At 39.8% G+C, this 144,179-nt stretch overlaps 3 protein-coding genes across 4 annotated transcripts in view; 2 read left to right on the forward strand and 1 right to left on the reverse strand.

Annotated features, from left to right (window-relative positions):
* Positions 1-2,654, forward strand: part of COL24A1 (collagen type XXIV alpha 1 chain) — a 413,841-nt gene extending 411,187 nt beyond the window's left edge. Inside the window, exon 60 of the mRNA XM_047085469.1 lies at positions 2,508-2,654. Coding sequence (XP_046941425.1) covers positions 2,508-2,654 — 147 coding nt within the window. The remainder of the gene's footprint in view (positions 1-2,507) is intronic.
* Positions 2,655-20,671: 18,017 nt separating this feature from the next.
* ZNHIT6 (zinc finger HIT-type containing 6) lies at positions 20,672-106,380 on the forward strand. 2 transcript variants are annotated; one of them, XM_047084952.1, is made up of 10 exons: positions 20,672-21,471; positions 22,602-22,667; positions 22,754-22,860; positions 22,945-23,030; positions 31,956-32,059; positions 53,742-53,810; positions 55,194-55,274; positions 56,657-56,734; positions 73,744-73,868; positions 106,181-106,380. In XM_047084952.1, the coding sequence occupies exons 1-10, from the start codon at positions 20,810-20,812 to the stop codon at positions 106,363-106,365; spliced, it is 1,563 nt and encodes a 520-aa protein (XP_046940908.1). In that variant the 5' UTR covers positions 20,672-20,809; the 3' UTR covers positions 106,366-106,380. The 2 variants fall into 2 exon arrangements, with proteins under 2 accessions (XP_046940908.1, XP_046940909.1); XM_047084953.1 differs by lacking the exon at positions 106,181-106,380 and adding an exon at positions 77,683-79,223 and having other exon boundaries at positions 20,675-21,471.
* Positions 106,381-133,201: 26,821 nt separating this feature from the next.
* CCN1 (cellular communication network factor 1) lies at positions 133,202-135,301 on the reverse strand. The gene is made up of 5 exons (XM_047085967.1): positions 135,185-135,301; positions 134,671-134,884; positions 133,965-134,321; positions 133,622-133,833; positions 133,202-133,504 (listed from the first exon to the last, which is right to left on the reverse strand). The coding sequence occupies exons 1-5, from the start codon at positions 135,245-135,247 to the stop codon at positions 133,202-133,204; spliced, it is 1,149 nt and encodes a 382-aa protein (XP_046941923.1). The 5' UTR covers positions 135,248-135,301.
* Between the last annotated feature and the right edge of the window lie 8,878 nt (positions 135,302-144,179).

Here is a 144,179-nt window from a genome sequence, read left to right on the forward strand (position 1 = left end):
AACTCAGGACCACAAAATCATGACCTGAACCAGAGTTGGCTGTTCAACTGACTGAGCTACCCAGGCACCCCTGTTTATTTACTTATTATCTATGGCTGTTATCACACTATGATGGCAGAGTTAAATAAATATGACAGATTGTATGGTGCACATCAGGACCACAAAATCATGACCTGAACCAGAGTTGGCTGTTCAACTGACTGAGCTACCCAGGCACCCCTGTTTATTTACTTATTATCTATGGCTGTTATCACACTATGATGGCAGAGTTAAATAAATATGACAGATTGTATGGTGCACAAAACCTAAAACATTTATTACTAGCCCTTTACAGAAGAGTTTCCTGACCCTGTTATAGAGAATAATATCCACTTTATATACGTATCGTTAATGGCTTTAAGTAGCTCGGTTTCCTTTTCTTGTGTGCTAGTGATTTAACATCTCTTACCATTTCCAAGGGACTCTACTTTTTCACAACATTTTATTTTCAGACAAATAGGGCTTGAGTATTTGAAAAATGAGAGGCAAACATACAGCTCATCTCTATAAGCAGAGATCAACATTACCAACAATTTCATTTAACTTTTACAGTTTTTTTCCAGAAACTTTCAGTGACTCACTATCTCTGAAATACAATCCAAACTTATCAGGTCTTTGTTTAGCACTTAGGACAGTCAGGCCCCAACCTACATTTCTAGTGTGGGCTTTGATTGACTGTCAACCCAAAGCTAAGACCAAACCGACAGAAGAAGAAGAAGAAGAAGAAGAAGAAGAAGAAGAAGAAGAAGAAGAAGAAAAATAATGACAACAACAACAATAATAATAACATCAATAATTCCTACTACTAGTTATCAGGGCTTTATTATATAGCAAGTACCCTGTATTACATACATTATTTTATTTAATTATAACAGCTTTGTAAAGAAGTCTCTCTTAATAATAAGAAAGTGAAAGCACGGAGAGGTTAAATAACTTGCTCAAGTCATCCAGCTAATTAGTGAAGACTAAGAAATAAACACCAAGTGTGTTTAACTCCAAAGCCCATGCCACACTATCCTGGTAGGTACTTTAACTGAAAACTCATTTAATCCTCACAACTGTGTGAGGTTTTTATTTTTCACATTTTGTATGTAAAGAGACTGGTTGTACCTGGATTTCTATCAAAGTCTGTTCCAGGCCAAAATCTGTGCACTAAAACACCACGCTAGGCTTATTTTTGCAACCATCTTCTACTCTTCCAACTGTTTTTTGTTTGTATGTTTGTTTTTATTCATGTCATTACCTTTCTCTGAAATGCCTTCTCTCCCTCTCTAACCAAGTGGCAACATTAGGCATACGTTAAAGCCCATCTTAAGTTCTGAATTCTGAACTCATGAAGCTTCCCCTGAGTACTTCAGTGGGAAATGAGGAATTCAGCATTCGCTGTCTACATTATTTATATTATACTTCTGGCATATTGTCTTGTGTTATGTCTATTTGTTTGCGTTTCCCCTCTCTCCAACTAGATGTATAAGCTGCTAGTATTCAAACACCAGAACTAATTTATTCATCTTCATATTTCCCAGGCACTGTAAGAAAGTAGAGGATTGAATCTTATTCAACTGGGTCAACTGTACTTAGTGCTCAATAAATATTGCTCGAAAGACTTAACGAGTTAATCTAATGGTGTCTTACACACCGAACTCTAGTTCTAGTTATAACACCAAGCTAATGACTAGTACATGGAATTCATAGCTTAAATAATCTCTAAGGATCCTTCAAATTTTAAAATTTATATAATAATTCAGTAAATGAGGAAGTGAATAAACTTAATAAAAAGCTTCACAAAACTAGTCAATTGTGTTTATCTATTTTATCTTGTTGAATCGTAATCATAAGGTGTTTTTGTTCCATAGTAAAATTTATCAGAAACAAAAGAGCATATAGTATATAAGACAAACAGAAAGGCCTAGAAAGAGGAGAGGAAAGAAAATATATAAACAATAACCACAGACTGGCAATAAAGAAAGCTAAAAGATGATTTACATAATTATAATTTGCTTCTGACTGAAGCAATTCTGGTTATTTCCTACCTAAAGTACATAAAGGTTGAGATAGCTCATTGCCTTTCATCCAAGAAGAATGCCCATCCTGAAGAATCAGTCCCACGTAAAGGAACACAAAGCAGATGGGTGTTACTTATATTAGGAATATATTAGGAATATTAGGAACAGCCTTCGTACCGATCCACAGAGAGCAGAAGCAGAAGCCTTAGCCTCATAGACTGAAAAATCAGAACACATACTGCCATTTAGAGAAAAGAATAAACCATGTCTTCAATTAGTCATAGTGATTGTTAACCACTGAGCACTTAACTCTGTGCCAGCACTTACTTTCTAGGGACTTCCTATTCATTAGCTCTAACCCTTAAACTAAGCTGCATTGTCTGACAGTGAAGGGCATTGTCTGCCGAGAATGATTGCTAATGACACAATTACCTATCAAAGCACTTTGTTCTTGTTTTACAGATTCAAGATGGCAGCTGGCATAAGGCAAAATTCCTTTTTCACACCCAGGACCCTAATCAGCTTCCAGTAATTGAAGTACAAAAACTTCCTCATCTCAAAACTGAAAGGAAGTACTACATTGAAAGCAGTTCTGTATGCTTTCTCTAAGGTTTCTGAATTAGTTCAGAATTCTTGCTGTTGGCCAGGTAATTGCTGCAGAGGGAAAAATATAGACAGAAAGATACTATCATTGTGAAATGCATGGAATAAAGCATTGGCTAAATCTTAAAGAATCTCAGGAAGAAAAGATTTCCTCCTAAGAAGGAGAAAAGGCATTTTTAAAGGACTATAATTGATAAAGTATTTAATTCTTTTAAAAATTATATTGATCTGTGCTTTCTTAGAGAATTCCCTAGAACTGAAAATTTATAAACATGGAATTCTTCAGGGTATCCTATATTTTTTGACTGAGAGCAAAGTACCCATTAGACAGCTGGAGCTGCAGAGCACTATGGAAGCAATACTGGCTAATGCTCCCAAATGTGCAATGCTTCTGTCTAAAAATTACAAGCCACAGTCTAATATGTCTTATTTTCCCAAATACTAAGCTGTATTCAGGTCCCCGATGGGCATATACATCTTAGCCGGTGGTACACTACCTCTTACGTGTTGCCTTTTTGTGTTGCTTGGTGCTCTTTCTAAAACAAGGTGCTTGTGGCTTTCATAGACTATTTTATTTCTTTTTTCGTCTTTGTCATTCTTTAAGAGTGTATGTACTGGTTACATCAAGACATGTTTTGGTTGTTAGTACTTATTTTAATTTGTTTGGTTACATACTTAATAACAAGTGGAACATTATTTATGTGAAGTCCTTGTTCTATTTTAAAATTCTCTTTGTGGATATAGAAGCAAAGCCAGCGCACTGTAACCTGTGCTTATGCACAAGAGAATTGGGAGGTTTCTTTTGTTTTTATTTTTTAAATTGTTGTAAAAAATATTACAAGCCAGCTACATCCAGTAGTAGGTTTGGGTTAGAGTTTGGGGTTGTGATATACTATGTTTAAAAATCCATGATCATCTGGAATGATACTATGTATATATATATTTTGTAAAGTTTTAATTCAGCAAATCTTTTGAAATTGCTGCTGTTTTAAGTTATAAAAACCATTATTTCTGCTTCATAGGAATTACATGTCTTGTAGTATTCATTGACTTTATTTCATTATTCTTAAATTTAATGTGTTGGGATCTAAAAGAATTCAACTTACCAGTCTTTAAAGCAACATTCAGGAGGAAAAAAAGTCTTTAGCCATTTAAAATAGGCTCAGCCCATTCAGACTTCCCTTGTTGTCAGAGAAATGTTAGATCAGTATTAAAAGAGAAATATTATACCTTTTGGTATATAGAAAAACTTATACATTCATTATAAACATATCTTTAGCCACAGCAAACCATACTTATCTATAATAAAAATATGCTTTAAATCTTTTTTGGTGGTATTTGTTTTTCTTCTTCTGTGATCACGTCCTTTTTTATTTCAAGTTTATTTATTTATTTTGAGATGGTGGGGGAGGAACAGAGAGAGAAGGAGAGAGAGATAATCTTAAGCAGACTCCCAGTGCAGATCCTGATGTGGGGCTCGAACTCACAAACCATGAGATTGTGACCTGAGCCAAAACCAAGAGTCGGACGCTTAACCAAATGAGCCACACAGACACCCCAACCATATCCTTTTATTACATATGATGGCCCTCTGGAATAGTCCTTTTGTACGTTTACATTATTAGAAAGCATCTGTTACATACCTATAAGAGGATTACAGGGCTTATTTCCTATTTGTACATAATAAAGTCATGGCACAGAATAAATACTCCCATATATGGTCAACTGATTTTCAACGAAGGTGCCAAGACCATTCAATGGGAAAAAGATAGTTTTTTCAACAAATGGTGCTGGGAAAATTGGATATCCACCTGTAAAAGAATGAAATTGGACCCTTATCTGGTATCATATACAAAACAACTCAAAATGGATCAAAGCCCTAAATGTAAGAGCTAAAACTATAAAACTCTTGGAAGAAAACATAGGGGAAAGTCTTCACGACATTGGATTTAGCAATTATTTCTTGGATATGACACTAAAAGCACTTTCAAAATGAGTAAAAGACAAATTGGACTACATCAATATTAAGAACTTCTGTACATCAAAGGACACTATCAAGAGAGTGAAAAGACATCCCACAGAATAGGAGAAAATATTTGCAAAACATCTATCTGAAAAAGGAATTAATACCCCAGAATATATTTTTTAAAACTCCTACAACTCAAAAAACAAGCAATCTAATTAAAAAGTGGGCAAAGGACTTAACAGACATTTCTCCAAAGAAGATATATAAATGGCCAACAAATGAAAAGATACTCAACATTACTAGTTATTAGGAAAATGCAAATCAAAACCACAGTCAAATACCACTTCACACTCATTACGATGGCTATAATCCAAAAGAAAAAAAAATGAAAATAACAAGGGTTGGTGAGGATGTGAAGAAAGCAGAACCTTTATACACTGCTGGTGAGAATGTAAAATGGTGCAAACATTGTGGAAAATAGTTTGGCAGTTTCTCAAAAGTTAAACATAGAGTTACCATATGACCCAGTAATTCTACTTTGTGTATTTACCCAAAAGAATTGAAAGAAGGGACTCAAACAGATAGTTGTACACAAGTGTTCATAGAAGTATTATTCAGAATAGCCAAAAGATGGAAATAACCCAACTGTGCATCAACAGATGAACTGATAAACAAAATTTGGTGTGTACATACAATGGAACACACAATGTGAATGTACTTAATGCAACTGAATTGTATGCTTAAACTTATTTAAAATGACCAATGTTATGTTGTACATTTTACCACAATTTTTTTAAATGGGGCTATGGCAAAAATGTCTGATATCCTGCTTGAGGAACATGGAAATGTTTTTGTTTTGTTTTAAGCTTATTTTGAGAGAGAGAGAGAGAGAGAGAGAGAGAGAGGATGCCTGAGGGGCAGAGAGAGGGGGAGAGAGAGAGAGAATCCTAAGTAGGTTCCGAACACACCAGCAACATAGAGCCCAATGCAGGGCTTGAATTCATGAATCATGAAATCATGACCTGAGCTGAAATCAAGAGTCAGACGCTTAACCAACTGAGCCACCCAGATACTCCAGAAACTTTTTTTTTAAGGTGTAGAGGTAGGTTGATTCTCAATGAAAGAAACCAGTTTGTTCTCTAATTTCAGTCTATGTGCTATACCTTTTGTTTCCCTCCCAAAAAACTTATTTCAGAGACATAAGTAGTTTTCCTAGATATCATTTAAGAAATATATATAGAAATGCCTTAAAATAGAAATACCTTACTTTATGTTTTTTTGTTTTTGAAATATTAAATTTAAAGCACATTTTAATTAACATAATCATGGGCAGTATAGTATGTATAGTGATTAAGAGTACTCTGTGGATTAGTTGTATGACTTTGGGTATATTATATATTCTTCATTGTCTCAGTTTCTTCATTGCAAAATGAGGATAATAAAAGTAAAATTCTGTATGAATTAGGGTGCTTAGAGAAACAGAATCAATGGGAGATATAGAGATAGAGATTTTATATATAATATACATGTAATATTATAAATGTATAATATAAAAAATATTTTTATTTTATATTTTTTACGGAAATTTACTGCAAGGAATTGGCTTACACAATTATGGAAGCTGAGAATTCCCACAATCTACTGTCTATAACTAGAGATCCAGGAAGGCCAGTGATGTCATTTGGTAAAGTCCAAAGGCCGGAGAACCAGGGGAGCCAATAGCTTAAAATACAGCGTGGGGGCCACAGAAGATGAGAGGTCCCAACTCAAGCAAGCAGACAAAGCAAAAAGGAACAAATTCTTCCTTACTCTGCCTTTTGTTTGATTCAGGCCTTCAATGGACTGCATGATGCCCACTCACACTGTGGTAGAGGGACAATTTACTTCTCTAAATCCACTGGTTCAAAGGCTAATCTCACCCAGAAATACCCTCACAGACACACCCAGAAATAATTTTTAATATGGGCACCGATAGCTAGTCAAATTGATGCATACAATTAACTATCACACTTTCTCACTGGGTGGTTGAGTGGATTCAAGAAATTGACACAGGAAAGTATAAAACTGCCTGGCATAAAGCTGCTGTCGTCTTCATCAGCAACAGTGTCATCATCAACATCATTAAAGATTTTAAGTGTTCCAATGATAAGCTCCATGATAGTTATCACCAAAGGACATTGTGATGAATTCCTTAATAAAGTTATTCATCTGTTTTAAAGCCAGGCCATCCCCATAATTTGTTTTGTGACAATACATTTTATATTTTAATAATAATTATGAAGGCTCTCTAAAAATAAGGTGCAACTGTAACAGTATACAATTACAAAATGTGCCTTCCTTTTCTCCCCATTTGTATATATTAACGTAGGAATTACAGTGGTCATTATAAATAAATATCATAAATGTTGTTTGTAATATAAAACCAGAGCAGAAGGAATATTGGATTTAGATGCATAAAACATGAATTCAGTTCAAACCCTCTCACTCACTGGTTTTGAGTACTTGGTTAAGTCACTAATTCTCTGTTTCCTTATCTATATTGGGCAAATTTATTTTTGTCTGCTCCTGGTTATAGGAAGTAAGTGTGTTAAAATCTCCAACTGTGATTATGTATATGCCTGTTTCTCCTTTTACCTCCCACATTTTTGCTTTATACTTGTAATTAGTTGCGTTCAAATTTACCATAGCTTTATCCAGAGGTATGCTGGTAAATGTTTAATAACTAGCTCTCTAGGGTGAAAAGAGAAACAATCCTTACTTCATAGTGTTAGCCAGTTTTTATGGTGTAAATTCTTGGGACCATACCAATTCTGTATTGTTTTTAGTGTCTACATGGTATATCTTTCTTCATATTTTTATTTTTAACATCTCTTCATCCTTTTGTTTAGGTATATCTGTTACACTCAGCATATGATTGGTTATATTTTTGTTTATTTTTAATCTATTTTGAGAATTTTAGACTTTTAATTAGAGTATTTAGTCTGTTTAGTTAATGTAATTACTGTTATATTTGCATTGAAACCTGGTATTTTACTATTCTTTTGTATTTGTCTCATCTGTTTAATTTGTTTCTTTTTTCCTTCTTTCTTGCCCTCCTTTGGATTGGTAAAATGAGGTTACATAAATTAGTATTTTCCAGACAACTCACAGATATTATAAAACTTTAATTCCATCTATCTCTCAGACATTTTGGAGTGTTATTGTCAGTTATTTTAATTGTGCACATATTTAGAATCCTACAGGATATTTTTATTTTCTGATATTTTAAACTGACAATACTTACTTATATGCTCTTGTACTTTTCTTCCTTTATTCCTTGAATTTTCCTTCTGGAGAACTCCCTTAAGTATTTCTTTTTTTTTTTTTAATTTTTTTTAACTTTATTTATTTTTGAGAGACAGAGAGAGACAGAGCATGAGTAGGGGAGGGACAGAGCATGAGTAGGAGAGAAAGAGAGGGAGTCACATTCTGAAGCAGGCTCCAGGCTCTGAGCTGTCAGCACAGAGCCCAACGTGGGGCTCAAACTCACAAACTGTGAGATCATGACCTGAGCCAAAGTCGGACGCTTAACCAACTGAGCCACCCAGGCACCCCAAGTATTTCTTTAACAAGTTCTCTGTTTTCTGTTTGTCTAAAAACAATTTTGTCTGTAGGACAATTTCACTGGGTATAGAAGTCCAGATTGTCAGGCATTTTCTTTCTAAGGATGCCTCTACTGTCCTATAATGTCATCATTTTTGTTGAAAAATGCTACCAGTTTGGGGTTTGCTTATTTGAAGTTTTTTTTTTTTTCTTTAAAGAGTGTTTTGTCTACCTAAAGATAAAATTCTTTGTTGCATTTTTTTTCTGCAGTTTGGGATGTGTCAATCTAATGTCTCTGGCCTCTACTGTTTGTGTTGAGAAGTCATCATTCATACTGTTTTTCCCCATATGTAATATGTCATCTTCTCCTGCTTCTTTCAAGGTCACCTAAAATATGCTTTTATAGAGGCAAAGTTACCATGAAGCTAATAAATTTAAGTTTTAGGGTCCCAAAGTGGCCTTCAAAATGTCTTCACATGGGCATTTATGTTTGTAAAGTTTGCGGATAGTATAGTAATTTTTAGTTGTTTTCCGTAGAGAGGACCCTAAATTATATGAGCCTTAGGCTTCACAAAACCTAGATCTATCCCTGATTTTTGCCTGGAATGAAACATATAAGTAGTTCTTTCTGTAGCAAATAAGTTTTTATTATTTGATGACTACAATAAACAAAGAGAAGGAATGTTGCTAGTGGCACAGAAATGGCCTGAGAAGTAGAAACATGGGGTTTGGCAGCAGGCACCTCAGCATAACTCATTTGCTGACTAAAATGTTAAGTTTGATCCTCCCATACAAGACTAGCAGTTTTTATAGCTTCAGAAATAAATGTAAGCTAAGCCTTCAATGTATTGTGCCCTGCCCTATTCAAGCATAACTTTTTCAACATGACCTACATAGTAATTGGCTCTGAAGGTATGATTAAGTCATTGTCACCTCATCCTGGGTACACAATTATGCAATTTGGGGGTTTTGGATTCAGAGTCCTGGTATAATTCAAAGCTAAATTAGAAAAATGGCACCTCTAGAGAAGAGCAACCAGTGGGGAATCTGAGTTATCATCTCAGCTGTACCCAGCAGTGGAATTTTAGGACTGCACATAAGTGCAAAGTAATCTCAGTAACAAGCCATTAAAAATAATTCGATTTTATTAGGTATCGAGTTTAGGACAAATTTAGAGTTGAAATTCAAAAAATTTCTAATTTCTTCAAGCAAACACTGGAAATCCAGTTTCATGAAAAAAAAAAATTCTTCATGAAGGGATAAAAATTTCTCTCAACTATTAGAATATAAAAACTTTATTTGTACTTTATTGATATTACATTCAATTTTTCTCACTGGAACAGTTCAATTTGTAAAAGAGGGTAAGCCATTAACTACCAAAACAAATGCCCAGACACGGTATAAAAGATTCAGTTAAAATAATTTTTAATTGTTCCCAAATATTTCCTACACAATTCAGTATACCATAGAAAAATACTATAGTTTTTGTCTTCCTATAATGAAAAAATTAAAAAATTTGAACAAAACTTAATTACTAGATATCAAAATGTTTTTGGTTTCATAGTTGGAATTTAGAAATTAAAACAATCAGACTTTATTTAGTGGTGTTTTATAACTAAGTATTGTTCTGGCTGGTAAAACTTGCTGCCTTCTGGGTTCAGGTGTTTAAAAGAAAATAAATTTAAAATAAATACATAATAAAATTTTTTTTACAATTTTTTTTTCTAAAATCTTTTTAGAAAGCTATTCCACATACTTCTCTGCTACAAATAGTTATGCCTTCTGTATTAGGTCCTGGATTCCTCTAATAGTAATGACCCAATTGTTGGATCCTTCTAAAGGCTCATCAATTATGATTGAACCTCCTGAATCATGATTTATTTGTTTCATCCAAATAGTGCCTTTGCCAATAATAGATGCAGCCAATTCTTTGGAAACAAATCATCTGTGCTGTAATAATAGGCCCATACAAATCACAGTATGTCATGCTCCCCCACTATAGAATGATCATACCCAGAACTAACCTATGGTTTCTTCTCTGATCACCTACTTCTGTGTCCCAATCTTAGAACCCAAGCTGAGGAAATGAATCTGGCTCCTGATCACCTATGGAATAAAGAAATTCAAGGCCTTTTCTGAAGGCATAGAAGGCCACAGTGACTGGGCCTTTTATTACCTGTCATCCTGTTCACCTTCTTTATTCATCAGAGTCAATACATTCCAGCCATACCTAACTTATCTAATGTTCCCTGAAGACACTACATGTTTTCATTCCTGTGCCTGGTAAGTTCTCCTCCTTGTCCTCCTGGCCACCTCCTACTCTTTCTTCAAGTTAGTTTTCCTTGGGAAAACTTTCCTAACTTTCCCCATAAAGGAATGCATGCTGCTTCCCCTTTAGGTCATATTCTGTCTTCTACACTTGCTTCACTGGGGTTGTTATTGCTCTTCCCATGCCTGTCTCCCTTCACTAGATGGTGACCTCCCTAAAGGCAGTGTATAGATGTTAATGCTTATAATCACCCAGAATGGCACAGCGTATGATGCAAATAGGTGTTCACATCCTTGATGTCTTCATGTTTTATTGCATAATGTGAACCAGAGACTATGCTCTGAGTTGGCAATTCAAACTGAGCAAAAAAGCAAGGTCCCTGTGCTTGATGAGCTTACCATCTAGCAGAGAAACTGATGCTAAGCAAATGACAATATTCATGAATATATTATTACAATGTGAAACAAGTGCTTTGAAAGAAACACACACACACACACACACACACACATACACACACACAAACTGTGACTTAGGTCCAGCAGAGAGAAGAAGGAGCGCCTAATGAATGCTCCCTTAGGAAAGCCGGGCCTACTTTTGCTGGCTGAAGGATGGGTAATTAGAGATGAGGTTGAAGAGAAGATATGGGTCAGATTATGAGGGATCTTTGCAAGGCCATAATAAAGCTTTAGTTCTTTATCCTAAGAGCAAGTTAAACATTAAAGCATTTTGAGGAGTTAGCATCAAACTTATGATTTGCAAAGATGCTCAGGCTTGCAGGTTGAACAAAGAAGAGACACATATTTATTGACTGAATTAACAAATGAACTACCACACTTAGCTAATTCTTGAATATTTACATTATCTAAATCTCACCTAATTGGAATTTGAATTCTAACAACCTCTTCTAGTACAGCACTGTCCAATAGAAATACACGAGCCACACATGTAATTTAAAATATTCTAATAGCCACATTTAAAAAAGTAAAAAAAAAAATAAAACAGGTAAAATTAATTTTAATAATATAGTATACATAACCAATATATCTAAAATATTTTTATTGCAACATGTAGTCAATATAAAAACGTTATTGAGATATTTTAACATTTTTTTAATGTACTGAATCTTTGAAATCCAGTGAACATTTTATACTTACAGGAAATCTCAATTTGATTAACCACATTCCAAGTGCTCGTAGCCACTGTGGCTAGTGGCTCTCATGTTGGACAATGTAACTGTAATGCCTTCACCCACTGGTTCCCAAACATGACTACACATCGTAAGTATACACAGAGACAGTAGTTAAAAGACTTTCCAGCCAGTACTTAAAAAGGTACTCCATTTTGGGGCGCCTGGGTGGCGCAGTCGGTTAAGCGTCCGACTTCAGGCAGGTCACGATCTCGCGGTCTGTGAGTTCGAGCCCCGCGTCAGGCTCTGGGCTGATGGCTCAGAGCCTGGAGCCTGTTTCTGATTCTGTGTCTCCCTCTCTCTCTGCCCCTCCCCCGTTCATGCTCTGTCTCTCTCTGTCCCAAAAATAAATAAACGTTGAAAAAAAAATTAAAAAAAAAAAAAAGGTACTCCATTTTAAGTACCTCTACAGAAAGACCCAGAAATCTGTTGTTTATCAAGCACACCATATTTGATGCTGATACAACAGTCCATGGAAAAGTATGTGGGAATTGCTGCATTGCCTCAAAGTTGTGAATATAACGAAACCTTTGTGAATATAATGAAACATCTTACATCCTGGAAAAAACTGAGTAATATCATGGGAAGCCCATAAGAAGGGTGTTTGGGACACCTCTGAAGTCATTTCAGAAAGTTACTATCATCCCTATTTTTTAAAGTTCTATCTGAGAAATCCAGCTCCTGAAAAGATAGCAAATCAATAACACTATTATCTCCTAGAGTTCCCAAGTCTAATCCTGAAGATGTTATATAAGTGAGAGGGTGCTAATGAATCTTGGAGCCTCCTCAGAAATTCTGAGAAACCTGTAGAAGAGGAAAGTGAGTTGGGACCCTTTGCAGTGGGGAAAGAAAGGCCTAGAGTCATAGATGGACACTAATGGAGATGGAACAGGGGTAGAAGAAAGAGAGGAATAGTATCTCTGGGTGTGCTCTTGTCTACCCACATTACCCTAGGTGGATCACAGCCCACCCCAACTCGAGATGGGCATAACACAGCAGGGCCAGCTGAACACCTGCCAATGGAGGTGGCATAACATCAGGGAAGCTGATAACTATACGTACAGGTTGGGTTGCAACAGGTTCTCTTCCTTCTACCCCGGGTTCTGGGTAATACCACAGAACACAGTAGCTCTTGAGAGCAATGGCAAATGCAGGCGTACTGGGAGATGGACTGAGGGGCATATTCTCCTCATGGATGAACAGATTCTTTCTAATGGGGCCCTGGCTGTAACACCAGAAGCTTTCTACCCACTCTCCTCCTTACCCGCCACCTGGAAAAAAAATCAGGATCATAATCCAAGTCTCAGGATTTTGAGCCTCCCTTTCAAGTATGAATTACAGTTGAAGTTGCTGATATTCCCAAGTGAATATGAGATCACAGGGGAAAATATTAATGTATCTGAAGAGTATAATCCAAAATTTCTTAGAAAACTGGACAATTTGTACTAGCAGAGCAGAATTAATGGATTTTTTTTAAAGAAATTTGAATGAGTAATGTCCAAAGAGATAAGGGAGAATATTAGCAATATGAAGCAATAATAAGCTGGATAAACTGCTGTATACATTTTATACATATTTGTGAAAAATACAGTGATTGAAATGAACTTAGTGGATGGACTAAGATTGGATACGATCAAATAACAAATCAGCAAGGTAGAAATTAGTTAGGGAACTCTCCCAGAAAGCATAAAGAACCCTGATAACAAAACCTGACAACATTACAAGAAGAGAGAGCTACAGACAAACATCTGTCATAAACATATATGAGATCTCCTAAATAAAATATCAGCTTGTCTTAAAAAAATTAAAAGACAATCTGACAATGACATTGTTAAGTGACATTAAATGAATGAGTGACATTCCATTTTCATGGACTGTAAGACACACACCATTGTTAAAATGCTAATCGTCTCCAACTGATCTACATAGTCCACCCAATCCCTGTCAAAATTCCAGCAAATTCTTATGTAGAAATTGATAAACTCATCCTGACATTTATATGGACATGCGAAATACCAACACATTTTAAAAAAACACCGACACATTTAAAAAATATATATTTTGGGGCGCCTGGGTGGCTCAGTCGGTTAAGCGTCCGACTTCGGCTCAGGTCACGATCTCGCGGTCCGTGAGTTCAAGCCCCGCCATAAGCCCAGAGCCTGGAGCCTGCTTCCGATTCTGTGTCTCCCTCTCTCTCTGCCCCTCCCCTGTTCATGCTCTGTCTCTCTCTGTCTCAAAAATAAATAAAAAACGTTTAAAAAAATTTTTTTTAAATATATATTTTGAGTATAGTGGGCACACAATGTTACATTAGTTTCAGGTGTACAACACGGGAATTCGACACTTCTATCTCTTATACAATCCTTACCAACACAATTTTGAAAAAGAACCAATGTAGGAGGACTTAATTACCCAGTTTTAAAACTAAACAAAAAATTGCAGTAGTCAAGGAAGTTTGTGGTATTGGTACAAAGATAGGCATATACATCAATGAAACAGAATAGAAAGTCCAGAAATAAATCCTTACATTTGTGGCCACCTATTTTTGACAAAATATCAAGGCAATTCAAAGGGGAAGGATGGCCTTTCCAACAAATGGTGCTTGGATCAGAAGAGAATTGCGAAAAATAAATCAATTAATTTGCACTATAAAAAAACTCAAAATGGATTATAAATCTAAAGGTAAGAGCTAAAACTATAAAGCTTTTATTTTTTTTTTTATTTTTTTTATTTTTTTTTTTTAATTTTTTTTTTTTCAAAGTTTATTTATTTTTGGGACAGAGAGAGACAGAGCATGAACGGGAGAGGGGCAGAGAGAGAGGGAGACACAGAATCGGAAACAGGCTCCAGGCTCTGAGCCATCAGCCCAGAGCCCGACGCGGGGCTCGAACTCACGGACCGCGAGATCGTGACCTGGCTGAAGTCGGACGCTTAACCGACTGCGCCACCCAGGCGCCCCAAAACTATAAAGCTTTTAAAAAATATAGGAGAAAATCTTTGGGATGTTGGGCAAGCCAAAAATTTATTAGTATGACACAAAAAGCAGAATTCATTTAAAGAATTGATAAACTAGACTCCATTAAAATGTAAAACTTATGCTCTTTTAAAAGACAAAATTAGGAAAATTAAAAACAAGCCATATACTGGCAGAATACATTTGCAAACCATACAAGGACTCGGTATTATCTATTGCCGTGTAGCAACTGCCCCGAAACTTAGCAGTTTAATACATTAAATATTTATTATGTCACACAATTTTCTGAATGTGAGGAATCGGCGCAACTGTTGGCCAGAGCTACAGCCATGTCAAGACTCGACTAGAACTAGAGAATCTGCTTCTGAGCTCACTCACATGGCTGTTAGCAGGCCTCAGTTCCTTGCTGGTTGTTGCTGGGGCTGCTGTAAGAATATCGGACAAACTGTATGGCTTAAATAACGGAAACTTACTTTTTTTTTTAATGTTTATTTTTGAGAGAGAGAGAGACAGACAGACAGAGACAGAGCACAAGAAGGGGAGGGGCAGAGACGGAGAGAGGGAGACACAGAATCGGAAACAAGCTCCAGGCTTCGAGCTGTCAGCACAGAGCCTGACACTGAGCTCAAACTCAAAAACTGAGATCATGACCTGTGTTGAAGTTGGACACTTAACCAACTGAGCCACCCAGGTGCCCCCAGAAACTTATTTTCTAATAGTACTGCAGGCTGGCAGTCCAGGATCAAGTGTTGGCGGTTTGGTTTCTTCTGAGGCCTGTCTTTGTAGATGACCTCCTTCTTGCTGTGTCTTCACATGGTCTTTTCTCTGTGTGCATATATCCCCGATCGTTTTGTGTCCAAATTTCCCCTTCTAGATATACACCAGTCATACTGAATTAGGTTCCACCTGAATGGCCTCAGTTTAAGTCAATCACCTTTCTAATGGACTTATCTCCAAATATAGACACACTTTGAGGTAATAGGAGTTAGGGTTTCAACATATGAAGTTTGGAGGGACACTTCACTTCACTGTTACATGAGCCCTCCTGGTAGGGCAATTCAGAACGTGATAGCTTGCTTTCCCCAGAGTGAAGTGGGAAAGAGAGCAATTGCCTGAAAGAGTAACCATAGCCATTTTTCAAACCTAGTCTCAGGAGCACCACAATATACTTCTGTATGCTGTCGGTAACACAGACCAATCCTGGATAATTTGGGAAAGTTTTATATCATTAAGGAATATCTTGGTAGCTATCTACCCAAGATTTTTATCCATAATATATGAAGAACTACTATAATTTGATAATAAAAAATAACTCAATTAAAAATAGGCAAAAGATTTCAATAAATATTTCACTAATCCAGACAGAGAAATGGCCAGTAAGCACATGAAAAAATGCTCAACATCATTAGTTATAAAAGAAATTCAAATTAAATTCATAGTGAGATACGACTATACAACTATAATCAAAAACACCAAGTGTCGGCAAAGATGGAGAGGAACTGGAACCCTCATACAATGTCAGTAGGAATGTAAAATGGCATAGCTATTTTGGAAAACAGTTTGACCATTTCTTAAAAATTAAACATAAGGGAGCCTGGGTGGCTCAGTTGGTTAAGTATCCAACTCTTGATTTTGGCTCAGGCCATGATCTCAAGGTTCATGAGCCCAAGCCCCACATCAGGCTCTGCACTGACAGTGTGGAACCTGCTTGGGATTCTCTGTCTCCCTCTCTCTCTGCCTCTCGCTCTCAAAAATAAATAAATAAACTTAAAAAAAATTAAACATAAACTTGCCATATGGCCTAGAAATTCCACTCCCAGGTATCTACTCAAGAGAAATGAGACTGTGTGTGTGTGTGTGTGTGTGTGTATACCAAACCTAGAAACAATCCAAATGCTCATCAATTGATGAATGAACAAAATGTGATATATCCATACAATGGAATATTATTCAGCAATAAAAAGGAATAAACTACTGGGGCACCTGAGTGGCTCAGTCAGTTGAGCGTCTGACTGTGGTTCAGGTCATGGTATCATGGATTGTGAGTTCAAGCCCCACATCAGGCTTGCTGCTGTCAGTGCAGAGCCCACTTCAGATCCTCTGTCCCTCTCTCTTTCTCTGCCCTTCTCCACTTGTGCTCTCTCAAAAATAAGTAAAACATTTTTAAAAAAGGAATAAAATACTGATACATGCTACAACATGGATGGACCTCAAAAACTTTATGCAAAATGAAAGAGGCCAGGCTCAAAAGACCACATGTTGTATTATTTCATATGAAATTTCCAGGAAGGGCAAATCTATGGGGAGGGAAAGTACATCAATGGTTGCCTGGAGCTGGAGAAGGGAACAGGGATTCACTGCAAATGGGAAAAAGGAAATTTGGGGTTGGGGGGGGCACATGGAAATGCTCTAAAACTGGATTTGGGTGATGGTTGCACAACTATAAAATTTAAAATTAAAATTATTGAATTGTATGTTTATAATAAGTGTATTTTATTTCATGTGAATTATACTTCAGAGAAGCTGTTAAAAAGATGCATATGATAAAACAATACTATGTATTTCACAAAGACATATGTATATATAGGGAGCCATATCAAATGTATAAGAGTGAGGGGCAGGGTAATGACAGTAGGGATGTACAAATAGTGACAATATTAAGGAGAGGGTTGTCACGCATGAGAAAAATATGCCAAGAACCAGGGATTTGATTACCTCAACTTTGTCCTCCGTGATCTGAAAGAGAAAACAATTAAACAAAGCTATCATCAGCAGGACTTCCAAAATTAATAGTAGGATGAAGAAAATAATACTCATATCTGTAGGATGCTTTACTGTTTACAAAGCTCTTGCACATACATTGTCTCATTTAATTCTCAAAAGCTCTGTGAAATAAGTATAAATATCTCTATTTCATAAATATATTCACTGAGACTTGGAATGGTCACATAGCTACTGGCAAAGGAGATTTAAACCCAGTGCTTTCCCCTACCTCCCTTAATTGGCTGATCCAATCAGATTTTTTCCCCCAGATATTTGTAATTAGACAAGAGTCTCCATGATTTTATGCACTGAGGATATACAAGTCTTGGAGTTGTGGAGTGGCTGTATTTTTTAGCAAGTTACATGGAGAAGAGAGACAATGTGCCTTCAAAGAAAGAAGAATGAAGCCAATTCAGTGACAAGAGGCCATGTGGCCACAGAGGCACACATTCACACCCTCGTAGCCATGGAGATGTGCCACCCAGACAGAGTGCAGTCCAGCTGTCAGCTCTAGCTGCAGAGAGGCCTCTTGCCCACGGTCATGCCCTTTCTGGGGCAGACTGTATCAGATGACTGAGTGGGGCAAGATATAAAGTATGAGGCAGTTCTGCCTGAAGTGGGCCACTCTAAAGAGAGATGCTTTCTCTGAGCTGCGCGTCAAGTTCACCAAGGCTTGTCAGACCTGTATCACAATTTGAATGCTTCCTCTGGCCAATTCTGCTTGCTCTCCTTTCTTTTCACCAGTATTGATTCCTAATAACTCCCATCGGCATTTGTTTCTGAAATGCCCAACCTGCAACACATCACAACGCATAGCCATACAAAATAAAACTCAGGCTTCCAGTCTTTCTGGTTCCTGCCTCTTGGGTGGACATAGCTGAAATTCCACTTGCTGGCCTTTATCTTAGGCTCTGACCAGAATGTTAATTTTCTGTTTCAGTGCTGCCACTAATAGCCACGTAATCTTGAGCAAATCATTTTATTTCTCTGACTCTTTGTTTTCTTACTTGTCCATGGAAGGGTCAGGAAAGGCCCTTCTAATCCTCCTTCTGCAGTCAGCCATACAGTTGACTACACAAAGTGTCTGCTGGGCCACTGAAATGATTTTAACCATCCTTAATATATACTTTTTCATGACACTTCAGTCACAGCTAAAAGGCTTTCCTAGAAAGCACTCCCAGGTTTCTGGCTGTTAAAATGAACGCAACTATGATTTTGGCAAAGGGCCAGTTCCCAAAGTGGTTAGGGGAGCTGCAAGGTGATGCCTGGCACAGAGGCAGGAAACAGAAGTGATAGTACAGCAAGAAGATATAATCCTAAAGTGAAGAAGCTGGGCTGGTCCCACTATTCCAGTGAGGTGGAAAAAGGAGGGAAAGGAGTTTGAGGAACTGGATAGGAATTCAGTGACAGTTCCATATAACTTCTGCCTCCCTTTCCTGTCTCCAGCCTTGCATACAATACCATGCTCTATACTCCAACAACCCAAAGTTCTCGCCTTCAGGACCACCCAAGTGTCACTTTTCCTTCAAACTACCGTTCAACAATACCACCACAATCTCTGATATTTCCATTAAAACTCCAGTCCCACAGCATTGATTGTTTAACTTAGGTAACTGATTAGCTGGGATGCTACTGAAGAGCCTTACTTGCGTAGTAATTTTTCCTCCAGTGACTGTGAAAAAAACACACAGATCATAAGAAGAACAAATGTAGGGACAAAAGTTTTAAAATCTTACAAAGTCTTTATGTGTCTGGTGTCTAATCTGTAGTTCCAGAACTTTCTTTGTGTTCTTAAATGGAAATCCAGATGGTTTTATTTTCTTGAGGATCAACACTCCTTTTTGTTGCTCCCATCTCACAAATCTTATCTTTAGCAAAAACCACAGGGATTCTTCCTGTCATTTCCGCTTTCCCCAGTGTAAATATGTAATCTAGTCTGAAAATGCAGTCAGGCTTTCTTTGACTCCATGGGCATCTAGCACCTCTAAGTATCTCTGAAAGAGACTATCCATATGATTCCTCTGGAAACTTCTTTCTCACTACCCATCAAGAATATTTTACTAAACTTTCCCAATTTTCTTCAGTGATCCTTCCAGCACTGCTTAATCCCTGGTGCCCCAACTAGGTTTCAAAATTATCTCCCTGCCTCCCTTCCTCTGCTCACCCAATCAAAATTCTCATTTCCTGACCAACTTGCCAATGAGTAATACAGCGAAATGCCCTGCATTGAGGAGGTAATACAAAGCAGCCTACAGGTGAGAAGTCATTTCTTTGAAGTCTCCTTATGCAGCAAGAAAACCATATCTCCTATGAAGTCTCCTTATACAATGAGAAAAACACCTCGCAGACATGATGTGATGATTCCTAATATACATAATAGTGTATGTAATAATAATAATTTTGAAAAGTAACTGTGGGTTTTGTTTTAGGATTTTATTTTTAAAGAATCTCTACACCCAATGTGGGATTTGAATTTACCACCCTGAGATCAATGGTCCCATGCTCCACTGACTGTGCCAGCCAGGCGCCCCTGTTTTTTGTTTTGTGTGTGTGTGTGTGTGTGTGTGTGTGTGTATTTTTTAGATCTGTTCTCAGGGATTGACCTTCTGGCCCAGTCTTTAAGTAGGGAGATATCTAGATCTAGATAGTCTTAAAGAGAAAATCCTGTAGGATTCTGGGAATGGGAAACTGGCTGTGTTGTGCACTGTTACAGAATTGAAGGAATAAAAGTTAATTTCTTCTTTCCTATCTGAAACCTCTCAGGATACCCTGTAACACTAGCCACCATATGTTGAGTTTATTTCAGTAACTATTAGCTTATTTCCACGCATGATTCCATTTAATCTTCACAATAATACTAAGATTTGTAATGCAGTCGTCTCCAGAGTACAGGTGAAGAATGAAGCTTGCAGAGGCGTGGCATTAGCTATTTTTTCCATTTTCATACAAGATTCATCCTTAATGCAGATCAGGGTGGGTCTTACCATCCCCAAACTGTCAGGGTTTTACACTGGTCTTCTCCGCCTGACACCCCTGCTCTGTACGGAAAAGTACGGCCTCGCACAGATGAGGGGGGCGGGGAAAGAGGGCGGAGGCTGCCTCCCCCCAGGGGATGGGTTTGGCGAAGCCCCGCCTCAGAAGAGGAATCATAGTGGGCGTGGCCTCACTCGGATTCTCTCTGAGGCTCTTGGCCCAACCGCCGCAGAGCCGTAAAGGGCTCTAAGAGTCGTGAAGTGGAGAGGCACGGAAGCGTTGCTTTACGACGATTCGGACGGAAGCGCCAGGCCGGCGTTTGCTGCTAGCGGCTTTCGGGCTCACACGTGGGTGGTTTTCGGTGTTCCGGCTCTCAATTCATTCCTTTTGGCGTGGACAAGCCTCATTGAAGGACAGAGCGGCCGCAAAGGCCAAGGGTCGTGAGCTGATGAATATTGCTGTTGAAAATGAAGAGACGTTGGGAGGAGGTCTGCAGAGTGGAGCGGAGGGGTCGCGGCTACGGCTCAAGTCCGGTAGGGAGAGAGTCGGGGGCACAGCCGAGACCGAGGCCGGCCGTGTAGAGGCGGGGAACGGATTGACAGGAATGGGGAAGACAGAGGATAGAGAAGGAACTGGGCAAAGGGTAGAGGAAATGCGAGTGGACCTAACGGTTGTGAAGCAAGAAGTTACGGACTGGTCAGAAATGGAAGAAGGGACGCTCGATGGCCGATGGGTAAAGCAGGAGGTAGAGGATGGACCTAAGGTGAAAGAGGAGAAACCAGGCACTTTGGAAGTGAAGCAAGAGATGAATAGTAGTTTTGTGGTAAAAGAAGAGAAGGTGAACGAAACAGATGTAAAGGAAGAGAAAGTGAAGGTGAAGGAAGAGGTAATGGACTGGCTAGATGTGAAGGAAGAGAAGAAAGCTACCATGGAGATAAAAGAGGAGGTGTTTGTTGGTCAGAACATAAAAAAGGAGGAAATGGTGGATGAAATGTGTGTAAAAGAAGAGAAGTATTTTCCAAAAGAAGAAGTGATGGATGATACAAAGATGAAAGAAGAACCTCACATAAATCCCCCAGTGGGCTTCAAGCGGAAACTGGCCATGTCCAGGTAGGACAGGGAGAAATTCATTGGGGGAAATGCTGTAGAGTCCTCCGTTGTCTAGATTGAAGGAAATCTAGCAGCCAGATGTAGAATAATGAAAAATAAATGCAGATTTTGGTCCCTGGAGCCTGCCTGTTGGTGGTGGAGGGAAGGGGGAACTGGGAAGGCAGGGTTTTGTCAGATGACAACAAATACAGTGAAAATACTTCAGGCTGTTAGTGTCCAGTGGACAGTGTAGCCAAGTTAGGAAGTGAAAATTCTGGGGACCAGAAAACCCTTGGGCCAGATTCTGGTTTGACTTAATACGCTCTTGACACACTATTATTCTTAAAGAGATGATAGAAATAAGGAAAAGTCCAATAAAACTAACAATGAAAAAGTGGAGAAGTTAAAATTAGATAAAAATGCACTTGAAGTCACTCAGTTGTCTAATTTATGGGTTCTATGAATATTTACTGCTTTTGATTTAATTTCCTTACAGTGTGTGATCATGTGACAGCATAGGAAATAAAATTGGGACCGTTAACTGTTAGAACACAGTGGGCCAAATAAAAATAACTAGTTTGGTTTTCAGTATCCCAAGATCCTAGAAGAGCAATTAAAGATAGATGATGGTTAATAGTATTTCTAGGTTATTTTAATCCTCATTCTAAGTTGGCTGTGGAGTTGAGAAGAAAAGATGCAGCTGACATTTTGTAAATTTGACTGGGTCTTATATTCTTTTTCTGGTGTGTGTGCCTTTAAGTGTCTAAATTCATGGATTGGACTTCTCATTAATGCGTGCACATACAATTGTTAGCAGATTGCCAGGAATTACAAGTTAAAACGTTAGTGAATGATACCATTCTCTGATTGCAGTAGAAAAAAGAAGTCAAAAGTGAGATTTTTTTTTTTAATTTAATACATCTTCTTGAATTACGTAGTACTGACAACATTGTAAATGTTATTTGGAGACCGTTTCTTAGAGGAGAATTTTCTAAGGATGTTAGACAGCTATCAAGTATTTTATCGGTTACTGGCATATACTTTATTCACTGACTACATGTCTGTAAATTGGTTGTGATGAGTAACTCACCATTTAAAGTTTATGAATAAATAAGTAGAATTAATATTAAGTTTCTCGTGGGCTTTTGTAGGTGTGAAACTTGTGGTACAGAAGAAGCAAAGTACAGATGTCCACGTTGTATGCGATATTCCTGCAGGTATATATGTAATTTCCTACCTTACTACCTCTCTCTATACCCTTCTTACCTCAGAGTATAAAAGTACCTCCTCTTTGTCTCTTCAGTTTGCCCTGTGTAAAGAAACACAAAGCAGAATTGACATGTAATGGAGTTCGAGATAAAACTGCATATGTTTCCATACAACAGTTTACTGAAATGAATCTGCTTAGTGGTAAGTCATCTTATGCATAGCAGATTGGTGATTCCTGGCCATTGCGTATGCCATTTGTTTATTTTTCTATTTTGAAATTTTTAGATTATCGATTTTTGGAAGATGTGGCAAGAACAGCAGACCACATTTCTAGAGATGCTTTCTTAAAAAGACCAATAAGCAATAAACATGTAAGTATTTCTTTTCATCCCTTACAGTTACAATTCCTTTTACTCAGTTAGATTCATTTTTAAACCTAATAAATGTATTAAGTGACTACTGTGATCCAGAGCTATTGCAGTTACTAGTGATACATCTGTGACCAGAACAAAGTTCTTCCCCTCATGGAGCTTGTAGTGTGGGGAGAGACAGATGAGGAGAGGCACAGCTATAATTTCAGATAGAGTTAAGTACCTGTGGAAGATAAAGCACAGGAAATTAAAGAAAATGAAAATGGTGTTTGTTGGGAGGAGATTGTGAAAGTATTTTCAATATAGAAGTCAGGAGAAGCTTCTCAAGAGATGACATTTAAGCAGTGATCTGAATAATGAGAAAGAGGCAGCCACGTGAACCTTTGGAGGAAGACTATCCAGGTAGTGATAAAAGCATAAGTAAAGACTGGCTTAGGGGGGGAGGTTGGTACATTTGATGATTAAAATGGGGACAGGGTGACTGAAACATAGTTGAGTGAAGGGGAGAATATTGAATATGAGGTTAGAGAAACTGGTAAGGGCTCCTAATACAGTCTAAGTGAAAATAGAAGCCATGGCAGTGTTTTGAGCACGTTTGCTTTTTCAAAGAGCATTCATGCTGCTGTCTGAAAAATGAGCATTAGTGGGCAAAAGTGGAAGATTGAAAGCAGGGAGTCCAGTTATAAAGTTATCACTGTGGTTGAGATGAGAAATGATGGTGGCTTGCATAATACTGTTAAATTATGGGGAAGTGACTAGATTCTAATTTTGAAGGAAAAACTAACAGGACTTGTTGTTTTAATACAATTAATTTTCATACCCTTTTATCCCTTTTTCATTCCTTCAGCAGTATGCAGAATTAAAGTTTACATGTTTGAAATACATTGCAACTGCCATTCTAGAAATTCTTTAATAGTGTTATTGAATCATGTCATGGAATTATGTTCCTTTTTCAAAGGCCATTTTGGCACTGGAGTTGCAGAATTTTATTGCTTTTAAAACACCTGATTTTATTGGTATTACTGTCCTGATACAGACTTGACATTTCACATATCTGAAAGGAAAATTATCATTCATCAGCATTTTTTCTCAAGAGTAATTAAGGGTAATTAAAATTCTGCTTAGGAGCACCTGGGTGGCTTGGTCTGTTAAGTGTCTGACTCTTGGTTTCTGCTCAGGTCATGATCTCATGGTTGGTGAGTTTGAGCACCATGTCGGGCTCCTAACAGGCAGTGTTGAGCCTGCTTGGGATTCTCTCCCTCTTTCTGGTCCATCCCTGCTTGTGTGCGCGTGTGCATACATTCTCTCAAAATAAGTGAACTTTAAAAAAAAGAACATAAAATTCTTCTTAAAAAATAAATTACTCTTTAAATTTTTTGTTTTTATCATGAAATCTTGCATACATATAAAAAAAGGATAAAATAGGAATACACTGTTCAATGAATAATCATAAAGTGGACATCCATTAACTACCACCCAGGTCTAGAATTAGAACATTATCAACTTCAAAAATGCCCTGCCACTCCCTTGTGCCATTCCCTGATCCATTTTTTTCTTCTGAATAGTTTTCTAGTTTATGACCATATTACAATTTATTTATCCATTCTATTGTTCATGGGCTCTGGGTTTTCTGTAATAACAACAAAAAAAAAACCTTAAAACTATGAACACTTTTGTTAATGAATTTTGGGTTATGTGCACACCTGTTTTTTCTAGGGTTTACGCCTGGGAGTGAAATTGTTTTATTGTGGGGTGTGCACATCTTCAGTTTTACTGGATGTAACCAAAACATTTTCCAAAGTGGTTATACCAGTTTAGACTCCCAATGGTGTCACATCCTCTCCAATACTTGATATGGTCAGGGTTTTAAAATTTTTGTAAATTTGATGGCTGTGTAATTTTACTGGGGTTTTTCACTTGCAGTTCTCTGATTCCTTATGAGATTGAGCATCTTTCAAATATTTTATTGGCCATTCGGATTTCCTCATGTGGAATTCCTGTTCAAGTCTCTTGCTCATCTTTTTATTGGTCACCTTTCTTTTTCTTACTGGTTTGTAGAGATTCCTTGTATTTCTTGGATGCCTGTTGGTGGTTGTATATGTTATAAATACTTTCTTCCATTCCCAGGCTTATTTTTCACTCTCTATAGTGTCTTTGATGAATAGATGGTCTTAATTTTTTAATATAGTCAAGTTTATTGTACATTTCCTTTATTGTTAGTAGTTTTATGTGTTTATAAAGAAACTCTTTTATACTTTGAATTTATGAATCTCTTCTTCCATAATTATTTTCTAAAAGCTTTATGTAAAGCATTGCATCTTGCATTTATGACTGTAAACTACCTGAAATTAATTTTTGTGTATCATGTGGAGATCCCATTTAATTTTCCATATGGATAATCCACTTTCTTAGCACCATTTATTGAAAAATTCATCCTTTCCCTACTGCTCTGTAGGACCTCCTTTGTCATATATCACACGTCCATACATGCTTGCGGCAGTTTCTGACCTATCTGTTCTATTCTGTTGGTCTACTTATCTATATACACCAATACTACACTCCTTTATTTGTAGTTTTTTTTTTTAATGTTTATTTATTTTGAGAGAGAGAAAGATGGAAAGAGCAAGCAGGGGAAGGGCAGAGAGAAAGCAGGAGAGAGAACCCCAAGCAGGCTCCTCGCTGTTAGCACAGAGCCCAACATGGGGCTCGATCTCACAAACTGTGAGATCATGACCTGATCTGAAATCAGGAGTCGGAGGCTTAACCGACTGGGCCCCCAGGCACCCCTCTTAATTGTAGTTTTTTACTGCAACTAATTATCTCATAGAGTATTTCCTATGACTTTGTTCATTTTTTAGAGTATGGCTATACTTTAGTATGGGTATGGCTGTTAGTAATTCTATAAAAATGTGAAGAATCAGCCTGTTGACTCTACAGTCCCCTAAATTCTCCTGGGAATTTTGATAGGGGTTGCATTTATTTTTATAGAGTAACTTGGGTAATTGGACTTCTTTACAGTATTAAATCTTGAAATCCTTCACTGTGTTGTATCTGCATTTACTTAATAGCTTTAATATCTCTGATTTTCTCAGTGGAAATCTTACACATTTTTTGTTAGGTTTATTCCTAGGCACTTTATTTTTTCATGCTTTTTTAAATAGCATTTTCTTTGTTTTTTTATCTCTTTGCTGGTATTTAAGAATGAGATTTTTGTTGTTACTTATTTTGTGTTATTATAATCTATGTTTTATAGTACTAAAATTTATCCCAGTGCCTTATCAATAGACACCTTGAGATTTTTCAATTATGTACATTTGTGAAGTTAATACATTTATTAAACATTTCATCACAATTTCTTTTTATCTTTCTGTCCTTATTCTTCTCTTTCTCTTGCCTTACTGCCTTATGTGAGGACTTCCCATTCAGTGTCAAGTACTAATGTTGGTAGTAGATATTTATGTTTTAAGCCCCAAGTCCACACAGTATGCAGTTAATCCCTTTGTCAATGAGTTGTGATAACACATGTGAAGTAGTATCTACTAGGCAAGCTCATCAGAGATTCACTGCCCAAGGTTTTTATGGGGGCTGGTCACATAAGCACCCTCTGCCTAGCAGGTGCCAAATTCCAGACTCCCAGAAGAAAAGGAAATCAAACCATATTGTTTTACAGACAATTCAGGCACAGTGAACCATACTTACTATTTTAGGAAAAGTTTTATGTTAGTTTAGGGAACCATTTACCAGTCATTCAAATTCCCACACACTAGCCTAAAGATAACCGTCTCAGGCCCGCTATGTTACCTCTTCTGTACATACTGTTTTGCAACTCCTGATCATAGAGGGGAAACTTCCACAATTGCACCATGACGTTTGCTCTTAAATTTTTTCTAGAAATAATTTGATGACTAGATTATGGAAATTCTAGTCCTAGTTTGTTACCAGATTTTATCATGAATGGTAGTTATATTTTATCAAATACTTTTTCTGTATTTGATTATTTCATTTGTGTTCTTTTAATCTATAATTTTCTAATAATACGAATAATATTTTAATTGATTTTCTATTTTAAGCTAAACTTGCATGGTGTGTCATTATCATATCAAGCTTTTTATACTTTGCAGAATTCATTTGTATTATACATGTATATATACCTTATCCATGCATTCATTTTGTATTTCTGTGCATTAGTGAGATTGACCTCTCATTTTCCATTTTGGTATTCTCAAGTTTCTGTATCAGTATGATTTTGGTTTCAGAAAATTATTTGGGAATGTTCCCATTTTATTCTTGGATGCATTCACTAATATTGAAATTACTTCTTCCTTGGGAGTTGGGTAAAATTTATTAAGGAACCAGTATGGGCTTAGAGTTTGGGCCACTGAGGTATATTCTTTACTATTTGTGGGACCGTGTGTAGGTTTTCTGTGTCTTCCTGAGTTAGTATTAATAGATTACATTTTTCTAAGAATTTGTTCATTTGACCTAAATTTTCAAATTTATTGGCATAAGGTTCTTCATAAACCTTCTCCTTTACATGTATATAGGAGTTATAGTAATTTCTTTTGTAATATGGTTATTTATGTCTTTTTTTTCCTAGATCAGTTGCTATTACATGTTTTTTTCTATTTTGTTAATGTGTCCTCTTAACTTTTGTTATATCTTTTTTATGTTAGCTTAATTGCATTATGATCAGAGAACATACTCTTTTAAGTTCATTCCTTTAAAATGCATCAGGACATGGGGCACCTGGGTGGCTCAATAGGGTTGAGCGTCCAACTTCAGCTCAGGTCATGATCTCATGGTTCGTGAGTTTGAGCCCCACATCGGGCTCTGTTCTGACAGCTCAGATCCTGGAGCCTGCTTCAGATTTTACGTCTCCCCCTCTCTCTCCCTGTTCCCTGCTTGCCCTCTGTCTCTCTCTCTCTCTCCCTCTCTCTCAAAAATAAATATAACATTTAGGAAATCAAATCAAATCAAATCCATCAGGACTTGTGTTTATGGCCCAGCATATGGTCAAAGTTTTAATGTTCTCTGCTTGAAAAAAATCTATTCCGGGGCACCTGGATGGCTGAGTCAGTTGAGTATCCAGCTCCTGACTTAGGCTCAGGTCATGATACCCAGGTCGTGGAATCAAGCCCTGTGTTGGACTCCGTGCCGAGTGTCGAGCCTGCTTGGAATTGTCTCTCCCTCTCCTTCCTTCCCCTGTTTGCATGCACGTATGCATGTGCATGTGCACGTTCGCTCTCTCTCTCAAAATAAATAAACATTAAAAAAAAATTCTGCACTTGCTGAATATAGTACTCTATATATACTTTATAGGTCAGATTTATTAATTATGTTCAAATTGTTTATAATGTTACTTTTTTTTTCGGTCTGTTTCGTCTATAATTTTTAAAGAGAAGTATGTTAACATTTCTCAATAGATAAAATCAAACAGATCTGTGAGTTTCCCTTGTGGTTCAGTTTGTTTTGCTTTGTGTGTTTTAAGGCTAAATTATTAAATGCATACCTCACGAAATACTTCTTGGTGTATTTAACCTTTGGCATTATGAGGTAACCCTCTCTGTCTCTAGCTTTTTTTGTACTTTGACTAACATTTACAAAGCTGTATCAGTTCTTTGGTTGGTTTTTGTGTGGGCTATTTTTTTCCTTACTTAAGCCCTTTTTGTGTCCTTATGTTCTGGATATAGTTGGTTTCCAGTTTTTCTCCCATCTGACAATCTGTAACTTTTAACGGAATCATTAACCTCATTTACATTTTAATAAAATTACCTGTATATTTGACTTTAAGTGTGTCACCTTAGTTTTGCTATTTGTCCCAGTTTTTTTTTTCTTTTTCTTGTCTTTTGGACTGATTTTTTTTTTTATTTTTATCATTTGAATTTTTCTCTTTTATCAGTTTAGAAGTTATATACCCTTTTTCTATCCTTTCGTTGGTTAAGCTATACATTACAATATGCATGCTTAATTTGCCAATATCTGAAGTTAAGCAGTACCTGAACCAAATGCCTAGACAATGCAAAAGACCTTAAAACAGGAGTTGGCAAACTTTTTCTCTAAAGGGTCAAATAGTAAATATTTCTTCTAGGCCAATATGGTTTCTGTCACACCTGCTCAGCTCTGCCATTGTGTAGCAAGAAAGCAGTCATAAACAATATTTAAACAAATGGGTGGGGGCTACATTCCAACAAAATGTATTTATAAAGATAAGTAGCAGGCAGATATATCAGCAGTTAACTTAAATTCCATTTAACCTTATACTGACTTTTCTTCCTGTTTTCAATTCTTTAAATTGACTTTTAAAAAAAATCTCCATACAGTAGTTACTGTTTTATTCAGCCAGTGTTTATTTGGGTTTATCTTTATATTTCCCACTTTCTTTGCTCTTTATTCCTTCTGTCATCATCTTAGACCCTTTATGCCTTCTGTCATCACCTTAGACCCTTAGAGATCACTTTTTTTCTGCCTCAGGTACATCCTTTAGAATATCCTTTAGAGAGGGTTTGCTGGTTACCACCACTTGGGTTACTTTGTAGATTTTTTGAATTTTTATTTATTTCCCATTCTTCACTCTAAAATGATTTTTCTCTATAGAATTCTGGGTTTAGAATTATTGTTCCACTGTCTTAGGGCTTCCATTGTTATTGTTGCAAAGTCATCTGTTGTTTTTAATTGCCTTTGAAATCTTTTTTACTCTGGCTGCATTTTTTTATGTTTTCTGTTCTTTATTTGCACTATAATATGAACATGCATGTTTTCTTTTTCTTCATCTTATTTGAGAATTGTTAGATTTCTTGAATCTGTGTTGTATCTTTGATCAGTTCTGGGAAATTTTCAGCCCATTTCTTATTCCTTCTGTCTTCTAAAACTATCATAAATGTAAGTTAAATCTTCCTACCTATCCTTTAACTTACTTGATTTTTTATCTTTTTTTCTCTGTAGTGTATTCTGGATATGTTCTAGTTTTAGTTAGTTCTTATAAAAATTTGCTGAGTCAGTTTTTATAGTTTCTCTTCACTGCAAGTATTTTCAAGCTGTTCTTTTTTTTTTTTTTTAATTTTGCATAACTGTTCTACAATCTGTGTATGATTCTTTTAGTGTCTGAATACATGGAGAATTCTCAGCTACCTCTTTTTTTCTCTTTTGGTCCCTGCTCGCTAACCTTTGTTTTCTTGTATTCCTTATGCTTGCTTATTTTTTATTGAGTGCTACTTTTTTTTCTTAAATGATTTGTGAGAACTTTTTTCAAGAGTAGGACACAGACCTTTTATTCTGCCAGGTACCTGGGAATATTGCAAATCTGGGCCTATCCTAAATCAAGTTGAAAGTTTAAGATTCCCTTGACCACACAAGCAAAGCAAATCATTTCAGACCTGAGCAAGAACTGGCCCATGACCACAGCTTCTGATGAATTGTTTTTCCTCACCCCCTGCACCCTCCACTGTTCCAGTCATTCTGATATAAATTTCCTAGCATGCTCTGGGGGTAGGGTTTATTTCTGGTTCACCCTTACCTGAATATTAATTAGGCATATTCTGTGACTCAGCCTCATTTCATGAGGGGTTCCTAAAAGATTAGAGTCATAACTCCTACCCTCTTACTGAGAAAGCTGTTGAAAGGAAAAGCCTGTATTTGCTAGAATTTGCAAAATTTGCCAAAAAAAAAAAAAAATCTGGAGAATTTTCAGCCCATTTCTTATTACTGCTTTGCTTACCTGTCCTGGTTTTCACTTCTCGTTAAATATTGGCGTGTATTTTCTTGTTTTCTTGTTAGCTCTCCAGTGTTTTTTAAGGTGATTTTGAAATGTATTTTATTACATATGTGTCTTTCCCCCATTCTCTGATATTCTTAGATGTTTTCAGTGGGAGAGTTGGTCCTTACAGTCATCACCATTACTGAAACCAAAGCCCTATAAGTTATAAAATTGCATGTAATTTCTTAAATTATTTCTCTTTTTAACAAGTGATAGCTGACTCTTCCTTTCCCTTGGCTTATGATTTAATTCTCTAACTCTTAGCATTGCAAAACCAAAAACTTGCACTTATACTTTGCCATTTGAGTGTTCAGGGAAGAAAACTTGATGATATTACTTCCTTCACTACTTTCTGGTATTGCCTAGTTCTGCTCAGCCAACCCAGACAGGTAGTGGAGTAAAACATGTCAGAGCCAGAATATTCACATGTCCCATTTTGTATAGCCTACAGTAGTAGCTACATTAAGTTAAGCCTTGTAAGTAGGCAACGCCTTGGTTCTTCCCTTGAGTGAACTACCTGTATAGTTGTATACAGCCAAGTATGGTATAAAACCTCAGAAAGGGGTACACGGGTAACTCAGTTGGTTAAGCATCTGACTCTTGATGGCTCAGGTTGTGATCTTGCAATCGTGAGATCAAGCCCTGCAACAGGCTCTGTGTTGAGCTTGGAGCCTGCTTGGGATTCTTTCTCTCTCTCTCTGCCCCTCCCCCACTTGTGCAAGTGTGCATGCGCTCTTTTTCTAAAAATAAATAAACATCAAGAAAAAAGTTCAGTAAAAGAAGAGGAACTGTACAAGTAGCCCCTATGAATTACCAAATGACCTGTGTTTTTAAACATCTCATTAAATCCTTCTTTTGGCTTACAGAGCATATGATTAACAAGACAGCCTCCAGAATTAGCTATATCTGGGTTTTATTACAGGCTCTCACTCTCAGAAATAGGTGTATAATGTTGGCATCTCATTAACTTTCCTTCCTAAATTGAGGGTAGTAGTAGGTACCAGTCTCAAAGTATTGTGAGCATTAAATGAGATACTAATGTTCAGCACAGTTTGTGAAACATAAGTACTCAATAAATGTTAATTATTATATTTTGAACACTGTTTTATTCACTGTTGAAATTTAAGACATTTTAAAATTAATTTTTCTATTTATTTATTTTTGGTTGTCAGATGTATTTTATGAAAAATCGTGCTAGAAAACAAGGTATTAATTTAAAGCTTCTACCCAACGGATTCACAAAGAGGAAAGAAAATTCAACATTTTTTGATAAGAAGTAAGTTTCTAACTTCATTCTTAGTATATTGGGTATTCTAATTTGATCAGGAACATCTTTGAAGGTTTGGTTTGATATAGAGCATTGCTGCCCAAAGTGTAGTCTGTGAGCTTTTTGTTACTGGTCTGTGGCAAGATGATCGCACAAATTGAAAATAAGCATTTAGAAATTTTAACTAATTTTATGTCATGTGAATAATAAAAATTTGGGCTTACAGTTTGTGTGTATGTGTGTGCATGTGTGTATCTGAGACCTAAGATACCATGGAAGTATTTCAGAGGTTTCAGGGGCAAAATGATGAATCAAAGCAGGACCCTGCACAATTTTGACCCAAGCAGTTTGGCATTTATAATCCTTTCTACTTAGGGAAATACAATTTCACTTGAAAGCCAATGCTGAGGAAGAGAGAGGCTTGGAAAACTTACTCTGTAGTAAATCTGAAGTATAGATGATACAATAGAGATTAACCTGCTGCTTTCTGAGAGTGCTAGGTCTGAAAGGTCCCGTTAGTACAGAGGGGAACAGGATCCCAAAATATTACAAGTAGCCCACTAAATTATTAGATAATACTTTTCAAATGTCCACCTTCTGGATTTAGAGTAAAAATATTCCTGAGTGAGTTCCTCCTTCCTTAGCCTCTTAGTAACTTAATAACTGCAACTTAGTAACTTGCAGTTAAATTCTCTGGGCCGCATCTGCATGATGTGGGGGTTGTACTAGGTAAACCCTAAGGTTCCCTTCCAGTTTTACCACTTCATAAATTGAAAAGGCAAAACCATCAGAATTATCATTACTCTGATAGAATTTCCACCTTTTCAAAAAAATATTATATTAGGAGATGGTGTTACCCATTTATTTTTTTATGTTTCAAGAGGAATATTTATAAAAAGTGATTTTGCTTTTTCCTGGGTAGCTTTCCAGAAATAAAGTAATGTTTTGCATTTATCAAATATGAGATGATTCCACTGTGCATTTTCAAGCTGACATATTTAGAAATTGACATAATTTGTTTGAAATTTAAGGTAACTGGTTTATGTCTTCTCAAATATAAAATATATTCCTGTGTTATGAAGGAAACCATTCAGACTGATTGTTATGAGAGCTTAGTTCTCAGCACTAAAAAGCATGTACCCTCAAATGTAAAATTTGGGGGTCTCTATAGATATAAGAATGTATGTTAGAGGTTTTTTTTTTTTCTTTTTCCCTTCCAAAAATAAACATTCAGTATGTCTCTTGGATTTAGAACCCAAATTTATACTCAGTTATTTTGTTACACCTCAGATCTGTGAAGTGGCAAATTGGACTCTTTCTCCATTAATGCCGTTTGCTGGTGAATTTGCAATTGTCTGGGGTTGGTTTTCCTTAAATTTTTTAGTGTTTTCCCATGAGGACATTAGCAACATACTTCATAACAGGCTTTATTATTTTTTTAATATTATTAAAAATTTTTTTTAAATAACTTACTGTCAAGTTAGCTAACATACAGTGTATACAGAATAGTCTTGGCTTCAGGAGTAGATTCTCGTGGTTCATCACTTACTACAACACCCAGTGCTTATCCCAACAAGTGCCCTCCTCAGTGCCCATCACCCATTTTCCCTGCTTCCCCAACCCCTCACACCCTATCAACCCTCAGTTTTTTCTCTGTATTTAAGAGTCTCTTATGGTTTGCCTCCCTCTCTCTTATTTTTTCCTTCCCTTCCTCTATGGTCTTCTGTTAAGTTTCTCAAATTCCACATATGAGTGACAACATATGATACCTGTCTTTTTCTGACTGATTTATTTCACTTAGCATAATACCCTCCAGTCCCATCTGTGTTGTTGTAAATGGCAAGATTTCATTCTTTTTCATCACAGAGTAGTATTTCATTGAGTGTGGAATCACACCACACCTTTATCCATTCATCAGTTGATAGACATTTGGGCTCTTTCCATAGTTTGGCTTTTGTTGATAGCATTGCTGTAAACATTGCGGTACATGTGCCTCTATGAATCAGCACTCCTGTATCCTTTGGATAAATTCCTACTAGTGCTATTGCTAGGTGGTAGGGTAATTCTATTTTTAATTTTTTGAGGAACCCCCCCCCACGCTGTTTTCTAGAGTGACTGCACCAGTTTGCCTTCCCACTAACAGTACAAGAGGGTTCCCCTTTAGATTCAATTTCTTTGCTGCTTTCACACGTGTAAAATGGAGCTGATGGTAGCTATTGTGTAAAGTTGTGACCTTTAGTGTATTAATTTACCTAGCCACTAACTGGAGTGTAGGAAGAAATGAGTGTATGTAGCAATTGTAAAACTAATACATCTTCATCATAAAAAAAAGTGTAATGGAAAAATAGCACCTATAAATTCTACTGTGTGGATATGACCACTGATAACATTTCGTGTTTCTTCTAATCATGTTTTCTTCTTTTTCCGTTAATAAAATACAACATTAAATACAAAGAGTATGCAAAGTTACATGGCTCTTTTCAAGTTCAAAATTATTAATATTTTTATGAATAAAAGGATACTTTTTTCTGCAGCTGCATTTGTTAATGCAAATCTGCCATATTTCTAAGTAGTGTATTCTAGTTATGACTACCATATTTATTTAATTATTACCATATTCATGAACATTTAGCTTATTTCTGGTTTTTAATTACTAGAAATGCCATAATAAACATTACATTAAACAATTCTTCCTTGAAGAAATTGCTTTGTGTGCTTACATGACTTTTTCTTTGCAATCAATCCCTAGAAGTAGAATTGCTGGATCAAAGACTGCATGCATTTAAAATTTTGAGAGGGGTGCCTGGGGCAGGTTGGTAAGGGTCTGACATTGGCTCCAGTTATGATTTCATGGATTATGAGTTCAAGCCCCACATTGGGCTCTCTGCTGTCAGCACAGAGCCCACATCGGATCCTGTTTCCCTCTCTTTCTACCCCTTTCCTACTTGCGTGTGCGCTCTTCTCTCAAAAATAAACATTAAAAAATAAAATTTTTGAGAGAGACTTCAAATTACCCTCCCCAAAAAAGTACTGCTTTGTATCTTCATCAGAAAAGTATATGAGAATGCCTATTGTCGTTATACTTGCACTTTAACTGAATGTAAATTTTTCTTGCATATCTGATTATTGGAAAGACTGAGCTCTTGAATTTTCTCTTTTAAGATGTGCCTTTTTATAGCTCATCTTACTCTCATAGGGAATATTTTCACCAGTCTGTTTATCCTTTAATTTGGTCTTACAGTCATTTTGATTCATTTTAAATAGTTGTAAAAAAATTCTGTATAGTATAGAGATAGGAAAATGGAGTGGTTAAGAGCACAAATTGGACCTGAGCTACCTAGGTTCCTATTTATGATTAGCCTTCTCCTAGCTATGTGATACTAAGCTAAACCACCTAACTTTTTTGTCTTAGTTTCTCATCTGAAAATGTGACTAGTAATACTAAACTGGGACTAAACCAGTTTTCAGTTCCATTTGTGTTATATGAGAATACCTATTTAAACATCTTGCTATCACTGAGTTATCTCTTAAAAAATGTTGCTAATTTGATTCAGATGACATTTTTTAAAATTTCCTTTTATTTAAAAAAAATTTTTTTTTTAACGTTTATTTATTTTTGAGACAGAGAGAGACAGAGCATGAATGGGGGAGGGTCAGAGAGAGAGAGGGAGACACAGAATCTGAAACAGGCTCCAGGCTCTGAGCTGTCAGCACAGAGCCCAACGCGGGGCTTGAACTCACGAACCGCGAGATATGACCTGAGCCGAAGTCAGACGCTTAACCGACTGAGCCACACAGGTGCCCCAAAATTTCCTTTTATTTAATTGCTACTGAGATACGAAACATTTGACTACACGTTTCAGAGTGATATCTGAGTTCAAGTGTAAAATTTGACTTGCTGGAAGGAGGGGATACTACATCTTTTCAAAGGATTTATTTTCACTTTCCATGCCCCAGTAGTCTGTTTTTAAGAGACTCATTTTCAATACTCTTTTTCAACTTCCAGAAGTGATTAATGCTTTGACTCCAAGAAACCTAAATTTGAACATTGCTGCTACCATTTAGTACACAGTAGGTGACCTTGGGCAAGATTGAATTTACTGCATTGAATGGATTAAATGAAGTGATAACTAAAGTAGTACCTAGCACTGCTTCTCTTACCTGAAACCCTTGGGGATATGGCAAATTTACTATATTCACTTCTAGGAGGTCTGGGGCAGTATTACATAAACAATACTGTGTCTACAGTGAAACATGCAAATATTTACATTACAATGGGTAAATGATTGTGAACTGGCTCAGGCAGGTTTTGCTGGCTAAGGAGTTAAGGAAAAAAATCTTTAAATTTCGAATATTTGGGGACTTTGTTACTGGTCACATGAGATTTCAGTCCTGTATACTAAGAGGACTATTATAACTCCTAAAGTATTAAATTGCCCATTTGCTTATTTAAGCAGCTTGAGTTACAGTTTAATAAAAAACTCAAATGGAACTTGTTTAAAATTAAACATTCCAATGTTAATTTCTGAACAGAGTGAAGAATTCTTTGTGGTGTTTTTGTAACTTTTCTGTGAAGTCTGAAATTATTTCAAAATACAAAGCTTAAAAAACCTAAATACCCTCATGTGAAGTGTGACTAATACTCCATAATTGTGCCTGAGTTACCTCTGTAGAACTATCAGTAGGTTATATAGCAAGTGTAATAGGTACCTTAGAAGCATAGGTTCATTGCAAACCCAGGTATCCTTTATGGTAGGAGTATTTGACCAGTATTCAACCAGTATGAATCTCCAAAGTCTCATATGCAAAATTGTGTGATGTGCGAATTTTTATAATAGGAAATGTAATTTTCATGTTATAGTCAAAGGTGGAATATAACACTAACCAATCTGTGAGGTCAAAAATGTATTTAATAGTGATGAATTTTAGAGGACTGGTGAATTTACAGGAATGTCATCATAGGTAGCTTCAATGAATAAAGAAAAGTTAAGGGATGCTTATGTTAAGAATAAGTTGAGGGGCACCTGAGTGGCTCAGTTGATTAAGCTTCTGACTTGACTTCGGCTCTGGTCATGATCTCACAGTTAGTGAGATCAAGCCCTGTGTCAGGCTCTGCTGACAGCGTGGAGTCTGCTTGGGATTCTCTCTCTCTCCCTCTCTCTCTGCCCCTACCCCATGCACATGCACACACACTCCCTCTCTCTATCTCTCTCAAAATAATAAATAAACATTAATTTTAAAAAAAGGAATAAGTTAGGCTAAAGCAAGATTGACGTTCTCTCTTAAAAAATAGAAGAGCTTGGGGCGCCTGGGTGGCGCAGTCGGTTAAGCGTCCGACTTCAGCCAGGTCACGATCTCGCGGTCCGTGAGTTCGAGCCCCGCGTCAGGCTCTGGGCTGATGGCTCAGAGCCTGGAGCCTGTTTCCGATTCTGTGTCTCCCTCTCTCTCTGCCCCTCCCCCGTTCATGCTCTGCCTCTGTCTGTCCCAAAAATAAATAAACGTTGAAAAAAAAAAAAAATTAAAAAAAAAAAAAAAGATTGGAACAAATGGAAAAAGGTACCTTTCTTAGGAGACTCGGTGTTATATAACTAACATTTCTTAAATGAATGATTTTTATATCTGATGTGATCCTAATGAAAATACTAATTTTGTTTGGTTTTGATTTGTGATTTTTTTTTTTTGAGAAGAAGGAAAGAGTTTATAATAATATGACTTACGTTCATTTTGAAAAAATAAACATGGAAGAAGCACCAGGAAAAATATGAAAAAGAGTAATAAGGCTGGACTCATTGAAATTTATGGAGTTCTAGTAAAATTTTTTAATGTTGACATAGAAATCTATAGTTAGCTTAAATTATAGAAACTAGATGTAAGGCTGTTTGGTACTCTAGCATCTGATAAAGGTAGCATTTCAAATTAATAAAGATAATTACTTAATAAATGGGGTTGAGTCAGTCAGCTTGCCATTTGTCAGAGGAAAGCTGGATTTTTAACTAGAATTTCAGGTGGATCAAAATCCTAAACTTGAAATAAAAAATACTAGTATATTTTCATAATCTTAAAGAGAGGAAATACTTAATCCAAAGCCATAAAGGAAAAAAATAACTAAATTTGCATAAAAATTTTAAAAAATTGTGTGGTTAAAAAAGACCACAGTAAACTGAAAAGACCAACAGGACAAAAAAAAACTTTAACGTATATGACAAAGAGTGTTCATGCATTAATAAAAAAAAAGATTGGTACCTAATTAGGAAAAGGGGCAAAGGATAAGAATAGGTGGTCATGGAAAGATACATATTTACATGTGTCATAGAAGGATATGTATATATATAATACATATATGCTGTAATAATATATATATGCTACATATATGCATATATATGCCATATATAATATGTGGCACATAAGTATTTATTGATAATATCCAATATAATGAAAGTATGGGTTAGCCAGACCAATTTGCTGTTCCACTGTTGCTGAGAATATACTTTAGTGGTCATTTTAGAAGGCAATTTGGCAGTATTTTTCAAAATGTTATATATGCCTACTCAAGGAAGTTAGCCTACAGATGTATCAGTACAGTTTATAGAGATACATGTATATCTGTTGCAGCACTGTTTTTAATAGTGTAAAAACTGGCAACAACCTCAAGTGTTCATCAGTATGGACTGAGTCAAATTGATAGTCTCTTCACAAGATAGAATTCTAGGTAACCGTTAAACAAAAACAAATTAATTGTAGAAATATTGTCATGGAATGATATCCATGATATGTTCAGTGAAAAAAAAAGTTTAAACAATTGTCTGAAAGATAGGAACCTCACTTTTCCTGTTTATATAAAGTTGGCGTGCAGTGAAATGCACAGATCTTAAGAATACACGTGTTGAGTTTTGACAAATGCATAGATAGGCATACCTTTTTTTGTTGCATTTCATTCACTTTACTGTGCTCTGCAGATACTGTGTTATTTACAAATTGAAGGTCTGTGGCAATCCTACATCAAGCAAGTCTACTTGTGCCATTTTTCCAACAGCATTTGCTTGTTTCATATTGGTGTCACATTTTGGTAATTGTCACAGTATTTCAGACTTTTTCATTGTTGTTTGTCTTGGTGACCTTTGTGATTAGTGATCTTTGATGTTTCTATTGTAGTTGGTTTTGGGGTGCCATAAACTGCACTCATGTGACAGTGAACTTAATTGATAAATGTGTAGGTTCTGACTGGTCCACCAACTGGCCATCTCCCCATCTTTCTCCCACTCTTCAGGATTCCTATTCCTGAGACACAACAATATTGAAATGAGGCCAACCAGTAACCCTACAGTAACCTCCTAAAGTGTTCAAGTGAAAGAAAGAGTCTCCTGTCTCTCACTTTAAGTCAAAAGCTAGAAATGATTAAGTTGAGTGAAGAAAGCATGTCAAAGCCAAGATGGACCTAAAGCTAGGCCTCTTGTGCCAAACAGCCAAGTTCTGAACTCAAAGGAAAAGTTCTTGAAGGAAATTAGAAATGCTGTTCCAGTGAACACATGAATGGTTAAGAAAGCAAAATGACCTATTGCTGATATGGAGAAAGTGGTCTGGATAGAAGATAAACCAGCAACATTTCTGTAAGCCAAACCCTAATCCAGAGCAAGGCTCTAAATCTTTTCAATTCTATAAAGGCTGAGAGAGGTGAGGATGCTGCAGAAGAAAATTTTGAAGCTAGCAGAGGTTGGTTTGTGAGATTTAAGGACAGAAGGTTTCCCTGTAACATAGAAGTGCAAGGTAAAGTAGCAAGTGCTGTTGTAGAAGCTGTAGTAAGTTATCCAGAAGATCTAGCTAATACAATTTAAAAAGGTGATTACACTAAACAACAGATTTTCAGTGTAGACAAATCAGCATTATATTGGAAGAAAATGCCATCTAGACTTCCATAGCTAGAGAGGAGACCAATGGCTGGCTTCAAAGCTTCAGGGACAGGCTATCTTATTAGGAACTAATGCAGCTGGAGAGTTTAAGTTGAAGCCAAGGCTTACTTACCATTCCCAAAATCCTAGCATTATGCTAAATCTACTCTGCTTATGCTCTGTAAGTGGAAGAACAAAGCCTGGATAACAGCATATCTGTTTACAATATGGTTTAAGGAGTATTTTAAACCCACTGTTGAGACCTGCTGTTCAGAAAAAAAGATTTTTTTCGAAATATTGCTGCTCATTGACAATGCAGCTGTTCACCCAAGAGCTCTGGTGGAGATGTACAATAAGATGAATGTTGTTTTTAGGCCTGCTAACACAACATCCATTCTGCAGCCCAAGGATCAGAGAGTCATGTCGATTTTCAAGTCTTACTATTTGAGAAATACATTTCATACATCTATAGCTACTGTATATAGTGATTCCTCTGATGGATCTGGACAGAGTTCATTGAAAACCTTCTGGAAAGGATTCACCATTCTAGATGCCATTAAAAAACATTTATGATTCATGGGGAAAAGTTCGAATATCAACATTCACAGGAGTTTGGAAGAAATTGATTCCATCCCTCATGGATGACCTTAAGGGGTTCAGGACTTCAGTGGAGACAGTAACTGCGGATGTAGTAGAAATAGCAAGAGAACTAGAATTAGAAGCGGAGCCTGAAGTGAATTAGAAGTGGGGTGCCTGGGTGGCTTAGTCAGTTAAGCGTCTGACTTCAGCTAAGGTCATGATTTCACAGTTCATGAGTTTGAGCCCCGCGTCAAGCTCTGCGCTGACAGCTCAGAGCCTGGAGCCTGCTTCGGATTCTGTGTCTCCCTCTCTCTCTGCCCCTCCCCTGCTCACGTTCTGTCTCTCAAAAATAAATAAACATTAAAAAAAAAAAGTGGAGCGTGAAAATGCAACTGAACGGCTACAATCTCAATAAAACTGTGGATGAGGAGTTGCTTGTTATGAATGAGGAAAGAAAGTGGTTTCTTAAGCTGGAATCTACTACTGGTATAGATGCTGTGAAGATTGAAATGACAGAGGATTTAGAATGTTATATAAACTTAGTTGATAAAGCAGTAGGGTTTAAGAGGATTGACGTCAGTTTTGAAAGAAGTTCTGTGGGTAAAGTTCTATCAAACAGCATCACATGCTACAGAGAAATCATTGGTTGTTGTCTTACTTTTTTTTTTAATGTTAATTTTTGAGAGAGAGAGAGTGTGAGTGAGAGGGGCAGAGAGGGAGACATAGAATCGGAAGCAGGCTCCAGGCTCTGAGCTGTCAGCACAGAGCCATATGTGGGGCTCAAACCCACAAGCTGTGAGATCATGATCTGAGCCAAAGTCGGACGCTTAACCACCTGAGCCACCCAGGCACCCCAATTGCTGTCTTATTTGAAAAATTGCCACAGTGACCCCAGTCTTCAGCAATTGCCACCCTGATCATTCAGCAGCCATCAATACTGAGGGAAGACCCTCCCCCAGCATAAAGGTTATGACTCACTGAAGGCTCAGATGATGGGCAGCATTTTTTTTTTTTAGCAATAAAATAGTTGTAAATTAAGGTATGTACGGGTTTTTTTTGACATAATGCTATTGCACATTTAATAGACTAACAGATTACCATATAGTGTAAAAATAACTTTTTATGCACTGGGAAACCAAAAAATTCATTTAACTGGCTTTGTTGCAATATTTACTTTTATTATGGTGGTCTTGAACTGAACCCATGATTATTTCTGAGGTATGCCTATATCTGTATAACACGGTTCCTATGGATATGTAGAATATTACCATCACTCCAGCAAGGTCTTCCCTTGTTAGCTCCTCTCGTCTCCATAGACAACCTGTTCTAACTTTTTCCCTTGAAGGTGAATTTTGCCTGATTTAAAATTCCATATATGGAATCCTATAGCTCACCCTCGTAATAGTTTAGCTGAATATGAAATATCTTGACATTTTAGTACTTCCATTCAGTTATTCCACTGTCTTCTTACTTTTTTTTGCCACTGTTGAGAACACTTTTTTATATAGTCTCCCCCCCCCCCCCCCCCTTTCAGTTGACTTTCAGATCTTCACTTTGGTCTTTGGAGTACTGCAGAATGGGTCTTCATGTGATTTGTTTTTTATTTTTTATATTTTTTTAATGTATATTTGTTTTTTATTTTATTTTGAGAGAGAAATTGCTGGGGACGGGCAGAGAGGGAGAGACAGAATCCCAAGCAGGCTCCACACTGTCAGTGCAGAGCCCAGTGTGGGGTGTGATCCTATGACCCTGGGATCATGACCTGAGCCAAAATCAAGAGTCGGACACTTAACCAACTGAGCCACCCAGGTGCCCCTCATGGCATGTTTTTTAAGTTTATTTATCTTCTTTGAGATTTGTGCTTTCTGAATATGACAGTTCTGGAAATGCTAAGGTATTATTTTAATTTCTTATTTGTCTTCGCTACATTCAGGGTAGTTTATTCAGGTAGTTTATTCCAAGTCCTTCTCCTCAGCTATGTCTAATCTTATTAGCTCATGCATTGAGTGTTTGTTTCAGTTTTATTTTTCATTTCTAGAAGTTCTGTTTCTTTTTGCAGTCTGTCTTGTCTTTTAGATAGAACTGTATTCCTTTCTCATGTTTAAGTTCCCCTTTGTTTAATAATTTAGAATATTTATTATCTGTGTAAATAATTCCAGTGTCAGAAGTTCTTGGAAGTCTGTTACTGCTGTCTGCTGTTTCTGCTGACTTTTGATTATGGTGATTGGTTTCCTTGTTGTTTATCTAAAATGTAGCCATGAACTCAAGTCGAGACAGAAGGTGGTATGGGTTTACTTATGCCAAGATACTCCATGGCACCAATTCAGGACCCTCTTTAATTTCTTCATCTTAAGTTTCCCAGACTGTACTAGTAGGGATAATTTGAACCCCAACCAGTTTGAGGAAACAATAGTTTTGCATTTTCAATTGAGATCTTTCTATTCCCTCTGCCTTTCTCCCTAGAGCCCAAACTAAGGTCAATAAGTTTCCTAGTTGTCTTCCTTTGATAGGTATGCAGGATTTTTCTGGTTTACCCTTTCACTGGTTTTATGCTCTGATTCCAGTTTAAGGTCTCTAGCTTATGTGGGCCCAAGATCTTGTCTTCTATCACCCCGTGGCTGTTGACAAACCTGTTACCAGGATTGGCAAAGGCTTTCAAAGCAGATCTAACTTCAGCATTCCACCATAGTCTTTAGTTCCTGCTTCCGTTTGGTTCCTGAAGATATCTCTTTCTTGCTGATGAACTCAGTCTGTGTTTTATTTCTCCGGGATTTGTTAATGTATGCTATTGAGGTTTTCAGATTATCTTTTCTAAAATGTCCTAATGGTTTAAAATAAGCACTGGCCCCAGTACAAAGGTAAGGTCAGTAGTGGAAAAGAGATGGATCAGGAAGACATAGCAATTCTACTTCTAGAAATTTATCTGTTAGATATAATCATAGAAATGGAAAATGAAATACGTACAAGGATATTCAATGCAGTGTTGGTTGTAATAGCAGAAGAGTAGTATGAATCTAAATAATTCATTAGTGGACTATTTACACAAATTATGGTATGTATTTATAATGGAAAAAGAATGAAGCAGGTCTGAATGTACAAATATGGCATGATTGTCAGAAATACAGAGTAATGTTACAAATTGGTAACAGTGGTTATCTTAAGGGAAGGAAATTGGGTAGAAGGGGACAGGGATGGAAATTTGCTGTTTTGTACCTTTTGAATTTTAGACCATTGGCATGAAATGCTTATTTTGAGAATAAATGAATTTTTTTAAATAGTAATTTTAAAAGGCATTGATAGATGTGGGCAGGACCATTATACATTTTGAGTTGTAAATAGTATCTCTGAAAAGTATTCTGGTACTATCATATAAAAAATACACATTTTTATCCACAGTTGCCACTCTTTTTCAGTAGCGTTTTAGTGTTTTGCTACAGGAAGCCCTGGATATCAAACCTAGAGATGTATTGGTTGTACCTGGATTAAGTAGCATGTCTCATTTGGTCACATGAGTCCATCATTGAAGTTTTATTTTATTTCTACTTGGGTCTGTGGATTCAGCAGTGAGGTCACGAATGCATTTTGACTTACCAACTGGAAAAAAGAATTGGACTGAGAAGCCCCTTCCCCAAGAGCATTTTTAGGTAAATTCCAGGCTTGGGCTCTTTTGTGTGGACTAACCACCCATTTCCCAGAAAGGGACCCAACTTTTGACCTTCCTTTCTCCCTCAGTTTGTCTACACATTGCCTCTAAGCAACTCAGTCCTACTTACCATTCCTTTACAACTGTCAGTTTACAACTGAATTTTTAAGTCCCTTTTGCCTCAGGGTTCTTTAGTTGTCTATCTGTGGGTATCTCTTGGACTTACAGTATGAAGATAGAATTGTGCCCATTATTTAACAACAGTGTGAATTGATAATTGAGCTCCAATCCTGTTTTAGAAGTCAGCCACTAGATGTCTCTCTTGTAAAGAAATAATCATGTACAGCTGACAAAACTTTTTTTCTTTGGATAACATTACAGCATTCTAATTATATTGCAATAATATACCCATCTACCTCTGTATTAATGTCAGTAGCACTTTTTTCCCTTAAGCAATTATGTACTGATCCACTTCATAAAGCACAGTATTTTGTTTGCATGATAACCTGTAAGTAGTATATGATTATACTTTACTGCAAACTGACTTTAGAAAAGAGCAAAGGAAAATGAAGTGATGGGTTTAGCAGTTGTGGTCATGGGGGGACAAGTGGATTTTGCAGTGATCTTTGAGGGATTACATAATAGGGACTCAGTACAAACTTATTCATTAATTGAAAATGTTTAGCTCTGTGGTTTCTCTGCCATAGCAGCTTTGGATATAGTTTGGTTGGAAGAGTTTCAGAGCAACAGCAGGGACTTAGGAAACAACAGTGTGAAAGACTAGAAACTTAATGGTTCCCCAAACAGGGATATACTTACTGGGGCCATGTAGACAGTGGTAAGGAAGTTTCTGTGACATAGCATCACAGAAGTTGTACTTTTCCATGACAGCAGTTAGGCAGCATTCATGGAAATAGAAAACAGTCTTGATCACCTTGGGGTCCCTAGACTGGTTCAGTTAGGGAAGTCCTTCCCTAGTCACCAGGTCTGCTTCTTCATGATGTGCTTCTAACATGTATCCCTTTCTACTTCCTTCAGTACAGTATTTATCAACTATTCTCCCATGCAGGCCCACTTTGTCTCACCCTGGACTATTGGGGAACTTTCCCCACCTCAGTGTCTCCTTACCTCAGTCATTTGATGCACTGATGCCTGATACATCTTTATAAAATGTGTTTTTACTGTGATAGTCACTTGCTCAAAATCAAGGAGGAGTTAAGGATGTCTTGAGGTGAGAATATCAGATGCAAAAGGATGAAGTAGTAAATTTAAGACAGTGTATGTAGACACTAGGGTGATGTATGTCTAGAAACTAGGGTGAGAGGAGAGTTGGTAAGTGATAGGGGATGGACTGGAGAGAGCCCCACTGGGACTGAGCTTTGCAAGACTTTATATGCCAGGTTGGGGAGTTCAGACAGAGTCAAACTTTGAGCAGAACATTTTCCTGTTCATATGAGGGATCCATACTAAATATGGATCAGCCTACCCTGTCCCCACCCTGATTTCCTAATGTATTCAATGGAGTGTACCCAGGCTGGTTACCATGCCTAATCCTAGAATGTTTTCCTCATCCATTATTTTCTAGCCATCTGTGAAAATACACGATAGCTCATCTTCTCCATAATTTCTTTTTTGCCGCAGTTCCTATAGTACATATTCCCTTCACAGCTAATACAAAACACATGCCACATTTAGTGCTAGCGTTCGATTTTTAGTATGCATATATATCTACTCTCCTTTCTGCATTCTAGTGTTTCTTAGTAGGGGCTCTATTGGCATTTTGAACAGGACAGTTTTTTTGTTGTGTGGGACTTTCCTATGCATTACAGGAAGGCTAGCATTTCTGTTCTCTGCCCACCTAAATGCCTAAAGTGCTTCCCAGTCTTGGAACAGTCAGAACTGCCCAGCCATTTTCACATGTCCCCACCGCCCAGGTTGGTACCACTCCCAGTTGAGAACTGCTTTATTAAGTACTCAAATATTTATCAGTTATTTGAAGCAAAATGTGCTTTTTTATTTCACCTGCTATATCCATTTTCTTAATATACTGTCTTCTAAAGCCAGTACCACATACTTAACCTGTTTCCTATTATTATTGTGTAGTGGTGAAACTAATTTTTAAAAGAGCAAAGTGTAATATATAACTGGAACTTTTCAAAGTATTTTCATAACGATGTGAGACATATAAAATTATGGTTTTCATTCTCCCCAATTCCAGTAATTTTAATCCATGCTAAGTAACTACACAGATCCTTTGTATTCAGTCTTCCAAAAACACTTATTATGGTACCAATCCTAATAAAATAGATGGATTATTTTTATGAGCAATAGTTATATTTATTCTTGAGACTTTAAAATTGTTCTTGAAATATATTTTAAAAGATTAAATGGCTGTGAGTGAAGGATTATGTAGATATTTTATACATTTGTTTTTTCCTTGAAGAGTTTCAAAATTTGGTAGATTTTCTTCCTGCTTTAAATTAAAATAAGGTTTTATAACTGACAGTGGAACAAAATGTTTTTTTCCTGAAATTCCTTTAGGTACTATATGCTGCTTCCGAATTTCGTAACAGTTGACAGTTTACAGATTAGTCTGTCTCCCTTTTCTACTGCTCAGAAATGAAAGATGAAACCTAGAAAGAAGAAGACTTTAATTATTTGTGTCATTTAGGATGCTTTATGTTGCTTGAAATAAAATACCCACTTCAAACTGTTTGAGCTATAAAAAGGTAAATTATTGGCTGTCATAACTCAATATCCATCCAGAGATAGGATGGATTTCAGAGTTCATAGATAAAATGACTCAATTACATCATTAACGGCCCATTTTTTTTTGCTGATTTTCCATTGTATCTTCAGTGGTGTCAGCTGAATCCTCATGGTCATAGAATGCTCCTGGTAACAGTTTGAGTTGCAGTAAATATCCAGGAGTGCTTCTCTCCCAGCATTACTGAACAGGAAACCTGAAATTCACCACAATTGGGCCACCTAGGTCATCGGCCCAATCCTGAGTCACTGTGTCAAGGAAGATATAAGATAGTGGTTTTCTTAAGCTAACTAGTAAGTGCATGCCTCTAGAGGTAAGGAATGGATTCTATTCGTCAAAGTATGGTTATGGATTAGGAAGGAGGAGGATGATAAGAGATTGCCAAGGAGGCAATTAAAATGTTCACTATAACTCCTAAAAATTATTTCAAAGTATGAAGGCAAATATTTAAAATAAAGCATAACATATATTTGAATTGATGTTACATAAAAATACATAGTTTGTTGTTGAACTTTCATTTCTGGTAAGATCATAAAAGAATAGTCGATTAGAGCATAGACTGTGGAGGTATTGTACTATCTGCGTTCAAATCCCAGCTCTGCCATTTCCCAGCTGAATAATGATCTTGGAGGAGGGACTTTTCTTTTTTCTACCTTAGAGTTCTCATGAAATAATGGTGTTCATTCAGAATTACAAGAATTAAATGAGTTAATACATGTAAAACATCTAGAACAATGTCTGACATATTGAAAGCACTTAATAAAGCGTTACTGAAAGCATTACTGTTATTACTATTACTACTTGGCTAGTGCTATCTGGTAAAAGGATCTACTGATAGATTTCATAACCTGTGGACTTTACTAATTAGTGGTGTAGCATTCTGAAGATTAGACATGTGGAAATTCTAGCTGTCCTTACTCCCATGGAGGGACTTGTATTTAAAAATCAGAAGTAAAGGGGTGCCTTGAATAGGATTCAAGCACGGAGTCCACTTATCCTTTCCCCGTCCCACCTCTCATTCTTACAGTATATTGAGTATTCTCCTTCTGTATAGTATACATGAAGAACAAGGTGTTTTCATGTGAAAACTGTACTCTTCTCACAGTGATATGGAAGGAAAACACAGTGCCCAGGATTGGTGGTTGACCTACTGCCCTAAACAGAAGCCTGCCTTGGACTCATCCCAAATGCCTAGTGAGCCCTTAGGAGTGCTCTTCGAATAAATATTGGTTAGCCAGTAAGAGAGGGGGATGAAAATTGGTGACTTTTTTCAAGAACAAAAATAATCAAGCTCATTTAATTTCATATTAGAAATCTTAGTTCTTAGAATTCAGCCTTCTTATGTAACTCTTAGCTATAGCATATTTCTTGAGGAGGCTAGGTTTGAAGCTGTCAAAATGATTAGATAAGTAACCCTAGTTCTGGTTGGGTAATAATTTCTGAGATAAAAAAGAAACCTCTTAAAAGAACACTTCCAATAATGAAGATTTTTAGTTTTAAAAAGAATGTTAAAATTAGTCCTTTCTATGATTATTACCATCCTGCACTTTCCAGTGAAAACATTTTTGACTTTGCTGATTGTAAAAAATAGCAAATCATTATGTCAAAGATTTGTTTAATACAGACATATAAAGTAAGAATTAAGTCCTTTCATAATGGCAAGAAATAACTAACCATAGTTAAAAGTTTGGGGCATGTCCTTCATACTTGTAAATACATGTATGAATATATATTTTAAACATAAATGCCATCATTCAATATGTACATATTTCTACTTCAATGCATAGAGTTCTGCCTCATTTTTTCATTCATTATGTAGATTTAGTATAGTTTAATCAGTTTTTGATGATACCCATTTAGATTTTTTTCTTTCTATTATAAAGAGTGGCACAGTGGACATGAACATATGTCATTACCATCCAGTTATTTCCTTGGACTAAATTCCTGGAAATAAAACTGTTGAGGCAAAAATATGTGTATTTTTTTCATTAAGAATATTTATTTTTTGTCTTTATGAACTTGAATTGCCAGAAGCTCACACCAGTTTATATTCCTATCACCAATGGAAAGTCTCCATTTCACCATGCTTCCCTAGTATTTCCCCAGTATTTCTGATTTTAACAATGTCTTTGTAAATCTGATAAGTGAAAATATTTCACTTCTATTTGCACTTCTTTGGTTATAAATGATCTTGAAAATCTTGTTTCAAGAGATCAGTGCCATTTAAAAGGATCGGATATCTGTGTTTGTTTTCTACTCTTCTTCCTTGGAATTATGGTAGCACTCCAAGATGAAAATTAACCATTTTAAGTCATGGAGTTAGAAGAATATGGGTACAGAACTTCCCTCCCCCTGTAAGTTTGTGTTATCATACACATATTACTTTCTTGAAATGGTGGGAGAGAATGATCCTTAATTTTAATAAGCATTAGCTGTTAAGTGCCCTGTATTAACTTGTTAAAACCGAGTATAAAATAACATTTATTTTCCTCTTTTAATACATGTGTTTCTCAACGTTTTTTTTTTTTTTTATTGCCTTCCAAGGAGCCCTTTTAGACATTTTCCTTCTATTTGCTCCCCCATGATATTTTGATACCACAGATATACTGTGTATATGTTTATGTGTAGTGGCCCTTTGGAGGGCCACAAACCATTGTAATATTTAAGATTATTTTTAACCCTCCCCAAAACAAATTTTTATCCCTTTTGGGGTGATGCTGCTCCTATTAAGAATGCATGATTGAGGGGGTAGGAGAAAAAGCTTTGCTATGCATGAGTAGTTGCTTTTGTTTCATGGGACTCAGATCACTGTTATCTTACTTTGTCAGGTGGACTATAGGGGAACATTAGGTTTAATAATTGCCATCATTACTTCACCAGTCTGTCATCAAACTCTAAACGTGTGCCATGAGGTGCCGAAGTTCCCTAGAATATTCAGGTACAGTATTTCCATTCTTGAGAACATTGATAATTTTGGCAAGGACACAGTGACATAATTGAAAGCATTTTGTTTAATTTAGGGAATAGTAGTCTTGATATAGTAAGAATAATAGTGTTTATTTTTTTTAATTTTTTTTAACGTTTCTTTATTTTTGAGACAGAGAGAGACAGAGCATGAACGGGGGAGGGGCAGAGAGAGAGGGAGACACAGAATTGGATGCAGGCTCCAGGCTCTGAGCCATCAGCCCAGAGACTGACGCGGGGCTCAAACTCACGGACCGCAAGATCGTGACCTGAGCTGAAGTCGGATGCTCAACCGACTGAGCCACCCAGGCGCCCAATATAATAGTCAGTGTTTAAACCTCTATCCCAGTGGTTCTTGTTCAGTGGTGATTTTTGCCTCCCAGAGGACATTTGCAATAATTGAAAACATCTTTGGATGTCACAACTGGAGGAGTGGGTGTTGCTGGGGTGGCATCTCCTTAGTCAAGGCCTAGAATGCTGTTAAACATCCTGCACAGGAAAGTGCCTCCTCTGCCCCCTCTTTACCCTACCCACCATAACAAAGAATTATCTGGTCCAAAATGTCAGTACTGCCTAGGTTAAGAAACACTGTTTTATCCCATGATTCTACTCCTTATGCTGTGTTTTCATAAAATAGTCCAAAATATAAAAACAATTATGGTGGAGGGTGGGGGTATGCATACATAAAGATACTCACTAAAGCATTACTTTTTCCCTTTATAAAATGTGTTCTCTTAGAAAACTTACATAATACAAAAAAACATATAAAATTATCCACAATCCCCCCTCAAAAATAATGTTGAGATTTTGATGTATGTGTATTTTTATAAGTGGGACATGTATCACTATGTGTAATTACGAAAAGTGGGAAGCAGACTTAATCCTTTGAAGAATTTTGATGGTTACCAGAGGGGAGGTGGTTGGGGGGGAATTGAAATCGATGATAGCACTTATTATGATGAGCACTGAGTCATGAATAGATTTAGTGAATCACTAAAATTGTACACCTGAAATTAATAGAATATGTTAACTATACTGGAATTAAAATTAAAAACTTAATTAAAAAACTTAATTCTTTGAGACTTAGGAAGTGATTTGATTGCCCAGTCAGGACTACATCAGTTTCAAGAACACTGAAGAATTGGCAACTACGTTAGAGATTAATTAACTCAACCCATTTCAGGAATTCTTATACAATACCCTTCAACCTCTCTTTGTCCATTTGTTCACTTAAATCTTCTATTCTGAATTACAGTTTGCAAATGCCTTTTAACCCTAGAGTTAAAAAGTACAGTTATCCAATGAAGCTAACTTAATCCTTTGTACTAGTAGAGGTAAATGATAGACCCATCCTTAGGGATAGTCTTTTATTATTATTTTTTTTACCATAATTTAATATGGAAGAACAAATGGTAAAAAATTGGAAGCAGTCATAATGTCTATCAGTAGAGAATGAATAGATTTTGGCATTTTTCATAAAACGAACTAATCTGCATATATTATAAATAAACCTAAAGCATAATGTAAATGAAAAGCAAGGCATAGGATATTTAGAGTATGGTAAGTTTGAAGTAAATGTTAATATTACACAAAATACTATATTGTTTATAGGTATAATATGTATGTGTGTGTGTATGTGTGTGTGTGTGTGTGTGTATAGAATATAAAACCATGGACGGTAAGAATACACACCCAAACTCAGGATAGTACTTACCTCTGATAATGGGAAGGGAAGGAGATCAAGAAACAGTAGCAAGTTGGATCATCAGCTATATCAATAACCTTTTATTTCTTAAAAGAAAAAAGTATTTTGAATAAATATGGCAGTTTGCAAGTTGGTTAAATCTTGAGTATGGGTACATTGTTCTTTATACTCTATTTTTCTTTGTTTTTGAAATATTTCAAGATCACATTTTTTAAAAGTAAATGTACTTTTCAAATTTGTTCACGTTTGAACTGAGGGCAAATATAGAAAGATTTTTATAGTAATTTAGCAATGTGTATGTAATAAAATAGTAGTGAATGACTTCCTTACAGTCAAAACTAGTTAACTATAGCAAAATAATTTCCAAGGGCTTTTCTCCCTTTGTTTTTGGAATGTTAAGTACTTTCTGATGGTATTTAGGGTCTACTGAGTGTTAAGAAAGATAAATGGTTCTTGAAATTACTCAAGCAATGATTGGGGTAACTTAATATGATTTAGAATTCTGCAAGATGACAAGTTCATAATCTTTTTTTCTCCTATAACTTAACATGGAAAAAACAAATATATTTAGAAAGAAACCATATTATACATCAGGATTAAAAAATCAATTTCCTTCTTACAAGGAAATGTGGAATCTCTGAGTCTCCCTTTTTTTTTTAATGTTTATTTTGAAAGAGAGCGCACACAAGCAGGAGAGGGGCAGAGAGAGAGAGAGAGAGAGAGAGGGAGAGAGAGAGAATTCCAAGTAGGCTTTGCACTGTCAATGCAGAGCCCAGTGCAGGGGCTCAGTCTTACAAACAGTGAGATCCTGACCTGAGCTGAAATTAAGAGTCATTTGCTCATCTGAATGAGCCACCCAGGTATCGCCTCTGAGTTTCTTGATGGTGATATGATGCTCTGCCTCTTTCATAGATAACGAACATTGCAGGCGTGTTTTCTTTTAGAAGAATTGTTTATTTAAAAAAGTTAATGAACTTACATTTGCATTGAGATTTTTTTAAGGTTTCTTCCTCTGAGATTTTAGATATCTGGTCTTTAAATTAGTGAAGGGTGTTTATGCCTTTGTTCAATCAAAAAAACACATATTAACATGACTTTCTTATACGGTAAGTGGCACTCTCAATGTAAGCATAAGCAAGCATATTTTTTCTAGCTAATGCCAAAAACTGTCTTATTACTAAAGAAAACTTCCATAAGCAGATCTGTGATAACTTACCCTAATAGAAGGATTTTTACTTGATTTTATGGTTATTGTCTTCTGACAGAAATTTGACTAAATCATATGAATGTTTGGTGGGAGATATTTTACTAGACTGTATTAAAATAAAACTATTTGAGATTTTGGAGCCAGGCTGCTAAAGGATAGATTTATAAGTGAAGCTGGCCATTTTGCTTGACAGTGGGTTGTTAGAAATTTCTCCTAAATAATGAAAACATGTAAAAGCCATCATACAGTGAAAACATTTAAATTTCTGTATTGGATTCAGTATTTCTAACATTAACTTTTTTTAAAGAAGGAATGGCATATAGTGTCACCAAACTTAGATATGTTAAATAGAACATGGTCATTCCAAAATTAGACATTTAATGAATTATTACTGTTGATCATGTATCAAACCAAAGTTTCGACCTGGAAGCAAAGGGACTCTACTTCAGAGTGCATTCTGCTTAGCAACCAACTTGTCTACTGTTTTGCTACTGAATGCACGTACTCATGGCTAAGAAGTATCTGCAGCCAGCTGGTCGCAACCGGACAACACTTCATTCACCTAATTTCCAGACCAGTCAGGCAAAGACATCAGCTCATTATTTTTGGTCATGAGCAAATTTATTTGTAAACTTCAAGTAGTAGCACACTGATCTCAAAAGCCCCTGAACTGTGACAAATTGCCTTCTAATTCAGGAATATAAAGTCCTTGTAATTCAGAACTGCTGCACTTAATTTTGCTTTCCTTTTAAAAATCCTTGCAAGTATATTGTTTAAAAAACATAGTCTCTGAAATCCTAGAAAAAATAGTAGAAAAGATACGTTAAATTCTAGGAATACTTTTCAAATTATTATCTGAAAATGAAAGTTCAGGAGGTTTGATTTGTGCGCACACTTTTATTATCTACCTTGATCCTCATATGATTCTTTTTTCATTTAGAAAACAGCAGTTTTGTTGGCATGTGAAGCTCCAGTTTCCTCAGAGTCAAGCTGTGTACATAGAAAAAAGGTATAGTACTGTTTATTAAGAACTCCTTTGTTTTTATTGTGTTTTTGTATTTAAAATAAACTGTTAACTTAAATGTGCTATCAGTAAATGTATGTCAGTAGTAGAATGGATAACTCAGTTGTTGGTATCTTGATTCAGTGAAATGCTCAATACTATTGAAAAATGAATCAACTACAGCTACATCAACATGGTTGAATCTTAGAAATAATGTTGAATGAGAAGAACAAATGAAGGAAGAATGCATAGAGTGTGATTCTACGTCTAAATATAAAACAGTGTAGTCTTTAGAACTATCTGCAGAGCTGGTAAAACTCTAAGGGAAATCATGATGGTGTTTCCTTCAGCAGGGGGAGCAGACATTAGGAGAAAACTGCAAGGAGACACAAGAGGGCTAAAAACTTTCAATTTCTTAAGTTGAGTGGTTGTAGAACAAATGAAAAATGACCCAGAATTCTACTATGCAAAGATTACTGCTATTAACATTGTGGTATAGCCCTCAAAATATGTATACTCAAAATTGGGATTAATTTGCATAAACAACTTTTTATCCTACTTTTTTCATATTTGCGTATTTTTAAGTGTCATTTAAAAACTTTAATGACTGTGTACTATTTGGTTCCTTCGGAAAATTTTCCAGTTGCTTTTTAAGTAATATACTGAGCATATATCCACATTTTGCATTAAGTGTCCTCTCTTTGCAACTGTGCTATGAATTTTAGTGAGGAACTTCCTTATTTGAAGTTGTATGCCAGACTAAAGTCAGGGAAAGGACTTCAATTTTTTAGATAGGGGTATGTAGCACATTGGTATATATGAAAATGTATAAATGAGGAAAGCTACACATTCAGTGTCTTAATTTTGTTTCTGTAGCTTTATAGTTCAAAACAGTGTGCATACTTACAGGAAAGTTGAAAAACTTGAAATATGTTATTTCCAGGGAGAGTAGTATCAATTTTTACCCTGGTCTTATGATTTAGAATGAATAAATTTGAACATGCACTGAAATTAGCATCATCTGAAACCTTTTTTCAGATTTTTAATTTCTGTAGCTTTCAAATATATTTCATCCTGAATTCATTCTTCCCATCTTTGAGCACAGGTGTGTGTTAAAAGAGGCTTCATGTTTTTATAATTGATTTATAGGGAGCTTCTCAAAATATTGCTTTTTAGGACTTTGTTAAGTGTGTCCAAGAAGCCTTTTTGAGCTTTTTTTCTAAGTAATTTTTGCTTAAAAGGATGTTATATTTTGCCAAGAGTAAAATAAAAGGTCTGTGTTCAGTTATTTAAACAAAAAAGCCACAAGATTTAGTAATTCTAAGTTAACACCTTTAGTAGAAACTTATAAGTAATAAGTTTTGTTTTTGTTTTTTTGTTGTTGGGAAGAGTACCAGATGATAAAACTATTAATGAAATCCTAAAACCTTACATTGATCCTGAAAAGGCTGATCCTGTAATTCGTCAAAGGTATGTTTCAAAACTCTTGTAATTTTCTGAAATTACTAAAAATATTGAGGTATTGGTTATGTGAATATTATGTAAAGCCATGACACTATTAGACTGTGATATACAGTTTACTTTCTGTGTCATTTCCTTGGTATTTATTCAAGGCTTTTTCAGTCACAGATGATGCTTTTGGATAGTAACAAAAACAGTTCTCAACACTTAGTATTCACTGTTTTCTAGATACTTGTTGAAGCAGATAATAAAAAATGTATGAATTAATTTAATCCTCACAATAACCCTTGAAGGTAGATTACTGCTAATATGTCCATTTTACAGATGGGGAACCTTAAAGTGCTTAAGTGACTTCATACTGCAAATAAGCAGGGAAGCTGGGATTTAAACCCAGCCAGTGTGGAATCAGAGTCTGCACTCTTAACCCTTAAATCAAACTTCTTTAAAATTGAGTCAAAAACTCTGAAATTAAGAGTTTCCAAGTAACCCTTATAAAAGACAGGAAAATTCTGTTTCAGCCAGGTCTTCATAAAACTAATTAAGATACACTCTGCCTCATCTCCAGAAGTGTAGCATGGACACAAATGGGCTAGAATAGCTAGGTCTGTCCCTTTTCAGCTGTGTGATCAGGAATAAGTTACCTAAGTTCCAGACCTTAATTTTCTCTACTAGATAAGGTTATTTGAAGCTTAAAAAAAAAAAAAAAAAAAAAAAAAAAAAGGCATATGTATATAGTTACTATACAGGGTCTAACACACAGTAGGCAGCACTCAAAATAGGAAACTCTTACTAGAATGTGGATTAGTTTTCCTGAGCAGGAACCCAGTTGACTTTCTTTTCTCTGGATGATACCTGCTTGTTTTGGTTCCAGAGTAACCTAGTGTTTAAATTTTAAACTGAGTGGATTCTAAAATGTCTGACCCAATTCTAATTAAATCTCATGTTCTAGTGCCAATGAAAGGTTGTACCCAGACTGAACCAGAATCATGTCCCATATCAAGCAGTGTCTTTGGAATATGTATAATAGTTGTATTTCTTTCCTTCTTATTATTGATAATCCAGTTGTCATCATTGGTCATACGTTTGGCAGTAAGACAAAGTACCTGTCACTAAATTGGGTACATTTTTAAAAAAATAAATAAAATAGCAAGATTAACTTAATTTACTGAAATAGATATTTTTTTTTTAATTAACATATTGTACAGAGAGAAGAAAGGTAATATTTTAAAATTCAGATCCTTGGCTAGAAAATATCTTTAACCCCTTTTCTGTGCTTGGCTAGTTGAATTTTAAGTATTGTTAGCTACTCATAAATGTTTAATCTGTAGATACTGTCTTGAAACAGATTAAAAATCAGTTTTGCTTCCTTCAATATGACATTTTTATTTCAGGTTGAAAGCCTACATTCGCTCTCAGACTGGGGTCCAAATTTTAATGAAGGTTGAATATATGCAGCAAAATTTAGTAAGGTAAAATTATTTCCCTCCCCATTTCTTTAAATATTTTCAAATTCTAAAATGTAATTAAGTAGCTTGATTAGCTCAAGTAGCTAGTTATTATACCAGTATGACTTTCAAATTAAAATTTAAAAATAATCAGACTTATAGGATAAATTCAATTGAAAATTACTTTGGTTAGGGGTGCCTGGGTGACTCATTCAGTTAAGCGTCCACCTTTGGCTCAGGTCATGATCTCATGGTTCATGGGTTCGAGCCCTGTGTTGAACTCTGTCCTGACAGCTCAGAGCGTGGAGCCTATTTCGGATTTTGTGTCTCCCTCTCTCCCTGCCCCTCCCCGACTCAGGCCCTCTCTCTCTCTTTCTCCCTCAAAAATAAACATTAAAAACAATTATTTTGGTTAAAATATTTTAAAATAGCATTATGTACAATTAAGAGATTCTTAAATCCCATTTTAACTTATTTCAAGAAGTATTCTCTACAACAGTTCTAGTGTTCAAGTTTTTGCCTTTGGGAATACAAACATTTATGTGATCAACTGAGCATTGCATATATTGCAATGGAAAAAACACTGCAGAGAAATGTAAGGAGAGCTGGGTTCTAACAAACTGTATTATTTGAGGAAGTTTTTTTTGTTTTTGTTTTTTGGGTTTTTTGTTTTTTGGTTTTTGTTTTATTTTGGGGGTTTTTTTTAGAGTTTATTTTGAGAGGAAAAAAAAGAGAATGAGAGCAAACAGGGGAGGGGCAGAGAGAAAATCCCAAGCGGTCTCCGCGGCATCAGCATAGAGTCGTACATGGAGCTGGATCTCAAGAAACTGAGATCATGACCTGAGCCAAGAGTCGGTCAGCTGCTTAACGGACTGAGCTACCCAGGTGCCTCTTCCCTAGACTTGTTCATTTAGTATATTTACATGCAGTTCACGTTTTACTCCCTTCCTTCCCCCAAAAGATTTAAGGTCTCAGATGAGAGAAGGATGGAAAGTTTTGTGGGTTTTGCAGAGATAGCTATCTAGAGTTACAACATCCATGTTAACCAAAATCAGTATTTTTGAAATTGGTAATCAAACGCTTATGTAATTAGTGAGAAATACTGATGTAAAAGGTGCGTTCTTTCAGTTTTGCTTAGCAAAGTTTTAAAGTCAGTTTCATACAAATTCATGTTTAAACAAAACCATTTGCATTGTTCCCTTGGAATTTACCTCCAGTCAATCATTAAATATTTTTTCCTTCTTTTATTGTCTCTTACCTCATTCAGATTCAGTTCCTTTCTTAACATTTACCATATTTTACTTACTTAATTCATGTAAATGTTACTCCTATTTCATACCTTGGTGCATTCTTATTGAGTATACTATGGCTTCAGTCTCATAAGCGTGTTAAGAAAACACCTCTGAGGGCTTTTATGAAAAATGAAATCACTTTTTGGATAGTTGTCTCATCTCATCTTCTCTAGGCTGTGGAACTAATATATACTCTCCCAACTCTCCTGACAACCTGGTGACGTGTCCAACATTCTAACACTTCTGCAGCACTCTGAGCATTTGCCACCTCCTTGTCATAGATTGCCAGTGTGGGGATAACATGTAGATGGCTCCAGAAGGATTGTAGAAGGGAGACAGTAGTAGTGCTATCCATCAAAATGATTGCCTCATCATTTTTTTAGTTGTACTTATCTGACCTTGAATAATTATAAACAGTGGCCATTGGCTACTATTTTAATGGCTACATGAATGGAATTGTTTGTTTTCTTAGTTAATAAGCATGCATCAACTTGACCATGGTCACCTTATTTACCTAATCTGTTAGGCAAATAATTAAATTTCTTTACCAAAGCTAAGGAAAACAACCCAAATCATTTTGGTACAACTGCTAAGAACAAAAGGTTTGGGGTTCTCTTTTTCTTTTGTTTTAGTTTATTAATGGTTTTTGTTCTGTTTCTTTGTTGTTTTCCTCCATTACCTGAAAGAGAAGGTTTGCTATATTTCCTTTTAAGTCAAGGCAAACTGGGGAGTGGCCAGTGAAGAAATGTGCCAGCTCACTAAGCCAGTCAAACTTGACTCTTGGGCATAGTATCTTCTTCCTCCAAAATTCAAGGAAGCCAAGATTGTATGTGTTAAAAGGTAGAATACTGAGCATTTTAAAGTTTATAATACAGGGCAGACTGCTTGGGCCTAGATAGCATTCATTTTTAACTTGAAAATGTGTAACTCTAAGTGCTTGAAGAGGCAAGGAGGATGGAGATCTCCAGATGGAGATCTCAGCATATCCTAGTAGACCAGGGTCTTCCAGGAGAGTGGCAGAAATGCCTATAGCATGACATGATCCAGAGGGAAGCAGTTGGGGAAACCATTACATGCAGTTGTATTAGAAAGAAATCAGGATGCACAAGAGAACCAGAGCACGGGGAAATGCCAGTCAGATTGCTAAGGTTCATTTTAACAAAGAGGGTAAACCTGAACCCAAAAAAACATCAAAGAAGTACACTGAATTGAAGGTCAGATGACCTAATTCTAGACACTCAATTTCTTTGTACTTCATTTTCAAGGTCCTTTATTTTCTCTTATTTCATACCTTCTTTAGGAACCCAAGGAGGACCAAAGTTGGGCCTTGGGTTAACCTTAGTCCCCAAAGGGACTATCATTCCTTTGATAGCTTAATAAAGTAAAAGTTGAGTGTTAACTTCAAGGAATACCTAGAATTAGCTATTTTGATATTAAACTTGAGCTTATCTGAATAACATGATAAGTATTTTTACTTTATCTTATCTATATAGAAAACTTACCATTCAGATTTCCCCATTTGAGTTGTTTATTTGAACTCAGTGATCTATAAAAGCATCAAAGGATGGGAAGGTTATGGATTTAAAAATTGCCACTTTAGGGGTGCCTAGGTGGCTCAGTTGGTTAGGCGTCCGACTTCAGCTCTGGTCATGATCTCACAGTTTGTGAGTTCAAGCCCCACATCAGGCTCTGTGCTGACAGCCTGGAGCCTGCTTTGGATTCTGTGTCTCCCTTTCTCTCTGCCCCTCCCCCACTCATGCTCTTTCTGTCTCAAAAATAAACATTTTTTAAAAATTTATAAAAAATAAAATAAAAATTGCTACTTTATTTAACTTTGAAAAGTGATGGCATTATTTTATGGCAATCATAATCTCAAACTCCAGTGAAGGAGTTTTTATCCTAAATTGGGATAAGGTACACCATATATTTCTGATTAAGTCAGCTTCATGATATAGTTATCCTAATTTCTATAAAACTTCCCAGTTTTCAAGTATTTTCTAATCATGAGTAATGAAATTAGATGCTATGAGGATACATTTAGAAATAGATTTTCATTTGATTTTTTAAAAATTTACTTATTTATTTTGAGAGGGACAGAGACAGTGCAAGTGAGGGAGGGGCAGAGAGAGAGAGGGAGAGAGAATCCAAAGCAGGCTCCACACTGAATGCAAAGCCTGACATGGGGCTCGAACTCACAAAACTGAGATCATGACCTGAGCTAAAACCAAGAGTTGGATGCTTAACCAACTGAGCCACCCAGGCACCCCTCATTTGATTTTTTTTATATTAAATATAATGTATTGTCAAATTGGTTTCCATACAACACCCAGTGTTCATCCCAACAGGCGCCCTCCTCAGTGCCCATCACCCACTTTCCCCTCTCCCCCACTCCCCGTCAACCCTCAGTTTGTCTCAGTATTTAAGAGTCTCTTATGGTTTGCCTCCCTCCCTCTCTGTAACTTTTTTTTTCCCTTCCCCTCCCCCATGATCTGTCAGTTTCTCAGGATCCATCTATGAGTGAAAATATATGGTTTCTGTCTTTCTCTGCCTGACTTATTTCTCTTAGCATAATACCCTCCAGTTCTATCCACGTTGCTGCAAATGGCCAGATTTCCTTCTTTCTCATTGCCAAGTAGTATTCCATTGTATGTATAAACCACATCTTTATCCGTTCGTCAGTTGATGGACATTTAGTCATTTGATATTTTTAACTAAAGATATTTAGGGGTGCTTGGGTGGCTCAGTCGGTTGAGCATCCAACTCTTAATTTGGCTCAGGTTGTGATCTCAGGGTCATGGAATCCAGCCCCACATCAGGCTCAGCACTGAGCGTGAAGTCTGCTTCTCTCTTGGGGTGCCTGGGTGGCTCAGTTGGTTAAGCATCTGACTCTTGATATTGGCTCAGGTCCTGATCTCATGGTCATGAGATTGAGCCCTGCATTGGGCTCTGCACATGGAGCCTGCTTGGGATTCTCTCTCTCCCTCTCTTTCTGCCCCTTCCCTGCTCATGCTCTCTCTCTCTCTCTCTCTCTCTTTCTCAAAATAAATAAACATTAACAAAAAGATTTCTCTTTCCCTCTGCCCTTCTCCCCTGCTCCCTCACTCTGTCTCAAATTAAAAAAAAAAAAATGTAACCACAGTATTTTTCAGATAATGCAGTCATTGATAGGCTGTACACTTAGATGTATAATTATACTTCTATCATTAAAGGAAAGTACATTCAGAGAACATCTAAGTAAGATTATTATAGGTTTTTAAATGTTAGACTCCTGATATAAGATAAGCATGCTAAAATAGGAGGATTTTATTATTTCCTAAAAAGTACTTACAAGGCAGAAGCATGTAGTTTCCTTGTGGCTGTTGATTTTAAATGTATCCTACGATTTACAGCATTCCAGTGACTCCAGAGTAAAGTCTTTTTAACCAAATACTTGATGTTGCCAGTTTCCACTGGTTGTGTTTTACATTCTTGGAGGGTTTATAACAGTTGTCTCATGATATATATACCTGATGAGCTAGAGCAGTCTTAAATGTTTCCCAGTTTTTAGCATTGCCATACATGACTTTTATTTTTAGATTTAGGGGATTATAGAATGCAAGTCTAACCCTAAGGAATTTGCTGCTGATGTATTTGAGAGTTTTCTTTCCAGAATACACAAGGTTTGGATTTGTGTTTTCTTATAAAAGCTAACGTGGCTTCTTAAGTAAATTCATGTATTCATTCTCTTGCAAACCCTTTGTGATACTCACTGTGGTCCAGGTATCATTCTAGACATCGGGGTGATGGCAGTAAGGAGAACCATTCCTGTCCCCGGGAGCTTACATTCCCAGTGGAAGAGAATTCATGTAAGGTGCTTGTGTTATTAGCAAGGCCTCTTTTTCTCCTCTTAACCAGCCCAGAAAGTAAATGAGTGGTTTTGAAATAGAAAAGCCTATGTTGGTAATGCCAGGTACTTTCAGGGGCAGCCATTGTATTGCTGCTCACTTATGCTATTATGGACTGAAGAATTTTGAATACTCCGAAGTGTGATACTGTTCATTCAGTTGTAATTTTCCAAATCTATTTTTTGTATTTTACTTATTAATTGAACCATTTATTTTCCATAGAGAAGTTCAGCTACACCTTCTTTATGTTTACTTTGCTGCTTTGATGTTTATATAAGGTTCTAGTTTTGATAAAGGTGTGGTTTAAGCTGTTATGGGATAATTCTTTCCAAATTTACTCAGAAACCATTAATTAAGCACATTTAATCTTCTAGGCATATAAATAAAACTTGAGGTTGATACAAGAATGAATTGGGTACAGTTCTACAGTAGTGGGGGAACACAAACACGAAGCAAAGGTGACTGACTGAGGTTCCTGGCATGGATCTGTTTCTGGAGGGATGGAGGTATAGGGCCTGGAGAGGCTTAGGGCACATTGAGTTTTAAGTAGAAATGGCATTATTTTTTGGAACATTATTTGCAAAAAGAATGGTCGTTTTATACTGTTCATTTGTTCTTAGTATCTATTCATAGTAAGATTATACATATTCCAGTAAGAAATAGTAATACTATCCTTTCAGAATACATAATCTGTGGAGAAGTAGACCTGATTTTACTTTAAGACGTTCCAGACTAGACTGTAAACCAAAAGTCTCACCATTGCAAACACTTAAGTTTATTAGAACACTGCTTCTCAAACCTAGCCCAAATTAAGAGATGTTCCAAAATAACGTTTTTGTTTTTATCCAAAAACCTACATCAAAGTAGATATTCTATAAAGTCGAAATAATGTTATAAATTTGGTACAAACCTTAGAAAGGTCCTAAGCCACTTTTCCCACCTGAAAGTGGGGATCAAGGCAGAAATGATATTGCATTGTTGTGAAGATTACTTTGAGATGTTAGCTGCTTAGCACAGCACCTGGCACATAGCCAGTCATTCTCAGTAAATACATATTATTCATGTATTAGGAGTTGCAGCATTCAGGTCAACATCTTTTAGAATTGACTCAATATAAGAGTTTTTATTATTGTTTTAATCCTAGAGATTACTTCCTTAGAAAAAGGAGGAAATCTGTTTAAAACAAAAAGTTCTATATAGCTAGCAGTTGACTATATGTTATACAGTACTTTTATTTTTAAAATAATGGCTTGTTTGAGCCATTTGGTATTTCTTATACTTGTGGGAAGTAGCCTAAGTTCAATATTAGCTATACTCCCAACAGGCCACTCACCATTAGCCACATGGGGGCAGATACCTAATCATGCTAGTTTATATTTCTTTTAACATAAATTGGATATTGAAAGAATATGAGGTTTGAGGAACTTGTGTACTTATGGTGTTATCAACTGTTATTTCTATACAGTCACTCCCACATCTAGATATGTTTTCAACCTTTCTCCCAAACTCCAAATCCTGGTTTATATCTATCTTCACCTACATATCTCATTAAATCTTAAACTGTTTAGACCTCATCACACCACATCTGTTTTTTCTGTGTGTGTGTGTGTGTGTGTGTGTGTGTGTGTGTGTGTGTGTGTTGTGAAATATATATTAAATGGGTTATGTTCCTGGCATCTGGTAAGCAGTCAGCAAATGTTGATACTTACTCTGTGTTACTGGCACTGTCACTCTTGCAGTATATGAGACATAAGACCTTAGAGCCATCTTTTTTTTTTTTTTTTTTTTTTTTATTTATTTTTTTATATGAAGTTTATTGACAAATTGGTTTCCATACAACACCCAGTCTTAGAGCCATCTTTTACTTCTTCCTTGCCACCCTGTTTTACATGGTTGCCTCCATGACGAGTCTCCTCTATGTTCTCTCTTCTCCATTTTTCTGGGTTGACTGTATCCGTATCTGCAGCGGAGCCTATCCTTTCCCACCAACTAGATGTGATTTCCTTATCCTTTAAGCCTCAAAAAATATGTTGTGCTTCTCATAGTTTCCTGCAATCATGTTTTATTTTTTTCCCGATACAGTTTATCCTATTCAATGATACATTCTTTTGAAGACAATGACTATATTAGGCATCTTCCTGTTCACATTTCCTGCAGTGCTGAGTCAGTGACTTTCCTATAGTATGAATTCAGTGTAAATTTTCTTAATAAGTAGTGTGTTAATTCACTTAAATATATGTGTGCTTCTATTTGCTAGATGTTGCTACCACTTTAATACCCAAAAGGAGGACTGAGACAACTTTTTCTGAAATGGCCAAAGAGTAAATGTTTTTGGCATGGTGGGCCATACTGTCATAATTGTCAGCTCTGCTATTATAGCCCATAAACAGCTATAGATAATACATAAATCAATGGTATGGCTTGTGTTCCAGTAAGACTTTGTGCACAAAAAACAGACAGTGGGCTGGATTTGACCTGCTGACCATAGTTTTCCAATCTCTGCTCTAAAGGATTTTTATTGGTCATTTGTGACAATATCATTTAGTTAGCTGAGGGCTTCAATTCTCAATATGTAAAATGAGAGCAACAGAAAAAGAGATTATAATAACTCCCAGTGTAATTTAAAGTTCCTTCTGAGAAAGCAGTACCTGCTCAGAAGACAGGCTTTTTGATAAATGAACTTGACCTAAAGTATCCTCCAGTCCCTTCCATGTGCCGGCAACAGTATGATACACAGGCCTCTAAAAGACTAGCCCTCAAGGAGCTCACAGTCTAGGAGAGAAAGTAGATATGTGGTAAATGCTACAGTAGATCTGCATTTAGTTCTATACTAAATGTACCAGGCATAACAGGTACCTGGAAAGGCCTGGACATTTTACATAGACACTCCAGACTTGTCCTATTTTTATGGAAGCACACCCCAATTGCCATCACTCTGCTTCCAAAGATTGGCACATGAAGTCGAGACTTTAGATTTTAAACCCAAGCCAAACTAAAGTATTATTTAAGTTTTGACTTAATGAACATCACAGAAGATTGTTACTCTTCTTGGGGATACTACCCTATTGTACATGCACAGATTCTGTTGTTTCATAGTGTACTGGTTGTATTTAATAATTTTTGGAACACCTTTTTCTTTCTTTCTTTCTTCCTTTTTTTTTTTTTTGAAAAGCAACCAGCAAAAGTATGAGTTCTTTTTCTTGGATGATTTTATTTCCAGGCTGAGAGGATGTTTTTTAAATAAAAACTAAGATTACTTTCTTTGGATCTGTAACATGAAATGTTTTAAAAATCATTTACAGTGAAGTTAAAGAGGTAGGATACTTTTTTGTGTGTCACTTTAGAGAAATTGGTTTTGCCTGTGTGAAGGCCTCAAATGAGATCCACCTGACCTCTTTTACTAACACACAATTCCCAGAAAGCAAAGACCTTTTCTACCTGAGAGCAGACCTGATGTCCAGTTCATGTAACTCACTCAGATTCTGACTTCTTAGATTCTCAACTCTGTCTGCAGGATACCACCTCTCAGCCTTAGTTGATTCTAAGAGCCTGGTCTCTTGCCCAAATCTCCTCATAGCCCTGCCACATCCCTCCTTGCTTTCCACCTGGCCCATATCCCTATTAGCCAGTATCCCTTTTTACCATAAACATTTCCCCAGCTGAGCATTTAACCTGTATTTCTTCTTTTCTCAGAACAGTGCTTCTCACATTTCAGTGTTCATCATAATCATTTGAGACAGTTGTTGGAAATATGAATTTCCAGCCTACCCTCATAGCCTCTGGTTTAGTCAGTCTCACATAGGACCCAGAAACCGGCATTTTTTTTTTTTTTTTTACATCCTCTGCCTCTTAAGTTATGCCTGTGATCATACTTTGAGAAACACTGGCAAGGGTGTAAACTCCTTGAGGACATTTTGGTTCCCATACAGTATCTAGCATATTTTCTGTATAATAAGCGTTTGGTAAGTGTTTATTCAGTTGGATTATGGAAGCTGTATAAAGAAATAAGTGATTTGATTTTCAGTTGGATTTATTGAAATCAGATTCTGACATCTTTAAAGATATTAATCTTTATCCTTTGCTTAATTGAACCAGAAGTAGAAAATCAAATTATCTTATTTCAGGCTTACAGAAAATAATTGGGAAATGTACTTTGAAGATACTCTACATAAGAAATTTATAGTATGTGGTTAAAAGCTGGGATTTTTAAAAATGTCCTGCTGTTAGAAAACTGAAGATCTTGGAAGTTAACATTATTTTGAGAATAATGGCACAGAATTAAATACATTATCAGAGAACATTAAAGGGATTCCAGCATGTCTGAGAACAGCATCAGCTGCTTTCAGATGTCCTGTGAAAATTGCAGGCTCCGTTGCTGCCTTTTAGTTAGGTCCCTTGAAAGTAACTGTGATGTTAGTAAATAACAGCAGCGGGCTCTCTACATGGGATCACTTAAATTTTTTCCTTTTCCTTTTCAAATTCGATTCTATTAATGAGTACTGCAGAGACAAGTGGGGTAAATTACTTAATCTAAGAATCAGTAGTAAACAAATTTGCATGTAGTAGAAAACGCCGTCGTCCATGCTTGCCCATCACATTAAGAGATGCATTTCCAGTAAAATTTTACTTCAATTGTTGTATGTTTGTGTTGTGACCAGTTTTATACTAATTGTCAAAAATTACTCCATCCAGAAGAAATTGTAACATTTAAAGCATTAAAGTCACAGGTAATAAAATTAAATTTTTAGCTTACATACACATTTTTGATACAGAAAAGTATGAATGGGTAATCAATAAAAGATTTTTAAACACAAATGTATTATTCAGGATAAAATTCTTTGGAGAACTGGAGTGGAAATACAAGTTCAAGGAGAAGAAACCATGTAAGATCTGACTGTTGAGGAAGAACTTGTTCATATTATCTTTTAAATGGATGATACTGATATCACATTGCTATGATATTTCGATTCGAGTGAATTTACTTAGGAGTGATGTAACATTTTCATTTTAAATCATCAGTTTTTCCACCACGCGATAAATTCTGTTCTTTTAACTTGTGAATAAAGATTTTAAATGAAATTTTAGATGTCTATTTAAAAATATAAAAAAGTATCCATGTTTTCCAAAACTATTTTAGGTCATAATATAAGCAAAAAAGTGTGAAGATCCTGAATAAGTTTTCCCAAACACAAAAAAATGTTTGCTGCAAGGGTGAGTTAAAATCAAGGTTTGGGGCGCCTGGGTGGCGCAGTCGGTTAAGCGTCCGACTTCAGCCAGGTCACGATCTCGCAGTCCGTGAGTTCGAGCCCCGCGTCAGGCTCTGGGCTGATGGCTCGGAGCCTGGAGCCTGTTTCCGATTCTGTGTCTCCCTCTCTCTCTGCCCCTCCCCCATTCATGCTCTGTTTCTCTCTGTCCCAAAAAAAAAAAAAAAAACGTTGAAAATCAAGGTTAAATCTAGAGGCAAAAAGACATCTTTAGGAAGCATAGTATTACTAACAACCTCTTAATGAGTGCCTCCTACTGTTTTTTAGTGCTTTGGTAAGCATTTTGTATACATTATATGTATACATTATGTTATTCATGCATTATAGATTTTATACATATTATAATTTTACAGAGAGTGCTGCCTGCAGCTTTGTACCCACCAAATGGTGATACCTAAATCCAAACCTAGGCCTGCTTATCTCCAGTGCATTGGTATGTTCTCTGCAATATAGCACATGCCATAAATGGACATAATCCATGTTCTTAGATTATGTAAAACCACCCCAGTTCTTTGTTATACCTTTCTGGGATTGTTGATTATTTTTCATAGAGTCATGATCAAGATGAGTATGTGCTCAAAATGGTATTAACCTTTGGTCACAGTTTGGATATAGACTCGAGAACAAAGGAAGCAAGAGATCATTTGAAGACTAGAAAGTGTTAGAATCAACCTGAAGAATGTCCATACATAATAAAGGAAATACATAGAGCACTAAATATTTTTATCAGAGAAGATATGTCCAGTGGGCTTTGTGTGGCATTCTGCTTGAAGCAGTTTTAGGGTAAGAACTGTAGTTAGCTGTAGGAAAGCTGATGCTTACCTAGTTGCCACAGCTGGGTTAGTGTTTACAGGACAGATGCAAGCACAGCTATCCAAGTTTCAGTAGCTCTGACCCTGAGAATTTTAATTTGAGAGGTTGTACTGAAGAGTAGATCCAAAGTGATATGATGGTCAGTTCTTAGCAGAATGTAAGTCTGCAGTTTCCATAGTGATGATCTCATTTCAAATATATACTGTATTGATTGTTGAAGAATTATGGGAATTATGTGAAATAAAATGAGAATTTTCTCTAAAAGCTTTGGGAGTATATTTTAATTCTCAGTGTTAATCTAAATTTATACATTCTAGTTATATGGTAATTGGTAACCAACTTTATATACTCTTCGGAGGGAATAACTTGATTAGTTGAAATTTCTAGGTGATTTCAGATATTTCATATTAGCCAAAGAGCTTCAGCCTCCCCTCTAACCAAACCTCTCTCTCCTTTTTTAAAATTTTTAAAAATTTATTTTATTTTGAGAGAGAGAGAGTGAAAGCGAGCCAGGGAGAGGGGCAGCGGGAGAGAGGAATCTTAAGCAAGCTATATGTTCCGTGCAGAGCCCAATGCAGGGCTTGATCCCATGACCCTGGGATCATGACCTGAGCCAAAATCAAAAGTTGGACACTCAACTGACTGAGCCACCCAGGTGCCTAATTTTTTTTATAAGTACCAAAACTATGAATTCTATATATATTCCCATATCTATTCTCCACTCAGTCCTGTGGACACCCAGCTTATTCCTGACTCTACCTTGTACATTACTTTCTTCCTGGGAAGCCTTCATCCTTCACCTCGAGTGAATACCTAATAGTTCACCACTATTTTCCCAGTGCCTTGAACAGTATCTGGTATATGGCAGACCCTCAGTAAATAGGTATTGAGTGACAAATAAGTGAACAAGCAAACAGTAGAGTGAAGGAACTCAAGATCTGCTTTGTGCATTTCCGTATGTGACCCTCTGCAAGATACTTAATTTCTCAGGGCTTCATTGCCCTTAGCTGAAAGACCAAAGGGGGGGAAAAAAAACTGGAGTAAGTTCTTGCCAACTCTAAAGTAATATAATTCTGTGGTATAGTTAATTCATGAACTATTTAACCTTTAAGCAAAAGTTTCTCTGAAGAAGCTGGTCACCATATTTTGCAAAGTGTTACTTCCTAATAAAAATTGAAGATTAAGAGTCTGTACTACTCATACTCTTACATTCAACTTAGTACCAGATGAAATGGCTTGTTAACAAGAGTAAGGCTAATTAAAATTCCCTGTGTTAATTAGGAAAAAAATCCCTGAAGGAGAAGGGATTTTAAGAACCAGATAAAAACGGGTAGCTAGGGTTAGCAAATGAAGTGCCTAGATATCAAAGGCACTGTGCAGCCTGTAAGAGCATCTTCAGGTGGATAAGGAACAAAGAATGTTTTTTTGAGTGTCTGCTTAGCTTTAGATTTCTATCATGACACTTGTCCCAATGAAATGTGATAATTGTTTCTTTGGTGCCCTCAACAAACTGGGTTTTATTTCTATGACGTTTTGTTATCTAGCAGACTACCTGTATGTGGCAAACAATAAATATTTGAGGAATTAATTGATGAATAAGTGCTTACAGCGTTTCCACATGTATTACTAATTGTAATAGTATGTATCCTATCTACAAGATAGTAAGCTTAATAAGCTCTGAGAAATTGACCTACATAAAGAAACCAGTTTATACTTACAAAGCCTGAATTTGGACTTGGGTCTGTTTGTCTCTACAAGTTCATACTTCTCCTACTAACTAGTCTTGTCATAGATCATGAACATAATTCCTAAGTGTGTCATATCCCTGCTAGAGGTGCTATATAAAATCTTTGTGGAGTATAAAAAGTTATTACTGATACTAGTTGGGCAAGTTCCACTTTAGAAACATTTTCAGCTGTTAAATTCACTTATTTAATCTTTACAAGCTAGATAACTTTTCCATCATACTGATGAAGAAAGCTGAGCATCCTTAAGGAGTCACAGATCTTAAGGACCTTAAGAGCCTTAAGGATCTTAGGATTGGAGCCCAAGCCTCTGGATTTAAAAGTAATTGAGCTTCCAGTAAGGATCAGAAAAGACTGAACAAATGGCATCTAGAACAAGTAAGAGCCTTGTAAGACCCTCCTTAAGTTTTAAAATGTGTAATTGGTCACTTTATTTTACCACATCCCATAGCTGTCATACCATGGATAGACTAGAATCATTTACCACTGCAGTTCTGAACTATTGAGCTTTCTGAATGAGGAGGCATATGTCTACACTTGCAGAATTATAAAGCTGGAGTCATCTTGGTGATCACCTCATCCAGTGACTTTATTTTTTAGTGGAAAAAGGTCTGTCGCTTAGGGACTAATAGGAGATTGTTAAATTTGGAGGGTATTCATGCTTAGTTTCAGTATTTTGTAGGAGGAGAAAGGGAGATGATGTAAGGTGTGTCAGTGATCAGATGGGAAATAAAATGGTTTAGAACTTTTTTTTAAATTCTGTGTCCTTTTCAGTTATGAGAAATTGTTTTTTAATCCTAATTTGTAGATAAAGTGGAGGAAGAAGTTTGAGAACTTGGCCAGTTTCTTTGAAAGTTAGTAACAGAGCCAAGATTAAAAGCATACCCTTGAATATCAAGACAACTTTTATTTATATAATGTCAATCACTGTAACACCTGTTTAGCCTACTGAGCCATGCTGGCCTTATAGTGCCCCTGTGAAGCTGCCTGTACAGGGTCAGCTACCAGGCCTGTGAGGGTAAGCAAGTGAAATAACAAGAGGAAATGTCTCAGAGAGTCCCTAAGGGTAAGAAAAAAAAAAGACAAATGTTGGTGTCTTAATCCTTCCAAACCTAAGTAGTTTGTCTTATGGTAGCAGAGCCGTTCTACTAATGGGAACTCCAGAGTTTGAGAAGATTTCAAAACGATAAAGCTGTCCCTTAGGATTCAATAGCTTAATGGCTTGCAAAAGAGCTAAAGACTGAATGTTATAGGCAGTGCCAAGCTGGACTCTACACCTTGCCTAAAGATAATAGAAATAGAAACATTCAAAGTACTTTTAGCCTCCTGGAAGTAAATGCGATCTAAAACAATGGTTTGAAAGTTGTAAGGCTATGTTTAAAACGTAAAATGCATTAGAAGGGAAATAGGCGTTTCTGTGCTTACAGAATAAGTGCCATTCTTTGTTACTCAGAAAAAACTGTTCTGAACTTTAGTTTCCATCAGAATGTGTTTTATTTTAGGTAAATATAAAGTTTTGTTTATGGCTTAAGTAAGTGAGCTAACAGTTTTCAAGTGTGGAAACTGGGGGTCAAAGAAGTAAAGTAACTTATCCAGAATCACAGAGCAGTAAGTGATGGTGCCAGGACTGGAATTCAAGTGTTAGACCCAAACCCAAACAGCCACTAAAAGTTGCTGTTTCGTTTCATGCAGATCACAAAATGTTACCCCATATGTGTTTGATAGCTTTTCTTTATAAACAGTTCACATAATTTACTTTTTAATCACGGGCAAATAGTAGACTAAGAGTAACCACCAGTAGTAGAAAAATCACAGAAGTTCAGAATTTCAGCTAAAAAGATTATCTAGTGAAGTCCAACCTCTTTAACAGACTGGAAAGCTGAGGCCTCAAAGCTTACTGACACTCAATAGCAATATTGCTGTGATTAGAAGTTTGCAACATTTTAGGGTAAACACTAAGGAAAATTCAGTGATTCTAATCAGAACCATCAACGTACCAGATTTTCACTGTATTTGAATAAAATATTTTAAAAATAATTTATTATAAGTTCTTAGAAATCTTTGTGCATGCTAAGTGCTTTGTAAAAGAAAGTAAAGTGCCTATTCCACACATAAAAGAGGGACCAAAATTTTTTTTAACTAAACAAATAATCATTGTAGTTTTAAGATTGAAGTAGTGTATAACTTATTACATGGTGATTTTTAAGTATCGTTAGGTGTTCCTGTGTTGGGAATGTATTTTATACTGTGTCAGCAAGATTATTAGGCTGTAGCTACCATGTGGCTTTTGAAGAATTTTTTTTTTTTTTAATCTTTGGAAATCTAGAAAAACCTAATGGGATTACACAGATTACCTAAAACGTTAAGTATACAATGAAAATTATTTCTCAAAAACTGAAATAAGTAGAAAACATTCCCATATTTGTGAAGTCTCTTAATAGAAGTCTTAGGATTCAGTTTAAAATACACAGAAGATAAGTCACTGCAAGCGTTTGTAGGCTACTACTTGAAAGTTTCCTATTTGAACATTCAAGTCATATTTTCTCCTTAGAAAATTTTGGTTATATCCATTTTATATTTTACTTTAAAAGTTAATCTTACACTTTGATATCTAATTCAATCTCATTTTTCTCTTATATATAATTACTGCTAACTTTTAAAAGAACACTGCTTATTTCAAAGGGAAATAATGTTTAAAAGATGTGAAGCATTTAATCCTTGAATGCTGGAACCACTTTTAAAGTATCATAAGCACATCTGTGTTACATTACACAGGGAAAAGAATGTGTGCGTTCCGTGGCCTATGGGCACTAGGGTGGCTGGTTTAGGAAAACTGAGTAAGTTGGGGTTTTTTTCCAACATAAAAAATTTTCTGTAATTCTAAAACAAAGAATTGAATTCCAGGGGTGGGGCATGTGGTCATGCAAACATAAGTAATGTTTTGGTTTTACAGTTCTGTCACTTGTCACCTTCTGAAAAAGAAATCAGAGCATTTTGATAATAAGCCCTTCCATTTTCCCTTATTTGAAAACTATTCCATGGGACAGACTTGCAGAGGAATCATGCACTGCGTGTCTCTCTTAGTCAGCTGTGAGTTATGGTGCAAATAATTTATTACTAACTAGGAAATACCAAAGTTTGTGAATGATTTACTCTTCACAGATTCAAATGTATTCCAGGGATCACTTCATTCTTGATCACTTGTAATCCATCCAATGTGTTTTCTTGAGTGGGACAGAAAAGGATGGACTTACAGCTGTCAGGCTGGGTATCACCTAGGATGTGTGTTTTGCATGTGAATATCATCTGGCATTGGTGGAGGTGAAAGAAAAAAGGTTGGAGAACTTCTGCGCTACACTGGTGGACATGTTCTCAACTTTTTCCTCTTTAACGTGACAGTATTCACATGCCAACACATTCCCATAGGCAACTCCTAGTGAGCTAGCTGAAATTCTGCCGCTTCCCCTGCTACCTACCCAAGAAAGCAAGCAAGGGGGAGAATGTTAGGGGAATGCATCTTCGATCAACTAAAAACAGTTTTTTTAAGTAATGGCTTGAGAGTTGCACACCATAAAGAATATTAGCATCTAATTAATTACCTGTGGCACATTTGACAGCTATGTCATGTTACCATGACTGATAAACTCCGTTTTTTTTGTTTTTCCTTTAAAGGTCAAACTAAAGATATTTGAGGAATTTGAATTTTTAGCTAGTCATTCTTTTGTCCAAGAAGAATTCATCACACATTAAACATAGATATTACATAAAAGTTAGTTTTACTCTTTGTGATATGAAAATGACTTGTTCTAAAGCTTTCCTAATGTCATACTTGATACACTCTTGATTTTATTTTAGAACCTGTATAGTAATAGCTCTTTTACCTGGTTTTCTTAGAGATGTTATAAGGAAATAACTATTAATGTCATTAACATTTAAAAATTTTCTAATGGAAGGGACTCTATTTTATTTATGGGTAACTTTGAATATTAAGGGTGTTTTTTATTTTTGTTTTTGTTTTTTTTTTTTTATTGTAAGGTATTACGAACTGGATCCTTATAAAAGTCTCCGTGACAGTTTGAGGAACAAAGTGATCATTGAGTATCCAACATTACATGTGGTATTAAAAGAATCCAGTAATGACATGGAAGTTTTTCACCAAGGTAAGTGTGCATCTGTTTGTCCCTGTAACACTTAGAGTAACTCTAGGGAACCCGAGCACTTACGTGACTGTCTTTATTTCTTCGTATATGTGTTTTCCCACTGTATTTACACACTTAACTGAATTTGCTCTATAGCTACAGTTAATTCTGTAAGGAACCAAATGAATGACTGCTGATTCTGTCGTGTTTGAGAGCACATAAGTTTGTCATAATCAATTTAAGATGAATATGTTTGAATGGCTGTAAAAGGACATTCTTTGCCTTCTTGGAGTTCTGTGTGTTTTTGTCTTTTTTTTTGAGCTAATAGTCTTTAACAGTCTGTCCAATAACAAATAAATTTATTCTCTAGTAAAAACTCTCTCTTTAGGGATTCCTAAAATGAGGGATTGTAAAACATTTTTAGTATCCTACATTATAGAAAGGGATATATTTGAAAGAACATCATGTTAAAATTTGGACTGTGTTTAAATAAGCTAGTGCCGTTGCCTTGACCTTTATCTTTTTTAAAACCCCCTGGTTTTATTTTCGTTGATTTTGTTTCTTTGTCATTTTCGTGATTCTTTAAAAGTAGATACTGACCTTCTTTGGTGAGTAGTGGAGTTGGGAAGAAGTATGAAAACTGGAAATAGTACATGTAAAAATTTAGTATATAAAATGACTTACCCATGTTTGCAACTGCTGATTAAAGTAAGCTGTTTGTGTTGCCAAATACACCTCCAGAAAAAGGATGAATAAAATTCAGAAATTACTTTTTAAAAGGGAGAGAGGTTACTCAGCTTAAACCATTAGATACCACTTTCAGCTAAGAATTACAGTTACAGGACAAGTTTCATTGTAACAGTCTCCAGAGGACCATTGAATCCTTGGATTGGATTGAAATCTATTTTTTAAATAAAATTATTTGAAATATATGGTTTAGATTTATTGTTCTGCCAGCATCATAGGCTGTACTAGGCAGTAACCTTTGTTTTAAGGTGTTCTCTTACATGTGTATAATAGGTTTTTTTTCTTGGCAAAAGATGAATAGCAGAGTTTTTATTTTTCGAAGTGGGCAAAACTTTGTCAGCGTCACAATTTGACTTAGATTTTTAGCTAGCAAACATGAAGTTTCTGATAATCACTTATGGGCCTCTAAATCCTTAGGTTAACTCTTGGCTTTATGTCTTTCACAATTTGAATGAAAATATCCAATTTTATTTTCTCAAATTAAATTAGAAGTGTGTTGTAAATGGCCAGTTTTGCTTTTTTTTTAAGCTGTGTAAAATCTTACTTTTTCCTTAATATAATTCACATAGCTCTCTAAATGCTGGTTTCAGGGAAAGATGTTTGGTAATGTGGGTTACTAGCCAGGGCAAACATGTCTGTGTAAATAAACATAGCACACACAGCCCCTCTTTCACCTTGTTTAGGAATGCACACTGAGGAAGCCTTCCTGTAATGAAGCAAAAAGAAAAGGCTACTTTTGTAGTATATTTGGAACCTGATTAAGTAAAATTTGCTATTTTGGGGGGGGGTATGTGATATTTGACTTATTTACAGGAAAAAAAGTGACTGGTGCTTTCAGGATAGAGGATCATTTAGAGCTGCTGTAGCAAAAAACTTAGTCTGACAGGATTTGAAGGACCATACCACTGTTGTCACATCAGAAATGCACACACTTTAAAAATAATGCCAGGTCTTTCGTAGGTACATATCTTTGTGTGAGCACTTAACATATCTGATTCTTTGTACATTCTCAACAGCTTTGGATGTTCGGCAGGGTGGTCCCTTAATGCTGGAGGAGGGTTATATAAGAACAGGGCATTTTCTTTGGAGAGCCTTGAAATTCTTTCTCTCTCCGGAGGAAAAAATGTTGGATTTTGATCTTGAGTTCAGAGCACAAGGTGTCTCTCTTCTAGTTTGGGAAAAATGTGTTTCTGGGCTGGGATTCAGTGGTTTTCACACTTGATCATTGTTATAATGTTTGTTACGGTTGTAGATTGCCATAATTTTTTTTTCAAAAGTCTGCCAGTATTGATGGGCAAGAGGCAAGTTTTGTTTGTTTGCTTTCTGCTTTTTAAGGAATGTAAAAGGTTGACTGTAAAAGGTTGAGCAGTTAAGGTAGCCCAGTAGGTTGGGAATGTGGTGTGCTTGGTCACCATCTTTATCAGTCCAGCAGGAAGTGCTCAGAATGGTGTTACTTACTTCACAGATCACTATTTGCCAACGTAAGTTAGTAGATTTAAATGACTTAATAAGAACATGCTGCATTTCAGTCTTAGGAAAAAAGAATGGAGTGCTATTAAAAGAAGAAAACAGGCAACTTCAAGAAAGCAAAGGAAGAGTTTTCCCCGAATTGCAATGCCAAGTACTACAAAGCTCCATTAATTTAAAAATATCAGCAAAACATATTTCTCTGTTGTTCTAAGATAACTCAAAATTAGAAAATGTCTCTGCCTTTAGGAAGGAATCCAAACCAAGATTGATGACTTGAATTAGTGAAAATACATAGCACAGCAGCTACTCATGCATCAGTCCCTTGTTGGGCCAATAAATCCTTTCATCCATTCTCCTCCCCTCATTCCTCCTTCCCCCACCCACCCACCCCCACTTTTTCTTCTTCTCCTTCACTGTGTGTGTGAAACAGTGGGGTAAGGAGATGAGAATGGATCTCAGGCACACGAACAGACATCTAAACTTTACAGGGCAAGAGTTGCTATAATAAAATTTGTATAAATTGCAAAGAAAGCCAGAGGAGAAACAACTGACTTGTATTATCATGGAGACACTTGAAAGGACTCTGCTGGAGTTTGTAAATTTCCACAAGCATCAGGACCACATCTTGGATGGAACCTGTCTCAATGCTTTATTTATAAAAAGGATTCAGGAGACATCATCTTGGTTGCTGGGACAATCTGAAATCTAGGTAACATCGGCAAACCCCAAGGAACTCGGCAATTGAATATGAGGCAAGATCTAGGTTTATGATTCCAGCGTCACCTCCTATTAAGCTGCGGGCCCTTGAGCATTCACTTTACCTCTGAGCTTTATTTCCCTTATCTTTTTAATAGAAATAAATGGCTATAAACCTGAAGCAAAATAATCAGTATTTTAACCTTAACTTTCATAGTGTTTTAATATAGGATTTCCATTTAGCTTCACTGTGCCATGAAATAGAGCTGTTATTCTGGTTCCCATTTTGCAGATTGCAAAACAAAAAGTGACCTGCATTCATACTGATTCAGCAGACAGGCTACGCTGGGAGGTAAACGTAAGGGGGAAAGATCTAGTTTCTGTCTGTAAGGAATCTCAGCTTAGTAAGTGAATCATAGTCTTGCTGTAGTAAGGACAGCTCCTTTAAAGGAACTCCATTTCTGCTGTATGCTATCTTTCCTGTCAAAGGAAGGAGAAGGCGATTAGCTAGTCTTCTCTCAGCCTGCATTCACTCAGCATATACTGACCCTCAATTTTAAGTTAAAAAAAAATTATGGAAAAATTTATTCCAACCACACTTGGCCAGCCTATGTGATAATAGTGATCTTTTCAGTGGTACCAATATGGGATCATAACCACACTGTGAAGTGACCATTCCCAAGTCTTCCACAGAGTCAGGAAGCATGTTGCCTCACAAAATATAATTGCCACTCTCAGACATCGTCTCTTTATTGTGGCCAGAACTGTATATCCCGGCTGCCTGGAACATGACATGGTTTGTCTGTCCCCATGAGCAGTGCTGTTGGTATGCATCAGAAGGAAGGAGAGAAGAAGGAAAAACAGTACAAGCTAAACAGAATCAGTATAAACACTTGACTATATGTTTACTTATTTTTTTCAGTGAAAAGTGAATCTACCAAGAACATTGGCAATGAAAATTGAGCACTTCTTCTGGAGGAAGAAGGCGAAAATTCCCAGACAATTGCAGAGGACTGTGCATTGACTAGCTGTTGGATGACTGGGATATTATCAGTGGGTGGTTGAAATTTTTTGTTTCTCTGAAAGTAATTAAACAATCTAAACTAAACTAAAAATCTAAACATTTTTTTTTGAAAAAGATGTAGCCTCTTAGATTGACTTGTAAGGCCCTTATTCCTAAGAACTCTTTTTCTGCACCTGATCAACATAGTGCTTATTTTAGTTAGGCCCAGGGTTTTAATATGCTTAATTCTGTAGGCTGAAAACTTTTTTGTTTGTTAGTTTGATGCAAGACCGGACCCAAGGATCACCTGTGTCTGCCGCAAAATTGGCATCCTTGTTAACGGAACCTCACTAAACATAAAGGCCGTGTGACACATCCTGTATCCACAGAACTGATCCGTCAGTTGCCCATTTTTGTCTTTGGGATTCTTTGTAACTTATTCTCTTGACATGACTGAGTGGATCTTTTACTTGGTTAGCATCCAGTAGAGTGTCACATGTACAGGATGAAAAAATACTGTTAACTACTATTTCTTCTATTCAGTTCAGAAAATCAGTGGCTCCTCATCGTTTGAACCATCGGTGCTTACGAATTTGGGTGTCCTTGTTTGCACAGTGAGCTGTGTCTTATTATGAATTCTGTGCCTTTCATCCTGTTCCCATTTCACTCTCCTCATTACCACACAGGGGTGTTATGATGAGCAGTTTTATGCTGTTTTGAAACATCTAGCAATAACTAAAGAAAAAAAAACCACTTGGAACTCTTCAAAGTGTTATTGGAATGTATATGTGCATTTATGTATATACATGGCTTAATTTATACCTTATGGCAGCTCTGTATACATTATGATCTCACATATTGAAATTAAAGTTTCCTAGTTTTATTGGAATTTATACAGTTATGAAATTGCAATATGGCTATAAAAGAGTAAAAGATGATTACATCTGTGTTGCATCTGTGTATTTAATGGTTAAGAAAACAATGATAAAATTCGACATTGGTGAATTCATTTGTAGTTTATAATTGGAATAAGTTTTAGACCAAAAGGAAGCCAGAGACATTAATTAAAGAAGCTTGTGGAAAAAATAGAATAATGAGAGGATGAGCATAGGAGAACACAAATACGTGTAACTTGGGATCAAAACTGGAGAAGAGAATCCAAATACCATAACGCCACAAGACCTTTAGCCATAACAGTAATAGTGGAAATATGATTCCTAGAAAATAAGGCCTTGAAATTTGAGAAATAGGTATACTTCCTCAATCAACTTCAGGAATCTTCCTGTGCAGTGAAAGGTTTGTGTAGAATTATGTTTTTCACACTATTTCTGGGGAGACAACTAAATGGGATTTCACAGGACTCATATTTAATCTGTAAGTGAAATTTGTTTTCTCTAAAGAGGCAAGAAATAGGATGAACTGAGGGGCTCAGTCAGTTAAACATCTGACTCTTGGTTTTGGCTCAGGTCATGATCTGACAGTTCGTGGGATTGAGCCTCATGTGGGGCTCTGCACTGATAGCATGGAGCCTGCTTGGGATTCTCTTACTCCTCTCTCTCTGTCCCTTCTCTTACACACACACACACACACACACTCTCTCTCTCCCCCCCCCCTCAAAATAAATAAACATTTAAAGTATTAAAAAAAGAAGAAGAAGAAGAAGAAATAGGATGAATTCAATCAAATGCATCACAGAATTGTTCCTGGGAAAAGTAGGATAAAGTACACAACAGGAATGTGTGATCTGAATATCCGGATGGAGAGCAATTTCCTGACAGTGAAATCTGTGATGACATAGTCTCATTTCCAAGAAAAGTATTGAATTCCATCTCTTCTAGAATTTAAATTGAAAACTGGACAACCGAAGGATTTATCCCCTGTCCAGTGTACTTTTCCCCCCTGCCCAGGAAGAAATTGAAAGGGGGGAAAAAATCTGCATGATGTAATTCATGCTTGCCATTTCTATAGTCTAGAATTCTGTTAGATTTTTCAATTATAGACTGTTTCTTAGGAAAGAATTTAGTGTAGTTCCCGTAAATATAAGTATCCATTCATTTGATTAATATACATATTTATTCCCACAGGATTTACAACAAACATGTGTTAGTGAATAACCACGGCAGCTGCTTAGAGGGGGTGAAGTTGGAATAATTCACTGAGAGCCCTAGAAGTTCATAGTATTAAGACTTAATTTCTTTTTTTAGAGGGCCTCTCTGTTTGGATTCTTGACAAATTCGGATGAATAAACAAACTCCCTGACCCATGTTAAGTTCAACATCCTGCATTTTGTTCACAAATCACATTTTAAAAGTAGAAAAGCTTCACCTGGCCTTCTTTATTTTTTAAACAATGATTTCAAAGGCAAGGTAGGCCTTTCATAATTGCTAATTATTGTATATGGGATTAATAGCCATAAATTACAGTAAGCAAAGCTTGCACCAGTTCATATTATAAATAGGAATTAAAGAAAGTTACTATAATAGATATTAAAGATTCCAAAGTGTAGTTGAGCCAATTTGTTTCCCTGTAGCAAGTAGTGCTATTCAGGTTTCACGGTGTGTAATAAGATGTTAAAGGCATAACTAATGCCAACAATTTCCTTTATACATTTGGTTTAATTTGGTTGACGTATACAGTGTGTTCTACCTGATTTCATATTAGTCATTAAATTTTAAGTAAAGATACCCAGTCTGCTTTTATTTAATCATACACTACTATATTGAAATTTATTTTCAAGTGGATCTTGTACACTTTGATTTTTTAACCAGTCGTCTTTCAGTGGCAAGTAACAGAAACACAAGCTAGTGTAAGCATGAACGGCAACTTATTGGCTCATATACACAGAAGTCCAGGCATGACTTGGTCTAAACACCCTAAGAAGCCATCCTTCCATCTCCCATACTTAGCTCTGATTTGTTTTTTCCTGGGTTGGTTTTCTCTTTCAGGCAGACTTTCTCTTTGGGGAGGGAGGAGAGAATGGTAGACAGCACCCATGGGCAGTTTTGGCTTACATCATCATAACCAAAGCACGGCAGTGAGTTATGTAAAATTTGGGAAAGAACTTTGATTTTGCCCACATTGGGTTACATTCCATCCCTTAGCTGATGAGGAGAGGAGTTACCCCAAAGGAAGGGGAAATTATCAGAAAAAGGAGAAAGGGAGCAGGAGAGGAAAGACAGTTCCTGAGAATCCAAAACTAGCAGAGGTCCATTGTACCCTATTTGAGTTAAATAGCAAGAGGTTTCTGATTTGAAATAACATGAGTAAAATTCAAAACTAACCTGCAAACCCTCATTGGCTTTAACTAGAGATTTTAATTCCTGCTTGGTGCCATTGCTGCTTTCAGTTGCCATGTTAGGCGTTGAAAAAATACTTTCCGTTTGTGTTTGACGTTATGTTCCTGCTGGTTTGATCACATGCACATAGCACCAGTCCGTTGCCATCACAGATTTGGCAACTTCCAGTGTTGTCAACATTTGAGAAATTTTGATATTGAAATTAGAGTTGAACGGGAGGAAAATACTTCAAAAAATGAATACTACTTAAAAAAAAAAATAGGCCCTTAGGGCACCTGGGTGGCTCAGTTAGTTAAGCATCCGACTTGGCTCAGGTCATGAACTCATGGTTCATGGGTTCAAGCCTTGTGTTGGACTCTGTGCTGACAGTTCGGAGCCTGGAGTCTGTTTTGGTTTCTGTGTCTCCCTCTCTGCCACTCCCCCACTCGTGTTCTGTCTCTCAAAAATGAATAAACATTAAAAAAAAATTAAAAATAGGCCCTAAAATAAACTTTTGGGGATCTTACTTCACTACAAAGTATTTTCTTTCAACTTTGGTCAGTGAAAGCTATCTAAAGTATGTGTGCATATGTTCTTTAAATGAACTATAATGTAAACATTTCCCATATTGGAGTGTGGTGGACTGCACTCATTTTGAACTTCATAACCAAATGTATCCTTTGGTCTTTGCACACAAATCTCTTGCCAGTTTTCTTTTCTTGCTGAATCAAGTACCAGAATCCTTACCCTTTATGACTTGGCCCCAACCTCCTGATTTTATAGCCTTCTCTGTCTCTCTCTCTCTTCCTTCCTTCCTTCCTTTTTTCCATCCTTTCTCCCCTTTCTTTTTCGCCCTTTGCCTCGGTCACACAAAACAACATAGAAGATATCTGTATGGACATTCCAGGTTTTTCCCCACCCCGATGTACCTGCCTTTTTGCTCATTGTCTCTACAAGAATGTATTCTACCTATTCTTTGAGATCTAGCTTAAGCAGTCATAGCTGTGATCCCCGCATGTGGAAGTCCTAGTTATGATCACACTGTATGTGTCTCTTTATTGGCTGATGCTAATGCCATACTGGTTATTAAATGTTTGGAGTGGGTTTTTTTGTTTGTTTGTTTTGGGGGGGCTGGTTTTTTTGTTTGTTTTGTTTTTTGAGAGAAAGAGCATGAATGGGGGAGGAGCAGACAAGAGAAAATCTGAAGGTGGCTCCACACTGTCAGCGCAGAGCCTGACATGGGGCTTGGACTCACAAACCATGAGATCATGACCTGAGCCACCCAATGCCCCAGTTATTAAATGTTTTTAATATCCTATTAATAAGAGTAATAGCTAACATGTATTAATAGCTTACAAAATACCAAGCATTATTCCAAGCACTTAAAGTGCTTGGATCAGCATTTAAGATTTCTCCCAACAGTCCAGTGAAGTAGATGTGACAGTAAAGCCCTGCTCTAAGTGGGGGCACAAAAAATTCCGTAACATGACGTGGGTTTGCATTATTGCAGGCTGAAAGAAATGACAGGTGAGCTAGTATACCTAGCTGTCCAGGAATTCCTACTGTCTAACTTTTTTTTTTTTTTTAATGTTTATTTATTTTTGAGAGAGACAAAGACAGAATGCGAGTGGGTTAGGGGCAGAGAGAGCAGGAGACACAGAATCGGAAGCAGGCTCCAGGCTCTGAGCTGTCAGCACAGAGCCCGATGCGGGGCTCCAACTCATGAACTGTGAGATGATGACCTGAGCTGAAGTCGGACACTCAACCGACTGAGCCACCCAGGTGCCCACTACTGTCTAACTTTGGAGTCCCAAGTCCATTCTGTAGTTTGGCACCATGTGGTGGCAGATGTCCACTCAGGCTAAAATGTCAATGAGACAGTTCTGAGTCAGTCCTGTATCTGACTTGTCCTTCTAAGATAACAGAATGAGTCCAAAAATCTAGGTAGTCAGTGCCTGTTTCGTCGTCCTTATGTGAGATTAACCTGCCCTCTGCTTCCCCACTTCTGAAACAGCCTGAATTTCTTCCCCAGCTTCACCTTCCCTCTCCTATTCTTCACCAAGAGTTAAGAATTTGAGCCCACATGGCCACTTTTGAACAGGGGCTAGGTGGAGAATGGAAGTGGTCATGTTGATAGCATTCCTGATGGGATTTACTGTAAATCCATTTTACAGATGGAAAACCGAAGACTCAGAGGTTAAAGCTTATTCTTAGGTCAAATTGTTAAATGAGAAATGATAGAGCTTGGATATTTTCCTTCACTTGATTCCTCTCTGCACCTGGGATTATCTTTCTATTTAATTATTGCTGAAATTCTTCTAGTCTTAAAGGCCAAGCCTGTGGTTGATTATTGCATGAGAACATAAGCACAGTTTCAGTCATGAAGTAAGCCCTCAATAAAGACTGGGCATTGAGGGGCACCTGGGTGCTCAGTTAGTTAAGCTTGGGACTCTTCATTTCAGCTCAGGTCATGATCTCATAGTTTGTGAGTTCGAGCCCCAATCGGGCTCTGTGCAGACAGTGTGGAGCCTGCTTGGGTGTGGAGCCTGCTTGGGATTCTCCCTCCCCCTCCCCCTCCTCCTCCCCTCCCCCTCTGCCTCTGCCTCTGCCTCTCCCCCTGTCCTGCTTGTGCTTTCTCTCTCTCTCTCTCTCTCTCTCTCTCTCTCTCTCTCTCTCTCTCAAAGTAAACATTTTAAAAAATACGTATAAAAAAAAAAAAGATTGGGCATTGAGATGAGGTAGGAGGAATAGGAAAGCACTCTAGTTTGAAAATTTTATAAAAATTTTTAATTTTTATAGATTGATCTCTTTCAATCTACAGCAAAAACCCTGACTGATAGGATGATAAATATTAAGAGCTAAAAACCTAGAATTTAGCATGAGCAAGGCACTATTGTAAACATAACTGTTAACATTGAATCCTCACAATCCTGAAATAGGTACTGCTGTATTTCTTTGAATTTAAAATGCATTAATGGTAAGATGTACATTTTATGTAACTTTAAGAAAGAAAAAAAAATGCTGCCAATTAAATTAATGACCTAGTGCTTTTTAAAGAACTCAATTTAGAATGTTTATACTTACATAAAGAGCTCTTTTAGGCATTTGATTTCAACAAATCTAAGACTCCATCAATTTGTACGACACACTATTTTGTATACCACCAAGAACAAAAAACAGCTTTATTAACTGTGTGACACATCCTGACTTGCGATGGTGAAATATGAAACAATAATGTAGAATTGATGTAATGTATTGAGATAAATTTTTATATCATTCTATGCTCATATAAAAAGATAAACGTACGTGAAATTAACTGGGTAAGGCATCCTGAAGCTTCACGACAATCAGGACAATGATTTATGAACCAAAATATTGAAAGGCTGCAGTTGTCCATTTGTGCCACCAGAAACAGCCACCAAGTCCACATTTGCACAGGCAGTGACAACTGCATCGTGACTGTGGCCTGGCCAAAAGCTATTTTAAGACTGAAGAGTTCAGAGATGTTAAAGTGTGGGCTCTAGAGTCAATTAGGTGCATTACCATCTTCCCCCTTTCGTATGATACGAGCAAGAAACAGATCCAAACACATTAGTCACATGAAGAGGAAATAGGTAAACAAGGATTCAAACCAGGGCCAGGTGGGCTTCAGAGGTCACATTCTTAACTTTTAGGCCACATAGCCTCCATGGGCTCCATCTGGGTGATCAGACTACTTTTAACATTTTTTGGAAAAGGACAGTTTCTTTACAATTTGTGAAACTGCTTTTCTTGGAGGTTTTTCTCCTCAATGATGGACAGCAGGCTAAGTTTCTCCCCGTGTGTTTAATTCCTCTTGGGTATTTCATCCATGTTACTCACATATTTTGCTGGTTTGGGCATAAAAACTTCAATCGTTTCAGTTTGTTTCAAACCAGCTGTTCATGCTAATGCCGGTTTCTTTCAGTGGATTCCAGGGTCTGGGTATCAAGTCTGTTCTACTGTCCATTATGAATTGTGAATTGTACACTACTCATTTGAGCGCTGCTCAAAGCAGTTGCAGCAGACCTCAGAGAACGTGGCTCCCCAGGACTACCTGGGTAAGGGTCCCACGGGGAAAGGATGTAAGGACGCAAAGGCAACTGTCAATGATTATCACATTGACTTTATGTCAGATTGCAGGGGGAGCATGTGCTGGGTGTGCTGGTGACTCCCAGCTGAGAGCTGTTGAGGCTTGCCTCTGGACAGGATAGACTTGGGGAGTCAGGACAACCACAGAGGAAGTATAATTTCGGGACCTGTTGGGAATTGGCTTCAGAAGTGGAAATGGGATGGTTGGAGGAAATCTGTGAACAGACCAGAGCAGCAAATGAAAGGCCTTGTAAACAGGGAAATGTGCATTTTAATTATTTTGTTTTGTTTTGTTTTTTTCGTGTTAACTCTTAATTCCATAGAACTAAAGGCACTTTCCATGCTCTCAACCATATAACCAAGGAGAGGGAAGTACATTAAACCATGTGATTTTTAAAAGGGAAATTTCTTACCTCCCGGAGGTAGATAATGCAGGGACTATCAAGTGGTGGTTTTGCTTTTTACTGCAGAAAAATGTCCCTTCTCCCAGGTTTCTGCTAAGCACTCTAAGTTATTTTTACTGTGAGAAGAGACTGTCACACCACCTCTTGGTATCATGATTTCTGTTGGCCCCTCAAACAGTCGATTCTAGGTTAAGCCCATATGGTATGAATCTGTGGTGAAGATGGTCTCCAAAGCCCAGTAACTTCTCATTTTTCCCAGAGCCCTGTGGTCCTGCTCCTGACTGCTGCTCTGTGTTCCTAAAGAAAAACAGTAGAGTCCAATCTCTGTTTTGAAGTTTCGGTGGTTGGTTGACCAGATGCTGTGATGCTGTGCTTCAGGGTCCCCGCCAACACAGAAGAGACAGCAACTTTTTCCATGTTCCTGACAGATTGGAAGGTGTTTTTTCACATTCTCTGCTTCAGATCTCTCCCTGGAAAGGTTGGTCAGTTGTTCAGCCAACATCTTTGGCCTCCGCAGCTACTGCAGCTTAGGAGCCTGTAAATAGTTCCTGCCACATTTGGACCCTCACAAACAAAACTTCTAAGCATTGGAAATGGAAAACTTGGGGTGGTGAGGAAAGCCAAGCGAGAGCAGGCATCCAGTCTTCCAGCTAATTAATTAATGGGACTCTGCAAGAAGGAAGCCACTGTTTGTGGCTGACCTGTGTATGGATAGTCGAAGGGAGAACAGGATCCAGATGTTCTTTTCTCACTTTCCTAAGTGGAAAGAGGAGCAGTTGTGAGGTTTGGTTTGTTTTTTTTTTTTCCCCTAAGCAATCAGATTCTCTTTTTCCTACCAAACTCAGGTGCCCCTTAGGAGTGAGAGGGCAAGCAAGTTCTTTCTTAGTTCCTTTCACACATCAAAAAGTACTTGCTTTGAAATTCTGTAATTGAGCCCACACAAAAGTACTTCATTATCATCTGTAATCTCCAGTAGTCCCATTTTGTCTTCCTCCAAAGAGCAGTAATGAATCTAGAAAGCTTAGGCCAAGTGATGGTACAAGTATGGATTATATTAAAAGGTATAGTGAAAATCTGTTGTTTGCTCCCCAACATGCACCCCCCACTTCTTTCTGGTAACCATACCTTGAGTTCTTCTTGGAAACTACCAGCTCCCCTTTGTTCTCAGCCATCTGGTTTGGATGGGATTAAACCCAGCCCTAGCTCCTGGGTGGGTTTTCATCAGCCTGAAGAGATCAGAGTGCGATCGCATGTTTGGTTCCAACTGTGCAGGTGGCCTAAGCTGGTGCAATCTGAGGGAGCTACAGAACAGACCGGGCATGGACTCTCCCGCGCTGTAAAAATGTAAGGCTTAAAGTGGGTTAGCCTGTTCTGCTTCCGTAAGGAGAGCCAGCCTGAAGCCAAGCCATCTATCCCTGTGGAGTGGTCAGATGCATTAGCCAATACATTCCTTTTCTGTTTCCTTATTCAAGTATTTGTAAGTTGGGTTTTCTGTCAACTATATCAGAATTTGAAACTAGGAAATGAAGTGTGGCAAGTTATAGGCCCTTGATTATGGAATTGGCTGAATCAAGACAGGAGAACCTCTATCCTAGGCTACAGTGTAAGGACTACATTGGTCCATAAAAGAAAAATAATCTTAACTTTCCCTTTAAAGCTATTTTATAGCTGTTGCACACAGCACTTCTGTGACATCCTATTTGTAGAACTTGGCCCTGTGGCCACACCTAGTTACAAGGAAATGGAAGAAAGTATTTACGCTGAGTGGCGATGTGACTAACTAAAATTTGTGGATCTTTTTACTAAGGAGGAGAATTAAATGGGTATTGAAGGACATTGGGTATTGAAGGGTATTGAAGTCTTTTCGTAGTTGGCCATTGGCAACTCTTTGTGGGACTGTAATAGTTGTCTAATGTCTATTGGGACCCTCAGTCCATATGTCTTCCTGGGCTGTAGCATTAAGGGACTTGAACAAAAAGTTCAGGCTGTAGGATGCACTGATTCTAGGTTGAAGCTTTGTAAATCTTACAAGAAAGAGATTTACTTTGAAACAAATGCCTCTGAAAATCAAGAAAGAATGAAATTCTTTGCTATAAGAAATCCTTTCTGCTTGTGATGGGCAGACCAAGTATATGGAGCTCAGTAGTTTGGATTCTTGACTAAATGGAAAAGCCAGATTCCTTCCTACAGTTAAGTTAGTTTGAGCAAAACAAGGAGGAAAAGTGCGATAAAGAAAGATTAGGACCTGGAATAAATGTGACCTCCCAAGCCTCTTCTAGAATCCTCTTGTTAAAGCCTTCCACCCTATCCAAAGGGATAGCTATGCCTTTTGAAAAGATGCAGCTGGTGTGTTGCCTTCTAACAAAGGAACGTAACTGTTCCTCCCCTCTCCAGATCATTGCTTTGTATTGCCCCCAAACAGAGGCCAGTGTGGAAGCAGAAACCAATAATTACAGTCATCCCACACCTGTGCTGTAAATGAAACGCTATTAATCAACTAGATCTCTACTTTTATTACTAACCCATGGAATTGACCAGTATATTAATCAGTGTTCTATAGAGAAACAGAACCAAAAGGGTATATCTAGATATAGATATAGATATAGATATAGATATAGATATAGATATAGATATAGATATAGATATAGATATAGATATAGATAGAGAGAGAGAGAAGTAAATTTATTATAAGGAATTGGCTCTTGTGATTATGGAGTCTGGCAATTCCAGATCTGCAAGGTGAGACAGCAAGCTAGAAACCCAGGAGAACTGATGTTTCTGTTCAAGTCTGAAGGAATGTTCCAGTTCAAAGGTGGTTAAGGAAGGGAAAATCTTAGAGGATTTTTGTTCCACTCTGGCCTTCATCCGTTTGGCTGAGACCCACCCACATTGGGAGAGCTATCTGCTTTACTCAGTCTTCTAATTTAAATGTTAATCTCATCCAAAAATACCCTCACAGAAACATCTAGAATAATGTTTGCCCAAATATCTGGGCACTCATGGCCCAGTCAAGTTGACACATAAAATTAACCATCACAACCAAAAACACACAGATGGGAGCCAACTAAACCCATGAAGATTTGTATCAGAGAAATTCCCAATGACAAAATCAATTGCCCAATCCCTAAATCAGTCTTCAGAACCCCATCCCCCACCACACACACACTCCAGTGTTACACCAGCCAGCAGTGGCTGCTAAAGCTGTGTGGTCCTCTAAAGAGGTTCTTTTACAGAAATAATGGACAAGGGAGATCTTCTTGGAGAATGAAATTAAGGCAACCCTGACCTTCACTTCACTGCAAGATATAGGGAGTCTTTGCCATTTCTGTCCCAAAAGATTATAATATGTTATGAGGACTGATGGCCACTGGATGTTTTACATTCTCTGCTTTGCAATTTGGAATTTTTATTGGAGTTCTGTTTTCTCTCTTCTATTATATATAGGGTGTGGTTAGGCTTATTATTTACCCACAGATCACTGAACCATGAAGAGGTACTTAACATGATTTGTACATTGACATAAATATTGGACTTGGATCTAGCTTTAGTAACTGGATGAGATTTTATATTATCTCCCTTCGGGAAGGGAATGTGGCCTGTAGGTGTGGAAGCTGTGGGATGATGTTAGGTGGCCAGAGGTTGGACTGTCCAAAACTGCTTAGTCCTTCTACCCAATACCCCACATTTCCTTCAAGAGCTTCTTTTCCTCACTCTCAGCTGTATGGTTTGGCTGGGATTGATACTCCTCCCCATTCCACCCTCTCAGCCAAAGTAATTGGCTCAGGAATGGGCATGTCAGTCCATCTCAGGATGAGCCCCTGGATTTGTACTAGGAACGCTAGAACTCAATCTCTCTTCCTCACTGGGCTAACTTATGGCATGTGAGCTTTAGAACGGCTGTACCCATGGTCCACAAGGGGAGCCAGCCTGAGAAATCAAGCTAGAAGCAGAACTGAAGAATGATCCTACTAACATTTACCTGTCATTTCTGCAGTCCTTCTGGAGTACTTTCCTCTCATTTGCAACTGCCACAGTAACAAAAGTTTCCCAAGTGATAGAATGTGAGGAAGTTCAAATGTGCTTGACATCTTTTTGAAACAGCTTGACATCTTTTCCAAACCACTCTCCCCTGTAGTCACCTCCAATGTGTGACTGAAGTCTGCAGAACCACAGAATCTGGGGATCTGACACCCAAAAGGATTAGAGAGAGATCAATCCAAGGCCTTCCAAGATGCCTTAGGGGGTAAGCAAGGTGACCTTTAGTTGACTCATGAATATTTTTATTTTCATAAATATAATGATAATGTGAATCCTAGTAAAATATAAATAGCATTTTCACATCAAACTTGTGATTTCACAGGTTTTATGTAACGCTTTTACTGAAGGGGAAATTGAAGCTTTGAGAGATTAATGGCTTTTTTAGGGATTGCCCAGATGGTGAATGAAGGGTGAGAGATATTAAGTGTGGAATCTTATAATTGGGAGGGATCCTGGAGATCATGGAGTCGCTTCCCCACCCTTGCCCACTTCCGATGTCTGAATTCCCTCCACACCATCTCTCACAAGTGGTCATTCAGCCTCTATTTGAATACCCCCATGGATGGGAAGCTTATCACCATTGGAGGCAGCACATTCCATTTTGGCAGTTCTGAGAGAAAATTCTCCCTTATACTGAGCCACGAACAGCCCCTTGAAATTTCTTTCCATTTGGTTCCAGTTCTTTCCCCTGAATCCACTCCTTATGTTCAAATGTTCAAGTCAGTTACTCTGCCCCCACTCCACTTCTCCCTCAACACACACACACACACACACACACACACAAACACACACACACACTACACACACACTTCATGGAATGTGGTTTTGAATCACTCAATTATTTTCTCATCATTTTTGTTTTGATTTAACACTCAAATGTCTTTGTTGTTATTAAACTTGTGTGTCTAGAACATGACTTACTATGTATGCAGTGTAGACTACATCAGAGTTATCCCACCTTTGTCCTGGACCTTATGTTTCTATTAAGGCAGCCTGAGATTACCACATCCCATGGTTGACCATTGAGTGACAGCATCCATCTTTTTTTTTTTTTAACCATCATTCTGTAGTCAACAGGCTGACTAACTGAACCTTACTTATTAGTTCACGACCTATAATTTATTCTTATACCTTTTCATTCCAGTCTATTGATGTTTTTATCTTTTTTTAAAAAAATTTTTTTTTTCTTCAACGTTTTTATTTTATTTTTGGGACAGAGAGAGACAGAGCATGAACAGGGGAGGGGCAGAGAGAGAGGGAGACACAGAATCGGAAACAGGCTCCAGGCTCTGAGCCATCAGCCCAGAGCCCGACGCGGGGCTCGAACTCCCGGACCGCGAGATCGTGACCTGGCTGAAGTCGGATGCTTAACCGACTGCGCCACCCAGGCGCCCCTATTGATGTTTTTATCTTGATTCTATCAGCAATTTATTAAAAAACAGAATACTAGAACATGAGGGCTTCCCTTGACACTTACCAAAAGTAGTTTCAGGATACATAAAAATGTAGCAAATGAATAAAATTATGAACTTATAGAATCTAATATCCAAGAGATTGATGTAGACTGTAAACATTAATGGATTTACCATAAATGAATGAATAACAAGATTATTTAGATTATTCAGCTTTTTAAATATAGTGGCCCAGCCTTGTCTACCTAATGTCCCTGCTGGTCAATATCAGAAGCAGGACATTGAGTTACACTAGTCAAAGGTCTCAACATGGAGTTTTTTCCTTGTTTCCTTGTTTCCTTTATTTCCCTGCTGCAGAAATAAACCTAGTTTTGGCCCTAGGAGCCAATCTAGTATACTGATTAAAGGAACTGGTTTGGGATTTCAAAAGAACTCATTTCAAACCCTGACTCTGTGTACTAGTTGTATATCCTCTCACAAGCTATACAGCCTCTTTGAGCCTCAATTAACAAGGAAACAATATGGTACCCATCTCAGGCTTATCAGAACTATACAAAATAACACATATATAGCAGCTGGCACATGATAAACATTCAGTACTGTGGCTATGGTTGTTTCTGAATCTGTTGATACACACAAAATAATTAGAAGAAATTGAAAATAAAAATTATTTTCTCCATGAAGAAAGGAGCTGTCCATCATGACCACGAATGCTTTAGTTTGGTCAGTTTCTGTCCTGAGGTACTTCAATCAGGATACTCTATTAGTTTGGTAAAGAAAATTCCTAACCTTCTTAGGGCTTCCTGTTTTGGGAGCGTTGAGAGGTTTGGGGAGCAGCTTTGATGAAGGAGCCAGCAGAAACCAGCTGGAGCTGTTTGCTTCACGGCGGGCTAAACATAGTGCTATCTGGAAGGCACAGGAGTGTCTCCTGCATTAGGAGGCCACTCTGAGTGTCCTCTCCAGAAGTATCAAAGTCCTTGTAGAGTTGCCATTCTAAGGGCCTTTGAGGGACTAAAGGACTTAGGAATACAGAGACAGAATAGGAACAGTGGATGGGTTGTGTCTCCCCTAATGTGGGGTTTTTTTTTTGTTTGTTTTTTTCAACCTGCACTTTGCCATCCTACCTGAATGCAGTTTTGAATGTAAAGAAGTTGCTGGGTGCATGTGTCTGGGCAGGCACAAGCGTCTAAGGATTGTGCTTTCAAACACTGATGGGGCTTACCAGAGTTGGGCGAGGGTGGCCTCATCTGATCTGAGGATTATTGTCAGGCAGGAGGGTTTTAAAAATTTAAATCCCAGTTTTTTAACATGCAGGAAAACACCTGGCTTCCTACCCTGTGAAATAGATGGCTTCAGTTGGCTTCCTTGTTTTTTTTTTTTAAGAGTTTTTAGATGTAGTGGGTTATTTTCCTTCAGCAACAACAAAAGAGCAGTCAGCACCTGCTTTCCATCTATTGGCCCCACTGTTAAGACTGGCAAAGGCTCCCAGATTTATACCTTCTCGTGACCCCCTGATTTACGCCAACTCCCCCACTCGCTGCCATTCCTGTAGCATTCAGTGCTGCCTTCTTGAGACAAGGGTACTAACAGTTTTTTACTTGGAGGTTTTACAGTATTTAATTAGTCATTTATCTCTCGATATTCAAAGCTGGTGTGTGTGTGTGTGTGTGTGTGTGTGTGTGTGTGTGTGTGTGTGTTCACGCGCATGCACGGTTTTCCCTTTACCACATTGTTGTGTTTCTTTTCCATTTGCACAAGGTCACATTCAGAGCTCTTCCTCCCCAAAGGGGAGGTTGCACATTCGTCACTTAATCTTCCTCTCATTTCCTTCTGTTAGGATCACATAGCCCTTCCTGAGGTATTACCATTTTTCCATTTCTTCTTTGCTCCCTCCTTTTAATAACTCTGGGAGACAGGGAGGTACCTTGTAAAGTTAATTTCCTCTGAAGCTTTCAAAGCAAAGGCATCTCTCAGCCCAGACACCACCACCCCTCTCCACCCCTCAGCGACGACACACTCCCCTCCTCAAAGCCTTAGTCACCCTGGGTTGTGCCCGCCGCTCAGGACTGTCCGTGCCCCGGCTTCGTCTCTGGGGCACAGTGAATTGCTCTGTGTAGTGGCTCTTTGGTCTGGGTGTGGGGACCCTAGTGGGAAGAATCTCCCCATTTATTCGCTCTGTTCCCTCCCCTTTTTTACCTCTTCACTGTGCCTCTCCTTCCCCTTCACTGCTTTCTGCTTTTCTCTGGTACTTTCAGGACTCAGGGGCTGGCTGCCTGCCTGTCCCAGGGATGGCATTTCCTCTTCAAAGGTCTGTGGCCTCAGCCACCCAGCTCTACCAAGCACACAAGCCTTTGGAATTGCTGTGGCTTTGCTGCCTGCCTACTTGGAAGGCAAGGGCAGTTTTTTAAACACCCCTTTGGTTTCTTGGGGTGAAGCTTTCCTCAATCCTATTTTATTTATGTGAACATGATCTGTGGCTTTTTAATGTTTGCTTTTGAATGTTTGTGTTAATGGACTCAACTGAAAGCGTTTCCTCTTACCGGAGAGAGGGCCGGCACACAGCTGGGGGCCAGGCTGCTCAACTCAGGCGAAACCGTCCCAAGAGGAACAAGTTACCAGCCAAGGAAGTCTGGAGGCTCCAAGAGGAATTCACTGAGGCCTTCATGGGCAACAGCGGTCAGAGCTGGGATCATAGGCTAGGCCAACAAGGTTCAAGCAATTCCTTGGATTAACGAGGGCTAGACTGGAGACCCCTATATTTTTGTAAATGCATTTTTTAAATTGTGCATTTATTTACCACAACTGTGTGTGGTTTTCAAGATGATCTTTTGCCCATATTCCCAGCTTTCTGAGTCTCTTCTTGGTTGTATTAAGAACTCCAGGTTGATCCCTGAATCATCAGTCTATAGGTGACCTGTCATCTGAATGTGTAGCAGAATCCCAGCTCCGCCTAATGTGCTCCTGTGTATTTTTCTCTTCTTGTCTTGCTGCTACTTCAGACAGAAACAGAAACACAAACACAAAGGATCTGGTGGAATGCACAGTTTTTCCATATCCAGTGACTGGATAGCCCAGCCCTCACTGGAGTGAGGAAGGGACGCAGGAGAGGGGTAACTGGGACCACACTGTGTGGAAGGAATTCAATCCTCAAATCTGCTGTGAGGACCAAAGAAAAGAGTAGCAGGGCGGGGCCTAGTCAGGGCTGGGCTGTCCTCAAGGGTGGACCCCACCATCCCACCACCACCAACCCATAGCCTGTATAGCCTTGGGTCCGTTGGCCCTGGAAATCTGTAAGCCCTTGAACCAAAGGTGGGCTCCTTACCTGGACAATCTGTGTGAGGATATGGTATGATGAGGAACACTTCTGTCTCCAAACAAGCTGGAACTGAGCTGAGCCAAATGGCAGGTCTACCAGGAGTGTTGCCTAAGTTATTAATCTCCTCAAATGAAGGAGGTGGCTGTTGTCACACAGTAGAATAAACTGCAACCGAAAAGAATTGAGGTGGTCCTCCACAGGACACAGAAGTTACAATTGAATCAGCATACTCCAGGGTTTCTTTATTTAAACTATGAGTTCAATGTTGGTGACCCTCTCTGTTTAATTTACCCCCTCTCCTTGGGCAGCGTCTTCTAACTCCTTGACTTAATGCCCACCAGTAACTCCATATTCTGAATCTACTGAGCTGCAAACCAGACAGCTAACTTGCCATGAGAATCACACATGTACTCAGTGTGACCCACAGCTAATTTGTCCTTTTCTCCACCTGCCTCCAGCCACCTCCTCCTGGGTTATCCGTTGTCATCATCAGTCATCCAGTTGCTCATACCAGAAATACAAGAGTTATCTTTGTCTCTTTCCTTTCTTAGAACCCTTCAATCACCTAATCCTGTTCCTTCTACCTCCTAAATATCTCTTTACTTATTCTGTCCATATCTCTTTATCTCTTTGGCCACCAAACTAGTCCAGGCTATTGCTTTTTCTTATCTAGCTGCTTCCTTGGTCCTCTGTCTGTTGGCTTGACTTCTGGTCTTAACACTTGCAGCCCACTTGCAGCCCATTCTCTCTACATACCATTTAGAACGGTGTGTCTAAAATGTAATCTGATGTTTCTTGCCTGCCCAAAACCTTTGAGTAACTTTCTGTTGCTTTTCAGATAAAGTCCAGAGTCCACGTTCCAACCTTGCTTAACTCTTTCCCTCATCGGTTACCAGGACAGAGACCGTGTCTTTCCATTTCATTACTGTTCCCTCAGCACGTAGAACAATGTGTAACAAAAGGTTGCTCTCTATAAATAGTGATTGCTGGATGAATAAATGAGTAAACAGAATTTGTATATATTTAAGGATAACCCAGGGAAAAGGGAGAATGATAGAAGATCAATATTAAAACCTCTCAGGATAATTGTTCTTATTCTAAGACTTAAATATTTTAATCCCAGGGCTGGAAAAAGGGAAAGTTCTTGAACAAGCATTGCACAAAGTATGAGGAATAGGATGGTCTCCTTTATTCTGCTCCAAGGGCTCCCCTTTTGGATGTGAGGAGCATACTGTCTGTCAGATTATCTGTAGTGACCGTGGGGACTGGGCAGATTTACAAGGTGAAGGGAAGAAACGGCAATTGTAAAGTTTAGTGTAGGGGGTAGTTTTGTTTGACTAGCATCCATTTCACTTCCTTACAGTACTACAGTTTCCTTTTGAAGAAGGATCTCTTTCCTGTTAGATTCAGTCTGTTGGGACTATAATGAAGAGGCTTTCCTCCCTTGAGGCCCAAGTCAAGCCAATAAGATCCTTTCTCCCTAGAATTAGTCTCTTGAGCACAGAGATCAAGAAATTTGAAACATTGGCTGTATGGAGGTGACCTCCCAGCCATACCATGCTAGCTACGAAACCACTATGATATTCCTGGGGCCCAGTCGTCCATTAATTAGCTCAGTGGTGGGCTCCCAGTAGTCGTCTAATAAATTTATTTTTCCATAACTTGAACAGAGTTGTTTCTGTTACATGTAACAGTGTAATAATGGTGGTACAAGGGAACATTATCAGAATACAGTTCTGACATTTTGTAATGCTTTTGGCCAAAGCCATTACATGAATCCCAGAATAAACATCTGGTCCAATTTGACCTTGGGAATTTAATTATGACTGACTTTCCTAACATGGAAACGTGGAACATTCATATGTGGATCTTTACAGGGATCAGTAGCTCAAAATGTCACTGTTTTGATTGGTTATCTCTATCTAAAAAAAATAAACCAAAAACCACACCTTCAACTTTGTCTTTTATTATAGCCATAGTAAAAGGAAAGACTAAAAATGATGATCAGCCTCACTACTGACGAGACAAACACAAATCAAAATAAGTATCAAGCTCTTGTTAATCAGTTCTGCCAAAATTTAAAAAAACTGGCAATATCCATTGTTGATGAGAATGTGAACAAAGGGCACTCTCTCATAGTTGCTGGAAGCACAGATTGGTCTATCTTTCTGGAAGATAATTTGGCATTGCCTATCAAAATTTAACACGTACATATCCTTGACCCAGCAGTTCTCCTCTTAGGAAAAAAAAAAAGCAAAAGTATACAAGTATAAGAATGTTTACTATGACATTAATGTGTACTATCAAAATATTAGAAACAACCTAAATGTTCCTTAATTGGCTGAATATATGATGGTATATTTTTACTAGGATTTCATGGTTCATTCAGAAGCCATTATACAAAGAATGTGGTAGGTAGGTAGGTAATAGAAGTAGAACCCAAATATTTTAGTGATTGCAAAAAACAAGTTACAGAATAATGTGAATTTAAAAATGCTTTTAAAAAACATAAAGCTATACATAGACTTTATGAGTGTATGTATATATATATGTAAATATGTCTGAACGTGCATAGAAAAGATCCAAAAGTGTCCATACTGAACAGTTACTGGCAGTTACGCTTGGTGAACTGGGGGAGAGAAGCAATGGAATAGGAGGGAGAGAAAGGGAAGTTTGATTTTATATTTTACATCTTTGGTGTTACCTGAATGTTCATTGCCTTTGCATTACTTTTATAACTTAAAGTTGGGTAACTTTGGCAATTTAAAAGAACAAAAAATGAATAAAAGCTACTAAAATGTAAAAAAAAAAAAATAATCAGAAACCAAGCAAAGTAACCTTTCCAGAGATTTTGACCCACTTGTCTAGACAAGAGTGTGGTCGATCCTAGTAGGTAGAAGCTGAGGGACCAACCATACCCAGGATACAGCCAAGTTTCTGTAACAGAACCACCCAGGCAGGCCAGAGGAGCTCCTGGCCTTACCCTGGGCTGGGTGGAAATCAACCCCTACAGGAATTGGAATTGCGCATTTGATTGTTTTTATTGGCGCTGCCCTTCTTGCCTTGAATACCTCCTTCTTTTGTTCGTGAACGTTTAATTTGTCATCTTGTTTATGGCTGAAGCAAGATTCCTGTCTATCTAATGAACTTAATGATTCTGACGTGAGTGTCTAACAGACAGTAATTAGAACCTCTTTGGCTCACTGAGATGTCATAATACCACCAGGTGCCTGCTTTTCATGCTGCCTTGTTTGGGCAGAAAGTTTATTTATTTGTATTGTACTTTATTCCAAAACACATTGTATGTGAAATACACTATTTTTTTTTTAATCAGAAAATGGGGAATGAAAGAAAAATAAGGATATAGAACCAAGATTGAGCCAGGAGTGAGGCTGCCACACAAGCTACATGCTACCTAATGATTTATGTACTTAATAAGTAAGGGTGGGGTGCAGATTCGGTTCCGAGTTTCCTAGTGGCCAATGCAAAGTGATCCTAATGGCCAGTGCACATGATCCGGTACAGAATTAAAGTAATAGTCTTGGTTTTCCTGAGCAATGAAAAAAGACAAATTTCTCAGTGAGTATAGATATATACATATACATACATAGTGAGGACGTTGGCTGAGAAAAAAAGTATAGTCTATAGTCTCGTGAACTTCAAAGCTGAATCCTGACTAATGTCCATCAGCTTATGGACATTCCTCTTCCTCTTACTGTCCTCTTCCAAGGCTGCAGTAGTTTCCTTCTTTCAAGTGGAACCTTGAGTCACTTTGACCCCTTGAATTCTTGTCCCTCGTTTCCAGAGGGATGCTTGTCCCTTCCCCCAAAACCGTAAGCCTGGGGAAGAATGCTACTTTGTTCAAGTTATTCTTGATTATTTTGGAACTTCCTAAAGCTCCTGTCATGTGGTTCCAAGTTGAACCATAGTCACTTTGGACATGGTTTTGTTTCCACAATGATGTGTGTCAGCAACCACAGAGTGAGCTTCTTGTATTTTTGTGTCAATATGATACCCTTTGTTTATTTGTTCCTCAGAGGTTTCACTTTCGCTTATGTAATGGGCTATGGCATTTTTCAGTCATTACCTCATGCTGGGATCTCCTTTTTCTTTGTACCTCCTGATGCGTCATAGTCTTGACTCTACTCCCTTGGATCTCTTAGATACAATGCTCTGAGCTAGTGGGTGGGAGTGGGTGGGAGCCAGATTATATGATGACTTTTCCACCCTTCCCTCTCACAAGAGCTGCCTGGGTTTGTCACCGAGCCTTTTCTGTACTCAGTCTTTTGGCATCTTTCAGAAAGCATACTGGCTTAAAACTGTAGCCCCTACCAAAAGCAGTTGGTTTAGATGGGCCTGGAACACTCCAAGCTCTACTTCTGGGTTGGGCACTGGGCAGGCACATTCTCCTGAACTCTGGAGCTACAATGACTATTCCCACAGAGTCTGTAGCTGGAAGTGGTCAGTCTCCAGTGTGTACCCCTGTCCAAACCTATGTTATAGGAAGATCTTGAAGGAAACCTATGTCTCAAAATTCAACCAGTCCTTTGCTTGGGGCTCATTTTCCTGAACTCCATATTCTCATACACAGCTGTCTACTTAGAGGTGTAATAGGTATCTCAAGCTTAATATGCCCCAAACAGAACTCCTGCTTCGTGTTCCCACCTCACCCCCACCCAAGTGTTACTCTTCTACTCTTCTCCATCTTGGAAAATGGCACCACTCTTCACCTAGTTGCTCAATCCAAAAATAGGAATCCTGCCTGATTCTTCCTTTTCTTTCCTTCACCTTTAACATCACTTCAAATACACTGTTTCGACTTCCAAAAAATAGCTAAATCCAACCACTTTTCTCCATACACACAGCCATCATCCTGGTCCAAGTTTCTGTCATCTTTTGCCTGGACAACTGAAATCACTAAGTAGGCTCCTTGCTTCCATTCTTGCCCCCACTGTACTCCATTCCCACACCACACAGTAGCCAAGGTGACAGACAACACTGCTCCTACACTTAAAACCTTCCAGTGTCTTCCTGCTGCTCTCAGGGAAAAAAAGGAAAAAATCCCATTCTCCTGCCCTCCTCTCAGATTACATCTCATACCATTCTCCATGTTACTCACTGATCCCGACACACTGGCTTCTTTCTCTTCCTTGAAAATGCCACATTATTCCTCACTCAGAGCCTTTGCACTTGCTATATACTTTGTTTAGGATGTGTTCTTTCACTTGACTTATCATTGAGGTCTCGCTTCTTCGATGAAATCCAATCTCAAAATATTTATTAAATAGATATATTTACTTCCTTCATCTCACTTCTTATAATCAAAAAGTATTTTAAGTATTAATTTGTTTACTTATTTATTATTTGTCTTCTTCATCCAGAATGCAAGGTCAATAAAGACAAGAATTTTGTCTATTTTGTTCACAACTGTATCTCTGGTGAATTTTTTTAAATAAAAACTGACATGTGTCTGTTCAACTTAACAAACATGTATTGGGCATGTACTAGATACCAGACACTTGCCAGATGCCTTAGATTCAATGATTAAACAAGCCTACTTCTTTTCTTTAATTCTGGAAATATTTTAGCTATTTTCTCTAAATACTGCCTTTCTCAGGTTCTATTTTTTTTTATTCCTGACCTCTTTAACATCTCATTTCCCATTTCTTTGCCTTCTCTTTTTTTGCTGTAGCCTGAGTAATGTCTTTAGATTTATCTTCCAGTTCTCTAATTCTCTCTCTATCGGTGTCTATTCTACTTGTACTCATTTACTGTTTCTAATTTTAATAATTACATTTTATTTTCAGAAGTAGCTAGTGTTTTTCACAATTCTGCCTGGCTTTTTTGTTTTTATTTTTTTAATGTTTATTTATTTTGAGAGAGAGAGCACAGGCAGGGGAGGGGCAGAGAGAGGGGGAGAGAGAGAATCCCAAGCAGGCTCTGTGCTGTCAGTGCAGAACGCAACATGAGGCTCAATCCCATGAACCGTGAGAGCATGACCTGAGCCAAAATCAAGAGTCAGACACTTAACCGACTGAGTCATCCAGGCGCCCCTGGTCTTTAAAGAAAATTTTTTTTAATGTTTATTTTCTTTCTGAGGGAGAGAGAGACAGAGCACAAGCAGGGGAGGGGCAGAGAGAGGGAGATACAGAATCCGAAGCAGGCTCTAGGCCCTGAGCTGTCAGCACAGAGTCCGATGCGGGGCTTGAACTCACAAACTGTGAGATCATGACCTGAGCCGAAGTCAGACACCCAACTGAGCCACCCAGTCGCCCCACCCCTGGTCTTTTTAGATTGTGTTTATTCTTCTTTCGTTTCCCCTTTCTATTGCTTTAAACAGTTTAATCAATTTATATTTGGTATATGATAACTGTTATATAATGTCTAATTCTGTTCATTGTGATTTCTACTGGCTTTCACTCATGGTAGCCTGCCTCTTAGTGTGGTTTCTCATTTTAATTGTAATCTCATGTTCAGTAGGACTTTATCTGTTAGACTCCTGTGAAACCTTTGGAACTATCCCTCCACAGAAGATCTGTTTGTGCCAGTTACCCTGGTATGCTACAAACCTGGGGACAATTTAAACTAATTTTACAGCTGAAGTCTCCCAGACCATGGAGATAGTCTAAATTCATATCCTCCACTTGTGTGAAGGAAAGACTGTGTTTTAAAATCTTACAAGTTCGGGGCACCTGGGTGGCTCAGTCAGTTGAGCGTCCGACTTCGGCTCAGGTCATGATCTCACTACTTGTGGGTTCAAGCCCCGCGTCGGGCTCTGTGCTGACAGCTCAAAGACTGGAGCCTGCTTCGGATTCTGTGTCCCACTCTCTCTCTGCCCCTCCCTCACTCATGCTCTGTCTCTCTCTCTCTCTCTGTCAAGAATAAATAAAATATTTTAAAAATTTTAAGGATTGTTTTAAAAAAATAAAATACAATCTTATGAGTCCAGGCCAAGACAGATGAAGTTTCTCATTTTTCATTGTAGATAGGCAGGCTTTTTTCTCATCTATCCTTTTATTTCATATCTGTCCCTTTGTGAGTCTCACTTGTATGCAGAATTCTCTATTCCAACACTCCCTCTTTTGAGAACACTAACTTTGGTCTCCTGGCTCCCATAAAGCCCCCAAAACCAAGCCTTAAAGTCACTTGGATAGATAGACTTTCCCAAGCAGCAAAGATCCAGTGGCAGTTGACCACTTTGAATCCCAGTAATGTTGTGTGTGTGTGTGTGTGTGTGTGTGTGTGTGTGTGTGTGGTGTGTTGTGAGGACCTCCCTAATTTGCATGAGAGTTTGTACATCTAAAAGTATATTTGTTATATTTTATCTACGATATCCAGATGTTCTGTCTTATAGCTAGAAACACAATACTCTGCCTTCTATGAACTGTGATATAGTTCTGGGAGACAGAAACATCCATTCATCCAACCATCAACATTTTTATTGGTTTTTCTGTGCCAGACACTAATAACCAGGTACACATAAAAATATGCTGAGAGGCATGCCCACAGTGATATGAGGATATAGAGGTAAGAGAGACCAATTCTAATGGGGGTTCTGGAAAGTCTGCAGATAAAAACGTGTTGGAGCTGGATAATAATAATAATACCTAACTTTTATCTCAGGCTTTCTCTGGACCAGGCACTGTGGCAAGTACTTAAATGTGTGGTCACATTATCCTTACAAGAAATCATCAAATACGTGCTATTCTTAGCATCTCGATTTTACAACTGAAGCATAAAGATTTTGAGTCATGTCCCCAGTAATTGGCAGTGCCTGGATATGAGTTCAAGCAGTTTGAGTCCTGATCCAGGGCTTTTAGCTCCTATGCTATATTGTGCTTGAACAGACAGGATTTGGGGGAGGGCGTTCCATCCATACACTGAAGAAAATAATGCCTGTATCATAGACTATTGTGAGGATTATTTGAGATACTATAAGGAAAACCACATGGTAAGCACTCTGCAAATGCCTACTTAGTTTTCTCTTTAACTTTGTACCATCAACTTGCCATAAATTCCTTTAGGGAAAGGGCAATACTATATACATGAAGATAGCGTCACTCCCACAGAACCTAGTATTGATTAGTGATTAATCCCTTTACTGATTTATTAATTGAACTAATGTATTACTTTGATAGTAGCTTCAGTACTTAGAATTGAATTGCCATACTGTTCTCAAAGCATTTTTATATCTATCAGCTCAATTTATCAGCATGTCAATTCTTGGAGTTAGGGCAGATATCTGGCTTAGGTGATAAATGTGAGCTTTTCTGAGATGGGAGTAGCTTACTCCTGGGAGAAGAGTAAGTATGAACTATGTGCAACTGGATGAGAAAGAACCAGAAAAGACTCTGACTGTGGGGCTCTAGGCAGCCTCAGGAAGGAGGTACTGGCAGAAGGCCAGGCTTCAAATGATCTCTCTAGTTCTAATCCTGTCATCAGCCATCTGTGAGAGCCCAGATGTAAGGTATGCCCTCTCTTGGAGTCTTAGCTGCCTCACAGTTCAGCCACTTGAATGCTTGAAGTGGTCTTGCCCATCACATGTTATCGTCGGTGTTCCTCTTTAGACTGAGCTCTGTAAGAGCACAGAGTCCTCAATCGCTGGTTATAAAATCCAGCATCTAGAACATATCTGACACAGAAGGTGATCAAATATCTAGTACATAAATGATGTGTGAGTTATTTGGATAAAAAGGAAAGAAGAGAGGAGAAACGAGGTCAATGTCATAGATTCAGATCTAGGGAGTGGAGAGAGGAAGCAAGCAGGAAACAATGAGAAGGCTGAGCCAGAGAGATGGTCCTGCCAGAATGGGGCACTCAGTGAGCTAAGTACGGTCAAGTCTGATTATGAAGCACTTTAAGAGCAGGGGGCTTCCCCAGTGGCTTTAATCACAGCCCGTCCTTTCCTTTTGTTTAGCCCAACCTTATTTTAAAGGGAGCACAAACATAAAATGTAGCACTGGCCTTTCCCAAAGGAACACAAATTCCAGATAGCTGAGCAAGCTGAATTAGTGGAATGTCTACCAGTGAGATTTTATACTGGTGAGGAATTGCAGAGCACTTTGTGAACATGGCCCAAATCAGCTTTCATCTGCAAAATAAGCCTCCATTCCTCTGGGGTCGCCTTTCTATCTCTCTTCAAAGTCCTAGGTCAACGTTCACCCTCTACACTGGCTTGAACATCTATATGCATTTCTAGCTTCACCTATAGGGGCAGTTTGCCCCTCCTCTTCACCCTGTTACTTCCCTTTCCTTCTTTGCTCAGGGTCAACTTCAGCAAACCCTCCACATACCAGAAAAGCCACAGGCCACCAGGAAATAGTCTGTTCTTTTGTCTGGAATATTACAATACAGGGCTAGATTTGGCCCAAGGAATGGCGTGATTAGATCAGCAAGTCAACCCGAAAATTATAGAAACAGGATGTGCTTACCCCCCATTACAAAGGGATGCTGTGGTTCTTTCCACTTGGTCGGATGACCCACATTAAAGCTTTCAGATCCTGGGTGCAGGTAGAGTCTTTGGAACCGACAAGGATGGGGATCTGAATGCACATCCCAGCGGGGAACCAGCTACCAGCTATATAGTTCATCTCACGTCTGTAGTTCATCTCAGCGTCTCCTCACCCAGCTATGAAGATGACCTAATTGTGTACAGACAACAGCAATTGTACAGGGAAAATAATACAGTAATGCAAATATTCAAACCAAATTGGAAAAGCAAAGCAAGAAGGAGCCAGAAAACATTAGATCATTCAAATTGCAACCTGGCCAAGACAGCATCTGGGCGTGCACCCTCTGTCCAGCTTTTGTTCACATCCCATCCCTAATGCTTCTTTGCATTTATAGAATAATAGCTCGGTATTTGCACAAAACCCTTTGTGTGACTACATTCTAAAGAACAAAGTTCTCACAGTGTGCCTTCAGAAGGGTCAGAGTATTCCCCAGTGGAATGCTTTAATAGGCTTCCAGGTCAGAAAGGGCCTTTCTCTCTCTGGAAGGAGGGGTGGGGGAGTGATGTACCTTTGGCTAGCATATATGTTTTAATTGTGTGACCAGGGCAGCCTGTGCTCATTTTCCTTCCTCACTGGGTCATTTCCACCTTAGTTCTGAAAACAAAAAACAGTTGATTAAAAAAAGAGCCTTCCTGACTGGAACCTTGGATCCTCTCTTTGGATTTGGACAAGAAGCAGGGATGTTCCCACTCTCCCCACACACTCCCACTCCCTCTCCTCTCAACCCTCATCCACCCCCCTCCCACCCTTTTCCTATCGTAAACCTGGTTCAAGTTCTGCCTGAGAGTCTGAGGCATAACCTGGTCTCTCCTGGTGCACTTATTTGGGTATCTCCGGTGAGTGGTCCCCACCCCTTCTACGAGGAAGTCACTCCTGCACAGGCTCTGGAGTCTGAAGCCCTGGGCAGAACCCGGCTCTGCCACTGCAAGATCTTGGACAGGACAGACTACCTCTGAAAGCTTTGGATGTCTCGTGGGTTAGAGCAGAATAATACTACCTGCCCCCTGGGTCTGTGAGGATGAAATATTATAAAGAGCTTCTCAGAGCACCCAGCACCTACCAAGTATTCCAGAAGTGACAGGTGTTCTTGTTATCCCCACTTGGCTGTCCCTCAACCTCCTACCCACCGGCTTAGTAGACCATCAGGTACCTCAGCACGAGTCCAGTGAGGAAGCAGCCAAAGAACATTTCTTCAGGTTTTAGCACCCGGTCATAACGGGCTTCTCTGGTTCCTGAATGTGCAACCCGGAAAATGGCATTTACCTGGTGCATTCCTTACCCCTTCAGCTAGTGAGTGCTGGACCTCCTATAGGAACAGGAGCAAATCACGGCACAACCCCACCTGACTAGTTGCTTGAGATGTCTCCGTCTCTGTGGCGTCTGCATTTGTCAGGACCTAGAAAGCCTTAAAAAAAAAAAAAAGCCAGGGCTCTGGGGAGAAGAGAGAATCCGAAGGGAAAGCAGGGACGGCAGACAGACCGCCTTTACCTGAATCACTCCAGTGGATGCCTCCAAACCCAGCGGGTCCCCTGGAGGCGCAACCGGGGCGGAGTAACCACACAGGTCACCACAGGCACATGGGTTCCCCAGCACCCTGGCAGCCAGGCGCCACGCGAGGTAGAGTAAAAGGAAACACAAGTCCTGGGTTCAAATCCCTCCGCTCTCCTTTTCCAGCCAGTCACTTAGGGCAAGTTGCTGTCTTCTGGGAGGGTGGAGGCTTTCATTTGTAAAATGGGGCGAATTTCACCTGCCGAAGGAGGCTCGGGCGGAGGATGGAATGGAACGCACCGCCCTGGGAGTGCGGAGGGAGCGCTCGGGGATGGCAGGGCTGGCCGCCTGCCTCTCGTCCCCTGGCCCCGCAGGGCAGAAACCGCCCCCTCCCCACAGTCACACGCTGTCCTGCGGGGAGCGTCGCGGGGACACGACCTGGCCTGGTCGCCAGAGCCACTCTGGGTTCCGCAAGGGTCCCCGCGTGGGTCAAGGGGCAGCCGCGGGAGATTCTGGACAGGGACTGGCGCTCACGCATTGGGCAGTGGCCATGTCCCGCAGGAGGCCCGCGCCCAGGGCCCAAGGATCACTGAATCGGGCCCCTTCTTAGTCACAAGTGTTGCAACTCAGTTTGTGTTCTAAGAGCATTACAAAGGAAAGAGAAGAAAAGATTTAAAGGAAAGAACCGTGTGTAGGTTTGTATTTGTCACCGTGGGATTCGGTTCAACTGTGTACTGGTGAAGGGGGTTTTTTTGTTTTGTTTTGGGGGTTATTTCGTTTTTTGCTTTTTTTTTTTTTTTTTAAATAACTTTTCAAGCTGTGTACTGCAGTGGATAAAGATTACACCATGTTTGTGTTGCAGTGTTGCTATGGAAGAGCATATGGTTTTATTTGGTGGAAATGTGCAGAGAAATTGAAGGAAGTCATACGCGTGCACGGCAAATACTGGAATTAAGGAGGGCTCCTGACGATAACTGGGATACTGGTCCACCTGCTTGGGTGGTAACCCAGGAAGCAAGGGAAAGAGTCAGACAGCCAGAAGTTTAATCCGATCTGCCACTTGCTTGCCAGGTGACTTTGGGCAAGTTACTGGGCCCTGACTGACCTTTTTTTCTTCCCTGTCTCTGAAACAGAGAACATTACCCTTACTGTGCATTGCTCTTGCTGAGAGACAACAAGGTAACAGGTCATGAGCACCATAGTAACTGCTCAGTAAATGGTAGCCACCATTAGGGAGTGGTGAGGCAGTCGCATTTATGCCCCAAGGATATGGGTTCAGTCATCAAGCTATCTTTTGGTCTTTGAAGTTTGGAGCGCTTTGGGGAAGCCAGGGGTGTTCCGTGCTGGCCAAACTTGGTTTTGTGTACATTTGTCATCAGACTGGACAATTGCTGAAAAATGTATACCTCAGCTGTCAAGGGAATTAAAAGGTCACCCCCTGCAAGCAGTAAGGTCTTCCTGAGTCTCAGCAAGTTGACGACACCGTCGGGTGGAACAGTGCAGCCCTCTCAACATGTGGTTTTGAACCCCACCCCCCACCTTCATGTTGTCAGCGCTGGTCAGCATAGGCCTCAGCACCTCTGAGAGAACAGAAGACTCGTCTCCCAAGTGCTCACACCTGCTACCTACCCTGAATGAACCCTTTGGGAGGGAGGATGATTATAATTGTAATGTTTTAAAGTCTTCCTTGAAATATTCAGGTTTAATTCATGTAGATCAAAATCTGCCAGGAAAATGCTCCACATGCACTTTGCATATGCATTCTGGAAGATTCACAGACCTGTTGAAAGGCTGCCTGCCACACCATACCCCCAGCCCCTTTCTCGAGTACACGCATTAGAGGTTGGCAGAAGACGCTGAGAACCTGCACGAACCTTTATCAAGTTACTGGATCTAACTGGGCCTCTTGTTTTCTGATCTGGAAAATGAAGATACTGGATTAGGTGATTGCCAAAGTCCTTCTAGACTCTAAATGGCTGTGACAGTATATCATTCATGCGTCTTGAATAGAATACAAGAAGTTTCTTTCAGCATTCTAGACTGTTGATGTTCTAACCTACGTTAGGAAACGATGAGAAAAAAGTCTGTATCCTCCCTCAACCTGAGTGGTTCTAGTTTCTCTCAGCTCCTTGAAGGGCCTTCAAAAAGAAGCATCTAAAATACAGTGACTCACCCATGCTTTTCATGGGCATGGGGCCTTGCCCCAAGCCGGGGACTCCACAGTTGGGCAAACTGTTCCTCGCCCTGTTAGGACATGCGTAGGGCTGATTGAATGGACTTTTGTCTTTGCCTCTTTCTTAACACCTTCATTATGACTGAAGTCACTTTTTAAAAACGAATAAATGGTGGAAAAGGGATGGGGGACCTAACCAATTTTGTTTTTAAACTACACACCATAAAACTTTGTCCTCATTCTGTGTATAATTCAGTTGAAGTGTTTTTTTCTAACAAAATTAAGGGACATATGTTCACTCATTCAGTGTACATAATAGAATGGCCAAGGTGTGTGTTTAGACAGGAAATGTGTAAATCTCGTTTTATATATGTATTATTGCTAGAATCCGAAACGTGAAAAAAGTGTCTGGCACAAATGGGTACTGTACCAATCACCTCATTAGTGCAATAAATATCGCCTCTCACATTAAAGACATTAACAAGTTTAACCGGCTAATGATGTTCACTGTGTGTCTAATGGTGGGATTACTAATGGATCTCAAAGCTCATAACCTTTTCCCCTTCTTTCTGACCCCCAACTATTTTGGTCTTGGGTTACACAACGGCTGAGGCAGGGGAATGAAAGTCAGCTCACCGGTTCTGCTCCCAACTGTGCCATTAACCAGGTGTGTAACTTTGGACCAGCCTTTTACCCCATCTGGACCTAGGTTTCCTCACGTGAAACGCAAAGAACTCAGTCTGGAGCCATCTCTAAGATCGCTTCTGGCACTGACAGTCCAGGATTGTGCCATCCTCCAGCCTGGAGAGGTTATCTGCTGCCAGCTACTGTTGACTCTTGGAACTTCTGTTCCCAAGAAGCTGATTCCAGACTCTACCAGCTCTAAAAATCCTTGGCCCTTGCATTCTATACTGTTCTTTCTAGAATCAAGAGTGCAGCTTTTGCTCAGACTTGGGTTCAAAACCACGGAGTCAGTAAGAACCTCCTCCCATTTCAAGATGAATTCAAGAACCGGAGTCCTTCCTAGGGTAGGTAGATCATATTTCTTTTGTGTTTGCTCTGTCACCTGCTGTTTGCTTATCTTCTGTTCAATCATTCGGGGTGAACATTCCATTTTTTGCCCTCTTCAGATTCCAGCCAGTTGAGCTTGTAGGCCCCTAAGAAAACTTTCCCTGTGGGCATTTCTCATCTCTATTCTCTTTTTTTTAGAGAAGTTTCCAGGAAGGAATGTGGAATACAGCCAAACAGAGTGGTAGGTAGTTATTCGGGAGTGGCCTTCCCTGGCCCCTGGGCCAGAGAAACAGCAGCCCCTGGTGATATAGACTAAAAGTTGACTCTGGCCCTGGCGGACCATCCTTTGTCCTTAACTAGCTGAGGGAGTATGTGGTCCTCCTTTGTACCTTTCCCCTTTGTCTGCAGTGGGTATATAGCACCTTTCAATAAGTACCAGACTGAAAAGTCACTAGAAACATGCCTTATACAGTACTCTTACTCAGCGAAGAAAATCTTTACGAAGAAATTAAATGGAATATTCTTTCTGGACTTGGATAAGTTTGTTTTCAACTTCTCCCATAAGCTCTTTACTCTTCTTTTATATGCTTATTCTCTCTTTCTCTCCTTCCATGTTCTAAGTGAAAGCCAGGGGATGATTTCTGGATTATCTTGAGTTTTGAGTAAATTTTTGCTGCTAAAATGACTAAATGAGATCGGGATACCCTACAGCCACTAATCGCTTACAGGTTGTCAGGTAGAGACGAGCTCTTCTGGGAGGCCCATGCAGTGAAGCCTTCCAGAAGAAGGCCTTTGTGGGGAGAAGGAACGCAATGGGCCAAAGGGAGAAACATGGTATTATTGTGGTAAAGCAGAGTCTGCCATAGGGCACATCCTTTCCTCCCCCTCTTCTGCTGGACCCACTGCAGGCAGCATGTGGTGCTTGGGAAAGGCCTTTCTGGAAAGGCGAACCACAAGAATGCAGTCCTGCATGTTGCCTCCTGGGCCACTCAGGGCAGTGATGATTGGCCCCACATGAATGTGCCGATTGGTTCTGCTGCTTAACAGCTCATATCTAGAAATAGATACTCAGGTCATTGCCAAACTAAGGATGGGGGGAGGTGGAGGACTGATTTGACAGGGATTTCAAATTCGTAAGTGGGCAACCAAAGCTGAACAGTGCGTCCAACTTTGCCCTGTTAGTATGTTGTTCCTACCTTGTATGTGACATTTCCTTTCCCAAACTGGTATTTTGCCCTGAATCGTAGGGCATAAGAGTGCAAACAAACAGATGGTATACATTAGCTACATCTCTTTTCTTAGGCCCTTTGCTGATATTAGTTAAAGCTGCTTAGCTCTTTACTTGGAAGTAGTTTTGACTCCACTTTAGAAGTAACATTTGCAAAGGGAATGCAAACCAGTGCTTTGTCATGATTCCTCATGTTCGGGGAATTCGAGATTTGAGTTCTTGGCTGAGTGAAGGAGGCCTCAAAAAGCATGCCTTACCGAGCTGTGGCGGCAGAGATGCTGATCAGAGGGCAGGGCTCCTGGGCCTTTCTCCCCTCCGCTCGTTCCAATGCAACCTTCTGCACAGACCTCGACACGAGGCTGCTGGTTTTCATCACTTCTTCAGCTGGAGGTGAATTTTGGCTAGTTGCGGACTCTTTAAGGCATTTACAAAGCCACCGAGAGGAATTCAAGGGTCGTAAGGGAGAGCTAGAGAGACTGGGCATACCACACACAAGACCTCCAAGCAGCGGGGACCGTCTCGGCAGCAGCAGCAGGCCTTTAACTTATTCAAGGATATTGTTCCATGTCAGCTGCAGTTCAGTGACATGGATGAATCTCACCAGCATAAGGGGGCATGGAATGAGCCAAACACAAGAGTATGTGCAGTCTGATGCTTTTCATAAAAACTCTATATAAACAGAGGAACCTAGTCTGTTTAGAACCCAGAAAAGCGGATACCCTTGGTGAGGGGATGAGTAGTGTCTGGAAAGGAGCCGGAGAAGGATTTCCAGGGAACTGGTAATGTTCCATTTCTTGATCAGGGTGCTAGTTATCCAGGTGTGCTCAGTTTGTAAAAATTTATCCAGCTGTAAGCTTACAGTATATACACTTTTGTGTATGTACATTATATTTCAATAAACAGAATTTACTAAGAAGCAGGTCTATGTACAGTGACGTGAAACTATCTCTAAGGTATATAGTTAAGTGGGAAATACGCAAAACAGCAATATGTAGAATATGCTATTCATGGTGTACAAAATGCACGTAGGCATAATTGTGTATGGAAGGATACTGGGAAGAGCGGCTGCCCTGTGGTGCCTGGAGACAGATGTAGGAGGAGAACTTGCTTTTTACTCCATGTCTTTTTGTGCCTTTTTGTATCATGTGTATGAGTATAACATTAAAATAGAGTTGAAAATTATTCATTAAAATATTAATTAAAGAAGCCATTATGCTAAGTGAAATAAGCCACAGAAGGACACGTGCTGTATGATTTCACTGAAATGAGGAACTTTAGAGTAATCCAATTCATAGAGACAGAAAATAGAATGGTGGTTGCCAGGGGCTGGCAGGAGGAGGGGATGAAGAGTTTTTGTTTAATGGGTCCAGAGTTTCGGTTTGGGAAGATGAAAAAAAGTTCTGGAGATGGATGGTGGTGGCGGTTGCACAAGAAGGTGAATGTACTTAATGCAACTGAACTGTATACTTGAAAATGACTAGGGGCACTTGGGTGGCTCAGTCGGTTAAGCATCTGAGTGTTGGTTTTGGCTCAGGTCATGATCTTACGGTTCGTGGGATGGAGCCCCGAGTCGGGCCCTGCGCTGTCAGCATGGAGCCTGCTTAGGGTTCTCTGTCTCTCCCCCTCTCTGCCCCTCCCCCACTGGTGCTCTCTCTTACTTTCAAAATAAATAAATAGACCTTTTTAAAATGGCCAAAACGGTAAATTTTATGTTGTGTGTATTAAAATTGAAAAATATATTAATTAAGGCTAAACAGTCATTTTTAAATGAAGGTAAATTTATATGTGCTGACTCAGTCATTTGCAAGCTGTGTGACCTTAAGAAGTTACCTCCCTGTGGCTCCATCTCTTAGTTTCCTATTCTAAGATAGTATTAGTGCCTATCTTATGGGGTTGTTGTAAGAACCACGTGAAAGAATACACATAAAAAGCTTAGAATAGTCCTTGCGACATAAGTGCTTAAGAAATGTTATTATTATTATCATCATCATCATTTGTGGCAGGATTCTCTGTGTTATGCCTACCATCCCATTTATATTTTGGGGAAGAATCTGTACGTGCGCACACAGGTGCCCCTAACGTGTGCCTGCTTGCATCCATCACATATCTTTCAAATACCTTCATTGTGCTAAGGGTTGGGTAGACAGTGGTGAGCATAGACTGTTGGGGCAGGATGGTGGTGGTGACAGGATTCCTGTTTAACTAGAGAGGTCACAGGAAATCTCTCTGGGTAGGTGACAATTCTGAGCAGACATTAGCAGAATACTGAAGGAGCCAGCTTTCCAAAGACTAGAAGAGCTTAACTGACAAGGGGGAAGTAGACTGTCACGAGATCCCAAGTTTGAAGGCCTCTTGTATAAGGCGGAAAGTAGTATGAGAGGAGATTGGAATGCACATAGAAAATTCTACAAAAATGGGGATTAAACTGTTAAGAGTGGTTTCTGCTGAGGAGTGGGTCTCAGGAAGGTATGGGGGGAGGGTGTGGAGTGGAGAAAAGGAATTGTACTTTTCACCTCATTTCCTTCTACACTGAATTATTTGCCATAAGCATGTATTTTATTATTTTTTTAAAGCTGGTTAATAAAAAATTAAGAAATTTTAATGATTAATAGTAAGGAATCTAATAACCTTTCTTCTTTCAAGAATCACCTTGTCTCAACTCTCCAGTTTCTTTTCATGAAATGAGAGAGTCATGTAATTTGTATCTGCTCATTGGTCTGAAAATAGGGCAGACGTGGCCTTCTCTTATCTATTCAGCCATCTTTTTCTTTGAACAGGGAATACTATTCTTCAGTGCCTTTCAGTGAAATCCTTGAATCATCTCTTCCATTGGGAGTATTTTTACTTAAAAAAAAAAAAAAGGCTTCCAAATTCATGGAGGATTCTTACCTTGTGGTCACAGCAGTGACAGACTCACACGGAGGCAGGTGCCTGCCTTTTCCAACTGAGTGGAAGAGGAGAGGCAAAGAGGAGGACTGAGAGGCTGAAGTAGAAGGAAGAAATCAAGCACCGTGCCGGCCAGACATCCTCAAGGTCCCACAGGGCTGAGTGCTTTCCTTCCCTGTGGCTCACTCGGGGGCCCAGTGCCTTATTGAAGTTGGGCAGGAGTGAGAGTTCCCTGGGGTGCCTGGGTGGTTCAGTCAGTTATGCATGCGACTCTTGACTTCAGCTCAGGTCATGATCTCACAGTTCATGAGTTTGAACCCTGAGTCGGGCTCTGTGCTGATAGCACAGAGCATGCCTGGGATTCTGTCTCCCTCTCTCCCTGCCCCCCCCCTTCGCTTTCTCTCTCTCTCTCCCTCTGAAAATAAATAAAAATAAACTTTAAAAAAAAAAAAAAAGAGTGAGAGTGAGCGTTTCCCTGAAGAGTGTTCTGAAAGATAGAGAGAGGTTCACCTGGTGCAAACAGAATTCCAGCAATGGAAAGACTGCTTGGACTCAACTCTTTGAATCAAGGCAACTGGTGATGTGTTCCAGCTCCCAGGCAGTGTTGGTGGGAGTTTTTATCTGGAAGTCTCCTGATGTTTTCAGTCCTCTAGAGGGAACTGGAATCAGAAAAGAGGAAAACAGAGCATCTGATCTGTGCTTGGCTTGCCTTGCTGATAAATTTCATTGCCTACATGGCAGCGGGAAAAATAAGGTGGACAACCAATTTGGAACTTGGCACAGGACTGTTTGTATGCCCAAATGCTCATGCTCCAGATGTCTCTTCTCTGTCCGCTGTGTTTATTCTCAGTGCATTTTGATACCCATTTCCATCCTAGAGAAGTACTGTAGTTGAAACTTTGTCTTTGGCATCTGGCCAGATGCAACACTTGAGTTCCTTCTCTTCCAAGTCTTGGCACTGCCCTTCCACTGTATGTCTACCATGTCCCAAGTCCTTTTCATCCAGACAACTCTACACACTGGAGAAGACGCCTTCCTTTCAGGTTTAGCTCATACAGTCCTATTCCAGGAAGACTTCCTCTGTCCCCCATCACCTTGTTTAGAAAACTCACTCTTTGCCTACCATGAGCAATAGTAGCAATAATAAACTGGTATTTATCAAGTGCCTATTGTGTGTTGGCAGTGTTCTAAGTACTTTACATGGATTAACTCATCTAACCCTTCATCATGACTCTCTGAAGTAGGTGTGGTTATTGTCCCTGTTTACAGATGAGGAAACCGAGGCACAGAGACAAAAGCACCCATGGCTTCCTTTCTGCTCAGGATCTCTACTCTCTGACAAAGCAGGCTATTCTCTGTGCATTTAGATGGCCCCTGCCAAACGGGCTTGGCCCTTGATGAATGATCTTCCCTTGATCTCCTTTCACATCCTGGGCAAAAAATGTGTCCCCGTATTCTTCCTGCCAGCTCCATCTGTGAAGCATGTGGGCCGATGTTTGAATAAGAATGACTAAAGGGGAAAGCGATTTTATGAACTTCAGACTGTGAACTCAAGGAAGAGAGTGAGTCAGGCCTCCACATTCCTGAAATACTTTCAGGAGGCTCAGTGACCTCAGACAATAAGAACCTGAGGCAGAGCTCTCTGGACATCCCTGGGAGGCCCTCCCACATGGTAGAACGTGAGGGGAGACACTGTGCACCTGGTTCCTATGTGCACTGTGTGGGGCTGAAGATCATTAGCCAGAGCAGCCCAAGGCTGTCCAGAGCACCTCCTCGCTTTTGCCCAGGCTGTTCCCTCTGCCTGGCGTGCCTTTCCCTAAGCTCTTGTCAGCTTGTCCTCAAAGGCTCAGCTGATGTGTTGCCTCCTCTGACTGCTCCAGGCAGAAGTAGAGGCTGTGCAGTCTGGCTCCACAGGGCTTTGTGTGTACCTCTCAGCCCCGAACTCCTGGTGCCTAGAGGAAATGGCTTTCAACATGTCTACCCTATACATAGTCACACATACTGAGCTTGGTGACAGCTCCACGGTTGAGGAAAAAGTCCTGTCCTGGGAGGTGGGAGATGTGGGTTCTAGTCCCATCTCTGGCCTTGACCATGCAGTGTGACCTTTCACACCTCACATTCCTCATGAATTAAAACGATTTGTTTTGATCTGTCTCTCCCACAGATGGTCACTTCCCAAAGTGCAGGGACCTTTAACCCCTGATTTTGTTCTCAGTGGGAAATATGCACAATAATCATGGACAAATCTTTCTCTTCCACCCCTTTCCGTACCAAGTTTAACCCCCTAGTTAGTATGGTGTACAAACTATCATCCACGAAATCAAAAAAAAGGTGATTTGGGGGTGTCTGGGTGGCTCAGTTGGTTAAGCTTCTGACTTTGACTCAGGTCACGATCTCGTGGTTTGTGGGTTCGAGCCCCGTGTCCGGCTCTCTGCTATCAGTACAAGCCTGCTTTGGATCCTCTGTGCCCCTCCCCCACTTGCACACTCTCTCTGTCCCTCTCAAAATGAATAAATAAACTTAAATAAATAAAATTTTAAAAAGACGGGTCATTTCTTTATGTGCACGTTTCAGGGGAACAGAGCATCCAGAAGCTGCACCAGTGATACCACACAAGTGAGTCGTGGAGAATGACTCAAGATGAACCACATGGTACTTCAGGAAGCCTTCCAAGATCTTTTGAGCAGGAAAGGAGTAAAAAGGTTGTACCTGGAGCCCATCCTGTGGATGGAAAAGCTGAGAGAGTAGATCACAGGCACGAGAATTCCCTTAACAGCTGCACCCCTTTCCAAGAGGACCAGTCATTGAAGGATGGAATGAGAGCATCAAACTAAGTAGGCTGAGAGTCCTTGGCCTAAAGGCCAAGATTTAGATGCTCTAGTCCCTGATTCCTTGGGAGAAGTGCTTTCAACTGTTTCCCCACAACATTCATTAAACCTACAGAGATTGGCAACAGCACCAATGCCAAGGGAAAAGCCCTGTCTTAGAAGTCTCACCTCAGCTGTGACATGAGGAGATTGGGCTGGTAAAGAGGTTAGCTCAGGTCCTATGACTCCCAGCGACTTCTGCTCTTCTGTGTCATCTACATAAACATTTCTCCAGTGACCAATCTGGCACTTGCCCCAGCCTCTATTTTTGCAATTAACGAGGCTGTCACCTCATAGTTGCACTCCCCATGAGAGGAAGGAAAAAGTGTGGGCAAATGCAGGTACATATGGCACATTTTCAATCAAGCAAATGGGATTTTTATTACCTAATGAGTTTAAAATCCATTTGCAAGCTAGACAAGGGAGGTCCTCTTCCCCATCCCATTCTTGCCTCCTTTCTTGCCCACTGGCCCATCCCCATCTCCTCCTGCCCCCATGGTGGTCTTTCCCTCATTCTGGCTGACCAGCAGAAGCTGCCTCAGGAAGCTCAGCTCTGCATCCTTACTGGAGCTGCCCTGGTTCTCCTTGCTGTACCTGCCAGATGCCTTCCACAACCTCCCAGGTAGTTAATGATCTCCCCTTGGGCAGAAGAGCCCTTTAATAATTTACCAGAGTAGATAAAGAAAAAAGCATAGTTCTCTACTTGGAGGCCAGTTCAGACAGTATGGATGGGGTTAAGATTGAACTTCAAGTTCAATCTCAGCTTTCTTGTGTAGGAACCCTGCCTTATAACCATGTATATAGAATCTTATCAAAACCTTCATTCAGATATTTAAACACCCCAGCCTTACCGTATGATTGGCACTTTAGGGCTCCTTCAATTCTCAGGGGAATATATATATATATATATATATATATATATATATATGTATATATATATATATATGTGTGTGTGTGTGTGTGTGTAGACACCGAAATACTCTGGGACAAAATGAGATTTAAACATTTAAGGAACTCTAGAGAAAGAAAAGTTATTTTGCATTTTCTGACTTCTTGGGTTCTTTATTAGAATTTGAAAATCATTTTTTTTCAGGGAATTATATATTTCACTGAGTCAAAAGTGCAGACTATGAGAAACAGCATCGTACAGTGGTAAAAAAAAACAAAAACAAACAAAGAAACAAAAAAAACAGCAACAACAACAACAAAAGAAAACACATGCTTCGGAATTAGAAACCTACCTTGAAATCTTATCTTCAATTAAATGTGAAACCTTGAGGAAGTTATTGAGATTCTCTGAACCTCATTTTCCTTATCTCTAAAATGAAAATAATAATTCTGTCCTTGGGCTGTTTTTCGAGAATCATAAATTTGTAAAGAATAACCTGTCACACAATAGACAATAAATGATGTGTCGTCCTCTTCCTCCTCCTCCTCATTGCCTATATCCAGAAAAAGTCCGAATTTGTAAAGCCATGAAAAAAAAAAGAACTCCCTCTCAAAAGTGTAACAATGAAACTTAATAAGGATAAATATAATAGACTGTAAGACTACGGATTCACTGGTGGCCCCCAGTGAATCACCTCCTGGTACCCAAGGAGGTGCAGTTCTCTCCCACATTGACTCTGGGTTTGACCATGTGACTTGTTTTGGCCAGTGCGACATTAGTGAGTCTGAAGCACTAGTGGGCTTAATAGATGCTTGCACATCGGGACCATCCTCTTGGAACATCTCCTCTTAGAAGCCAGCTGTTTGACTGTAAAGAAGCTCAGTCTAAACAACTGAACAATGGGGAAGCCACAAGATGAGAGCCCATCTTGGACGTTTCAGCCCCCACCCAAGCTCCTAGCTCAGTGAGTCACTGCATGAATAACCACCCAGCTGCACCTAGCCAACAAACAAAATTGTGACAAATAATAAGTCCTTGTTGTTTTAAGCCATCAAATTTTGGAAGGGTTATGCAAATGCCAAAGCCTAAATTTACATTAAGGAAAGGCAGTAACACAAGTAGAAGTGGTGGGTTATCCTTACAGAAGGTCATCTGAAGAGACCCTTAAGATGTCAGTTAAAAATTATTATATTAATAAGTATTGACATACTGCCAAGAAATTAAATGCAAGCTTAGCCTGCTTTCATTAAACCAATGAATTGGCTGATGGACCATACAGTTATTACAGCCTGGTTACCAGGCTCTGCACTGGTGTGTGGGGATACTAAGCAAGTGAAGACCCAATTCTCCTATATCATGTTGTCTCTCGGATTCTGAAACTTGTCTGCACTTGTGCTGGGGGCTGGAAAGGCTAGGGAAGAAGTGCTCACTATTTAGTAGGGAAAGTGGATTCGTGAATAAAAGTGCGCTTAGAGTCCTGAAGGGAGCTGATAGGCTTCCTGGCCTTGGCACTCAGGAGAGATCTAGAGGGCTCTGTGAATCCACCAATATCCCCTTTTTAGAGGGATCTTGACAAACTCAAGTGTATCTGGAAGCAAGCAACTAGAGAATGAAGACCCGAAGACTAGACCATGTGAGGAATAATTGTACCCACTGTAAATGTTTAAGGGAAAAACAAAAAAAAAAAAACAAACAAAGGAACAAATAGAAGAAAAGAAAAGAAAGGCTGGGAATGCAGGTAGGGATGGAGCACATAATTGAGAGGACCACATTCATTCCGAGGACTGCCAGGAGGACAATCATTAACCGTTACTAAAAGTTATAGGGAGAAGGATTTCACATTAGTATTCAGAAGAACAGCTCACACTTCTGGAGCATGAACTACAGAAGGAGGCAGAGCAGATACCACCTCTGTGAGTGAGAAAAGCATGGGTCACTCCTTGCCAAGGATGTGGGGGAAAGGGTTCTGGGGGTAGGTGGAGCCAGGAACCTACAAGTCGCTCCCAAGTGTAGGGTCCCCCAGTTCACCTCTGGAGCTCTGTCTGACTGAATAGTATTAAGTAAAACAGATGGTACATGCCCACCATTAAGGAGGGGGAGAATTGTCCGCCAGCGATGACAGGAGACTGTGCCCAGAGATTAGGAATATGAGAATTCAAGCCTCAGAAACCCATAGCCGCTGCCTCTGATGTCTCTCACCACTTTGAAGGGATTATGAGAACTTGTGTTTTCCGGGGATTATTTATCACACCCTGGGGGGAGACTCAGAGGAGCAGGTCAGGCAAATATGAGCCTGCAGATTTCGCAAGCATGTGACAGTTGAGGATGTACAAGTGAAGAGAACTAAGCAAGTATAAGGAAGCCATCTGGCATTTCTGACTGGGTAGTACAGCCTCGTTCCAGAACCACCACTGAAGAACCTAACTGGCTCTCTCCTGCTTCTCCCACCGTTTAGCCTACAAAACTATAGAGGAGAAGATCTTTTCAAGAATGTGGGTCCGATTTCCCATCGGTGGGTCCTGTGGGTCCTGTGGCACCAACAGCACCAGGACTAGAGGTTCATAGGTCTGTGGGAAACAGGAGATGTGGGCAGTCAAGTTTAGGATTGCCTGGAGGCCCATGCGATTATGGATCCAGTCCAGGGATGTCTTTCACCTTAGTGTCACCGGCTTTGGATGGGAATAAAAGGAGATACTTGCAGAGTGCCCTCTGACCGACAGTTTCTCGGGTTCCCACGGTCTTGCACACCCGTGCCTTTGCACATGCTGTTCTCACTACTCAGCTTGCCCTTTCTCCCTTCCCCTTTTCTTTTTTGTTTTTTTTTTAATTTTTTTTTTCCCTTCCCCTTTTCTACCAAGACCTGACTTCCAGATTGTACTTACTCCACGTAAAACCTTCTCCAACTCTCTGAGGCTGAGGCAGCCTCACACCTGCATTGTTTTTCAGCACAGCTTACTGTAACTAGACCGTGAGGCCAGGGGCTGCGTCTTGTTCATCTCTTTGTTCCCCGAAAGAAGTAGCACAGAACCTGGAATGTCTCAGATGCTTAGTACACAGGGGTCGAAGGTATGAAGCCCATTCCTCTCCCTCTGCACACATGTGGCATGCTCACATGTGCTGTGTTCTGTGCAGGGTTCATGCCTGTGTTATCATTGTGGCCCATGTCTCTAAAGTTGGAATGCAGCTCTCTGGTCAGAAGTAACTTCATTCTAAAGTAAACAAAACAAAGGAAAATGTGATTTCCATTTGCTCCATCCACTGCAGCAAAGCCCTGGCCTCTGGGGGAGGGGATTGGTCTAACTGGGACCGCCCTAGCAGACCAGGAACCCTCAAGGGAAAGAGGCCCGTTGTAGCAAAAACGCTTCAAGCTACTGACCCAGCACAAAGACTCTACTGTGGGGAAACTCAATATAAGGGTGTGCCTTGCTCTACGGGAACGCGATACAGAAAAATACAAAGTCATAAAATAGATAAATCTGGGCTGGTTATTGACTTTACAAGAGAGAACTTGCCAGCAGGCTCCTCTAAATAGCCAGCTCCCATAGTCCACTTAAACTGTGATTTTATTTTCAGAAGTTTGATATTACACACCGGTTTTCAGGAGAAACATAAATAGGTCCCCAAGGAGCCTGGCGTCACAGCGTGTCTGGCCAGCAGCTCCTTGACCAGGGCTTAAGGTGATCGGATCTTGAGTAAGTGCTGTAAGTGCTAAAGGCTCCCCCTCCATGTCTGCTCGTTGAGTCTGTTTCCAGAGTTGGGTGTAATAGGAAGAAGCAGACCCAATCTGGACCTTCTTACCTCTATTCAAGTGGGCTGACTGAATGCTGTAAGGGGGACGTAGAATTTGTCTCAGCTAGTCAATTCATTCATTCATTCATTCATTCATTCATTATCATCATTCATTTATTATCAAGTTTATTGTGCACTTTCTATGTGCATGACACTGTGCTAGACACAGCAAAGTAGAGAAGGACTATAAGATGTGTTCCTGTTGGGGCACGTGGGTGGCTCAGTCAGTTAAGCGTCTGACTCTGGCTCAGGTCATGATCTTGCAGTTCTTGAGTTTGAGCCCCGCGTCGTGCTCTCTGCTGTCAGCACAGAGCCTACTTCAGATCCTCTCTCCCCTTCTCTCTTTGACCTGCCCCCACTCTCTCTCTCTCTCTCTCTCTCTCTCTCTCTCAAATAAATAAACATTTAAACAAATCTTGAAGAAAGATGTGTTCCTGCCCACTGAGAACTCACACACTACACTAGAACTAAGTCTAGTTAGACAAGCCCTTGGGTATCATCGATTCTAGAATGTACATATTTTTACACTTTAACAGCTCTGTAATCAAGATACATTTGACTGCAAGCATGCAACTATGACATAGCTGGCCATAATTGGCTGGGTTTTTCTTAAAGGTATGTAAAATGATGTTGTGTCTTGCAGTCATCCATGTCTTAGATGATATAGGGTACGTGAAAGTGCTAAGTAATGGTTTAATACCACAGGACTCCAAGTGGAGTTTGATAGTTGAAGAATAAAATTGGGCCCCTGTGTGAGTATACCTCGTGGATTTCCCTTTGCAGAGAATGTATATCATAAGTTTAAAACAATGCCCCTTTTCCATGGTTCTCCAGGGAAGCTGGGCTGGAGTGGCCTTGCCCTCCCTCCATTCTGGGAGTGAGGCGTGTGTAGCAGCCTAGCCCCGATTCCCTTGCATGCAGGTCGCAGGAAAACCAGAGGAGCAAAGTAGCAGAGACAGGTGTCGGTAGCAGCCCTTGAAGAATGAGGACACTCTTCTTGATCCCGTGATTCGTAGACGCAAGTCCTTAGTGAACTGTACCTTCCGGGACCCAGCACTACACCTGACCTATAACAAACAGGAATTATAAACCACAAGGCTGTGTGTGCGTGTGTGCAACAGACAGATATAAGTGTGTGTGCAGATATAGGTCAATGAATGAATTTCTGTTACTGAGGCCAAAAATGCAATACAAAAACACTTCAGTGTGACTGCTAATCTTGATTTTTTGGCCCAAATTCAGAACAGTTTCTTACAGTCTATCTAATGTTACAGGGGATTTCTTCCCTTTCTTTTTTTGGCGTCACCATTCCTCACCCAAAAAAAAAAAAAAGCAGTGGCTCCTGTTGCTGGCCCTGTACACTTGCCATGTTCCGTTTATTTCAATAGCTGTGTTCCCACAACATGCCAAGAGACCTAGTTTCTTCTGAGATTGTAGAGAATGTACAGCTTCTAGGCAGATGACGGGGAAGATGACTGCATGGGGGGGGGGGCTCAAGAAGTCCCTTGGTGCATATGCAAATACCCAGCATGCTTTAGACCAAATGTATCGACATAATAAAAAAATCCAAATCCTCTAATTCATTGATGCAGCACAGAAAGACCATGAATTACTTATTCACACTTGCCTATACAGAATGTGAGGACTCCTGGCTGTTTAGTTAATGCCTTTTCTCGACATTCACTTTGATTGTGAGTGCAATTATGACAGTTCTTTCGTGTCTGGAGGAATAGATGAGGTTATGGAGCCAGCATGGAGCTGTCCCTGTGGCCTTTTGCTTGCATGTCACATTACCACAGCCTTTAAAATCCTGGACAAGAAGACTGTGCGCAGCTAGTGGTAAGGATGAGCATTATTCTAGGAGGGACCGGAAGCCATTAAGGGACTGGCCTCCTACTGGAATCTGACCTGTGGCACAAACACAAGAACATCAGATGGCAGTAACCAAGTTTTCCAGGTCGCTTCTCTCTGGGCTTTTTGCCTTTGCCACCGGGTCCAAGTAGTCACTGGGGCTGCCTTGGGTGACCCACCAGTGGGTCAGGCCCAGGCTAGGTCCTGTCAGCCTGAGGTTATCCTGTCATATCGAGGCTGTTGTGTGGGGGAAGCAGACCGCTTTTGTCTCCTGGGGGTATGGTGCACTTCACCATTTCCATCTCATATCTGGTGATGTCAGTGCTATCTCACCCTGTGCAGGCCGGCAGCTCTTATTACTGTGCGGGTGGGGGATTTCCAAAGGTAACACCCATGGAAGGGACAGGCGTGTCCCCATCACCAGGACAGGTCTCCTGTAGGTCCCTACTGAGGGCTGCTTTTCCTCTTCTCAGCCACAAGTGCAAAAGTGAAGATGCAAAATGGCTTTTAGTGCTCAGGTCTTGTCTGAGGCTGTGCATTTGCTGACTCTGATAGTATTCGTAGGCTTTGAATACTTCGGTATTTTTCAACTTGGGACATAATTCCAAACAGACTCCTATTCATCCTTCAAAACTCTGTTCAGATACTGTGTCCTCTGTGAAGCTTTTTCTGACTACCCTCTGAACTCTCATATTCCTAAGTTTCTGGCACAGTTACAGTACACTAGAATTACTTGTATATATTACTAACTCTGCTAGATGTGTTACCCTTGAGACCAGGGACCGTGTGTCATTATTTCCTTTTTGTTACCCATGTCTAGCTGACCCATAGCCAATCAAGTGCATGTTTTTGTTTTTGTTTTTAATTTTTTTTTTAACGTTTATTTATTTTTGAGACAGAGAGCATGAACGGGGGAGGGTCAGAGAGAGAGGGAGACACAGAATTCGAAACAGGCTCCAGGCTCTGAGCTGTCAGCACAGAGCCCGACGCGGGGCTCAAACCTGCGGACCACAAGATCGTGACCTGAGCCGAAGTCGGTGGCTTAACCGACTGAGCCACCCAGGCGCCCCAGTGAATGTTAATAACTGAGTTATATTCCTGCCAAATATTTGTTTGTTGGTTTATTCATTCACATCTAAAAGTACTTTCTTCTCCTTTGGAAATGGTTATTGCTACATTATTTATAAAACTTACAGACATCAAAAAGGGCCAAGTGTAAAATCATCAGTTAGGATGCTTTTAGCTGTAAGTAACATTTGGCTTAACAGAACCAGCTTAAACAGTAGGAGGTTTATCATCACACCAAGCAAGAGGTCTGCATTTCAGGTGAGCCCAGCTCTGGGTGGTTCAGCAGCTTAGTGATCTCTTTAGAGACTCAGGGGCTTTTCACCTTTCTGCTTTGTCATCTTCAGTGTGTCAGTGATGCCTTCTCCCTGGGCTGGAGACAAGTTATGCCCAGGAAAGACGAAAGGCATTTCCTCTCCCAGTCTCTTTTTATTATCAAAGGCCCTTTTCTCAGAACCTTTCCCTACCCCCACAGGATTTCTCCTTGAGGATCACCAATTAGGACCTATCACTGATAAGGGAATGAGACTCAAGTTGGCTGAAGCCAGTTCTGATGCAATCCCTCAGGTTAGAATGGCAACAGGGGATTTCCTTTCCTGGTGAAATGAGAGAGAGAAAACTTGAAAATGAATTATGGCACACCAGGGGCTCCTGAGTGGCTCAGTCGGTTAAGCATCTGACTCTTTTTTTTTTTAATTTTTTTACATTTATTTATTTTTGAGAGACAGCACCAGCAGGGGAGAGGCAGAGAGAGAGGGAGACACAGAATCCAAAGCAGGCTCCAGGCTCTGAGCTGTCAGCACAGAGCCAGACACGGGGCTTGAACCCACAAACCATGAGATCATGACCTGAGCCGAAGTCGGTTGCGCAACCTACAGAGACAACCAGGCGCCCCCTAGCATCTGACTCTTGATTTCCACTCAGGTAATGATCTCACGGTTCTTGGGATCCAGCCCCGTGTCCGGCTCCACACTGTCAGCGTGGAGCCTGCTTGGGATTCTCTCTCTCCCTTTCTCTGCCCCTCCCTGCTTATGCTCGCTCTCTCTCTCTTTCTCTCTCTCTCAAAGTAAATAAACTGAAATAAATAAATGAATAAATAGATTGTGGCATATCAATAATACAAGGAAAATCTATAAAGCAATTATAGCGATTTTGGGAGAACTGCATATATCAACATTAATTGACTTTCAAGGTATAGTAAATGTAAAGCTCTATATATAGTCTAATCTTTTTTGTTCATAATAATAATATTAATAAATGCAAGTTAGTCACTCCCCCAAATCTGTGAATAATACACATTATGCACTTAAAAGTATGTGTGTATGCATGTGCGTGGGTGCACGTGCATGTGTGTAAAGGGGAATGTTTCCTAGGGACCTTCATTTTTGACAGTCTGTATTTCTTACAATGTTCTTGCATAAGTATGCCTTCCTTTAGTTAAGAAAAAAACCCCAGACATTAAAGAGAACACTGTAAATAGCTAAGTATCATTCTGAATGCAAGAAGTCAATTAAAGACATAGGCTCCTTTCCAAGAACAAACTAATTTGGAATATAGGAAGGACCTCTCTCAAGTTTTGCTCATGAGCCCAGAATTTAAACTCTCTCCATGAATGAGCAACGTTTTTTTTTTTGTTTTTTGTTTTTTGTTTTTTGTTTTTAGCTAGCAAATCTCCTTAACAGAAGATCCAGATGTTTACATGCTGAATCATTCTCTGTTTGCCGGAGAAGGGCGTCATCCTTGCAGCGGGATGCTGACGATCCTGACTCGCCTATAGAAAATCCATTGGCCCAAGTCTTCCCAGGAGCCACGTTGACACCAAAGAACCAGCCCCAACTTCCCTGTAACCCAAGTGCTTTCCTGTGTCCAAATGCCCCTGTCAGAGATAAGCCTGAAGAATAAATCCTCTGAGGTCCACCTTCCACTCTGCTACTGGCTAGCTAACTATAACTACTTAGACAAGTTCTCAGTCTCTCTGGAGTTTATTGAATGTCTCTGAAAAATGAGTATTATTTATGTGACAGCACTTGAAGGAAGGACTTTGAGTCATTAAAAAAAAAAAAAAAATTCTAGAGCAAAATCCTGACTATGGGTTGTGATTCCCCTTGGAAGGCTCTTTGGTCACTACAAAAATGGCTGGTTAAATTCAGCAGAGGTTCGGGATGCAGGGTATATCTCTGAACAACTCATCCGGTGTCGGTGGGAAAATGTGACATGATATTTTACGTGGAATGGGTATACTTCTACTCAAAAATACACAGACCGTTACCGTAGAAGGAAGCTGGGGAGTGACGGCATGTTTATAGCCCCATGGCCATCTGAAATGAATGACGTGGCCTCTATTTTTCCTGTGCTTATAACATGGTTCCCGTGCTAAACATTACTTTTCTAAGCACTTCCAAGGAGTGTTCTGGGTTGTGCCAGTAAAGAAAGAACCTGTGTTTTTTAAAGATCGTCCCTTCCCCGCCCTTCACCTTCCCCAACCGCACACGTACACATACGTGTCTCTTCTCCTCAGTCTGTGCTGGTGAACAGCAGAGCACACACTCCGAGGAAGCTGTAACACTGCTCTCACCATGCAGAAGCTGCCATGTAGAGAATGTAGTCCACTGCTGCAGATCTACGAATTTTTCAAAAGAAGCCAGAAGTTTGGACTTCTTAAAAAAAAACTTCTCAGCTTTCAAATATTGGCAACAAAGCTCAGTTTTTATAAACCCTGTGCCAGTTGAACAAAACGTTGTCTATTGGCCCAGTCCCGCCCAAGCCACCAGCTTGGGAATTCTGTCCTGGGGCGATTTAGAACAAACTTGCTTTCTCTTCTCCACGAAGATCTGGAGATGTTAGAACACAGTTCTCATACTCCTTCCAATTTATTCTTGGTACTCATTCATTGACCAAAACCCTTCAAGGAGTTTAAAATCTCATGGGAGCAGTTAAAGAACGAGTCACAATATAGTGGTGTCAGTGCTACAGTGAGGATTTGCACGAAGGGCCAGAAGAAGGAGTGCTCTTTGTCTCTCTCGGGGTGTGTGCAAGTGATGGATTGTGTCCTGCTGTATCCAGACAGATTTACAGAAAGCTTTTCTCTAGAGGTCTTATCAGGATCTCTCTCCACTCCCCCACCCTGCAGCCATCTTGACTAAAGTAGATCCTGCCAGTTCCGGAAGGACCTTGCGGTCAGTGTACCAGGAGCATTTCTGAGAAGCCCACAAATCTGATTGATGTCAAATAAATACTGGAGCCCTTCCCCACTCATGCATAAGCACAACGACAGGCCTGGGAACGTCTTGGGTATAACTAGCAAAGCTTTTACCTTTTCTGACTCTGCTCAAATTCATTCCGTTTTATTTATTTATTTTTTAATCTTTATTTATTTTTGAGAGAGAGACAGAGTACGAGTGGGGGAGGAACAGAGAGAGAGGGAGACACAGAATCTGAAGCAGGCTCCACGCTCCAACTGTCAGCACAGAGCCTGACGCGGGGCTCGAACTCATGAACTGTGAGATCATGACCTGAGCTGAAGTCGGCTGCTTAACCAACTGAGCCACCCAGGCGCCCCATTCATTCCATTTTAGAGAGTGGACATGAGCTTCTTGCCCCCAAAAGGGTCTACTACACAGGTACTATGATGGCTAATTTTCTGTGTCATCTTGGCTAGGCTATGATGCCCATTTGTTTGGTCAAACACCAGTCTCAATGTTGCTGTAATGGTATTTTAAAGATGTGATTGACTTTGAGTAAAGCAGATTACCCTTCATTATGTGGGTGGGCCTCATCTAATGAGTTGAAAGCCTTAAGACAAAACACTGAGGTTTCCCAAAGAAGAAGGAATCTGGCCTCAAGACTGCACAATAGAAACCCTACCTTGTTTCCAGCCTGCCTGGCCTGACCTATGGATTTAACTTTTACCTGAGTTTCCAGCCTGCTGGCTTCCCCTAAGGATTTTGGACTTGTCAGCCCCCATAATCACATGAGCCAATTTCTTAAAATAAATCTTTCTCTTGATGTGTGTGTGTGTGCGTGCACACACGTATACATGTATCCTATTGGTTCTGTTTCTCTGGAGAACATTAATATGGATAACCTCTTCGTGATACGTCTGAACCCAAAGTAAGAATATAAGCTGTTTCAAACACTAATGATCTGTAAGACTCTGAACCCAGGTAGTGTGGGTGTCTTTGACTTCTCTTAATGGCTGAGATGAGAAAGGTATCACTGGTTATTTCAGAAATTTCCAACTCAAGCACCAAGGCCTTTGAATAGTTTCTGACCTATGTATCTTTGAAAAAACTACTGAGATGACCACTCCTCCAAGAAACCTCTCTCATCCCAGCTTCAGAGAGTTGGTAGCTTTCCCCTCAACCATCCTCTGTGCCCTATTCTACTTCTTATAATGTATTTTGTGCTATGTGGTATAGACTACTAGTTCTCCCCTCTGTAGTAATAGGATCTCTGATTTTTAGCTGGGGACGTGGCAACCCAGGATAGGAACTACACTTCCTAGCCTTCCTTGCAGCTAGGTGAGGTGAATTGGGGAACGGAGGCCACACATGGTGAACAAGATAGCAGAAGCTTTGGTCCCCGAAAACTTAGGGCATCACATCAGCCCTGTACAGCCTACCTGGATTTTTCACATGACAGAGGAATAAACCTTTGTGTTATTTAAGCCATTTTTTATTTAGCTTTTTATTTGCAGCTGAACCTAACCTTAACTCATCTTTGCTTACATGTATGTCCCCAAAGTGAAGAAACCAGGCTTCTTCATCAACTAGTCCATAGCACTGTACGTGGAATATAGTGGTGCCAGGCAAGTGTCTATTGACTGGATGTATGAATAGAAGGATGAATGAATGAGGAACAACCTAGGGGAAAGCCCAAGGGGAGGTAGGAAGAAGACATTGTGCTAAGGGAGGGGTGCCTTCTACATAATGCAGTTTTAAGCCAGCATTAATCTAAATTAATGAACATCTGCTTTATGCCAGGCACAGTATCAAGTGATGCTTTTGTAGTGGTGAAAAAGCCAAAAATCTCTCATCTCATAGAGGCTATTCTGGAAGGGGGAGACATAGTAAATAAATAATATCTGGTAGGCCTAAGGGCCGTGGTGAAAATAAAACTGCTTGATGTAATGAACTACTTTAGACTGGGTGGCAAAGGAAGGTCACTGAGAAGGTAACATTTATGCTGAGACCTGCATGACAAAAAGAAGTGTAGATTAAGGGACATTGAGGCAAGAGGGGCATTTGAGACAGAGGAACAGCTAGTGCAGAGGCCCTGAAGAGGCACTGATGTGGCTTAGTTCAAAGAGGAAAAGGCAAGTGGGATTGTGGCAAGGGCGAGTGGGAAGAAATAGGGAGGGTCTAGGGCCTGTGTACTTAGTAAGGAGGGAGTTGAGTGTTATTCCAAGAGTAATGGGCAGCCATAGAGCTTTTAAGCCAAGGGTTGACGTGTTCTGATTCACATTTTTGAAGAATCACTCTGGTTCCCATAAGGAAAATGAATCTTTGCAGGAAACCAATGATGTTTGGGTTATGTATGCTATCCAACAAACAACACCCAAAACTTAGGGCCTTAAAATAACCGGTTAGTCTGCTCACTATTTTATGGGTCAGGAAATCTGGGAAGGACTCAAACGGCTATTTTATCTCTGATTCACAAGACATCAGCAACTGGAGCTGGACGATCTACTTCCAAGGTGGTTTCTTCGTGCACATGAAGATTCTCCCTGACCTTTCTCTTTCTCCTCATGTCTTCTTATCCTCTAGGGCCTGTCAGTGTGGTATGGTCTTCTCACAGCCTGCTGGTCTCAGGGTCATTGTGCTTCTTACATGGAAGCTCATTTCTAAGAGAAATGAAGTAAGAGCTTCTAGTCATCGCCACAGTTGGAACTAGCACCACAGTACATTGCTTCCTGGATATTCATTGGTTAAAGCAAAGAGCCCAACCAGATCCAAGAGGGTAGAATAAACCCCATCTATGCAGAAGCGACAAAGATTAATTATGTGGGGTGGAAGATACTACTGCAGCCACCTTTAGGGAATACAGTATGTCACAAGTGAAGCCATTTAAGTAATTCAGGGAAGAGATGATGATGGCTTAGCTTTGGATGTTTGCACTGGGCATGTGAAAGGGGTGGATTCCGAATATGTGAGCAGAATATCTGAGCGTCGTAAAGCACTAACAAATGCGTCTGGGTACTTGCTTAATTGAATTGCACTTTATAAGATTAGGTGGATAAGCGTTGCCCACCACCAATAAAGCTAAGTTACAAATACATTCGTTCTATCCATAGGACACATACATCATTGTCACGCTTCACAATGCGCCTTGTTTTGAAGAATGAGTTATTTAGGGCAGGGATTTAATGAGGCCCAGATATCGGGCTATGCAGGAAGATGAAAGCATGGACCTATAGGCTGAGATCCAGGGATTGCCACATCCTATAACCATGAGTACTTCAGAGAGGAAGAAGGGTCAAATAACATTACGGTTTTCAAAGGCTTCCTGGAGATGAGTGCATTGTGCATTTGCCTACAGAAAGACCCAAGTAGCTTTCACTTCATACATTCAGTTGCTTGAGGAGATGAAGTTTTTAAGGTACAGAAGTCAGTGCACCAAAGAGAGCATATGAAAAAGAATATTTATGGTGGGAAAAAAAAAAAAAAAACAGCTGGAAGCTATGGTTCCATTTTAAAACAGGAGAGATCCATCCAGACACTTGCCCAGAATCACCTAGTTAATTAATGGCAGAGCTGGTGCTAAAAGACTCCCAGTTCCAGTCTGGGATTCTTTCCCCTGCATCACCTGCCACCCTGCTCAGAACACAGCTTTGTTGTGTCCTGTGGTCCTACTGGACCCTTGCTGTGGCTCCACTGACTTACAAATAGGATCCAGAGGGCAGGAGAAAAGACAGTGTACGAAGCAAATCTAGTCTCTCTACTGGAAAAATAACTCTAAAATATACTTTGCTAATTTTGACTCTGTGGCATCTCTTTGTGGAGTAGATAACACGTGTGTTTAAGTGAAAATCATCACAGTGAGACCACTTACGGTGCTAAATGTCCCACAGACTATTTCTTAAAATTCACTGAATTCCTGAGATTCTGAGGTCACCCTATGACTCTCAGTTCTTACATCTCTATTAAAAAAGAAAAAAAAAAAAAACAGGTCAAGACCACCAGGGTCTTTTGGATTGGAAAGTAAGAAGAACACAAATCTTTACTGTATGTGGAGGGGCACATGTATATTATGATGCATGTTTATATATGTAACTTCTATTTCATATGTGCAAATGCCTGGTGTTGGATTTTGTTTTCTCAGTACTTGAAGTAGGCAGAGCTCCACACTGCACCTAGATAAAGGTTCCATGTTCTAATTTGCATAATTTTATTCTCCCCTACTTTGAATTTCTTTACTTTTTTTATAGCCAAATAAAATGGACATAATTTGTACCTATTTGTCTTCACTAATTGAGCACTAATTACCACTTTATGCATCACTCTTATTGTATTTACTACAATAAGGTTAAGGACCCAGAGATCCAGTATTTTCCCATGTCTGGTTTTGTTTCGCATTTGAGCTTATTTGTATACCTATTACATCCCTACGCTCTTAAAGGATCTATAAAATATTACTCCTTGATCTCTATGTAAGAAGCAATTTGCTGGGCTTTAGTGTTGGAGGAAAAGACCTCAGGATTGGTGCCTGGGAATGTGAAAATCTTTCCCGTGAATTTGGATGTCTGCTCAACAAGATTGCACCACAAAAACCTCACACTTTTATTGTTTCGCGTGTTACATTGCAAAGTTTAACTGCATCAGAGAAGGCACAGGTGGTGTTTAAGTTCCCAAATACCTTAAAATTTCAATGCCGCGGGCAAGAAACAGACAACTGGGTAGGCACAAGTTGTAATATTTCAGGCAAGACATTGCCAAAATCAGAAGAGCCTTTGCCCATACATTTTACCGTCACATTTCTATGAACCTTTATGCATTTCAGTAAGGCTTTTAAATAGATTCTTAGGCAGTGCTTTCCTGTAGGTCTTCATTAAGGCATTGATATTAAACTGTTTTGAAAAATCACTTTTTACAGGATCCCAAGAGCTGTCCCCCTTCTCTTTTAAAGCACTTTCTCGATACCTAAAAATTCAAGTACTTTCTTAACCAAGTGCAGACTGAAATATTTCACTATGGATTTGAACAGAAGCCAAGAGCGTCGATGAAAGGAAAACTTCTCTATAAAAGGTTTATTGTCAGTGCTTTCTAAAGAGGTAGATTCTTCTAAAACAGGCTACCAGCATTTTCACAAACATTGACGCAGCCTTCTCAACCTCTCCTAGACCTAAGATTGAGGTCCTTTTCTTTTAGGAATGCTCTGCATCTAGCCTTTGACCTTCTGGATAGCCAACTCTATCTAACTGCTCCCTCCTCCAGCAGCATAACGTATATTATAAAAAGGAAAGGGGGGATGGGGTAGCTCGGTCCTCACGCTATTGGAAAAGTACTTGAAATTCCTTGCATTCCTTTGCATTTAACAGCATGTTTACCTAATCACTGGCTTATTAGGATTAACACAAGTCATTGCTTCAAGCTCATTCAGTGAAAACAAACTGACTCCTATAGACTCCAAGACTTTTTTTCTGCTCCCAACTAAGGGTGGATCCATCTTTCGGTAGTTCTCCTATGCTTTCAGAATATTGGGAAAATATAAAGTTATAAACAAGTGACCTTCTATAACACATTATCCAACCAGACTTAATCTTGCCCATGAATTTAATATGAGCAGCCTGGGTTATGGACTGTTTCATTCAAGTTCCTCTCTTCTTCCAAGGTGACAAGCATAATAACCTAGTAATTGATAAATGACCCTACTATACCCACCTTACAATGATGGAGTGATGGAGACCCTTAGGCTTTGAATTCATATGAAAATAAAGCATTATTTTTTTTAATTTTTTCAATGTTTATTTTTGAGAGAGAGAGAGAGTATGAGCGGGAGAGGGACAGAGAGACAGAGAGGGATACACAGAATCAGAAGCAGGATCCAGGCTCTGAGCTACCAGCACAGAGCCCAACGCGGGGCTCAAACCCAGGAACCATGAGATCATGACCTGAGCCCAAGTCCGATGCTTATCCAACTGAGCCACCCAGGCGCCCCATAAAGCATTACTATTTAAATCACAAATTTAGCTTCAGATTCCTTGTGCTTCCTAGGATGCCTAGTGTTCAACATGTTTTAAAAACAGATTACATGCAGAGATTTTTCTCAACTGAAGATAAAAGCAGTCATTGTCTTACTTTTGTAGGTTAGTTCCCTGCTCTTATCCCAAGCTCCTAGAACAGTTCCTGGCACAAAGTAGGCACTCAAGTAGTCCTGGTTGAATAATTGAAAGAATGCATAATACGCTAAGCTTTTGCCAATGACTTTGGATAGTCTCTGAAAATATCGAATGCCACACACTCAGGTATTAGGTAAATATTTCTTTATTAAATGATTAATTCCATAAATAAATTCTTTTCACTGAATATAAAATTAAAATCATTTACAAATTATTCCAGTATTACATTTCCCTTCCCTCCCCAAAAGCTACATTTCGATAAATAAAAACATTCAGTCTTAAAACACCTGATTTCTGTTTGCAGTTTAGAGTGCAGATAGCTGCCTCTCACGGTCACTCACAGAGTGTCCCCTTCAGGAAGGGATGGCACCCCCTCCCATTTACTTCTTTCAAAAGATGAAGGCTTTAACTGATCAACTAATCTTTTTTTTTTTTTTAACAATTGTAGAACCAAAAGGAAAAAAAGCCTAGAGAAAAATATGCTTACCAAATAATTTACAAACAGAAAACAGAACGTCATCAACAGCACAAGCTCCAAAATGAAGCAGTAACGTGGGCTCCAATATTATGAAGCGAAGTATTCTCCCATCGTGGCTGCGTTAGTGTCCGTCCATCTGCACCAGCACACCTGGCAGTTTCAAAATACCTTAATACTACTCAAGAATGAGCAATGCATCCCTTCTACAATGAGTCCCTCACCCCCACCGCCCCCACCCATATCTCTGTGATTCTGGCACTCTTCTCCCCCCTCGTTTGTTCACCCTCGCGCTGGAAACCCAGGTGGCATTTAGTCCCTAAATTTGTGAATGTCATTGAACAGCCTGTAGAAGGGAAACACCGCCTCGTTGGCATGCGGGCAGTTGTAGTTGCACTTGCAGGACTGGATCATCATGACGTTCTTGGAAAACGTCTCCCCATCTTCGCAACGGAAGCGCATCTTCACAGTCCTGGTCTGCTGGGGCGTGCAGCAGCGGCCGTCCACGCACGACCCGCAATACTTGGGCCGGTATTTCTTCACACTCGAACATCCAGCATAAGTAAACTTGACTGGTTCGGGGGATTTCTTGGTCTTGCTGCATTTCTTGCCCTTCTGTAAGAAAGAGGAAAGAAGGAGAGTTAGGAACAGTGTTTCTCTGTCTCGGAAGAGAGGTTCACATCTCGCCCAGCTGCCAGGCAACAGTCTCCAACAAGCACCACCGGAACTTACTTTCAGGCTGCTGTACGTCTGCTGTCCACAAGGCCGCACTTCACAAATCCGGGTTTCCTTCACCAGGCGGCATTCAAGGTTGTCATTGGTAACTCGTGTGGAGATACCAGTTCCACAGGTCTTGGAGCACTGGGACCATGAAGTTGTTTGAACGATACATTTCTGGCCATGTAAAGAAGGGTTGTATAGGATTCGAGGTTCCATTCCAAACGCTAGAGACAAACAAGAAGGAAAATTTCTCAGAGGCATAATGACACCAACAGACTCAAGGAGTCGTTTCTACAAAGCTTCAAACTAGGAATGTATTTCAGTACAAGGTCTTTCAGGCTCAGTCTCAACTTACCTGGGAGCCGCTTCAGGGAGCCGCCTTTTCCAACCGCAATTAATTCATTGTTCCTGGTTAACTCCACCTCCGAGGCATCAAATGCCAGCCCCTTGCCCAGGAGGCCATCCCGGTCGTCCGCGGGGTCCTTGGCACCATCCTCGTCACAGACCCACTCCTCACAGCACTGCCCGGTAACTTTGACTAGCCGGGGGTTGGGACAGCCCAAGTTGGGGAGAGAGAGTTCTTGGGGACACAGAGGAATGCAGCCCACAGCGCCGTCGATACATGTGCACTGATGTTTACAGTTGGGCTGGAAACTTTCCCCATTCTGGTAGATTCTGGAGTTATATTCACAGGGTCTGCCCTCTGATTGAGCTGCAAAGAGCACCGAAAGAGAAAGGGAAAAGAGGATAAAGTTAAGATTCCCAACCACGGCCTGAAACTCATACATATTTTCTGCTGTTAAATTCAATTTATGGTAAAGTTCCCTACAATTCCTTGGGGACTCCAGACCAGAACAATAAGTTAGTCAGGAATCACTTTTCCGTATGCGCTTTTCGTTGGGCCCAGACACACTGAATTGCATTCCAGACTGCTGAAATCATGTGCCTTTCTGCCAAGCTACCAACAACAAAGCATCACCATACATGGTCTCAAAATTACTAAACTTCTGGACTACGGGGACTATTATTTTTTTAAAGGGGCCAAACCACAAGCATCTTACCTCTGCAGATCCCCTTCGGAGCGGTGGAACTGGCGCCGAAATTGCATTCCAGCCCCTTGGTGTGGTCGCAGGGCTGCATTTTGCTGCAGTCCTCGTTGAGCTGCTTGGCGCAGACCTTACAGCAGCCGCAGCCGTCCCGGACCAGCCCGACTCCCGGGGCGCACTTGGGCGCCTCCTGGGGGCAGTGGCAGGCGGCAGGGCAGGTGGAGAGCGCCTGGAGGGGGGTGGGGGGACAAGGCACGCGTGAGACTCGGCGCGGTTAGCAGACGAGCCCAGAGAAGGGAGGGTTCCTCCGACCCTGTCCGCAGGGGGTCTCTGATCCCGTCCAACCCGGCCACCCTTGGCGGCTGCGGCTGCCAGCAGGCCCCCCGACGCGTCTCCAGGGGGGTTTGAAGAAAGAGCTAACCCGAAACGCCCCCGAACTTTTTAGTTTAGTTTTCTCTGCGGGGAGCAATCTGGGGAAAGGGGAAGGGCCTGGAAGAGCGGATGGGGAAGCGGAGGCAAAAGAACTCACCAGCCTGGCCAAGTGGAGAAGGGTGACGGCGAAGGCGAGCGTCCTGGCGGTGCGGGAGCTCATTGTGGCGCGCAGGAGTCCGGACGAGCGCGGAAGCAAAGACGCCGATACACGGGTGCGCAGCAGTCGAGGTCTGGTGCGTGGATCCGGGAGACGGGACAGGCTCCGGTCCGTGCGGCGGGGTGGCGGGCCCAGTGGCAGGAGGGCGAGGGCTGGGGCGGCGAGCGGGCTGCAAGCGTCCTTCTCTTGAGGTCCTTCCCGAGGAGGCGCGAAGGGCGCGGGTGCTGCTCGGGGGCGCTCTCGCTCGCGGTCTGCCCAAGCGTCCAGAGCCCGCCTTTTATACGGGCCGGCCGCGGCGCCGCGTGTTGCAGTGACGTCGGCTCTGTCTGCGCGTTCCAGAATTCTCAAACATCTCAGGAATGCTGGTTGGCGCGGGCTGCTGCCAAGCGCCTCCCCTGGCTCCGTTGCACCTTTTTTTTTTTTTTTTTTTTTTTTGTCCTGGACCCGTCTAGAAAACAATCTACCGTTTTTTCCACTTTAAATAATGACTTCGATTGGGAGGGCTCTTTCTGGCGTGATGGTGGTGATGGTGGTGGAAGGGGCAAGGGGGGGCGAGTTCAAAACTTTGCCTGGACTGGGAGGGTGGGAGGACCTGGGAGGGAGGAACAAAAGTGGTTTTGTTTGGTGATGCCGAGTTGACCGGGCAGCCTTGGAAGCCCTCACCCGGGAAGGCAGCGAGCTGTTTGCTTGTTTACAAAGAAGGTGAGAGTCAAGTTATCTATGGAGAGGCGAACGGGGAGGGGGAGTGTGTCTGTGAGCCAGGAGTCTATTTGTGGATTTCATAGAGGCATGCTCGAATCAAGTCCCAGCTTTGGTATGGTGTTTATTAGCCAAGTTAAGTGTATTGCAAATTAATACCCGCAGTGGCATTTATGATGGGGGGGTGGGGGGAATCAGCTTCCCCACCGTCTGGCAGATTCCCAGGCAGAGGTCTTCCCCCTTCCGCCCCCCCTCCCTTTTTTGGTGTGTCGTACTTGTTTGTTTTTGGAGGTTCCCACTTTAGTTCCAGCCCACTGCCTGGGTTGGAAGTCCGAGAGGAAACAAACGCAGGGAGTTCTCCGGGAGGCTGACTTCTACTTCCTCACGGATGCGGGAGACAAGGGTAAGCCCTTCCAGCCTCCCTCCCCGGTCGGGAGGCGTTGCTAACTAAGCAGCCAGCCAAAAGCAGAGGGGACCACCTTGCAGTAATTTGTCCTGAGATCATCACCTGTATATACTGCAATGCCAAACCAGATTCCAGCACCATTGGGCCCAATGGATCTAAAGCTAAAAGTTTCGTGGGGTTTTTAACACTTTTCCTTGGGACCACTTAGAAGCCTCCCATTTCAAATGGATTGCAATGCTTTTCTAGCCAAGTACCGAGGAATACGAGATTTTCGGATATACTGTTCTGTAATAAAACTGTTAGCAGAATTTAAGATCCTGTTTTACCTGCAACACATGCCGTAGAAGACCCCCCACACTGTTTGCTTTAACACTATCAGTATCATTAGTGTTACTGATAAATTCTCCCTCAAAGTTTCAAAAACTATATTCTTGTGCAATTTTAATAAAAACACAAAGTAATTATGCCAGTCTTTTATATGTGCTCTAGAACTTTTCGTCCTTTCTAATGTGTTAGGGCTGTTCTTCACAATTTAACAGTCTTGCTTAACAAGTCCCTCAGTGCCAACTTTTCTGTGAATTACTCTGATAAGTACAATGAGAAGCTATTGCAATGAAAACATTATCCAATAAAGAGAACTGTGGCAGGAAAGAGTTAAGTTTCATTCATTCAAAAGTGCCCTTTCATAAGTCTAAGAGGCTTTGGCTTGTGGGAGTAGGATCTCTAAGGCTTTGTTGGAGGGTTTGGGGTGCGTGGCTTACTTTTCAGGACTTGTCAGGTGTTATGCAAATAAAGAGGAAAATCTGGGCCCTACTTGGTACTCAAGACAGTCCATCCATTATTACTTAGAAAACGTTTTTTTCCTGTGTTAAAGCTTCATTATCGTTTCCCTCTTAATGAAGTGACTGGGGATGGGGGTGAGTAGGCGCAGTACAGGGTGGGAGGAGGTCGTGGGGAGAGAATGGAGAGGAGTGTTCCTGGCTTCTGTTGTGGAGTCTTTTCTATTTGACTTCATGGTTGTAAGTATTTCCAGATGGTGAATCAGACACCAGACGTAACAATATTTCCATATTTGGGTATAGCAGTAGCCTGCGTTTTTAACATTTTTCTGCCTCTGTTATCCAACCACAAAGCATTCTTGACAGCTTCAAATGTTGTTAAATATAGACTTAACTTCTGTTCCCAGAGCAGGAAATTCTTTGGAATTCCTTGTTTTTCACGCAATCTGTCTATCATGATTTAAAATAAAATTACAATGGATGATCCAACTGGCCAGTGTATATACCTTGCTTGCTCCTTTATTGAGGGGGACGGGAGATATGCAAAGAGATTCAGTCTGCCGCACAGCTTTGAAACACAGGCCATTCCAGAGATTCCTTTAAAAATCAGATTAAAGTTTTCTAACAAGGGTGTGTGGGTTTGTGTCTGGGCTTCAGTTGGGGAATCTTGGAGGATGAGTTTGCCCTGGAGGAGAAACTTAGAGAACCTTACCATCAGCCGCCCATTTAAAGCTGCGAGTATGTTGTGGTGGGGGGGCCGGGGGGGGGGCAGCTGGAGCAAACCGGGCCAGGAGGTGGGGGAGAGGGAGAGACTGGAGCAACCTATGTGCACAGCCTTTCCATATACTGCGTCCTGGTGTGCCTGCTAGTAAACGACGGCATCAGGACCAGAGGAACAGCAGCTCCTCACGTCCGGCTTCAGGACGGTCCAGAAACCCCAGACGTCCCGTCGCCTTCTCGCCTTCTTCGCTCAGGGCTGCAGATCAGTTCACGTTGACAGATTAGAGGAAAATGTGCAAATGTTTATGGGTAAGTGTCTTCGGATGCTAATTCTGCATGCTTCTTTTGCTCTTTTTTCTCACTCCCTCCCTGCATGCGCGCCCCATGATGGAATAACGGGCCGCCTTGTTTCCTTGTGCTGCAAGGCACAGAGAAGGAGCTGCTTGTTGTCTTCAGCAGCTCCCAGGTTTGAGCTGAGTGATGGGGACATCTCTCACTCGCTGCTGCCAGGGAATTTTAGGTCACCAAAAGAAGGGCTCACTGTCTGGCGGCAACTGAGAATAAGAATCACCCTAAAACTGACGACTCCGGTTTCCTAGCCCTAGACCAGTGGTTCTCAAACTTTGGCGTGTCTCAGAATCACCTGGTGGACTGATTAAAAGACTGATTGCTGGGCCCTACCCCAGAATTTCTTATTAGCTACATTTCTAACAAGTACGCAGGTGATGCTGCGGCTGGTGGTCCTGAGAACCACAGCCTTGGACGGTTAGGAGTGCTTCTAATAGCCGTGTGCATGTGCGTGCGTGTGCTCTCGTAGTCAGGTGCTCTCGCCCGCACACCCAGGCTCACAACTTACACCTGTTACAGCCACTTGAATGAACAGGACAATTTGTGGTGACGACGAAAGGCCGGCTTTAAGGTGGCGCCGCCGGGCCATCCCTTCCACCCCGCCGCGTTCCCCCACCCCCACCCTGGGGAGTGATGGCAGGGAGCGCCACAGGTAATCCGGCTGACCGCGGGAACTGGACGGCTGGCGCGCGGGGAGGGCCTCGGTTGCCCCGGGGGACCGCTGCGGAGACCGGGTGCGGGGTCCACGCGGCTGGGGGACACGGGCTGGGGCGGTCCGCGCACCAGGCCGCTCGCTGCCCGCCGCCCCCTGCCGGCTGCCCGGCCCGCGCGCCCTGAGTCGCCGCGGTGGGCAGGACTCGAGGTTTCCGGCGCGCGCCGCCGCAGGACGTTTCCAGCCCCGGCCCATATTTGGTGAAAGTCTTTCAGGACTCCGTCATCCAGCTCCGGGGGGCGGCGGCGGCGGCACTGGGAGCGGGTCCGGCGACTGCGCGGCCGCCGCGCTGCTGCTGAGTGCCTGGGCCTCCGGCCGCGGGGCCTCAGGCGCGGCGGGCGCGGGATCGAGCGCGCGCGGGAGACCGCCGCGGCCCAGGCCCAGCCCCAGCCCGCACCCCGGCGAGGGCCGAGGCCCAGCCCGCACTGCGTGGGAGGCTGGCGCAGAGGGCGCCGCGGCCGAATTATGTCACTTTTCCCGTCCACCCCACTGTTGACTCTTCCTCCCAGCGGGGCAGCGAGTTGCTGCGTTGTGCCAGACTTAGAGGGTACGCCCAGGCGCGGGGGTGTGGGCGTGTGTGTCAGAGGGTGGCGTTTGCTCAGGCTTCGAGCCCACCCGAGAGCAGAGACGTGGAATCGACTCTGGAGAGAAGTCCCAAAGGCCTGGGTCCTATTATCTCTAGAAAGGAGAGTAGGTAGAGCTCGCCTCTCGGTTTCTTTGGGTCTTCCACAGCCCTTCCTCTCTTCCTCGTCAGTAAATTCCTAGGCGGGGGGTTGGGGGTGGGGTGGGGGCGGATCCCTGGACGGGAAGTCCTGGCTCTGCCGTCCATTAGCCTGCAGCCTTCGGTAAGCTGTCCATCCTTTCTAGACCTTGTACCCTTCATCAGTATAAATTGGGAAAGGAGACCAGTAGGTGGTAGAACGGGAGCAACCCCTTTCAGAGCTAAATCTCTTGCCATTCTCTCCTAGTAATGACAGAGGCAAACAGTACCACTCTAAGTCAGGCACCGTTTTGAATGACTCCTGTATGTTGACTCATTTAATTCACCAGTGCCCCATTGAAGCAGATCTTCTTGTTAACACCATTTTCTCTCTAAAGAAATGGAGGCACAGAAGGTAAGTGACTCACCAAGACACTCACCTGGGAGGTAGCAGAATTGGACTCAGGCGTCTTGGTTCCAACAAGCCTTGTACTTAAACATTGTGCATACTGCCTGTTCCCCATCACTTCCTTCAGGCATTCAGGCCTGTCCCCTTTCCTAGAACTTTACCTTTATTTAACTCTATCACAACTTACCCAGATATTCCAGGATAAATGCATCGGATAGAAAAATAGTTGATACATTAACTGAAGCTATGGTAACCTCTGAGGAGGAGAGGGGAAGGGGTGTTGCATTTTAATAGGAAAAGCCTTAATGCACATACGTTCATGTAGTACGCTTTTAAGCACCTTGGCAGGCTAGTGGGAAAGACATCTAGGACCTTTGGGGTTCTTCTGATATCTCACAAGCCACATTGATCAAGGAGTCTCAACGTCTGGAACAAGGCTTTCGCTAGTAGAAGTTGCATTTGTCACAGAGATAAAGTTTTCAAGGTCACTTACTTGATTGTTCATCAGTCTGAGTGTTCCTTATGGGCTGAATATGCTATGAACTTGTTTTTTGCATTATACATCATGAGTATACTTATCTATATATCTGAGGACAAATTGTTTATTCCCATTGAACCCTGGATTTATTCAGAGCTCATGATGTGTCATGGCACTGTGGTAGGAATTAGTGACATCAAAAAGAACACTTTAACATTGATGTTCCCCTGGAGGATTCTGCAGTCTGTTGCTGAAGTAGGTACAAAGTACTGTGTGGACACGTCTCTGCATGGGGAGTGAGGGTGGAAATACTTGGAGTCTGAAAGGATGAGCAAGAATCTGTATATGTGCTGCCGAAGCGAGCACAAGATGAGCAAGAATCTGAAGGACATTTGAGACAGAGGGAACAGGGTCTTGACCATGCATGACGATGGTACACCTAGTGTGTCTGGACTACAGGATTCCTTTGGGGAACTGGCAGCAGGTCTGCTGGGACCTTCTACAAATGGCCTTACCTGTTATAACACTGGGACTCTGGCAGTCAGGAGCCATGTGAGGCTTTGCCTTGGTTTCATCATCTATAAAATAATGGGGTTGCCCTGGCTCAGGGTATGTGCACTAAAGGGCTCACAGGGATCAGCCAGATAAAAAATGATGTTTCAGGGATTTGCGGTAGCTGATACTTGGCCTCAGCGTCGAGGAACCATGGTGATAGTGGGGACCAACCTTGGGGGTGCTGAGAAGTTGATAGGTGAAAATGTAGGTCCAGTGTTTGCCCATTTTCTCATTTTTTAAAGGATACCAGGGATCTGGATTTTTCTGTAAAGTCCTTTAATTTTTTACATGTTGGCAATTAATTAAAACAGTTAATCTAAGTTAAAACTCCGTCTAAGTTAATCCTAGGCAAATCAAGGAAGGCAATGTCTGGGCCCTGCCAGTTGTGATCTCTGAGATGAATGACCCTAGAGCCTGTCCTGCTCCAGCATTCTGTTACCCCCAGCCATTCAAAAAAACGTCAAATAATAGCACCCTGGGCTCCATTAATTGTTAGATTGACTGGACTTTCATTTACTTAAAAAATAAGGGCTGCCACTTAACTCAGTTGTAGGAGTTTACACTTTATCAACAAAATTGGAACGTGTCTCTTTCTTATTTTCTACTTTACTCCCAAACACTACTGGGTCTCCCCTTCTTCTCCCCCTGAATTTATGTTGTAAGCCGCTGGCATTGCCTTGGCAGCATAATAGGAAACACTTTTTTTTTTTTTTTAGGGCATCTGTATCCAATGGGAACTATATCTGTTTATTTCTTCCACCTGGCGTCTGTCCACAGGAAGCCAGGCATTTCTAACCCCCTTACCTTACAGAACTTATTTTGTGGTAACACAGAAACATTTTGTTGGAACGGACTAGAAGGCACCTCTCCCACTCCACCCTGCAACCCATCTTCTAAACATGATTGAGCAATATGATATGTATTATAAATCACTATCAAATGGCTCCAGATTTAGGTGATTAAGAATTAACCTTCTCCTCTTGTGTTTTATTTCCAGAGATAACCTGTCTCCTAATTACCCACTTAAAACCGCACATACCACATTCAGAATTTAGAAAAGGTTTGATTTGGGCACAGTACTTGAGCACACAGATAGATCCTACAGAGAAATTGAAGCAATTTATTCTTGCCAACTTTTTGCAGGTCCGAAGATTAAATGAAAAGGAGCATTCTGGCTGTGGGGCTGATTATGTGAAATAAGACGTAAGACATGTTTAATGCTCAGCAGGATGCTTGGCACATAGTAAGTGCCTAATAAATTCCAATTACTGCTACTGCTAAGCCCCATCATTACCTTCACTTTTACTACAATTAGCATAGAATGAGCTAGTCTTATTCTCTAGAGAATATTCTGCATTCTTTGAACTAGATGAACTCAAGCTGTAAAAACATTTGATAAGTGGTATATAGATGAAGTGATTTAAAAAAAAAACCCATGCAGCCCAGTTTTCTGGCTTGCACTGGAGCCCCAGTGACCATTTCAGAAAGCGCCCAGGCTGTGCCTATCATGGAATTGCAAATTTGCCTACAGGCAATAGTGAGCTGAGGGGCTTTTTGCCTTGGTTTCCTCTCCTATAAAAAATAATGGGATTGCCCCAGCTCAGGAATCGTGCACTCAAGTGGTCCAGGGACCAGCCAGATACAAAACACCATGCCTGAGGAGTAATGCCAGCTGACACTTGGCCTCAGCATACAGGAGCCATGGGGATAGTTATACCTGTGGGGTCTGGGTTTTACCTGCCAAAGACTAGGGAGTTGATACATATAGCTGAGTTAGTGATTTTATCTAATGTTTATAACCTTGTTGGCTATAGTATTCCATCTTAGGTCCGTTTAAATGATGAGAAAACTGAGGCTTAGCTACAGTCAGTAACTGGTGCAAGGGCACAGAGCTATCGAGGGAGAGCAGAGTGTCTGTTTCTAAAGGCTTTTCTTTTGAGGGAGAACATGGGGTTTGCCTTCTGTGAAACCCACCTAAAAGTGTAGAAACTTGCCCTCAACTTCTTGACTTCCCATTAACAACTGACTGTGGTTGTTACTTAAATGTATTTCTTTTCTTTTTTTTTTTTTAATGTTTATTTATTTCTGAGACAGAGACAGAGCATGAGTGGGGGAGGGGCAGAGAGAGGGAGACACAGAATCCGAAGCAGGCTCCAGGCTCTGAGCTGTCAGCACAGAGCCCGACGTGGGGCTCAAACTCACAAACTGTGAGATCATGACCTGAGCCGAAGTCAGTCGCTCAACTGACTGAGCCACCCAGGCGCCCCTTTAAATGTATTTCTAAGTGTGTCTTGGGTTTATTTGGTTTTCAGTAATTGTGGGCCCCAGTTTCTTCATGAGAGTCTGGTGATGAATGAGTTAAACAATAAAAGAGGGTTCCCTCCACACAGAGCCCCTTGCCTAAGCTTGCTCCTATTTCCTCTGAAGAAAAAGAGATGTGTCAGGACAAAGGAGGAACTCAGAGATTGAGAGATATTTCTACTGTAACTTAGTCATCACCATCAGTTTTGTTACTGGAGGCAGACAGACCTGCTTCCGCTCACAACCATTGGTCACCCTCCAACAGTTACTAAGCACAGAGCCCTCCAGGCACCCACTGCGAACACCCTGTATCTCTGAGACTTGCACAAAGTGTCTCTCAGCCTTGGATGTGAGGGTGGGGTGGGGTGCCCAACATTATGACAATAAGTAAAAAGCAAAGAGCAGTTTGAGGCTAGTCCTAGGCATTTAACAAAAAATCTTGAACCCCCTTCCCTTTGAGTAGGCTTTAGCTCTCAAAAAACAAAAACAAGACAAAACAACAAGAAACCCCACTGTTTTTCAACAATCTTTTTTGTAGTTTCTTTTTTTTTTTCATTCTTTTAAAATTGAGATACAATTGACATATGGCTTTATATTAGTTTCAGGTGTACAACATAAAGATTAAATATTTGTATATATTGGAAAATGATCACCACAACATATATGTATAGGTAACACCCACCAACACATATAGTTACAGTTTTCTTTCTTGTGAGGTGAGCTTGTAAGATCTCTCTTAGCAACTTTGAAATATACAACACGGTAGTGTTAACTATAGTTACCATGCTGTACATGATATCTCCAGGATTTATTTATTTTATAACTGGG

Source organism: Lynx rufus, unplaced genomic scaffold (assembly GCF_022079265.1).
Source record: "Lynx rufus isolate CCGP_SWC_20201006 ecotype Redwood Valley unplaced genomic scaffold, mLynRuf1.p SCAF_2, whole genome shotgun sequence".
Lineage (NCBI taxonomy): Eukaryota > Metazoa > Chordata > Mammalia > Carnivora > Felidae > Lynx > Lynx rufus.

Excerpts from the sequence above, each read along its gene's own strand:
- ZNHIT6 (XM_047084952.1), top strand. The coding sequence starts at position 20,810 with ATGAATATTGCTGTTGAAAATGAAGAGACGTTGGGAGGAGGTCTGCAG. Across the intron at positions 23,031-31,955 it reads GACCAATAAGCAATAAACAT|ATGTATTTTATGAAAAATCG; the intron begins GTAAGTATTTCT and ends TTTGGTTGTCAG. Across the intron at positions 73,869-106,180 it reads CATGGAAGTTTTTCACCAAG|TGTTGCTATGGAAGAGCATA; the intron begins GTAAGTGTGCAT and ends TTTGTGTTGCAG.
- CCN1 (XM_047085967.1), bottom strand. The coding sequence starts at position 135,247 with ATGAGCTCCCGCACCGCCAGGACGCTCGCCTTCGCCGTCACCCTTCTC. Across the intron at positions 134,885-135,184 it reads TTCTCCACTTGGCCAGGCTG|GCGCTCTCCACCTGCCCTGC; the intron begins GTGAGTTCTTTT and ends ACCCCCCTCCAG. Across the intron at positions 133,505-133,621 it reads AGACGTACAGCAGCCTGAAA|AAGGGCAAGAAATGCAGCAA; the intron begins GTAAGTTCCGGT and ends TCTTTCTTACAG.